Source organism: Linepithema humile, chromosome 6, assembly GCF_040581485.1.
Source record: "Linepithema humile isolate Giens D197 chromosome 6, Lhum_UNIL_v1.0, whole genome shotgun sequence".
Classification (NCBI taxonomy): Eukaryota; Metazoa; Arthropoda; class Insecta; order Hymenoptera; family Formicidae; genus Linepithema; species Linepithema humile.
Genome location: NC_090133.1, coordinates 11,019,216 through 11,163,394, shown reverse-complemented (window position 1 = coordinate 11,163,394; position 144,179 = coordinate 11,019,216). Strand labels below are relative to the sequence as shown.

The following is a 144,179-nucleotide window of genomic DNA, read 5'->3' as shown; positions in this document are numbered from 1 at the left end:
CGCCGCCGATCGCGTTCTCACCGATAAAGCGCGGGAACGGATCACCGCTGCGGACGCGACTCTCGGTGAGAGGGCCGCTGCTACCGCCGTATTTGCTATGAAAGCAAAGACGAAATTGGGGATGGGTATGACAAAGAGAAAGAAGAAGACCAAGAGGAGAACGCTTCCGGCGGCGAAACGCGGTGGTATGTTACCGTTATTACCGCTCTTGGGAGTCATCGGTTCGCTTGCCGGTGGAGCGGCGAGTGTTGCAAAGGTGGTGAATGACTCTAAGGCTGCGCGACGACAACTCGAAGAGATAAAACGTCACAATAAAGCTATGGAAGGACGGGGGATTTATCTCGCTCCGTACAAGCGGGACAAAGGATTGAAGAAAAAAAAAAAAAACGTCGAAAAAACGATAGAGATGCCCGCGGGTGTCACCACCAATCTACAATTGTTTGCATTGGCGAGGCGTATGCGAATATCATATTTTCGAGGTGTTTACATGCGTAACGCTTTACCTGACAAGATACATAAAAATGAGAGCGGTATCGTGAATTTGGATGATGTCGACGGGTCGGGCACGCATTGGATGGCGTACGCCAAGAGAGGCGATCGCGCCGTATACTTTGACAGCTTTGGCAATTTGCAACCGCCGAAGGAGATTACACGCTACCTCGGAGGCACCGATACAACGATAACGTACAATCGCACAGCCTACCAGACGTACGATCAAACGATCTGCGGACAATTGTGCCTCCTGTTCCTCCGACATTTAAGAATCGATCCGCCATCGATCGACATCAGTCATCGATAGAATCTCGGCAATGTCGCTGACGCTCACTCTAAGCGGTAAAAGCAGCGTTCTCACGGTGAATTATTTTCCACACGAGCTCGGCCTAACCACGATGGAGACCTACAACACGATTCCAAACGTGACAGTAGCAAACAATAAATTTTATTTCGATGACAATGACGAAGAAATTACAATTCCCGAAAGATCGTACGTATTGGACGCCATTGCTTCTTATCTGAAACGCGCAATACTGCAAAAACGAGGAAAAAGTGAAGAGCAAGATTATCCATTGTCAATTCGTCCCAACGTTAATACCATGAAGAGTGAAATCATGTGCGTTTTTCGGATAAATATCGCCAAACCGAATACCATCGGATCATTGTTTGGATTTTCGACGGGTCGTATACTGGAACCGAAAAAGTGGCACGAATCAGACTCCTCGGTAAACATTGTCAATGTAAACATAAGAGTAGAATACAGCATTACCACGGGTGCGTACGCCAACGACAAGTCTGTGCACACGATACACGAATTTTCACCGAACGTGCCTCCGGGATATAAAGTCTCGGAAACGCCAGCGCAAATCATTTACCTCCCGGTCATCGCAAGGAGCGTTACTGATATCACCTTGTGTGTGGTGGATCAAGACGGACGATTGATTGATTTTCGCGGTGAGGAAATTACCATCAGACTGCATTTGCGACGACGTGGTGCGAGGAAATGCTCGTGTTGAACGAGAGAGAACAGCGAATGATTGAGAAAACAACGAAAATTGAGAAAAAATCGCCAATCAAGAAGCTGAATACATCGAGTGTAAACTTTTTAAAATCATTGGAATTTGTTGTGAGAAACGTTTAAAGAGATGGATATACTCGACATCGCTGACGAGCCCGTCTTCGACGAGCGTATCGTGAAATATGAGATGCACACGTACAATCCGTACGCTAACACAACGTTGGGACACAGCGACGAGATACGAATACCTATACAGCAACATGATTTATACACGTTGCCGTGTGAGAGTTTTCTTTACATTGAAGGAAAACTCGTTACTCCTGCCGATGAGAATAGAGATAACGTGTGTATAATGGGAAATAATTGTGTCGCGTTCATGTTTGATGAAATGCGATACGAGCTCGACGGAGTTGAAATCGATCATAACAGAAACGTTAGAATAACGAGCACGATCAAAAATTATATATCGCTGACGACGGAGAAGAGCAAGATGTTGAAACATGCATCGTGGAATCCTAATGGATATCCGTTGATCGATGGAAACTTTAATTTTTGCGTTCCGCTCAATACTCTTTTGGGATTCTGCGAGGACTACAAACGGATTGTAATCAACGCTCGTCACGAACTTGTATTGATACGATCGCGCAACGATAACAATTGTCTCGTTGGACGAGTCGGTACGAATCCAAAAATCGAGCTACTCAAGATACAGTGGCGAATGCCGCACGTATCTCTAAGCGAAGTCAACAAGCTGTCTCTTCTTCGAACTTTGGAAAGTGGAAGATATTTAAGCATGTGCTCCGTTTGTGGGATCTGTACGAATTTCCTCTGCTGCAAAATACAACGAAGCATTCTTGGGCGGTCAAAGCCGCGACGCAATTGGAAAAACCGAGATACGTAATCTTTGCTCTCCAAACCGGTCGAAAAAATGTACTGTCTGAAAACGCTGCGCAATTTGACGCTTGTAAACTCACTAATATGAGACTAAATCTGAATTCAGATTTTTATCCGTACGACGACATGAACTTGTATTTCGACAGAAATCGATACGCTATACTGTACAACATGTATGCGCGTTTCCGCAAAGCTTATTACGGATTCGATAATACGTATTTGGATATCGATAATTTCTTGAAAGCCGGTCCGTTTGTAGTCATAGATTGTTCGCGACAAAACGACTCTGTCAAGAGCGCCACCGTTGACGTGCAAATAGAATTTGATTATAAAGAAAATATACCGGCCAACACCACCGCCTATTGTCTCATTATACACGATCGAATGGTTGAATATAATCCACTGAACAACATTGTGCGCAGACTCGTATGATTTTTATAAATTGGAGATGCGTACGCGGACATGTCAGTTTTCCGACGATCGACGACGATGTCGAATGTACCAATTTTCGTCGATCTGCAAGGTTACGCGTTCAACAACATTTTTATTGTGAAAGAGGTAGCGGTACTTCGAGATGGCGAAACGTCATCTCATTACGTATTTCGTGAACACGTACCGTGGTATTTGTTGACAAAATCGGAAAAATCGCTGGTGTGTTGGTTATGGATACACCACCACGGCTTCCGATGGGAAGATGGACACGTCTCGTACAGTCAGATGAAAAGCCTTATCAACAATGCCATTGGTACGGAACCGCCTCTGATATACGTAAAAGGACTCGAGAAGAAAAAGTGGCTGTGTGAAATTTTGGATGACGATGATTTCGAGATTGAAACGATCGATGTGGATTACGAAGATATCGCACGCCTGACAAACTTGGATGTAATCGGAACCTTGCGTTGTGGGTATCACACGAGACATTGCGCTATGCAGAATGTTTGCAAATTGTACAAGTGGTGGTTTGAGCGTAACAAACATGTAAAACAACTATGATTTATGTTAATAAAATGATGTATATTGCACCCGTATGACTTTTATTCCGCCTTTTACCCGTTACATAATCCACCATGTAATATGACCTATCGATTATCTCGCGACGTATAATAGATTATACGTAAGAACATTTATGCGACATGTAATATGATCTGTCGCTTATCTCATGAGATATAATAAATTATTATTTGTAAGAACGTCTCTCATACATCTATCGAACGTCTATCGAACACCTATCGAACATCTTTGAACGTCTCTCGTACGTCTATCGAACGTCTATTGAACATCTCTTGTACGTCTCTCGTACATCTATCGAACGTCTCTCGCACGTCTATCGAACGTCTTTCAACATCTCTCGAACGTCTTACGTACGATTTTTAACATCTTTTGTACATCTTTTCAACATTACTTAAACCACTTTTAACATCTATCAAACGTATTTTAACGTTTATTACTACAGCGAAATTGACGTTTTTGCGTCGAGCTGTATATAAGGTGTGCGGAAGAGAGAAATTTATCAGTTCAAAGTGTGCACGCGGTGGAGAAAAAAAGTATAGAAAATGGAGCGTGATCAGAATAGAAAACTTCCGAATACGAGAAGTGTAAAGATTGCGGAGTGTACCACAAGCCGATAGCTGTAGTCGAGTCTCGTCCGAGGGCGACTCAAGCGCCTCCCGTCCCCCCTCGTAATCGTGAAAGGTGTTAAAGGCTCTAAATTCAGTTAAAACAATTTTTTTTAACATATATCATACATTAATTAAACATCTATGCAACGTCTTTTAACATCTATCATACATTAATTGAACAATTATTAACATCTTTTAACGTCTTTATCATACATCTTTTAACTTTTACTTTTCATGAGTCTAAGGCATCCTTGTGAGAGAAGTATTCACGTGTGTCATACGTATCTTATGATATCTGTTACGAGAATTGTTTACGCCGCAGTAGTTTATGAATAAGAGTAAAACAGCCTCGTGAGAGAAATATTCACGGGTGCCAAACTCATTATATGGAGTCGCTATGATATCTCTTATGAGATTTGTTTATTCCACAGTAGTTTGTAAATGAGTGTAAGTTACCCTCGAGTATTTACGAAGATTTTATCTTATGGAATCGCTATATCTGTTACGAGAATTGTTTATGCCGCAGTAGTTTATACTAGATTTATCAAACACCTATAGACCGATATTCGGTTACTCGGGAGAAGAATTATGTTTCACAATTATAAATTTGGAGTATGTTTGAAAAGATAACCCCCGTAGAGCGGTTACATAGATTTGCAACACATCTAAGGGATGTACTATAAAAATGCATCGGAGGCTGGGACGGTCACAAGTCTCCTGTAGTTCGTGAGAATCTGTGTGTGACAGTTTTGCGAGTGAGTCTCAGGAGAGTTTGAAAAAAAATGGCGCAGTTATATGTGAACAAGATTCACGTGATCGAGCATTTGTTGAGGACCCTTACGGACCGGATCGCCGTCCTACACGGCGCGATCCACCAATTTCGGGAGGCCACCCTGATGGTGCAGCGACACGTCCCCGGATCGTACCACGTAGAGTACGATGTACACGAGGACGGAAACGAGGTGATACTGGCGTCGCTGTAAGTAAAATTCTTTTCTACTTTATGTAAAACTAGCTAGGTTTTATTCTTAAATTTATACTATTTTTTATTTTGCAGGCGGGACATACGAGAGAGTCTCGCATTGACAACTACTCAGGTGGAAATACTGAGCACGATGTATAATCAGATGAAGCAGGAGGCTGCGCGCACCGCGGAACTGCTGAGGGTGGTGCAGAACACGCTTTCTGCGGACGCTGTGCAACCGTAAGTATCACATTTAAAATTTATTTAATTTATATAATTTATTTAATTTATTTAATTTATTAATTGATAAATTTTTTATCTGTTACAGATGATGGACCCGCGGATTTTTATACGTATATTATCATAGTTTTTTATCACATTTTAACACACACACACACACACACACACACACGCACACACACACACAAAATTGTAAAAAACTATGAATAAAATTTGTTTAAAACATTTATGTTGTAATCTTTCTTTTTCCTTTCTCCTTCTATCCTTATATTACATATTAAGTTTAGATTTAAATTAGAGTTTGTATTGAATTTATATATTTATATGAATGAAATTTGTTTAAAATATTTGTGTTGTGATCTTTTTTTCCTTTCTCCTTCTATCCTTAAATTACATATTAAGTTTAGATTTAAATTAGAGTTTGTATTGAATTTATATATTTATATTTTACCGCGTATAATTTGTATTAAGAAGAAAACATAAAGTATGTAAGCTCGTAGGTTATCAAGCTTGGCCTTGTCGCGGCTTGTCGACTCGCGCGTGAGAGGCAGTATGTAACAAGACTCCGAGCTGAGAGTATCGATGATATCGTACGGAGACAGATAAAGGTTTGCCATCGGCAATTGTATTGATTCAGGTTAGTTTTGGTTCACTCGCTCACTGTAATGTTTCTGGTCTTTGTTAATGTGTACATATTATTACTATTACAGTAGTTTACTGCATCATGCGTGTCGATTCTTAAACCGAACCCTCGCTCCATTGGAATTCCATAAATTGAGTGCCCTACAAATCAATACAATGGAGAATAAAGCAAAGTTTTATTTTGTCTCGGAGGCTGGTGCAGATACGAAAAGTTCTGTAGTAAAAGTTAAAAGAATTCAGCTGCTTGGTCAAGAGGAAAGTTTTTTGTTTCCAGCAGATAAGCAGACTAGTGCTCAACATAAACAGCTTTTTGAAAATCCAATTGTGAAAAATGTCGTTAAAAGTTTAAAGGTACGCAATAAATTTCGCAATGTTGTGCTGACACTATCTAAGGAACTTGAGAATATTTATCGGGACACAGAAAGCAATGTTGTGTTGCACGACGAATATTTGGAAGAGATTACCACAGAGCAAGAGTCGAATGTAAACAGTGAGTCAGCAGGAACATTTGAAAGAAAAACAAGCTCCTTGATAAAGGACATAGTAATTGAAAAATTCAACGGTGAAAGTATAAATGCGACGGTCTGGTTTAATTTATTTGTGCAGGACTGTGACAGAGTGGGGATTGCCCAAAACAAATACGCTGAAGTATTAAGATTGTTTTTAGAGAAATCTGCACTAGATTGGTATAATGTATTTGTCATGCAGAACTCTGTGCTAAATTGGGAGGCATGGAATAACGCCTTTATTGATACCTTCTCTGCACAGTCTTGGACAGATATAACGTATGCGTATAACTTTAAGTTCTATAATGGCTCGCTATTAGAATATGCGTTAAAGAAAAGAAGATTATTGTTAGAAGCGGATGATAGCTTGTCTATAAACACACAAATCAACATGATTGTTATTAGCTTACCAAATTTTATCCAAAATAAGATAGATAGAAAATCTATTATAAATATAGAAAACTTAATGGCAAAATTGAAACAATTTGGAAAGATTAATGAATCGAAAAATGATAATGTAAACAAGAGAATTTTAAACGAAAAAAGACCATGTAGCATTTGTAATAGGTTAGGTTTCAAAAATAGATTTTATTTAGAAAGCGCATGCCGTAATAAAGAGAGACAAACTAAAAACTTAAAAAACGAAAATATCAAGGTTACAAATAATAATGAAATACAAGAAGTAGTAGCAAGCCATGAGGAGACAAAAAACGAATAGTCCCCCCACTTATTAAAATTAAGATTTTTGCAAATGGTTGCCCAGCAATTGGTCTTTATGACTCCGGATCCAATGTCTCTCTAGTTAGTAGTACATTTTTGAACGATAAAAGAAATACCAAACAAATAATAGGTGGGAGAGATACCATTAAAGGTGTAGCGGGAACGGCGAAAACGGAAGGGATTATAACAATACGTATTAAAATTTGTAATGTAGAAGAGGATTTTCAGTTTTTCATAGTTAAGGAAGGCATTGATTGTGAATTTCTATTAGGATTAAACTCAATAAAAAAATTCAAACTCTGCCAGGATGAAAATTTAACCATATCACAGAAACAAATAAAAGGAAAAAAAAAATTTTAGATAAGCAAAATAACACTAATGAAATAAGTACTAATAAAATAGAGAATATTATAAAAAATAACGAGATAATCTTCGCCAAATCAAAGTTCGATATAGGATCAGAAAAGGATTATGAAGCCACAGTGAAACTGACAGAAAATAAATATGTTTCAAAGAAACCCTATAGATGCTCGTTTCAAGATAAATTAGAAATCGAGAAACAAGTAGAAGATTTATTAAATACAGGTCTAATAGAGGAGTCAAGCAGTCCTTATGCAGCTCCCGTAACCATGGTTCTCAAAAAAGAAGAAGGAAAAAGATCACGCTTGTGTATTGATTTTAAAGAGCTCAACAAAATAGTAGTGCCAGAAAGTCAGCCCTTTCCAAGGATAGATGATCTTACCATACGCGCCAGAAATTGTAAGTTTTTCTCAAAATTGGATGTGAATTCGGCGTTCTGGTCGATTCCGGTGCGTGCAAAGGATAGATATAAGTTGGCTTTCGTGACACATCACGGACACTGGCAGTGGAGATGTTTACCCTTTGGGTTGAGATCTGCTCCTGCTATTTTTCAAAGAGTTTTAGCAGGAGTGATAAGAAAAAACAAGTTAGATGTTTTCACAGTAAATTATATAGACGATATATTGGTGTTCTCTAAGACTTACGAAGAGCATGTATATCATGTAGAGCAAGTGCTGCAAGCACTACATAAACAAGGTTTTAAATTGAATAAAAATAAATGTAAGTTCGCCCAAGAAAAGATAACATATTTGGGACACGAAATTGGAAGCAATATGATTAAACCAATAAATGATAATTTAGTGGCCATTAAGAAGTTTCCCACACCCAAAACAAAAACACAAGTCAGGCAATTTTTAGAAAAGATTAATTTTTATCTGGAGTTTATACCAAATCATGTCACCTTACTGGATCCTCTAAGAAATCTGTTAAGAAAGAAAGTACCCTTCAATTGGACCGAAGAGTGTAGGAATAGTTTTAATTCGACAAAAGAATATTTGTGTACAGCTCCCGCTTTGGCAATTTTTGATCCAGAGGCCCCAATATTTATTTTCACTGATGCAAGCATTGAAGGAGTTGGAGCAATATTAAAGCAGCCACAGGAAGATAATTCCCTGAAGCCGGTGTTTTTCTTTTCCAGAAAGTTGACAGACGCTCAGAAAAAGAAGAAAGCCATTTTTATAGAATGCCTAGCAATAAAAGAAGCCATTTTATATTGGCAATTTTAATTGTTGGGAAAAAAGTTCTTTGTATTTACGGACAGACCACTGGAAAATCTCAATATAAAAAAAAGTAATGATATGGAACTAGTGCAGATTTTGAATTATATTTCGCAGTTTGATTATGAAATTGTATATAATCCAGGGAAAGACAATATAGAAGCTGATTGTTTGTCGAGAAATCCGGTTTTGGTATCACACGAAGACACAGATAACGATTCTGTGATCAAAATCTCAAATTTATTGAGATTGAATGATATCAAAGAAAACCAGAAATTGTTAAAAATTGATGATAAATGCATTATTAAAAATAATATAATTTACAAAACTTTAAATAACAAAGAGAAAATATGGACCACTGAAGAATTTGGAAAGTCTCTTATCACCGACGTACATGTACACCAGGGACATATAGGCACAAAACAGTTAATTCTAACTTTCGGCCAAAAATTTTATTTTAAAAATATGTATAAACACATAAGATTGACCTGCAGATCGTGCGAAACTTGCATTAAAAATAAATCAAGAATAGGTTGCTTTAAAGCACCTCTGTCTCAACTCGGTCCAGCAAAGGAACCCCTCGAAATAGTGTCTATTGATACAATAGGAGGTTTCAAAGGCAATAAAAGTACAAAAAAATACTTACATTTGGCGGTGGATCATTTTACAAGATTTGCGTACTTAATAACTTCAAAGACTCAAGTGGCAAGAGACTTCATAAATCTAATTAAGAAAGTAGAAAAAGATGGAGGTATTAAATTGGTTTTATCAGATCAATATCCTGGTATAAATTCGGCGCAGTTTAAGCAATACTTAAATAAACAGAAAGTAGCACTGGTTTTTACAGCAGTGGATTGTTCGTTTTTCAATGGACTAAACGAAAGGACAAATCAGACCTTGGTAAACAGAATACGATGTAAAATCCATGAGAATAAAGATAAATCATGGCCCCAGATAGCAGAGGAATGTGTAAAAGATTACAACAACACAATCCACAGTTCGACTGGATTCACTCCTAATTATTTGCTGACAGGACTAAACCATTCATTTTTACCCTATAGGCGTATTGCCTAAAGGATTGTGTTCGACTTGGTTGAAATATTGAGACCAATTTCTCAGAAAAATATAATTTATTTTTCCTCGTCAGAAAAGTAGAGTAAAAGTACAAGTTTTTGTTTGATTTGATTAAGTGCGCCAGAGGCGCTTTCTCGGCAAGAGTGTAAGGCCGAGAATCAAAAGAAAAATTGACGGGCGCGGTAAGGAATTACCGGCCGCGTCTTAGTGTGTTGAACGGGTCCTAAAAAGGACGGTTCAATTGAGTTAGCTCGTTGCAGCCCCTTTCCCGGCGTCGGTGGAACGCCGTTCGGGAAGTGGTCTTCCGTCTGACAACTGCTCTCTGAGCAGGCTCTGAGCGGTGAAGTCTGTACTGCGATGGAACGAGTCTCTGATGTGCTGGTGGTAGCAACCGTCTCGGCTCTCGGAATTGCGGATTGCTCCGTGTACCGAGGAGAGAGAGGTCTCCGAATTCGGATGTCGCCTTGTGTGAGCGTGTCCCTTGGTGGTCGAGTCAACCGGACGCAGAACTCTAGTGGAATTAATTTCCACACTAGAGACTGAGGAGGTGACGGCGAAAGTGGAGTATCCGCGGGCCGCTTGGTTGAAATGTGCGGCCGATGCTGGGACTCTGTTTTCTTTTTACGCGCCTTGCGAGGCAGCGTGAGGAAAACTGCGAGACTATGTGTCTCTGGTTAGCTTCTGCCGAGGCAGAGTACGACTCAGTTCAAGGGCCCTGGAGAGAGCTCGCCTTGAAGCGAGTGAGTGAGGAAAGATCTGCGGAGCAGCTCTTTTATATCTCGTCGATCGAAGCTTGATCGCGAGAAGGCTCTTCACCGCCTGCGCAACCTGGCGGTGGGTCCGCAAGCTTGTAACTGGTAGAAGGCCTGCGGCGCGTAGCGGCGCCGCGGTGTATTATACCGCGTCAGTGCAGCGGTGTGGCGGTGAGCCGCCACATACCCGATGAGATAAACGATAATAATTTGACAAATTTGGCAAACAATAGGAAAATAGCTTTTAAAAATTCAAAAAAAATTCACAATCGGAATAAGGAATATTACGATAAGAACGTAAAACAGATAGATTATAAAGTAGGAGATTTAGTTTATGTACAAAGCGTTAATAAATTGAACAAAAATAAAATAGATCCAATTAGAGCAGGTCCGTTTAAAAGTAAAGAGAAAATTTCTAATGTAATGTTTTTGTTAGATAGTAGATTTAGAAAAAAGGAGTCAAATATTTTCCATGCTAGTAAGTTTGTTCCTCAATCCGAAGGAGTGTACCCCCGGTCTTAAAAAGGGGGGGATGTAAGCTTGTAGGTTATCAAGCTTGGCCTTGTCGCGGCTTGTCGACTCGCGCGTGAGAGGCAGTATGTAACAAGACTCCGAGCTGAGAGTATCGATGATATCGTACGGAGACAGATAAAGGTTTGCCATCGGCAATTGTATTGATTCAGGTTAGTTTTGGTTCACTCGCTCACTGTAATGTTTCTGGTCTTTGTTAATGTGTACATATTATTACTATTACAGTTGTTTACTGCATCATGCGTGTCGATTCTTAAACCGAACCCTCGCTCCATTGGAGTTCCATAAATTGAGTGCCCTACAAGTATATTATTGGTGTTTAGAATAAATGCATAACTTAAATAATTTACTCTATATTATTCGCCGCAATTAAAAGAGAAAAATGATAGTCACTGGTTTGCTCGTTTCCTTCTATCATGTAGTGTAACATGACGCGCGCGCTTATCTCGTAGTAGGATAAGTCAGTGAATAAGATGAGGCACAGGAAAGAGATGGAATAAGAAAAATTAATTTAATAATAAATAATATTTATTAAAAATGATTAGGTCCGCATACATGGTTCATTCTTGTTCATCGGGTATGATCTTTCTTTGTACATTAAGAGTGAAACCGTGTGAGCTTCGGCGGACGCGGAGTAGCTCGCCGGAATCCAGGTTCGGTCGGTTGGAGGTATATCAAATAAAACAAATGCTTGATTATAATAAAGTAAAGAAAACAACGTTTATTTGAGAAAGATGTTGAAATGACTGTTTCAAATGATCTGCTTCAATGCTCGTGCGTACATGCGAAGCGTGTGCGAAGCGAATTCGGAAAAGTATACAAGAATCGTGAGTTAATTAGCCAAGTATCGGTGCGATCGGTATATTAACAACGGTGAAATAATTTAGCAACGGTGAAATAATCCTTTAAAGCGGCGTGAAAATAAATATACAAGTATCGGTGAGGTTGGTATAAGCGACGGTGAAATAATTAATAAGTGACAGCGAAATAGTTATGGAAGCGGCGTGAAATAAAAATGAAGTATCGGAAATAGTGAAATAATTATTGAAGCGAACGGTGAAATAATTATTGAAGGCGGCGTGAAATAAATTCGAAGGCGACGGTGAAATAATTATTTACGTGAACGGCGAGATAGTTATGTAGAACAAATGGTCGAACAGATTATTAAATTTCGACGTGAGGCGTTTCGGTGCGATCAGAGAGAGCGCAAGCGCGAGCGATCGTGTCGCAACGGTTGGTACAACGCAACGCTCGTCGGCGAGTGCGTTCGTGGTGGTATCGCGAGTCCGTTCGATCGTAGATCGTAACGGGTCGTTCGGCGGCGCGGATTGGTCGACGTAGTTTGCCCGCTGAATGGATTCTGCGGATGAATCCCGGTGCGTGGCAACGCGAAACAAGGACCAGGACGTCGAGTATGCTCGACGGGAGTACGAGGACGCTCGCACTAGAGGCTTTGAGGCCGAAACTGGTCGGCGGACGTACGAGAACACTCGTACGAAGGCGGATTCAGAGCGGCGACTCGACTAAGTATGAGGGAGTGCCCTGCATACGGAGATCGATGCCTGGAGGAGCCGAGTACGCTCGACGGGGTATACGAGGACGCTCGTATCAGAGATAGCAACGGTATCGAAAACGCTCGTGTACCTGGAATAAGGCATAGAATCCGAGTACTCTCGGCGAACTACGAGAACGCTCGCAGCAGGATTGTTTGCTGGCTAGCAGCGAACAGGATCTGGTGAGAAGACGTTCAGCCGGGCCTTTTTTATACCCGGCTGGCAGCCGAATGGTTTCGAATCGGCAAGCATCGGCGGTTTCGGCGGCGAGTCCCCCACAAAACGGAATTTCGGAACGGTCGGGTGTGGGGAATTTTCGGCGGTTGATCGCCGTTGTTACGATAAGAAATTTATCGGCGCTCGATGCGCCCTTGGTGGGCTACGGACGATGGACGGTCCGTAGCCGTAACGATGCAGCTTGCGGGCTGCACCGTTACAAGAAAAATTCGCAAAAGTCACATTCCGTATACCTCCTTAGAGCTGCCATTTGTTCATAATCATGACGATCCTCTGCAAACATTGCCTCCAGGTCACGAATGAGCCTCGGTGGAAGCGCGAAGTCCCTGAGATGTGGTACAGATTTGATGTTTTTGTTTATAGCTTTGCGTGCAAGCTCGGTGAGACTTTTCGGTTGATGCTTGTTCATTGTGAACCTAAAACAATTTATAAAGTTGTAATGATGTATATATTATAATAGTTTCTTTAGATTTAAATACCCGTTTATAAACGTTTATAAACACTATAAAATTATTATTATAAAATATATTAAAATAAAAAATTATAAAAAATTAAAAAAATTATAATTTAGAAAAAATATTTTTTTTACCTATTCCAATTTGCACAGAGTGCAATCTTTGCGGTACGGCGGGGGCCCGTCGATGTGATCGCGCTGCCACGGCTGGTTGTAGTGCTCGTTGCACCGACGGTATCCTCGCACTTCCGGATCCGCTCTTAAATGTTCCGGTAGCCTATCCCACACATGATCCACAAACCGAGCAAACTTGCTCAGAAGAAACACTTTCGGCACGAATTCTAATTCCTCCGCTGACAGGCTCAGAATGTCGCGTTCGTCGGAGAGCACGATGAACATTTCGACTGTTACCACGACTTGTTTTTAATGGACCATATATACCCGCTTGTTGCACACGACACTAATTAAAAATAGCGATAATGTCACACAAAATTGAAATCTGGCAACATGGCGCTGCCTAAAATTTGTATAAACAATCCTTATCACCCCCTCCATTGTCTGTCCTAAAACTAGCGATGATGTAATTTAAACAAGCGCTCTACTTTGGTGTGTAGAAAAAACCTGCACGTGCCTGTAAAGGGTATAAACAATCCTTATCTTTTCCAGGAATCCTTATCCCTCAATGACTCATGTTTGTATAAACAATCCTTATCTTATCTTTTCCAGGAATCCTTATCTCTTCCGGGAATTGATGTAATCTGATACCTTTTCCTCTCCCCCGCACCTCCCTCGTTACCCCCTCTACTCCAAAATTACCCCCTCTCCTCCAAAATTACCCCCTCCCCCTCAAACTCTTCCTTTCTTCACCCGCACTCCCCTCATTGCCCCATGGGTTAGAATCCCCCTAGTATAACTATTTATAATATTTTCCAAAATAACATTTGTCGCGAAAATTCGATACTGCGGGATGAAATGTGCGCGAACGCTAATGTAAATTTGGGATATAAGTTAAAACCCGATGTTTATGACGGTTCGGGATTTTTACGCGAATTTTTTGTACAGTTTAATTTAATAGCTAGTGCAAATAATTGGTCAAATAGAGTAAAGACTTTCGCGTTAGCTTCTTGTTTAAGGAGAAAGGCACGTTCAGTGTTAGATTGTGTGTCTGAAATAGAAGATTTAAATTTCTATGAGTTAAAAATCGAAATTAGAATTACGTTTTGGAAAGGGATGTCTCTCGGGCACATATTATACACAATTTACTAATCGCCGGCAAAAATTTAGAGATGTGTTAAATTTGGGTGCTAACATAGAAAGACTTGCTAAATTATAATATTCGGAATGTACGGTTGAAGTCCGCAAAAAAATTCGTGTGCACAATTTGTTAACGCTTTAAATGATGGCTTTATTAAGAGAATCCTTCAATTAAAAGGATTAACATTACTTAAATTGGCAATTGAAAGGGCGAAAGCAATCATGGAAATAAAAGAAATAAATTTTAAAGATTAAAAAAAAAAAAATAGATAGAATAAAGAATGTTGGCAGTGTGGTGCACTACCGGTCGGAGTGTCCTAGTGTGATCAATGAAGTAGATAAAGATTAATCGAATTTAGAATTTGAATCATAGATTATTGAAGCTTCATAAAATTTTGTTAATTTTGTTAATTTTAAAATTAATTAAAATAATTTGTCAAATTTTGGAAAAGATTACTCTTTGTGAAAAGATTACGTTTTGTGTTTCCTTCAAGTTAGAAAAAATATTTCGTGCAAGCTTGAAACAAGACGAAGATTATTGGAATGGGATGTTTGATTTGTAAGGTAGCCTGGGGTAAAATGAACCGTAAGGTGTATAGTTAATTTAGATTGATGTCAGAATGAAAAGAACAGACTTTATTGCTCGGTAAAATACACCGTAAAATACAATAAAAGGCGCAACGCATGTTAACGCTTGGACGGTTCAACTCAGACTCTCTTGTCCAAAGTCACGCTCATGCAGCCCCACTCACATCACCTTAGCTCGATCACGTGAGCCAATGAGAACACAGGAATATTGCCGTTGGCGGGAACCCACCGGATTGGTCTGGGGAAACCCAAGTAGCCAATGACGGCTCAAGGCTGACATTCACTCTTTTGATTGGCCGGGAACACAACACTTTAGTGACTAGCCTCTTACAGCTCGGCCAGCCTGTAATTGCATTCGACCCGAATGTGTAATACTAATGGAATACAATATTTAAAATACAACAAAAGCTTTTCTAACAACAAAATATGGATATACATATGCTGTAACTTATTAATTATCACAAAATAAACTTTCAATTTTTCCGCTGAGCATTGGTAATTAACTCGATGTGTTTATATTACATTTTCCTTAAATAAAACAAAATACTTTGGTTAATATCGCAGATAGACAATGTCGCAAAAACTTCACATTAGATAATACAAATTGCAAAACGTAGAACTTATAGACTAATTGCGTAAATATAAACCAAACTTACTATAAATAATAAGTAAATATTAGTTATTATCTGGCTTGACCCACGGCTTGATCCGATCAGGTGACAAAATAGAGTTATAGGGTCGCGAAGTTATATTAAACCCTGGTACGTCCTGTACCACGTAACGATTGTTATCATAAACCTTAGCGATATGATAAGACCCCTTATAACTTGTTTTCAGCTTTTTATCCTCTCCAGATTTGAGGATAGTGTCCCTGATTAAGACGAAATCTCCCACTTTATATTGGGTCGGTTTTCTATGTCTTTTGTCATAATAGATTTTATTATAGTCTCGTATTTTATTAGAGACTTCTATAGCTAGTTTGCGACTAATATCGCGTTCTTTATCGCAATTAAGTTCAATTTTAGCAATATCGTTCAGTTTACTGACGAGAGAAACATCGGAATGACCACGCAAATCGTATCCAAGCAGCAATTTTGAAGGTGTCGTTTTAAGCGATGAATGATACGTATTATTTATCACGTACTGAATCAGTTCTACCTTGGAACTCCATGTTTGAGGTTCATCTACGACTTTCTTTAAAGAAGTTTTAAGAAAACGATTTAGGCGTTCCACGAGACCATTAGCCCATGGAGCTGCAACAGCAACTTGACGGTGGTAAATGTTTCTTACCTCCAAGAACTCAGAGAACTCATGCGAGGTAAAGGCAGTGCCTCTGTCTGAAACCAGCGATTCAGGGTTACCGAAGATATTAAAGACGGAAAGGAAATGTTGCATTACTTCCTTCGATCCGGTAGACCTAACTGAAAACAACCAGGTAAAACGAGAGAAAGCATCTACCAAAAGTAAGATATGCTTGAACCCATTAAAGGATTCAGTGAGCGGACCGAAATGGTCACAATGCAAAATTTGCATAGGTCTATTGGGATTGTCGACTAACTGTAACTCCCTTTCTCGAGAATTAACTGAAGAATTTGCAATCAAACAATCTAAACAGTTGTCTATGTAATTACGTACTCTTTTACGTAGCGAAGGAAATTAGTAATTGGCGCTAATACCTTTAAAGGTTTTTTCTGTCCCACAGTGAGCTTGCTCATCATGGTAGACCCGAATAATATTCCGAATCATTGATTCTGGAACGACAAAACGCGGTTTGTCTGGCCCCTTTTTAAAGATTAAGCCATCGATTAATTCGAATTTATCGCTTTCTTCTAATTCTAATTTTTCCGCTATTTCTTTAAGTCTGCAATCTTGCAGTTGCTTAAACTCTAATTGTCTTTCAAGAGGTAAGTTTTCAACATAGCACGCGACGCGGCTTAATGCATCTACATGGCACATTTTGTGTCCTGATCTATGTGAAACTCGAAATTTATAATTTTGAAGTCTTAATGTCTAGCGCACAATACGGGGGTTTAAATGGGATTTGTTTACTGCGCAAACTAGAGCGTGACAGTCGGTCACGACTGTGAATTTCAATCCATACAAATAAATGTGGAAACGTTCGATTGATTTTACAACCGCAAGCATTTCAAGTTCAAAACTATGATACTTGGCTTCTGCCTGATTAGTAGATTGACTATAATACGCTACAGGTCCCCATATTCCCGTTTTCTGTTTTTGAAAAAGTATAGCTGCTAACGCTATTGCACTGGTATCGGTATGTAGCTCAGTCTCGGCATTGGGATTATAAAGGCTAAGGACTGGCGGAGATGTCAACTTCTTCTTTAAAGTTTCGAATGCGATAAGACATGTATCATCAAAAACAAAATCGACTGACTTCCGAAGAAGGTTATGTAACGGTTTAACGATGGACGCGTAACCCTTTATGAATTTCCGAAAATAATTAGTAAGGCCTAAGAACCTTTGCACTTCAATGACCTTTTTAGGCCGTGGAAAGTTTTTGACAGCATTCGTATGACGTGTACTTAAAGTGATGCCATCCGGTGAAATAATATAACCGAGATATTCGATTGAAGTTTTCAAAAAAAGACATTTATCATAATTTAGATAGAAAGAATAACTTTTTAAAAGCAACAGAACTTGTTTAAGAATCTCGAGGTTTTCCTCAACTGAACTTGATGAAATAAGAATATCATCGATGTAAACAATTACTGCATCTTTCCGGATTAACGGCTGACGAATGTGTACTATTCGTTTTTGGAATTTGGCTGGAGCTTCGCAATAACCGAAAGGAAGTTTTTTAAACTCAAATTACCAGTCTGGGGTCGCAAAAGAAAAATACTTAGTGTGATCAGGATGGACTTCAATCTGATGGAAACCATCCTTAAGATCAAGTAAAGAAAAAACTGATTTATCCGCTAGATGAGATAAACAATCCAAACTCAATCAAAGGAAAAGGATATTTTTGTTTTATCACCCGATTGTTCAGCGGCCGTAGATCTACGCATAGACGAAGGGATCCGTTCCTTTTACGTACCGGAATAACCCGTGCACAATACGATGACGAACTGTATTGAATAATATCTCGCGCTAATAAATCGTCGGTAATTTTGCGCATTTCTTGACGTTCGGAAAAGGCGAATCGCCTTGGCGCAAACGCATATGTTGTATTATCTTTTAAGGCTACCTTGACCGAATATCCGTCCTTGACAACCGGAATTTCTTTATTTTCAATTTCCGTTACGATGTCAATCAAATGCTTTTTAACCTGAGTGTCAAAATCAATAGCAATTTTCTCAAATAACGATGAAATAGATGAAGATGATTCTTCCAAGACATCTGCAGATGCGACTTGCTGTATAAGACGGAGAATATCGTCCGCAGCTTTAGCTGATGGACTGAATATTACGATAATCTCGTGCTTGCGTAAGAAATCACGTCCAATTACAATATCTGCAACAAAAACATCGTTTTGTAACACTTGAAATTCTATATCTGCATTAAAATCAGGTAATGATTCAAAGCGAATGACAGATGAAACCGTTCCTAAAACTGGAATAGGTAAGCTATTGAGACCCATATAAGAACGAATTGCCACGTTAATTGACGTAGTTCGGTCAAAATACCTGTGAAACAACGAAGGACGAATAAACGAGGTAGGACTGCCAGAGTCCACCAACGCAAACAAATTACAGGTTATATTATTAATAGTAAGAACCTTAATTTGCGGATCAGAAATTTCCAACCTTTTCGCCGACTGCGGCGCAATGGACGCTACCAGTGAAGACGACGAGTCCGCTGGGACGGCAGCTGCTGCATCGGCTGAGGCATCGATGGCTGCAACGACAGGTTGCTTCGTAGGCAGGGAAGTCGACTGCTGGAACTGCTCCTTTTTCTTTAATTTCAAACAATCCAAACGGATGTGTCCTTTGTTTTTGCAATAAACACAGAAAATGTCTTTATTAACTTTCGTAGAGTCAATGTTTTTAACTGTAGAATTACTAGGCTTCATTTTCTCAGCCTTGTAAAATGAAGATTGTTTTTTACCAAGATCACCACTTACAATAGTGATATTGTGGATTTTTTCAAGAAATTGATCCACTGTGATTGCACCAAGAGAAGCGGCGGTTGCTCTAAGAGACGCACTTCCAATACCACTGATAAGAAAGTTAATTGCATCACTGTCAGACAAATTCATATTTTGTATAAGTCTGAGTTTATTAAGAGCATACTCCTGGAAGGTTTCTTTTGTAAAATTCTACCTTCTCGCTTCCACTTTCTGCACTATAACACAGAACGGAATATGACGACGGAAACGCCTGATGACTGCTTGTTTGAAGGATGTCCAGGTGTCATTAATTGTTCCTGTGTCGAGATCAAACCACTCGCGAGCCAGCTTTGTTAATTTACTCGTGGCTGCCAAGAGCGTAATGTCCTCGGAAACACAGTGTATACGCGATACGCGTTTAACTTTTCGTAACCACAATTCAATATTCTCGTCTTGCGTACCACCAAAACTTGGTATTTGTGATGCAAGCAAACTGATTGCCTGTGCTGCTGGTACTGAATATAGCACGGAATCCGAGACATACCTGACGTGGCGGTAATAACGCCCGGCGAGGCACTGGTGAGTCTATCTGACCCGGTAGGATTAACACCTTGATCAAAACCACTGAACGGCAACTGTAGTTGTCCGATAGGAGCGGGCGAAGCCGATGGCCCTGCTCGCAAAGCCGATAAGACTTGCTGAAAGGTATCCCATTGTTGCCTCATTTCCGCTGCAAGAGAAGCACAAATTTGTGAAATATCACTGACAGATGGTGCAGGCGGTGCAGTATTGCCAGACACTGCACTTGTAGACGCCGCACTTAAAGAGTTTTGAACTTGTGGCACAGTATTACTGGCTGTCACTGTGTTGCCACATGTCAATGGTCCTTACCGCATGTCATTCAGCGGACCAAATTGTTCCAAATGCACCATAATTTGGTCGATCCAACCAGCACGGTATGGCAGCGGCTCGAGGCCGTATTGGCAAACCTTGGCTTGCAAATCCTCGTTGGAAAGCTCTTCTAGACGATGTCGATCTATGTTCAAGATGGCGTGACGTCAGAGAGATGCAAAATGGATGCCCAAGATGGCGACGAACACGAAGGACCACGCAACTCGGAAAAGATGGCGACGCTAACCCGAGAACCGGCAAAAATGGCGACGCACACCACGAACCACGTGTCGTGTACTAATATATGACTAAAGGCACTATCCCGTATAGATTAGCCCAGTCTAAAACGCGGGAACCGGAACCACCAAAGCCAACCGCGACGAGAAACACAAATACTCGTAAAAACGGGAGCGCACGTCAAGATCACTTGTGACCACTAAAGACGACGCCAACAGCAATGTCCCGATTTTTAATATACATCCCACTTCTGAACTGTAAGTGAGCCTGGGGTAAAATAAACCGTAAGGTGTATAGTTAATTTAGATTAATGTCAGGATGAAAAGAACAGAATTTATTACTCGATATTATACACCGTGAATACAATAAAAGGCGCAACGCATGTTAACGCTTGGACGGTTCGACTCAGACTCAATGCTGCCAGCAGTGATGCGATATTTCCCACAGCGGTCCCGGCTCCGCTGCCTCACACAACCTTACAGAAGCGCTACGTCACGTATCCGTGTGAGCTCGGCCGTTCAACCAATGGAAGAGAGCGAACGCTCCCTTCCACCGAGCCGACACAACAGACGATAAATGCATGCTACTTGCACGTTAAAAGCAAGCGTTTCTGATTCAGAAAAGAAATTCTGAGGCGAGTGGCTGGAATATTAGAGATCACCTGTTCGAAACCTGCTTTGTGCAACTTTTTTTTCTTTTTTCCACATTTGTTTCTAACATAGTAAATTATTAGATAATATTTTTTTGCCCAAAAAAATAATATTTTCTATTTATTATTAATATTCGCATATATTAAACTAACAATTTTAGAAATAATACAGATCTGCTATTGTTAATAGAAAAATGAAGTTATTTTACAATGTTGCAACAAAGTGCTAATTTAACATATGCGAATATTTTTAATAAAAATAAAATAATTTTTTTTAGCCAAAAACATTATCTAATAATTTACTTAAAATAAATATCGAAAAAGGAAAAAAAGTTACAAAATCACAGTTTTCAAACACGAGATTTTTAATATTCTTGCCATTCGCCTTACTCGTTTAGCCATGCTTGTTATTTTACATTTATCAACATAAAAGATTACACGCCTGCAAAGCTTTTAATTATTTATTTTAAACTACTGCATATTAGCAAGAGTTACTGCAGTAACTACATATACATGTACTGTGGAGATTAGTGGAGGAACACAGTAGCATATTAAAACTGCAGTCAAATAGATGTAGATTGGTAATTTTATTAATACTATTAATAAGTAGTGGTCTTCCGTACCACCTTTGAGGTTCCACTTATGGCGCGTTCGATTTTTTTAAGTGGATTGTCGCCTGGAGCCCTATTGTACCACTTTTTTTACACCTGTTATTTACAGGTTAAAATAATTTACAGTAGTTGACACTGTATTTTTGTATCTATATACTTACTGTACTTTGTATACTCACTGTACTTGTACTTTTGCGCGTTGCGCGTATATTGGCGAGTTGGGAAAATTACTTACTTTATAATTTTTTATAAATACAAAATATATTTTGTATTTATTATGCCTGCAATGCTATCAAGAGTAATGAGAAATACAAGGTGTCTCATTTTAAACAATCCACTCAAATATCTCAGAAACACCAAGTTAAATAATAAAATTTTTTTAATAAAAGTTGTAGGATTTGGAGAGGGAAAAAATATAGGGATATTTGTTTGACCTTGGATGGAAGCGCTTCTGAGATTTGAAGGTCATTTTTATTTTTTTAAATGGAACCACTTTAATTTTTTTATATAAATCGATTTCTCATAATATTTGTCGTAAAAAGTTATAAAACTAGGATGGCCAAAAATTGAATGGTTTACAAGATATTTTATACTTTAATTTGACATAATTTTACATAAACTATAAAATATCTCGTTAAATATTCATTTTTCAATTATCTTACATCAACACTTTTATGCACAAAATAATGAGAGAAATCAATTGGTATAAAAAAAACACATAGTTGTCTTTAAGAAAAAATCTAGCAGAGCTATATTTAAGCTATATTTAGCAGATATGATATAATATACTTTCTTCTTAAATATATATACTTTTTTCTTAAAGTCAACTATGTATTTTTTTACACCAATTGATTCCTCTCATTATTTTGTGCATAAAAGTGTTGATGTAAGATAATTGAAAAATGAATATTTAACGAGATATTTTATAGTTTATGTAAAATTATGTCAAATTAAAGTATAAAATATCTTGTAAACCATTCAATTTTTGGCCATCCTAGTTTTATAACTTTTTACGACAAATATTATGAGAAATCGATTTATATAAAAAAATTAAAGTGGTTCCATTTAAAAAAATAAAAATGACCTTCAAATCTCAGAAGCGCTTCCATCCAAGGTCAAACAAATATCCCTATATTTTTTCCCTCTCCAAATCCTACAACTTTTATTAAAAAAATTTTATTATTTAACTTGGTGTTTCTGAGATATTTGAGTGGATTGTTTAAAATGAGACACCTTGTATTTCTCATTACTCTTGATAGCATTGCAGGCATAATAAATACAAAATATATTTTGTATTTATAAAAAATTATAAAGTAAGTAATTTTCCCAACTCGCCAATATACGCGCAACGCGCAAAAGTACAAGTACAGTGAGTATACAAAGTACAGTAAGTATATAGATACAAAAATACAGTGTCAACTACTGTAAATTATTTTAACCTGTAAATAACAGGTGTAAAAAAAAGTGGTACAATAGGGCTCCAGGCGACAATCCACTTAAAAAAAAATCGAACGCGCCATAAGTGGAACCTCAAAGGTGGTACGGAAGACCACTACTTATTAATAGTATTAATAAAATTACCAATCTACATCTATTTGACTGCAGTTTTAATATGCTACTGTGTTCCTCCACTAATCTCCACAGTACATGTATATGTAGTTACTGCAGTAACTCTTGCTAATATGCAGTAGTTTAAAATAAATAATTAAAAGCTTTGCAGGCGTGTAATCTTTTATGTTGATAAATGTAAAATAACAAGCATGGCTAAACGAGTAAGGCGAATGGCAAGAATATTAAAAATCTCGTGTTTGAAAACTGTGATTTTGTAACTTTTTTTCCTTTTTCGATATTTATTTTAAGTAAATTATTAGATAATGTTTTTGGCTAAAAAAAATTATTTTATTTTTATTAAAAATATTCGCATATGTTAAATTAGCACTTTGTTGCAACATTGTAAAATAACTTCATTTTTCTATTAACAATAGCAGATCTGTATTATTTCTAAAATTGTTAGTTTAATATATGCGAATATTAATAATAAATAGAAAATATTTTTTTGGGCAAAAAAATATTATCTAATAATTTACTATGTTAGAAACAAATGTGGAAAAAAGAAAAAAAAGTTGCACAAAGCAGGTTTCGAACAGGTGATCTCTAATATTCCAGCCACTCGCCTCAGAATTTCTTTTCTGAATCAGAAACGCTTGCTTTTAACATGCAAGTAGCATGCAATGCTGCCAGAAACGAGCGGCGGCATCACACTAATACAACCGAGAACCGATGACGTCACCCTATCCGTGTGAGCTCGACCCGGTCGACCAATGGAAGAGAACGCCGTCTCCCTTCCACCGAGCCGACGCAACAGACGATAAATGTTAAGAAGTAAGGCCGGTATTCATAGTCCGTTCTTATATTCAAGATCGTCTTAAGCACGAACTTATATTCGCTCTCTTCGTCAGACACAATCTATGTGTGACGAAGAGAGCGAATATAAGTCCGTGCTTAAAACGATTTTGAATATAAGAACGGACTATGAATACCGCCCTAAGTGTTTCTAAGGCATGTGGCTGGAATATGAAAAATCCCGTGTTCGAGATTTGCTTCTCGCAACTTTCTTTTCTTTTTTCCGCATTTGTTTCTAACAGTGTAAATTATCAAATAATCTTTTTTTTTGCTTAAAAAATAATAGTTTATATTTATTAATAATATTCGCATATGTTAAAACTAACAATTTTTGAAATAATTCAGATTTGCTATTGTCAATAGAAAAATGAAGTTATTTTGCAATATTGCAACAAAGTGTAAATTTAACATATACTATGTTTTTGCCATTCGCCTTATTCGTTTAGCCATGCTTGCTTTGGCATTTATGTCTATCGACTCGAAAGATTTTACATACCTGTAAAACTTTTAATTATTTCCCAACTTACAATTAGTCACTCGCGTCCTGATATTTTTTCTCCCGTTCAATAATTTTCTATTCGTACATTCGGAGAATCCGAATAGTGAGATCAATAATGTACTTAATTTTCGTACACTCTAGTATCTCAATCTGAGATCGGTGTACATTTTAACGTGTCAAATGTAGACGAATTATTTCTATACAAAAGATAATTAAAATTTTCACACCAACAATCTATGATATATGCTCCATATGCCATATTATATTTTATTCCATTTTTAATCATTTATTTTAAACTACTGCATATTAGCAAAAGTTACTGTACTATGGAGATGAGTGGAGGAGACGGTAACATATATTATAAATGCAGTCAGATTTATTGTACTCTTGTTAAAATATTGTAAAAATAATGTATTATTAGTAATTATAATAGTATTTATTAGTAATTATAATAGTATTATTAATAGTGGTCTTCCGCACCACCTTCGAGGTTCCACTAACGGCGCGTTAGGTTTTTTTAGTGGACCTTCGCCAGGAGCCCTATATTATACCACATTTCATTAATCTTTCTATATATTTCTTTTATACATATGTGATGTCATTTGCAGACATGTTAGTAATATTTTATTTATCTATAAATACGTGACGGGATAGAGAGTTAGCACGAGATAATTGATTTTATTTGAAATTTTATTTTATATATATGTAAAATAAATCTTAATATAAAATTATCACAATATGACTAGTCAATATATATTTATTATAATGTTATCACATAAATTAGATTAAAAAACATATTATTAATAATAATAATAAATCAATAAAAAAAATATAAAATAAAAATATAAATAAAAAATTAAAAAATAATAAAAATATCGTCAAAAATAATAAAAATATAAATAAAAAAAATATAAGTATATTGTATAAGTAATATAAGTTAAAAAATAAAAATATAAATAAAAAATAGAAAAGATATTAAAAAATAAAAATATAAGTATATTGTATAAGTAAATAAGTTAAAAAATAATAAAAATATAAATAAAAAATACAAAAAAAATATTAAAAAATAAAAGTTTGTTAAAAAAATAAAATTAATATTAATATGAAATTAATATATAAAATTATTTTTATATTTATCTAATATTTTTTAAATTTATATAATATTTTTTTATTATGATATGGCCTCTTCCGCCCTGGCCACCTCTCGGTCCCCACCCACCTCTGCCACCCCATCCACCTCTGCCGCTCCATCCACCTCTGCCTCCCCATCCACCTCTGCCTCCCCATCCACCTCTGCCTCCCCATTCACTTCTTCCACCTCGCTGGTGATACCAGCGAGCGCGAGACTTTCCGCCTCCTCTCCTTTTTTCTAAAAAATAAGCACATTTACAGATAAGTACTATATTAAATAAAACAATCATGCATATAAATTAATCATTTAGTTACAAAAAATAAAAAAAAAAATAATGTACCTCTTGTTTGTTCCTCCGGCTGCTGCTGCTCTTGGATATTTTCTGTGTTTGTATTTTGCTGCTGCTGCTGCTGCGTTGTTGCACCACTACTTATTAACAAATGCAGCTGCTGCTGCATTTGTACCAATTTTTCTTGTTGATGCAACATTTGTTGCATCAACTGTTGTACAGCAGCATCTTTCTCCTCCAGCGTCATACTTTCCACTCTTTGTGTCATGTCCTCTGCAAAAATTAATATATATTTATTAAATTAGTAATACATTTATGAGTTTAAAAAAAATAAAAACTGTTATATATGTATAAGAGAGGAGAAAGAAACTAAAGATTAAACATTTTGCTAACAAAATAAATAACATGAAAAACGGTAGAAGAATTATGAGCTACAGCTAAATAATATGTGTTAACCTTTCTTATATTTACAAAATTGTCTTTAAGAATATAAACAGTTGACTATTCGACCATTCTCAATATACATAAAATTAAAAGAATCAGCAATTTTAATATTCAAAATACATAAAATTAAAAATTTTAATCTTTAAGCAAGATTTAATGTAAATTTTTTTAAAAAGCTATGCTACTTGAGAAACTTGCAACATAGAAACAATAGATTGAGATTAGCGATTATTGGAGTAACGTTATATTATAATAAAGATTCTCTACGTAGAATAGAGAAAATATTAGGAATAGGAATAAATATTAAATATTAGGAAAATCAAATTGGAATTATTTTATTTGAAATAAGATAACGAAATGTATTAATTATTCCTAATTCTTAACACATAATTCTAGTCATAATCAATTTAGTCATCACTCTTATGCCGTTTTTCATATTATTTAATTAAAAATTTTATTTTTAATTAATAAATAATAATAATTTATATCTCTTATGATGATTTTAATAATAATTTAATTTTCTACTTACGATCCATATTTCGCAATATTCTTCAAATCGACTTTTCCGTCAAGTGTATTAACTGATAAGGAACCGAAGGAACTAGTCTGATCTCTGTTTGTACGCGACTTATAAACACAATTGAGGACGCGGATCAACGAAATCGCTCTGCGCTCGAAATCGTGTAAAAATATCGTCTAAACGTCTCGAAGCATGAAAATTTTGAAAGTCGCAAAATTAATTTTTTTTAAACATAGGCTTGTAGAGAATGATGAGACGAAACTTTTTTCTATCTGCAGTTTTTTTGTTCGATGCTTATTTTTAATAATAAAAATAAAAAATTGAAAAATTTTTATTCCCAAATTCAATAAGATTTTAAGATATAAATCGTCGTAATTTTGCCAAATTTTGTTGAAATTGTTTAAAATTTGGTATATCTGCAAATGACACTACACTTGTAAATGACAAGAGTAAAAAGAGTATCTTGTCTGCAAATGACACCACACTTGTAAATGACAAGAGTAAAAAGAGTATCTTGTCTGCAAATGACACCGCACTTGTAAATGACAAGAGTAAAAAGAGTATCTTGTCTGCAAATGACACCGCACTTGTAAATGACAAGTGTAAAAAAAGTATTTTGTCTACAAATGACATCACATATGTATAAAAGAAATATATAGAAAGATTAATGAAATGTGGTATAATAGGGCTCCTGGCGAAGGTCCACTAAAAAAACCTAACGCGCCGTTAGTGGAACCTCGAAGGTGGTGCGGAAGACCACTATTAATAATACTATTATAATTACTAATAAATACTATTATAATTACTAATAATACATTATTTTTACAATATTTTAACAAGAGTACAATAAATCTGACTGCATTTATAATATATATTACCGTCTCCTCCACTCATCTCCATAGTACAGTAACTTTTGCTAATATGCAGTAGTTTAAAATAAATGATTAAAAATGGAATAAAATATAATATGGCATATGGAGCATATATCATAGATTGTTGGTGTGAAAATTTTAATTATCTTTTATATAGAAATAATTCGTCTACATTTGACACGTTAAAATGTACACCGATCTCAGATTGAGATACTAGAGTGTACGAAAATTAAGTACATTATTGATCTCACTATTCGGATTCTCCGAATGTACGAATAGAAAATTATTGAACGGGAGAAAAAATATCAGGACGCGAGTGACTAATTGTAAGTTGGGAAATAATTAAAAGTTTTACAGGTATGTAAAATCTTTCGAGTCGATAGACATAAATGCCAAAGCAAGCATGGCTAAACGAATAAGGCGAATGGCAAGAACATAGTATATGTTAAATTTACACTTTGTTGCAATATTGCAAAATAACTTCATTTTTCTATTGACAATAGCAAATCTGAATTATTTCAAAAATTGTTAGTTTTAACATATGCGAATATTATTAATAAATATAAACTATTATTTTTTAAGCAAAAAAAAGATTATTTGATAATTTACACTGTTAGAAACAAATGCGGAAAAAAGAAAAGAAAGTTGCGAGAAGCAAATCTCGAACACGGGATTTTTCATATTCCAGCCACATGCCTTAGAAACACTTACTTCTTAGCATTTATCGTCTGTTGCGTCGGCTCGGTGGAAGGGAGACGGCGTTCTCTTCCATTGGTCGACCGGGTCGAGCTCACACGGATAGGGTGACGTCATCGGTTCTCGGTTGTATTAGTGTGATGCCGCCGCTCGTTTCTGGCAGCATTGGTAGCATGCATTTATCGTCTGTTGTGTCGGCTCGGTGGAAGGGAGACGGCGTTCTCTTCCATTGGTCGACCGGGTCGAGCTCACACGGATAGGGTGACGTCATCGGTTCTCGGTTGTATTAATGTGATGCCGCCGCTCGTTTCTGGCAACATTGCTCAGACTCCCTTGTCCGAAGTCACGCTCATGCAACCCAACTCACATCACCTTAGCTCGATCACGTGAGCCAATGAGAATACAGAAATATTGCCGTTGGCGGGAACCCACCGGATTGGTCTGGGGAAACCCAAGTAACCAACGGCTCAAGGCTGACATTCACGCTTTTGATTGGCCGGGAACACAACACTCTAGTGACTAGCCTCTTACAAGATGAACATTTTCTTACACTTAATTCTCTGCCCACATTGTGATGTGGATAATTTTGTTGTCAACCATAGCGTTAATTACAGAAGGCTACTTATGCTATATTTTTTTAAATATAAAATTGACTGAGAATTATAAATATCGTTGAAACTAATCTAGGATACTCAGAACAAAAATATTAAACTTTGAGCTATTCAATTTTATTTATTTTAGACAAATCATCCACTAAAGTCTCGAATCATGTATGAATAATAACTTGCAAAATAAAAAATTTTCAAAGGTGTAGTAGATATTTACTAAGACATTCACATTCACCAACATATCACTTATTTCATTTAATACGAATTTCTAACAAATTTGGTCACTTGCACTACACTGCTCCGGATTAATAAGCAGTCTTGAGTGTGCAGCAAAGTAACAAAGCAATGTAGTGCGAGTGACCAAATTTGTTAGACCGAATTCATTATTATTACTTTTTTATAACACTTTCTGATCTGAAAGGTTATGTAAAAATGTCAAATCGTAAGCGCGCGCCGTGCGGCTTCTCAGCGCCATCAGCGCATCTAACGTCAGAAATCGGAAACTGGACATTTTATTAGCTGGACATCCTAGGAAAACGACAATTATTTCAACATTTCGACTTTGGATTATTATAACTTTTTTTCTACAGCACCTACAGTAAAAACAAGCATACTTTTCTTATGTAATTTGGGTATGCGCTATCGATTGAGCCTATTATCAACTCAATCGGCCCAGCCGTTATTGAGATCCGATAATCTCGGCTCGTCTCAACTTTCGGGCTCGCGTAAAGAAACACGGTCGGTCTTGCGCTTGCGTTGTGCGCTGCGCGTGAACTTGGCGCGAGACACTACCACAGTATAAGAAAGCACAGTAGGTTCACTCTGCTAGAAAGTGTCCTAATAATCGTCTCTCGCGCATGACCGAATCGCACAACCAGCAACATGGCGGTTGTAAACATATGGCCGTAGAACCTGAAAGATGGCAATAATACAAGACATCTCTAGTGTAACTTTTAATGAAAGTAACCCTGCTGAAATCCCTGGTGAATATTTTCTCACAATTTAAAAAACAATTTATAGAATTTCTAAATTTTTTATGATGACTTTATAGATAATTATTTATTGTTAGATTTTTTCACCAGGAGCACGATTTATTAAAACCTATGTCTCTTTATTTCGCATTTAATTTAGTTTTGTATAATTAATTATTTATTATGCTAATTAATTAATATTTCTAATTATTTTTTACTTATAATTAATTATTTTTTAGGTATACGAAACGTGCATCAATAAACTCAAATTAAGAAAAAAAAAGAAGAATTGGACAATGTTGAAATTATAACTGATGGATCAAGGATGGATACACATTTGTAAATGTTATCAAATTATATTTTTCTAACGTCTCTTATAATTATAGACGCGCGCACGCGCACGCACACACACACACACACACACACACACACACACACACACACACACACACACACGCACGCACGCACACGCACACACAATAATATTCATGTTATTATTATTATTATCAAAATATTATCATGTTTCTTAAATTTTCTTATCTCTGATAATTTATAGGCTCTGTACATTTATTTATATACATAGAATTTATTAGGATTTTAATAATTAGATAATTATTGCATATAATAATTGTATACTTCTACAGTAATTTTGATAAAATTGTATTTTAATTAAAAATAAATTAATACGTATATGTACAAAATAAACGCAGATATTAATTATTGTAAATATACACAATAATTTACGCACCGTGTAACGATGGCACAGACTTTCTTCCTATCAGGTAAATTATTATTCTAGAGTCTTATTTTCTTTTAGAATATTAAATAAAATTTTTTTTAAATATTCTTATTAGACATATATCTTTCTTATTGTATCTATGCCTTTCAAATTAGAGCCCGCGCACAACCAGCAATATGGCGATCTTTTAGTCATGAGATCAAAAAGTACCGACGCGAGTGAACCTATTGTGCTTTCTTATACTGTGACACTACCGTATCTCTTGATTACTGCAACGACTAAAATTTGCCATCAAAGGCAAATTTGAGATTTTATTGTGTTCATTACTTCAGTTCACGCAAAAGCATATTTACGTACAGGATGATTCAGATAGATTACCTCTTTAATCTTACTTGTATTATTGTATATAACCTTCGCATCGAAATACTAATCGAACTGTCAATCTTCACATTGAGATAACCAATCAGCGACGCGGAAAAGTGTCAACAATAAACTTCGAGACTTTCGATACATTCGAATATCGATCTTTTATGCCTTTTTTAAGAGTGGACTAGAACAATACAGGCGCGCGCTACGCGCGTGCTATTTAGCTTTATATATAATACAGATACAATTTTTACTAAAAAAAAGTTTCAGGCCTCAGTAAATAAAACACATTGTTTATATTTTTAATATTTGTTCCGTATGATCTTCAAAATAGTCCCCTTCCTGTGCAATGCACTTATATGCCAACGCTTTTTTTAGTTTTAAAAACATTTTTTATAGACTGATTTCGGAACGGCCTCCAATTTTCGCAGCTTTCTTTAATACTATTGTTGTCAAATCGGCGGATTTTTTCAACGACTTTTTTAACTGGAGGGACAGGAAAAAGTCCCTTTAGCTAGTAATAAATTGGATAAATATGGAAACTGTACGATTACAGGATACAGATATGCATAACCAAAAACTATGATACAAATAATGATCTGTGCGCCGATGCATTATCGTGATGCAGTATCTACCATTTCAGGCCGTTTCTTGCGAATTGCTTAATGCAAACGACACAATTTTGAACTAAAAATGCTGATTGTCACTATTTGGGACAAACTTATGATGTACCACATCTTTTTAATTGAAGAAAACATTGGTATCCCGTGAGAATTCTTATTATTTTCTTATTCTTATTATTGATGTATCACATTTTTTCAATTGAAGAAATCAATCGGTGTCCCGTGAGAATTATTATTATTTTCTTATTCCTATTATTTATATGCGCGCGCGCATTTATTATATTACTTTAATAATTTTATTATAAAATCAAGATAATCATCAAATTATCAAAATAACTCATATCGAACTTTTTGAATACACAAAGTTTCAAGTCTTCTTTTGAATAATCAAAGATTACGTAAAGTATATTATAGAGAAGTCATTGAATTATTCAAGAAATATTAAATTATCGTTAATTTTGAAATCAATTAATATATCGATTTAATGTGTACTTTTATTTCACATATATATTTCTTTACATACATAATTTTTAACGTGTCTATTATCTCGTTGATTACCAAGGAAAACTTTTAATGCTTGCCAAGAACGAACTCGTGAAAAAGCAACATATAGTTGTCCATGATTAAAAACATCTTTGCGAAAATCTATTCCTATTCTGTCAAACGTTTGCCCTTGTGATTTATTAATTGTCATAGCAAACGCTAATTTTACTGGAAACTGTCTTCTTGAAAAAGTAAAAGGATATACATTTTCACAATATAATGTTATACGATTTAGAAAAACGATATCTCCTGTTTTATCACCGGTTAAGATTTTACACTTCAATAAATGATCTGTAAGCTCTATAATCATTAATCTAGTACCATTACAAAGACCTTCATTGATGCTAAGATTTCTGATCAACATGATAATGCAATTTGGCCTTAAACGTAATTCATAAGAAGGAAGACATGATGGAGATAAGCTGTTTAAATATTCTGGTAACAAAGCTTCACCGATATTACCATTATCACCACAATTTACAGTGCTATCTACACTTATATAAATTCGTTCATCAGTTATATCTAATAATTCAACAACTTTTTTATTAATTTCATCTACATCGGCATTTCTTGCAGAAAGTATAGCACATTTAGCTATTTTGGTAAATTCTTTTTTTTATTAAATCGCCATATATATCTTCTACAATATCAGTATCAATAGATGCTACACAACATTCAGGAATTTGTATATTATCATTAGAATCATTTAATATGCTATTTCCCATATCCAAAAGAAATTTTGCAAATTTAATTTCTTCTAGAAAAACTCGCATATTTTGTGTTAAAGAATAATTTACGAAATATTTCCAAACAGAACTAAACTTAATAGAAAGATTTATAATTTCACTTCGAGTACCATGCACTTTGATAGGCAATAGTTGTCTAAAATCACCACCTAATAAAACAATTTTTCCATCAAAAGGTACATCGTTATTCATAATATCACGCAATGTTCGATCCATCATTTCTAAAGCATATTGTGGCGCCATTGGTGTTTCATCCCAGATAAAAATATCTGTATTTTTCAAATATTGAGCTTTTTTCGACTGGATTTTAATAGTAGATGATGAATCAGCAAATAATGGAACTGGCAATCCAAATGTCTTATGAACTGTCTTTCCAGCAGGCAATAATGTCGCTGCAATACCCGTAAAAGCCATTGTACACACATGTTTATTTCTAATTTTAGCTAAATAATAAATAGTTGTGTATATAAATGTTTTACCTGATCCACCTGGACCATCAATATAAAAACAATAGTTATTATTATAAATATTGTTATCTAATTTATTTAACACAAGATCAACTATTTCTTTTTGTTTATCATTTAATTGTTTATATTGTTTGGTACCTATTTCCATAGCTTGTTCAAATATCACATAATCATTCTCTTCGTTTAACAACTCAGTTTCTAATAATTGCTCCATTTGTGGAAAATCAGCAAGACTTTTGCCTTCAGTACAAAGCATATTATTGATTTGTATATATGCTTTCTTCTGTTCTTGTAACACACCAAAATGTCGAACGTGATCTTCCGATAACGCTATTTTAAAGTTTTCCCATAGTTCTTCAGGATGTAGCGGCTGACAATGTAATAATATTCGTACAAATAATCTACGAAGTTGTCGTGGCATCATCCATCCAACAGCTTCATTCATAGCTCGTTTCCATTCATCATCATCTTCGATCAGACCTAAAGCCAAACATGCTGCTGAAAATGATTGACAAAATTCTCCATTTACAGTTCTTAAGTCATTAAAACTTGTAGCTTCCTTTACTATGAGTAATAATAATCGTAAATGAAATAATTCTGTTTGAGCTGGACTAGCAGAATACATTTGTCCTATGCAATTATAATGACTTTTGCGTCTGACCCAACGCGACACATTTCTACCATTAATTTTTTCTTTTTTAAATGTATAATAGCGTGGAATTTCAATATATAAATATTGTCTTGCTTCTTCATCACGTAAATTTAATGAAAAATAATCGATTAACATAGTAACTTGATTTAAAGCAATAATTATTGCATCTTCAGTGGATTCATTTTCAATTATAATATTTTGTTCGTTGGGAAGGTGAACTGGTAAACGTATTATAGCATGGCTTTTATCTTGTAATTTTTTACCGAGGATACGCTAAGTGGCTTCTACAGGTCCAACGTAACGAGCTTCGATATAATTGTGTATCTCATCATGATCAATAATTATATTTTCTGTTGTTGGTTCAATGGTTATAGCAGCAACATCGTGTCCTTTATAAATATACTTATACAGATATTTAACTGATTTGATACTTGAAACTACTTCTACATTAATATGGCAATTAAATATAATCGATAAAATAGGACAATATGGAACAACATAACGATTGTCAACTATATATCCATCAGGACGTTCAAAATTTTTACCATTATTTCGTCGACGATAATAAGGATAAGCATCTTCATCCATTTTAGTCTCTTCAAGATAAGATTTTGGATAATGTTTCGAGCATTGTTCATTTACTAAACACCAATCGCCACAAGGTCCATGAATCATGTGCTTCATAACTATATTATGTAAGATATAATTCTCAGATGGATCAGGGATTTCAGCAGAAATATATTTGTCAACAATTTGTGGAGTTGTTATTTTAAAATTGTATTTTAAAGTGATCAACATATGGACATGTGGCAAACCACGTTTTTGAAATTCTATAACGTATACAAATGCTGCTACTTCACCAAAAAATTTTTGCTTAACAATCAAATCAATTAAATAATCTTTTTTAATATTAAAAACACGAGCACAAATATCAGGTCTATCAGAAGCTTGCTGACCAGGCAAAAGGTTTTCTTCAATTTCACGCCATTTTGGATTACAAGTCATTGTAATGAAAAGATCTGGTTTACCAAATTTACTAACAATTGCCATTGCATCTTGATAATTTTGCATCATATTACGTGGTGATCCAATAAATGTGGAAGGAAGTATAACCATTTTACCAATACGTCCATTTAAATTATTTTCCATAGTTTGTATGTAATCTCTTAAACCTTGATATGTTTCAGTACGTAATTCTTTTTGATGGAGTTTGCAATAATCAATTTTGTCTTCTTCCATTTTTACATAACTATCTACAAGCCATTGTTGAAATAAGCGACGGCCTAATATAAAAACATTAAATTCATCGCGAATAGCCATACGATATTTAATATATTGTCCTCTCGTTATTCGTTTATTGCTATTTAATTTTGCTAAATCACGATGCCAACCTTGAGTGCCATATGGATAAAATAATGGATATATCCATGGTTCAACATTTGGATCCATAGTACTAACTTTTTGCAAAGTTTTAGTATTTTTATTACGTATTGTAACGTATGATTCTGGAATTTCTCCATCAGCATTTGTGCAAAAAACAGCTGCAACTTTATTAGTTCTTTGAGCATTATATCGACGTCGATCCATACCTGGTCTTAAAGCAAATAATAATTGTAATTCTGGTAAAAATTTACCAGATTCCATTTTCAAACGTCGTTAATTTTCTAATTCTTCACCCATCATTTGATAAGATTGAGCAAATACATTAGATTCCCTCATTATATGTTCAAGGTTTTGTACAATTTCAAGATCTAAGCACAAATTTTGATTAATACGATGATCAATTGCTTCATTTGAATCCACGATAAAAAGTTGGCCATAAGAAGGACTTTCATTTTGCGCAGCATATAATGCTGTATTAATTTGATAATAAATGTGTCCTTGTATTTTAAAACAGTACGGACCTGGTCGTCTATTTTGAAAATTAATTAAATTGGCATTAAATGATGCAAATGAAAACGAACTGTTATAACTACGAATATGTTGAAAAAAATCATTAGATTTTACATGACTACCATCGAATAAAGTACGAATGAATTGAGGAAATTCAGGCAATGGTTGCAAATATATTGCGCCGTGATTACAACAATCGTGAAATGAATTTCCTTTATTAGATATTCTTTCGGCTGCAAAATGTTTTGCATTGCAATGAACACAGGATACATCCATGGAACCAATATAATATTCCTCTATGTCATCACTTAATATTGAATTATTAATATTTAAACAAGGTTGTTGTTTCTTTCGTAATCGATAATGGGATAAATATTTTGCATAATTTTGTTGACCTAATTATGTAGTATTTGAAAAACCTTCAATTATTTCTTCATTTACTTCTATTACACGATTATCATTATTAATTTGTTGTATTTCATTTAATTTTATTATACGATTACTATATATTGTACCAGCGGCATTAACACCATATTTTTTATAATTAATTGTTTTTAAGTTATCTTTTACTGTTTTAGTAATCGAACGACAACGACGGTGACTTTCCACTATTTTTTCACGACGTCGTTGTTGAAATTCTACTTTTTCTTCTAAAGTACGTTCTGTTTTACGCCTCGGCATTTTTTTATAAAAAAATTAATATATATGTTAATTAAGATATTAATATATTTTTATCAAATTTAAATAAATAATAAATATTAATTCAAACAAATTATTAAAATTTACACCGTCTTATTATTATAATCACAAATAAAGATTACAATAAAAATTACATAATATTTTTATATACAAATTTTTTAATGCATATAAGTATGTAAAAAGATTATCAGTGTCGTCGTCGTCGTCGTCGTCGTCGTCGTCGTCGTCGTCGTCGTCGTCGTCGTCGTCGTCGTCGTCGTCGTCGTCGTCGTCGTCGTCGTCGTCGTCGTCGTCGTCGTCGTCGTCGTCGTCGTCGTCGTCGTCGTCGTCGTCGTCGTCGTCGTCGTCGTCGTCGTCGTCGTCGTCGTCGTCGTCGTCGTCGTCGTCGTCGTCGTCGTCGTCGTCGTCGTCGTCGTCGTCGTCGTCGTCGTCGTCGTCGTCGTCGTCGTCGTCGTCGTCGTCGTCGTCGTCGTCGTCGTCGTCGTCGTCGTCGTCGTCGTCGTCGTCGTCGTCGTCGTCGTCGTCGTCGTCGTCGTCGTCGTCGTCGTCGTCGTCGTCGTCGTCGTCGTCGTCGTCGTCGTCGTCGTCGTCGTCGTCGTCGTCGTCGTCGTCGTCGTCGTCGTCGTCGTCGTCGTCGTCGTCGTCGTCGTCGTCGTCGTCGTCGTCGTCGTCGTCGTCGTCGTCGTCGTCGTCGTCGTCGTCGTCGTCGTCGTCGTCGTCGTCGTCGTCGTCGTCGTCGTCGTCGTCGTCGTCGTCGTCGTCGTCGTCGTCGTCGTCGTCGTCGTCGTCGTCAGTCGTCGTCGTCGTCGTCGTCGTCGTCGTCGTCGTCGTCGTCGTCGTCGTCGTCGTCGTCGTCGTCGTCGTCGTCGTCGTCGTCGTCGTCGTCGTCGTCGTCGTCGTCGTCGTCGTCGTCGTCGTCGTCGTCGTCGTCGTCGTCGTCGTCGTCGTCGTCGTCGTCGTCGTCGTCGTCGTCGTCGTCGTCGTCGTCGTCGTCGTCGTCGTCGTCGTCGTCGTCGTCGTCGTCGTCGTCGTCGTCGTCGTCGTCGTCGTCGTCGTCGTCGTCGTCGTCGTCGTCGTCGTCGTCGTCGTCGTCGTCGTCGTCGTCGTCGTCGTCGTCGTCGTCGTCGTCGTCGTCGTCGTCGTCGTCGTCGTCGTCGTCGTCGTCGTCGTCGTCGTCGTCGTCGTCGTCGTCGTCGTCGTCGTCGTCGTCGTCGTCGTCGTCGTCGTCGTCGTCGTCGTCGTCGTCGTCGTCGTCGTCGTCGTCGTCGTCGTCGTCGTCGTCGTCGTCGTCGTCGTCGTCGTCGTCGTCGTCGTCGTCGTCGTCGTCGTCGTCGTCGTCGTCGTCGTCGTCGTCGTCGTCGTCGTCGTCGTCGTCGTCGTCGTCGTCGTCGTCGTCGTCGTCGTCGTCGTCGTCGTCGTCGTCGTCGTCGTCGTCGTCGTCGTCGTCGTCGTCGTCGTCGTCGTCGTCGTCGTCGTCGTCGTCGTCGTCGTCGTCGTCGTCGTCGTCGTCGTCGTCGTCGTCGTCGTCGTCGTCGTCGTCGTCGTCGTCGTCGTCGTCGTCGTCGTCGTCGTCGTCGTCGTCGTCGTCGTCGTCGTCGTCGTCGTCGTCGTCGTCGTCCTCGTCAGTATCAATATTATATTTATTATTAATTGACACAAATAAAAATAAATTACAATACTAATACAATTAAATGTTACAATACTAATACAATTAAATGTTACAATGCAATAATTATATATTACGATGTATTAATTATAATTATAATACAAAAATAATATAATATAATATTACACGCTTGTATAATTATTATTATTTTATATATTTACAAAATTAGTGTAATTATATTTACAATATAAAATTATAATATAGATTGATATATTTTAATACAGATATATTTTTCTTTGATTTTCTTTTTCCACTTTTTTTTCTTTTCTTTCTTTTCCTGAAACAAAAGAAATAATAAATATTAATATACATATATTTACTTTTAAAAATAAGTAAGAAATTATTTTATATACAGGGTGTCCCAAAAATTTTGACACAGCGGCCGTATGCCGGTAGAGCAGACCAAACTGAACCGAAAAGTCCTCTACCATTTTACAATTTTCACAAGGGTTAAAGAGATATTAATTATTAAAGATTACCGAATGCGAACGCACGGCTGAGATACGACCGCTTACAGACTACGGTCGCTAGGCGCGCGGCGTGCGGTAAGCGGCGAGCGACAAGCGGCGAGCGGGGAGCGGGAAGCGGCGAGCGGCGCGTCTCGCTAGACGTTGTTCTAAATAATTATTTTCTATTTTATAATTGAAATAAAATCTAATGACACAAAAAATGTGCAAAATCTTTGTGCATGCGTACACGTATGAAAAACGAACGGTTTATGATAAACTATCACGCGTCGAAAAATAATTTCTCTTTCTTTTAACAATGCGCTATCGTTTCCACACTACCTTGCGGTAGATAGCATAGTGCGCTTTTTTTATAGTGGTTTCCCCGATAGGCCTAATCCACTCTCATTTTTTAATGCAAGAATTGTTCGAAGTGCCATCCTCTTTCTCGTATGCAGAATTCGGCCCTTCGAACAATACCGCGCGTTGCACGGTGCGCCATGTCCGGCGTAATGGTATTGAAGGCCGCAATAATAGCTTCACGTACTTCATTTTCTGTACCATTACGACAGTTTTTGATTAGACTTTTTACGTAGCCCCTAACGAAAAAATCTAATACATTTAAATCTGGTGACCGTGGCGGCCAGGTGATAGGGCCACCTCGACCAATCCATCTTTCTGGATAATGCGCATTTAATAAATCGCGAACTCGGCGGCGGAAGTGCGCTGGTGCTCCATCGTGCTGATAAATCAATTGCACTCAAATATTTAGGGGCACATCGGCGAGAAGCATTGGCAATTTATTTTGTAAAAATTCTGCATAAAGATCGCCATTTAAACGCGGTGGGAAAAAATATGGACCGATCTGAAAATTATTTTTTAAAATAATTACTATATTTTGTAACGGAAAGTTATTTTATTTCTACAATTAACTACTTACTACTTGGTTCGCGATTATTTCAGCCCATACGTTAATGGACCATCTACGTTAAAACGCGCCTTCGCGAATCGCATGAGGATTTTCCTCATCCCAATATAAAAAATTTCGCGAATTAAATACACCGTTCGGTGTAAACGTAGCTTCATCGCTCCATAAAATATAATCCGGGAAAAATTCGTTTTGCCGACATTGCGCGAGAAAGCCTGTACACATTTTACTAACAATTATTTTATGTTAAAAGTGTTATGAGTATACAAAGATGAAGAGTATACAATACTGTAAGATCGTTCTTATATTGTTTGTCAGGAAATTCAATTAAATGATTAGTTAACAATTAATAATTAATATATTTAAGAATGAACAATATGTGAATGTCCGTTATGAACCCAATTTCTTACAGATATGATAAATGTCTTATCCACTAAACTTATCTTTGTTAGAAATATATGTATTTCTTTTAACTTGTAGCTGGCTAGCTCTTTTCCAAAGTCCTTCTTGGAAAATTGACCAGTTATTTAACAATTGATTGGCAAAAGTCCTTTATTGCCTCTGAGATCAACGGAGCTTTCCTTAAGCGAAGTCCTTTACGCTGTGAAACACTCGCACTTATATCTCTATACTTTTCTCTCTACTAACAAGAGCCGAAAAAGCCTTGTGACCTCTTTGCACTCGTTTATATACTTTCTGTCTTCGACTGTTCTCGAGCTTTCTCGAATATTCTAATTTCCGGAGCCGCAGATGCGATTTGCGCATCTTTGGAAATGTATATTAGTGCCCCCAATGATATATATGAGGACTAATCGATTCGATATCGTTTACCGACATCGGTGTTATCCTAAGAGATTCTTACAATACCTTCACAAAAATTTACACGTAGTTGTGCGTCTCCCGGTAATTGTTGTTGCACCCGTTGATAATGGAACGGATGTAATCCATTTGTACATAAGATACGATGTACTGTGGTCTTAGGTACACCTGTATCATGCGCCAGAAGACGTATACTTATTCCAGGATCTTCATGGATAGCTTGAAGAAATGCTTCTTCATCACGAACACGACCACACACTGGTCCAACAACACGATTATGTATGAGACATCCTGTTTCCCGAAACTGTCGGACGACACGATAAATTTGACGTCTCGTAGGATATCGCGCGCGACCAGGAAATCTCTCCGTGTAAATTCGTGCCGCGGCACGTGCATTTTCTTCCGCCAATCCGTAAGCAATTATCATATCACAATATTCTTCTGAAGTAATACTCATTATTGAGAATCACTATGTACGGATTACACACAATGCGATGTATGTACATACACGATGTGTAGATCCAACAAAAAACAATTGAATATCAGCGTTGACAAAAAACTATCATAATAATTTTGGCATCGTGTTTTATTTGTATGTACACTCAGAGACAAAATAACTTAATATTAAAAATTATTTATTCGGTGGGTGCTAATAGCATATTTATTTAAATTGCTTAAATAATTACATTACTTAAGCAAAAATATCTAATTTTAAGTAAAAATTAATATTTACAAAACTTTAAGTTTTTAATTTAAATAAATATGCTAATAGCACCCACCGAGTAAATAATTTTTAATATTAAAGTAGTTATACTATGATGATTCTAACCCAGGGGCAATGAGGGGGGTGCGGGTGAAGAGGGGAAGAGGGGTATCAGATAACAGTGGAGGGGGTAATAACGTCATCGTTTTTGGAGGAGAGGGGGTGAATGTGGAGTGGTAGGGGTATCAGATTACAATAATTCCCGGAAGAGATAAGGATTGTTAATACAAATCGCGAGATAAGGATTCCCGGAAAAGATAAAGATTGTTTATTGGAAAGAGAACTGTTTATTGGTGCAGGTTTTTTTTCTACACATCAAAGTAGAGCGCCATGTTGTCGGAATCATTATGTTTATAGTATGCAGGTTCGTGCAGATTTACGGATTGCGTCATCGCTGTATTTTAGAACAAAGAGGCAGCATTTGAGCGCCGTTTCTTAGAGGGTGTGATAATGATTGTTAATACAAATTGTAGGCATCGCCATCCATAATTTTGGAATGGTGGGGGGTATCAGATCACAATAATTCCCGGAAGAGATAAGATAAGGATTGTTAATGCAAATATGAGCCATCGATAGTTTTAATCAATGTCGTGTGCAACAAGCGGGTATATAAGGTCCATCATGACCAAGTCGAGGTAACAGTCGAAATGTTCATCGCGCTATTGGACGAACGTGACATTCTGAGCTTGTCCGCGGAGCAATTAGAAATCGTGCCGAAAGTGATTCTTATAAAAAACTTTGCTCGGTTTGTGGATCACGTGTGGGATAGGCTACCGGATCATTTAAGAGCGGATCCGGAAGTGCAAGGTTATCGTCGGTGCTCGTTGCACTACAACCAGTCGTGGCAGCGTGACCACATCGACGGGCCCCCACCGTACAGGAAAGATTGCACTTTGTGCAAACTGAAATAGGTAAAGTACACATTTTTAAAATATCTTTAATACACATTTTTCGAATGTGTAATAACTAATTGGATATTTTTATTTTAATAATTTTTATTTATTACAGAGATGGAAGACAGTCTCGCCTTACGAGAGGAAAATCTGAGTACTCTCACAGATTGGTTAACAACATGTCGGGGATGTAGAAGGAAGTATAAAAGCAGTGAGGAAATAATTGAAAAGTATACAACATTTCCTGCATTCATTAAACCATATATTCCGGATACTATATTTCGCCATCAATTTATCGAATGGACAAGTGAAATTGACGACAGTGTACTAGAAGACTCCGAGGAGGAATTTTCGGTGTTTTTGAGAGAATCTATCCTACCGATATTGATGCAAAAGTTGTGCTCGTTATGTGCTCAGGATAGTCTAAAATCAACGATGTCTTCAAGCTACTATAACTATATACATTATACGATACCGAAGCGGTATAGATCCGCGATACTTGAAAAAATTAGAAAAATGCATCCGGAGAAGGTGCCGACAGCGATACATTCGCACAAAGTACACACAACTCCTCAACATCAAACATCGATCGTACACATTTTGCAGAACCGGGAGAACGGAGTATGCAACACCTCGGTGCAAGAAAAGAATGAACAATGTTTTTGTAGAACCGGGATAACGGGGTATACAACACTGAACCATGTATATGCGGAACTAATTATTTTTAATAAATATTATTTATCAATAAAATAATTTGAATTATTATTCCTGTGCCTCATCTTATTCACCGACCTAGCCTACTGCGAGATAAGCGCGCGCGTCATGTTACACTACATGATAGAAGGAAACGAGCGAACCAGTGACTATCATTTTTTTTTTCTTTTAATTGTGGCGAATAATATAGAGTGAATTATTTAAGTTATGCATTTATTCTAAACACCAATAATATACTTATGTTTTCTTCTTAATACAAATTATCCGCGGTAAAAATATAAATTTAATAGGAACTCTAATCTAAACTTAATATGTAATTTAAGGATGGTAGGTGAAAGGAGAAAAAATCGCAATAAGATTAGTATTAACAAATTTTATTCATATTTTTTTTTTCATCTATACATCTTTTAAAAAAAAAAAAAAAATTGTTTCAACCGAGCCTTTAACGCCTTTCACGATTACGAGGAGGGACGGGAGGCGCTTGAGTCGTTCTCGGACGAGGCTCGACCACAGCTATCGGCTTGTGGTACACTCCGCAATCCTTACACTTCTCGTATTCGGAATTTTTTCTATTCTGATCACGCTCCATTTTTCTATACTTTTTTCTCCACCGCGTGCACACTTTGGACTGATAAATTTCTCTCTTCCGCGCACCTTATATACAGCTCGACGCAAAAACGTCAATTTTGCTGTAGTAATAAACGTTAAAAGACGTTTGATAGATGTTAAAAGTGGTTTAAGTAATGTTGAAAAGATGTACAAAAGATGTTAAAAGTTGTACGTAAGACGTTCAACAATACGTTAAAAGATGTACGATAGACGTTCGATAGAGGTTCAAAGACGTACGATAGACGTTGAATAAATGGAAATATGATACGCTGGCCTATCGCCTATCGTCCTAGCGAAACCTTAGATCCACGATTACTGTTCCTCGAAAAGGAAATGCTACTGTCGAGCGAGTTATCTCGTCTTCGACATATTATTGTAAACTATAGTGGATATCGATACGAATGTTAGTTAGCGACGAATAGCTTAGCACCTATCGTCCTAGCGAAACCTTAGATCCACGATTACTGTTCCTCGAAAAGGAAATGCTGCTGTCGAGCGAGTTATCTCGTCTTCGACATATTATTGTAAACTATAGTGAATATCAATACGAATGTTAGCTATCTGTGAACATAATTAGATTATAATAAGATTTAGCGGCATCTTTGATGTAAGGGTATATAAGCCGGGATTAACTATTGCATCGACGTATTAACTTCTCAAGGCTCGAGTGGAACGTAGGAAATCATCCGGGAGCTGGTTATTCGTTTTAAAAATGTCTAGTTTGCGGAAAATTATTGATTCGTGTTTGCGATTGGCGTGTAACTTAAACGGGCTATACATCGATAATTATTTATCATCGTTATCCGACAACGACGATAATAATTATGCGGTATTCGCAAAGTTTGCGGGTGCGTGCCCTAGTGCGGTGCTCGCGGTTTTATTCCGTTTGGGACATTTTTCGATTTTATCTGCAGCTCTTGATTATTGCTGGCGAAATAATCGAGACAAGGCGAGCGTTCAACGACAACGAGGAAGAGGATGTGGGAGGCTATATCATCAGGCTCGAATTGCTATCATGGTGCGGTAAAAAATGGTAAGTTTCTATTTTTTTTGTATTATGAATATTAAAACAAAGTTTTAAAAAAATTAAAATTATTTTTTTTTTTTTTTAGGAACGCTACAACATTCAACACCTAAAAAAACCATGGTGGTGGAGGGTGTGGTGCGTGGTACGCGTCAAAACCGTGACGAGCGAGCTACTCGACGTCTCGGGGTAAGACGTCGAGCAGATACCTCGCCTGAGGCCGGACCCTCGTGTAAGTCGCTGTATACATTATTTATATGAAATAACAGCATCGATTTTATATTAGGAAATTTTACAAAAAAAAAAATTTAATGTTTCAGCTCGCGCTCGAATTGTTCTAACGCCTGAGCTCGTCGATCTCGCGAGCGACGAATCGACGAGCTCACTTCGCGAGGAGGAGGAAGAACAGGAAGAAGAATTACAGACTGAGGAAGAGGAATTACAGACTGAGGAAGAGGAGAGGTATTATGAAGGAGGGGATGAGGAAGGCTACGCGCAAGACGGATGGGGAATGGGTGACAGAGGTAAGAAAGATTGAAAATTTTTACAGTTACTTTTATGCTCGAATTTTATTTTTTTTTAAACAATAAAATTTTCACAGGATACAGCCCCCCTGTGATTTCTTACTCTCCCGATTACAATTATCAAACGGGGGAGTAAAGTAAAAAGAAGAAAATCGAGAGGTGAGTTGATTTAACACTACAAATTTTTTCGATTTTATATTTTCATACTCAAATTTTTTTTAATTAATTCATTAATTTTTAATTTTGACTTTTTGCAGTTCAAACAGGTGGTGGTGGAGAAGAAGAGTCGGAGGAAAACTTGGTCGGGCGAGGTTCCTGCGGCGCGCTTTCGAAGTCGTCGGTTTCGCCAGTCGATTCCTCGCGAGGAAAGAACGGAGGAAACGAGGCAAGCGGAGGGATATCGATGCGGCGGCGGTGGAAAGGCGTCGGAAAAACATTTTTTATACAATTGAAAAAATTCTGTTCGCTCAAATGTACATATATTTTTTTTAGTTTTTTAATAAATATTATTTATATTAAATAAATTAATTTTTCATTTTTTTTTTTACCAGACTCTTTCCCCATCCTATTCAACGTCCTATTTTACTGCGAGATAAGCGATAGACCATATTATATGGTGGATTATGTGATGGGTAAAAGGTGGAATAAAAGTCATACGAGTGTGATACACATCATTTTATTAGCATAAATCATTGTTGTTTTACACGTTTGTTACGCTCAAACCACCACTTGTACAATTTGCAAACATTCCGCATAGCGCAATGTCTCGTGTGATACGCGCAGCGCAAGGTTCCGATTACATCCAAGTTCGTCAGGCGTGCGATATCTTCGTAATCCGCATCTATTGTTTCAATCTTTACATCATCTTCCAAAATCTCGCACAACCACTTTTTCTTCTCGAGTCCTTTCACGTATATCAGAGACGGTTCCGTACCAATGGCATTGTTGATAAGACTTTTCATCTGACTGTACGAGACGTGTCCATCTTCCCATCGGAAGCCGTGGTGGTGTATCCGTAACCAACACGCCAGCGATTTTTCCGATTTCGTCAACAGATACCACGGTACGTGTTCACGAAATACGTAATGAGATAGCGTTTCGCCATCTCGAAGTACCGCTACCTCTTTCACGATAAAAATGTTGTTGAACGCGTAACCTTGCAAGTCGACGAAAATTGGTACGTTCGACATCGTCGTCGACCGTCGGAAAACTGACGTTCCCATTCGCACACGTCTAATTTATAACTTTTCACACGAGTCTGCGCACAATGTTGTTCAGTGGATTATATTCGACCATTCGATCGTGTATAATGAGACAATAGGCGGTGGTGTTGGCCGGTATATTTTCCTTACAATCAAATTCTATTCGCACGTCAACGGTGGCGCTCTTGACAGAGTCGTTTTGTCGCGAACAATCTATGACTACGAACGGACCGGCTTTCGAGAATTCATCGATGTCCAAATACGTATCGTCCTGTCCATAATAGGCTTTGCGGAAACGTGCATACATATTGTACAGTATAGCGTATCGACTCTTGTCGAAATCCAAATTCATGTCGTCGTACGGATAAAAATCTGAATTCAGATGCAGTCTCACATTGGTGAGTTTACAAGCGTCAAATTGCGTAGCGTTTTCAGACAGTACGTTTTTTCGACCGGTTTGGAGAGCAAAGATTACGTATCGCGGTTTTTCCAATTGCGTCGCAGCTTTGACCGCCCAGGAATGCTTCGTTGTATTCTGCAGCAGAGGAAACTCGTACAGATCCCACGAACGGAAGCACACGCTCAGATATCTTCCGCTTTCCAAAGTTCGAAGAAGAGACAGCTTGTTGACTTCGCTCAGAGATACATGCGGCATTCGCCACTGTATCTTGAGTAGTTCGATCGTTGGATTCGTACCGACTCGTCCAACGAGAGAATTATTATCGTTGCGCGATCGTATCAATACAAGTTCGTGACGAGCGTTGATTACAATCCGTTTGTAGTCCTCGCAGAATCCTAAAAGAGTATTGAGCGGAACGCAAAAATTAAAGTTTCCATCGAGCAACGGATTTCCATCCGAATTCCACGATGCGTATTTCAGCGTCTTGCTCTTCTCCGTCGTCAGCGATACATAGTTTTTGATCGTGCTCGTTATTCCAACGTTTCTGTTACGATCGATTTCAACTCCGTCGAGCTCGTATCGCATTTCATCAAACATGAACGCGACACAATTATTTCCCATTATACACACGTTATCTCTATTCTCATCGGCAGAAGTAACGAGTTTTCCTTCAACGTAGAGAAAACTCTCACACGGTAACGTGTACAAATCCTGTTGCTGTATCGGTATTCGTATCTCGTCGCTGTGTCCCAACGTCGTGTTAGCGTACGGATTGTACGTGTGCATCTCATATTTCACGATACGCTCGTCGAAGACGGGCTCGTCAGCGATGTCGAGTATATCCATCTCTTTAAACGTTTCTCACAACGAATCCCAACGATTTTAAAAAGTTTACGTTCGTCGTATTGAGCCTCTTGAATGGCGATGTTTTCCCAATTTTCGTTGTTCTCTCAATCACTCGCTGTTCGTTCAACACGAGCATTTCCTCGCACCACATCGCCGCAAGTGCAGTCTGATGGTAATCTCCTCTCCGCGAAAATCGATCAATCGTCCGTCTTGATCCACCACACGCAAGGTGATATCGGTAACGCTCCTCGCGATGACCGGAAGGTAAATGATTTGCGCCGGTGTTTCCGAGACTTTATATCCCGGAGGCACGTTCGGTGAAAATTCGTGTATCGTGTGCACTGACCTGTCGTTGGCGTACGCACCCGTGGTTATGCTGCATTCCACTCGAATAATGTTTACGTTGACGATGTTTACCGAGGAATCTGATTCGTGCAACTTTCTCGGTTCCAGTATACGACCCGTCGAAAATCCAAACAGCGGTCCGATGGTATTCGGTTTGGCGAAATTTATTCGAAAAGCGCACATGATTTCACTCTTCATGGTATTAACGTTGGGACGAAGTGACAATGGATAATCTTGCTCTTCACTTTTTCCTCGTTTTTGCAGTATCGCGCGTTTCAGATAAGAAGCAATGGCGTCCAATTCGTACGATCCTTCGGGAATTGTAATTTCTTCGTCATTGTCGTCGAAATAAAATTTATTGTTCGCTACCGTCACGTTCGGAATCGTGTTGTAGGTCTCCATCGTGGTTAGGCCGAGCTCGTAGTCTCCATCGCTCAAGTTTATCGGTGGAAAATAATCCACCGTGAGAACGCTGCTTTTACCGCTTAGAGTGAGCGTCAGCGACATTGCCGAGATTCCATCGACGACTGATGTCGATCAATGGCGGATCGATTTTTATATCTATTTTCTGGAGGAACAGGAGGCACAATTGTCCGCAGATCGTTTGATTGTACGTCTGGTAGACCGTGCGATTGTACGTTATCGTTGTATCGGTGTCTCCGAGGTAGCGTGTAAGCTCCTTCGGCGGTTGCAAATTGCCAAAGCTGTCAAAGTATACGGCGCGATCGCCTCTCTTGGCGCCACCCAATGCGTGCCCGGCCCGTCGACATCGTCCAAATTCACGATACCGCTCTCATTTTTATGTATCTTGTCGGGTAAAGCGTTTCGCATGTAGACACCTCGGAAATACGGTATTCGCATACGCTTCGCTATTCGTGACAACTGTAGATTGGTGGTGGCACCCGTGGGCATCTCTATCGTTTTTTCGACATTTTTTTTTTTCTCTTCAATCCTTTGCCCCGCTTGTACGGAGCGAGATAAATCCCCCGTCCTTCCATTGCTTTATTGTGACGTTTCGTCTCTTCGAGTTGTCGTCGCGCGGCCTTAGAATCGTTCACCGCCTTTGCAACACCCGCCGCTCCACCGGCAAGCGAACCGATGACTCCCAAGAGCGGTAACAACGGTAACATACCACCGCGTTTCGCCGCCGGAAGCGTTCTCCTCTTGGTCTTCTTCTTTCTCTTTGTCATACCCATCCCCAATTTCGTCTTTGCTTTCATAGCAAATACGGCGGTAGCAGCGGCCCTCTCACCGAGAGTCGCGTCCGCAGCGGTGATCCGTTCCCGCGCTTTATCGGTGAGAACGCGATCGGCGGCGTGGCGGTCCGCTAATTCGCGGTTTTGCGAGTACGCGATGTCGTGATCGCGGCACGCCGTGTCTAACGGATTGATACCTCGATCCCCTCGCGCGAGTCGTTTCCGCAGACGAGTCCCCGGCCCGCAAAATTGGTAGCCGGGTATATGCAGCTCCAACGGTAGTCGATTTATCACACTGTTCAGTAAACCGGCACCCTTGTATCGTTTCATAGAACGCGAATTCTAATGTATCGCGTGTAAATCACATTTCCAACTGAGGTGTGTTTCGACAGCGATCACCTATAAATAGGAGGCGCGTATCGATCGCTAACTAGTGGAATATCAAAGTTTGTCGGACGACGACGTACAATGAATAACCGGGATAATAAGAAGGAACGGAAGGAGGTGAATATCGCAAACGTGTATCGCTAATCGTGTGTTTGAAACAATATATTTTTTTTTAGGATAATGTCCGAATCATGTATGGAAATAGAGATATTTTAGATCTAGCGACGAATATCCGAGCACCGCTCTTTCCGACATCCGATACCGCGCACTCGTCGCGTAATAACAAGGATGAGAAAGAGTCTGGTAAAAAATGAAATTTGTACAACAACCGTACACGATCCGCGTAAAAAACATGGATGATAAAACGCAAGGGGTTTGTGAGAAGGCGTGCAGACATGGTAAAATGCTGCCAAACACGATACGCGGTATCATTTGCGGTCCCTCGAATTGCGGTAAAACCAATGTAATGATTAGTCTGCTAGAAAGTCTGAACGGTGTACATTTCGAAAACGTGTACGTGTACTCGAAATCGTTGAATCAACCAAAGTATTGATATCTCGAAAGATTGCTCGGATCGATCGATGAAATCGGCTACTTTACATTCTCAGACAACAACACAATTGTACCGCACAGCGAGGCATTACCGAATTCCGTATTCGTCTTTGACGATATAGCGTGCGACAAACAGAATGCGATACGCGAGTACTTTGCTATGGGTCAACATTCAAAAGTCGATTGTTTCTATCTGTGCCAAACATATGCAAAAATACCGAAACATCTCGTGCGCGACAACGCGAATTTACTCGTAATATTCAAGCAGGATGGAACAAACCTTAAGCACGTCTACAACGATCATGTGAATACGGACATGACGTACGAAGATTTCGGTACATTGTGTCACGCATGTTGGCAGCACAAGTACGGATTTTTAGTGATAGACAAGGATAGTGCGATTAACGATGGACGTTACAGACGTGGTTTTAACGAGTTTGCGGTACCGCGGAATGGTTAGTTGTTCTCGAGACGTTGACGATGACGCTTGACACGAAAGATATCGACGAGAGGGAGAAGATCGCGAAGGAAATCGCTCGTACGAGCGAGTCGATTCGCAAGAAGCATCGGACGTTGAAGACGGGTAGAGTGGAGCAAGAGGTGCAATTGGAGAAACGGTTGAAACCGATCGTAGAGCCGTTGAAACGAATCGTCGAGAACATCAAGGGTGACGATGATTCGGTTGACGATCTCGAGATTAAAAACGAACCGGACATCAAACGAAAGCGGACAAGCTCTGAGAAGAAGAAGAAAATCAAGCGTACCTCGTTGACGACACCGATACAGACCCCATTGACGCCACCGATACAAGCCTCGACTCCGTTCCAGCCGCAAAAATTGGTGTTTGAAGCGCCGACATATTTACCGACCGAAAACGTGTTCGAAACCACGGACCCGTCTTTCGTAACATCCGTGAGACAGACGATGCAAACGTCCGATGGTCGGGAAGCTCTGTACGGCCAAATGGGTCCGCTGGGTCAAGAGTACATCGGGGAGCTCTTGAGCGGTGACAAGAAGAGAGGGATCGACAACGTGTACGGTGTATACTTTAACGATGCGGGAACGTTTCTCGGAGACAAGGTCTTCGACATTGATAAAGACGACAATGTGATCGTGGACGGTGTGAAATACGCTGGCACACCCGGCCTGTTTGAATTAATATTTAAAAGACTTCCCGACGATACGCTGTGTACGGAGGATGACAAACAAAAGTACAAGAGCATACTACTCGCTACTAACGCTCACAGACGCGGTCATAACGCGCATTTACCTGTTTTGGGAAACAAAGGATACAAATACAAACATATCATCACACCTCTGATATCTAAGAAAGGTGGAGGTGTTGCACATCTCGACAAGAGAGGTGTGGGTCGCACGTTACCCAAGTGTAACGTACCACAGACCATGACTGTGACCGACAACGCGGTCGATTACGTGCACTGGGATGATCCGAACGAATTGGTGGATCGCCTTCGATTGCTGGACGCCTCCCGTCAGGCGGGAAACAACGCGCACGATAACGAGTTTCTCTCGATTATCGAGGAACTGCGCGAAGCCGGTCTGATTATAAATTAATCACAGCTTTTCAACTATCGCCAGTATTGCTCGTGTGATGCTACAGGAATGTCTATCAACAAATTCGGACTACAGTTAGGAGGAGGAAGCGTCAGGGTGACGAGACAGAGCGGCGGAGTCTCGAAGAATTACGTGCGCGAGAATTGTCTCTGCAAGGATGGTGAGGTTTTCAACGCCAAGTCACGCGTAATCAGACATCTCGCCGACCCTGAAGCGGACACCGACGCTGTCAACAAGCTGCATCTGGATCATCACCTCAAGCTTATGAGCGATCGTGCGAATCGAGATCGTATGCTCCATGAAAATTTTAAGCGAGAAGTACTTTCGCGACTCGAAGATTCGGAGAATACCGAGCGGACCTGGAAGAGGGACCACGACGATTACATCGAGACCAGATACGTGGCGTTGGAACGACAGATTCACGATCTGAGAGGTCTCCTCGACGAGAGTGTGGCGCTACTCGATGGAAGAGCACAACTTTTGCATCAATATCGGTAGGATAGATTCTTTCAAAAACACCGAAAATTCCTCCTCGGAGTCTTCTAGTACACTGTCGTAACAAGCTGCAAAAATTTCATCGAATACTACGATGATGCGATGAAGAAGAAGAAGCAAAACGAATCACAATGAGCAAGAAGGAAGCGGTGAGCCTGGAGAGGAGATCGCTCGTGGACGAGCTCCACGCACCGGCGAGAAGAAACTTTACGCGTCGGCCAGTCGTCGTGAAAGGATACGACGATTTGTGGCAGGCTGACATTGTCGAGATGAGACCGTACTCGCGATCCAACGGCGGCTGCAACTACATTCTAACCGTTATCGATGTGCTGAGCAAGTACGCGTGGGCCGTGCCCTTAAAGACCAAAGGTGGAATCGAAACGTCCAAAGCATTTTCCGCGATATTTAGGGAGAGAATTCCGAAAAACTTGCAGACCGACCATGGAAAAGAATTTTACAACAGAGATTTCCAAAATCTTGTCAAGAAACACGGCATCAATCATTATTCGACATACTCGGTCATGAAGGCTTCGGTGGTGGAACGATTCAATCGCACGTTGAAGAACGAAATGTGGAAGTTTTTTACGCTCGCGGGATCGTACAAGTGGATCGACGATTTACCGCGATTGGTCTCGGAATACAACGATCGTAAACATCGTACGATCGGTATGCGTCCGATCGATGTCACTCCCGCGATCGCAAAGGGACTCTTGAACACCGTGTACAGTAACATAAAAATTGCCGCACCGGCGAAATTCAGGGTGGGTGATTCGGTGCGCGTGAGCAAATTCAAAACTGTATTCGAGAAAGGATACACGCCGAATTGGTCGACGGAGGTGTTTAAGATCGCCACGGTGCAACGTACCAATCCTGTGACGTATCTGATTAAAGATTATCGCGGAGATCAGGTCGCGGGAGGCTTTTACGAGCACGAATTGCTCAAGACCGCTCAACCCGACGTTTATCTCGTGGAGAAGGTGTTGCGCCGAAAGGACGATAAGGTGTTTGTAAAGTGGTTGGGATTCGACAATTCGCACAACTCTTGGATAAATAAAGACGATGTATTGTAATAAACTGTGTATATTTTACATTGTATTATAATAAACTATTATACATATATATATACAATGGTGTTCTTTATTACTACAATATGTTACAATATATACATTTAAAAAACTAATAACAATAATACATAAAATATTAAACTATATAAATTACTACGCATTATTTACAAATGTATCTCGCGATGTCCCCATGGTAGAGTGTCGGTGGAACCGGATACGACGTGCCGCTTATCGTCGTACGGACTGAGCGCGAGCTTCGACTCCGACACGGTGTACACCTCGTGCAACTTTGAGCGGATGCACGATTGACGCCGCGTCAGCTCGATTTCGGCGTTGAGACACCGAGTGTAATCGTCGAACGTTATCGTTCTAGCGACTACACTCTTTTTTACACCTTTAACCTTTTTGGTGTCTTTTTGACCGGTGACTCTCAACGCGTACATCTTCGCTCTCAGTCGGACAAATTCCGTCATGATCGCGCCGTTGTTCTCGTCTTTCATCAGACCGGGTACTTTCTTGTTGGCGCGCGGCATACCGTAAACGTTGTCCTCGGAGTAGTCGCTCGTGTCGAATTTGGATATATCGCGTTTCATATCCCGATACGCGTCCTCGCAGTGCAGAAGGTATATCAGACTGTCGGTATCGGTATACATAATTTTGCAATTGTCGCGGTAGAGAGGCGCCATGTACTCGTAGTGGAACTCGTACAAGCAGGTCTTGGATATGTCGAGGATGCACATACCCACGTAGATCGGCTTGTCGAATTTCACTTCGAGTTTTCGCAACTCTACGGCAATCAGATTCTCCGAGAACACGCTTCGGCTGTGGAAATTCGGTTTCGCGATCATAGCCTCCGCTCCGTACCGTCCCTCCCACTGTGTAACGAGTCGTACATCCGTGTGATTTCGCACATTCTCCATAGTTTTGCCGAAAACCGCGTTGTTCATCAATTTGTATAAATTTTTCTCGAAATCGTTTGTCGCCCGTGTCCGAAACTGTGTATTTAGTTCTATGTATCCGCGAAGCCATGGAGATTGCGCGAATTGCAGTACGCGGTGAATCTTTGCAATTCGCAGACCGTGTCGCACGCATTGCTGCAGATTACGGTAGTGGATGACATAACGCTGCTTATCGCACAGCGTGGCGACACGTCTCGTACAGCCAGATGAAAAGTCTTATCAACAATGCCATTGGTACGGAACCGTCTCTGATATACGTGAAAGGACTCGAGAAGAAAAAGTGGTTGTGCGAGATTTTGGAAGATGATGTAGAGATCGAAACAATAGATGTGGATTACGAAGATATCGCACGCCTGACGAACTTGGATGTAATCGGAACCTTGCGCTGCGCGTATCACACGAGACATTGCGCTATGCGGAATGTTTGCAAATTGTACAAGTGGTGGTTTGAGCGTAACAAACGTGTAAAACAACTATGATTTATGCTAATAAAATGATGTATATCACACTCGTATGACTTTTATTCCACCTTTTACCCGTTACATAATCCGCCATATAATATGATCTAACGCCTATCTCGTACATCTTTCAGACATTTATTGAACGTATATCAAGCGTCTTTGAACGTCAATCGAACTACTTTTAACATCTATTGAACGTCTATTGTACGCCTCTCGTACATCTTTGAATGTCTATCGTACGTCTTTGAACGTCTATCGAACGTCTATCGGTACGTCTTTGAACGTCTATCGAACGTCTATCGTTCATCTATTGTACATCTTTGAACGTCTATCGAACGTCTATCGTACATCTATTGTACGTCTTTGAACGTCTCTCGTACGTCTATTGTACGTCTTTTAACGTTTATTACTACAGCGAAATTGACGTTTTTGCGTCGAGCTGTATATAAGGTGTGCGGAAGAGAGTAATTTATCAGTTCAAAGTGTGCACGCGGTGGAGAAAAAAAGTATAGAAAATGGAGCGTGATCAGAATAGAAAAAATTCCGAATACGAGAAGTGTAAGGATTGCGGAGTGTACCACAAGCCGATAGCTGTGGTCGAGCCTCGTCCGAGAACGACTCAAGCGCCTCCCGTCCCTCCTCGTAATCGTAAAAGGCGTTAAAGGCTCGGTTGAAACAATTTTTTTTTTTTTTTTAAAATATGTATAGATGAAAAAAAAAATATGAATAAAATTTGTTAATACTAATCTTATTGCGATTTTTTCTCCTTTCACCTACCATCCTTAAATTACATATTAAGTTTAGATTAGAGTTCCTATTAAATTTATATTTTTACCGCGGATAAGTTGTATTAAGAAGAAAACATAAGTATATTATTGGTGTTTAGAATAAATGCATAACTTAAATAATTCACTCTATATTATTCGCCACAATTAAAAGAAAAAAAAAATGATAGTCACTGGTTCGCTCGTTTCCTTCTATCATGTAGTGTAACATGACGCGCGCGCTTATCTCGCAGTAGGCTAGGTCGGTGAATAAGATGAGGCACAGGAATAATAATTCAAATTATTTTATTGATAAATAATATTTATTAAAAATAATTAGTTCCGCATACATGGTTCAGTGTTGTATACCCCGTTATCCCGGTTCTACAAAAACATTGTTCATTCTTTTCTTGCACCGAGGTGTTGCATACTCCGTTCTCCCGGTTCTGCAAAATGTGTACGATCGATGTTTGATGTTGAGGAGTTGTGTGTACTTTGTGCGAATGTATCGCTGTCGGCACCTTCTCCGGATGCATTTTTCTAATTTTTTCAAGTATCGCGGATCTATACCGCTTCGGTATCGTATAATGTATATAGTTATAGTAGCTTGAAGACATCGTTGATTTTAGACTATCCTGAGCACATAACGAGCACAACTTTTGCATCAATATCGGTAGGATAGATTCTCTCAAAAACACCGAAAATTCCTCCTCGGAGTCTTCTAGTACACTGTCGTCAATTTCACTTGTCCATTCGATAAATTGATGGCGAAATATAGTATCCGGAATATATGGTTTAATGAATGCAGGAAATGTTGTATACTTTTCAATTATTTCCTCACTGCTTTTATACTTCCTTCTACATCCCCGACATGTTGTTAACCAATCTGTGAGAGTACTCAGATTTTCCTCTCGTAAGGCGAGACTGTCTTCCATCTCTGTAATAAATAAAAATTATTAAAATAAAAATATCCAATTAGTTATTACACATTCGAAAAATGTGTATTAAAGATATTTTAAAAATGTGTACTTTACCTATTTCAGTTTGCACAAAGTGCAATCTTTCCTGTACGGTGGGGGCCCGTCGATGTGGTCACGCTGCCACGACTGGTTGTAGTGCAACGAGCACCGACGATAACCTTGCACTTCCGGATCCGCTCTTAAATGATCCGGTAGCCTATCCCACACGTGATCCACAAACCGAGCAAAGTTTTTTATAAGAATCACTTTCGGCACGATTTCTCATTGCTCCGCGGACAAGCTCAGAATGTCACGTTCGTCCAATAGCGCGATGAACATTTCGACTGTTACCTCGACTTGGTCATGATGGACCTTATATACCCGCTTGTTGCACACGACATTGATTAAAACTATCGATGGCTCATATTTGCATTAACAATCCTTATCTTATCTCTTCCGGGAATTATTGTGATCTGATACCCCCCACCATTCCAAAATTATGGATGGCGATGCCTACAATTTGTATTAACAATCATTATCACACCCTCTAAGAAACGGCGCTCAAATGCTGCCTCTTTGTTCTAAAATACAGCGATGACGCAATCCGTAAATCTGCACGAACCTGCATACTATAAACATAATGATTCCGACAACATGGCGCTCTACTTTGATGTGTAGAAAAAAAAACCTGCACCAATAAACAGTTCTCTTTCCAATAAACAATCCTTATCTTTTCCGGGAATCCTTATCTCGCGATTTGTATTAACAATCCTTATCTTCCGGGAATTATTGTAATCTGATACCCCTACCACTCCACATTTACCCCCTCTCCTCCAAAAACGATGACGTTATTACCCCCTCCACTGTTATCTGATACCCCTCTTCCCCTCTTCACCCGCACCCCCCTCATTGCCCCTGGGTTAGAATCATCATAGTATAACTACTTATTAAGTTTTTTTTTTTCTCAGTGTAGTGATTCTTAACAATGAGATTTACTTTACAAGAATATTGTGATATAATTGTGTACAGATTTGCAGAAAAAAGCGCACGTGCCGCAACATGGATTTACAGAAAAAATTTGTTAGGCGTGCGCAACATCACACGAGACGTCAAATTTATTATGCAGCAGTTTTGAAAAACAAAGTATCTCGTGCATAATCATGGAATTGTCAATTAGGTGCATTGTCGTATTCATGATAAAAAACAATTCTTTTAATTTATGAAGATCCTGGAATGCATCGTTTGATGCATAATTTAGGCGTACTAAAAAATTGTACATCACATTTTACGCATAAACAGATTACAGCTCTATTATCAGCATATGTAATTGCAATTACTAAAAGACAAACAACTCGTAAATTTTTGTAAAGATATTGTTATCAACGTTGTATATTCACAATATTTTTAACGTATATTAATAATCAGTAAAATATACACAAGATTCCTTTTGTAACGTATTATCTACCGCAAGGTAGTGTGGAAACGATAGCGCATTGTTAAAAGAAAGAGAAATTATTTTTCGACGCGTGATAGTTTATCATAAACCGTTTGTTTTTTTCATACGTGTACGCATGCACAAAGATTTTGCATATTTTTTGTGTCATTAGATTTTATTTCAATTATAAAATAGAAAATAATTATTTAGAACAACGTCTAGCGAGACGCGCCGCTCGCCGCTCCCCGCTCGCCGCTCGCCGCTTGTCGCTCACCGCTTACCGCACGCCGCGCGCCTAGCGACCGTAGTCTGTAGGCGGTCGTATCTCAGCCGTGCGTTCGCATTCGGTAATCTTTAATAATTAATATCTCTTTAACCCTTGTGAAAATTGTAAAATGGTAGAGGACTTTTCGGTTCAGTTTGGTCTGCTCTACCGGCATACGGCCGCTGTGTCAAAATTTTTGGGACACCCTGTATATATATATATTGTTGCGTCCGCGAACCGGTATTTCACGCACGACAACGAAACTCACGAAATCAAGCAACACAACACAACACTTCGAATAAACAGAGAACACTTTAATAAGAACAGTAACTCAACAGTAACTCATACAATAAATAACCGAAAATATAAGATTTAAAGACCGGAGCTGTCGTATACGTCCGCCCGAGCAGACAGCTATCTCAGATCTGACATATGACAGTTTGTTTATAACTGTCATAGAGACCCTTTAAACTGTTAATCAATATTCGTTGTCTTGACAACAAATATAAGAAAGATTATTAATAAATGCCATATGGCTTCAACTCTCTAATGACCGATCGATATTATCGATCGGTCCGTCAGCTGTAACACACACACAGCATCAGCGGCGAAATAGTACGGGCACAACACTGCCCCTCTTCTTCAAGATTATCGTCCCGACAATCATTCTTGAATTTTTCCTTTAGGACTGAGATGTTCCTTTGTTCTTCTCTGAGCTGCTGCAACAGATTTTCCGAACGAATATCTCCAATCCTCAAGCTGTCGATTCCAGGGACTGTTTCCTTGCTCTACCTTGCACTTCATGCAAGTTACCGGGCTTGACTTCCCATCGACTTCTTAATTTTCAGACAAAGGGGGGGAATAACTTCCGTGGACCCAACGTCCCTGAGGACTCCCTAAGTCTTTGCCTCGGCATTTGCCCTCCGTCCCACGGGAAAACCACGGTCAAAAACCGTGGGCGAGGCAATCTTCATTGAGAACAAAGTTCACCGCCATGCTTTTCTGTGTTATTAATCCCTTTCTTCAAGGATCTTCTATGTTCACTGTAACTGAAAACAAAATAAAACGAGTATCTCAAAAATAGAAAGAAAATTGTTAACTTTAAACTCAAAATTATAAAAATTTATTTATTCTAAAATTTGTCTTTCATATATAATAGGGAGCTAATCTATCTAAATGTACCACTTTATTTTTATGTTTATTAGACTTTCTTATACAATAAACTACATCGTTTAATCTTCTTACGACTTCAAAAGGTCCTTCCCATTTACTTTGCAATTTAGGAGACCTTTCTAGAAATCTACGAGGATTGTATAACCAAACCTTTTGTCCTGAATTAAACAAAATCTGACGAGCATTGTGATCATAAAGAGCTTTAATCTTAATAGACCTTAAATTCAAATGCTGCCTAACTTCTTCATGAATAACATTTAATTTTTCTTTTACTCGAGAAACGTAATTATCTCTGGAATAAACAGATTCTTGAGGAGGGCTACCGCGAAGAAGATCTAATGGAAGCTTTAAATCCCTGCCGAAACACATCTCTGCTGGAGAAATTCTAACAGACTCATGTCTCGCCGATCTAAGGGCTAACAAACACATTCCTAACCATTGATCCCAATCACGCTGATTTGTGGAAACAAATTTGGCTAAATAATTTGTTATCGTCTGGTGTTGGCGTTCTACCAAACCATTTGACTGTGGATGAAACGGAGTAGTTCTTGTCTTCTTAATTCCTAATAATTGGGATAATTCAAAGAAAAGTCGCGAATCAAAATTCCTTCCCTGATCAGTATGAAGTTCCGAAGGCACACCGAACCTAGAAATAAATTGATTTACAAAAACTTCAGCGATGGTTTTAGTTCTAAAATTCTTTAAAGGAAAAGCTTCTACCCATCTAGTAAAACAGTTAATAATAACCAACAAATATTTATTGCCTAGAGAAGAAGAAGGAAATGGACCCAGAATGTCCATTTGAAGCCTTTCAAATGGAGAACCGGTGTTATAAATCTGTAACTCAGATTTCCTCTTTTTAAAAGGACCTTTCTTAGCTACACAAGTTTCACAAGTTCTGCACCAATTTTCGACATCATTTTTACATGTCGCCCAATAGAATCGTTTTCAAATTCGATCAAGAGTTTTATTTATTCCAAAATGTCCTCCTGAAAAAGAATCATGAGCTTCTTCCAAAATTTGTTTAATTCTTACTCGTGGAACAATCATTTGTAATATAGAATTTCTTAAATTAGGTGTACTCCCATTTTCTATAAAGAATTCCATTTTTAATAACAAGAGAATCCATTTGAGTCCAGTAAATTCTAGCTGACGAATCTTGTGAAATGATTTCTTGTAAAAGAGGTCGATGGTTTTCCTCTTTTCCACGAAGAATCTTTTTTATAGCAAAATCTTTTAATTGCTCTTCTCTCCAGTTTATTGTAGAATCGAAAACAATTCGTCCAACTTCCTTTTCCTCTTTAATTTCTGTTTTAAAACAATAATTACAATTATTTTTTTCACAAGGTCGTCTGGACAAACCATCAGCATTTCCATGTAAATTTCCTTTTCGATGAATAATCTCAAAATTATATTGTTGAATTTGTTCCAACCATCGTGCCAATTGTCCTTCTAAATTCCGAAATGACATAAGCCAACGTAAGGAAATATGATCAGTCCTGACAATAAACTTTCTCCCATATAAATAATGGTGGAAAGATTTAAGCGAATCTACTACAGCAAGTAATTCCCTACGCGTAACACAATAATTCCTTTCAGATTTACTCAAAACTTTACTAAAATAGGCAATAACCTTTTCTTTATCATTTTGAATTTGAGACAATACTGCACCAATTCCGTGATTAGAAGCGTTTGTATCAAGAATAAACTGTCCATCTTCTCTTGGAAAAGAAAGAATAGGAGAAGTAACTAAACGTTCCTTTAATTTTTCAAAAGCTAAATTACATTGTTCCGTCCAAATAAATTTTGAAGAATTTTCCGTTAATGAGAACAATGGTTTAGCAATCGAAGAAAAATCTTTAACAAATTTCCTATAATAGGAACAAAATCCAAGAAAGCTTCTAACTTGCTTCTTGGTTTGGGGAATAGGCCAATTCTTAACAGAAGAAATTTTTTCTTCATCAGTAGAAATTCCTTTTTTAGAAACAACATGTCCTAAATATTTAATTTCTTTTTTTAAGAAAGAACATTTTCTGGGATTCAATTTCAAATTAGAAGAACGTAGCTGAAGAAAAACTTTCCTTAATCGTTCAAGTAATCCATCAAAATCCTTACTAAAAATTATTACATCGTCTAAATAAACTAAACAATCCTTATTTAACAACTGACAAAACACCTTTTCCATTAAACGTTCAAAGGTTGCCGGAGCATTGCAAAGTCCAAAAGGCATCACTGTGAATTGCCATAACCCATTTCCTATCGAGAAAGCTGTCTTCTCTTTATCTTCAGATCGTATTTTTATTTGCCAATATCCACTTTTAAGGTCTAAAGTGGAAAACCAAGAATTTCCAGATAATTGATCTAACATGTCGTCTATGCGAGGCAAAGGAAAAGAGTCTTTTACAGTGACTGCATTTAATTTCCTATAATCAACGCAAAACCTAATAGACCCATCTTTTTTTTTAACTAAAACCGCGGGAGAAACCCACGGACTCTGCGATTCTTCTATAACACCTTGTTGTTTCATTTCTTTTATAATTTTATCAACTTCCTTACGAAAATGAAAAGGAATACGTCGAGGAGCCTGTTTAATAGGATTAGAATCTTTAATTTCAATTTTATGTTCAATATCATTACAATTCCCTGCGACAATGTCTTCAGAGAAAACATCTTGAAACTCCACTAAAAATTGAGCAAACTGATCTTTTTGTTTTTCCTCTAACCCTTTTGTTTCATTTTCGAAGAGTTTCTTTAAGAAAGAAGGAATTCCTTCAACAGAATTAATGATATTGGAACAAATAAGAGCCTCCTTTTTACAAGGAGAATTTTCGAAGAATGAATTAAAAATTGTGTCAAATTTGACTTCCGAAAGAAAATCAATTCCTAACAAACAATCCTCAACCATATCAACAACATAAGCGGACAATCTCACTACAAATTTCCCTATTTCAACTAAAATTTCTACTTTATCCTTAACAGGAACTTTTTCTTCTGTAGGATACTTTAGATTCAACGTAGTTTTAACTGAAACCCGCCGTTTAGAAAATTTAACAAAATCACTTTTAATTAGAGTAACATCCGAACCCGTGTCAATCTTAAAATTACAATTTTTCTTATTAACTAAGCCTTTTACATAAAACATTTTTTTTTTAAATTATTTTTTTTATAATTTAAACAGTTTAATCTTATTGGGGCTCCATGTTCTTCCGCCGAACTTGCCCCAACTAGTTCGACTAATCCTAGTTTTCCTCAGACTTTTGCTTTTAATGCGGGACAGTCCGCACGAAAATGTCCTGAACTTCCACATTGCCAGCATTCTTTCTTAGTTCTATCTTTTTGAAATTTATAACTTTTATTTTTATTTTGTATTTCACTGAAATTATTTTTCTCTTTATTTTTATTATGTTTTTCTTCATCCTTATTATTAGAATTAAATTGTTTGTCTTTGTAAAACTTATTTTCATTTAAATTTCGTTTTTGTTTATCAAAACTATTCTCCTGAATTACCCGAACTGTCATAGCTCTTTGAACAGCGATCTTAAGTGATGTGATTCCTTCTAACTGTAATGTTCTTTTTACAAAGCGATCTGATAGAGCTGAAATAAATTGCGCGCATGCAATTTTATCACGTATTTGATGAGAACACTCCGGGTACGCTAATTGTGATAATCGTTCAATATTGGAACCTAATGTTGCTTCGTCTTCACCGAATTTCTGCTTACAATTTGTAAATTGTGAATAATATGACTGTGAAAGATAGCTTTCACCAAAACGAAGTTCTAATTTTGATTTTAATTCGCAAAATTCTAAATTTTCAAAATCAGTCACACATTCCAATACCGCACGAGCTTTTCCGCGTAAACACGAAACGAGTGCAACCGTTTTTGTCGATTCTGACCACTGATTAGCGCGCGCGATTAAATCAAATTGGGAAAAGAATTCGCGAAGCGGAACTGTCCCATCGAAATTATCCGGTTTCAATTTAAACTCTAATTCTTTTACTATTGAATTTTCTAAATTATTTTCATTACTAATCGTTGTCCTATCTAAATTTCTATCACTAGTATCTCTTATATTTGTACGACTTAGCTGAGTTGTCTGGATATTCCTCAGCTGTTCCTCCATTCTGTGCAACATTTCTTCACGCCGTAGTAGCTGTTCCTGGAATTCTTCCTGCTGTTGCAAGCGTTCAGTGCGGTATCCTTCCTCCTGTCGCAAGCGCTAAGCGTGTAGATGTTTAATCTCTCGTAAAGCGATCTGTAACGCCGTTGCTTCTGAGGAAGTCGTCTCTTCTACAGGACAAAGCGGAGTCATTGGCCGTAATCTTTTCCGCGTCACTCTTCCCGTTTCCACTCCAATATCTGATCTCGAAGTCATTTTAGAGATGAGCAATCCCGGACGAGCCCCCAAAATGTTGCGTCCGCGAACCGGTATTTCACGCACGACAACGAAACTCACGAAATCAAGCAACACAACACAACACTTCGAATAAACAGAGAACACTTTAATAAGAACAGTAACTCAACAGTAACTCATACAATAAATAACCGAAAATATAAGATTTAAAGACCGGAGCTGTCGTATACGTCCGCCCGAGCAGACAGCTATCTCAGATCTGACATATGACAGTTTGTTTATAACTGTCATAGAGACCCTTTAAACTGTTAATCAATATTCGTTGTCTTGACAACGAATATAAGAAAGATTATTAATAAATGCCATATGGCTTCAACTCTCTAATGACCGATCGATATTATCGATCGGTCCGTCAGCTGTAACACACACACAGCATCAGCGGTGAAATAGTACGGGCACAACACTATATATATATATATATATATATATATATACAAGGTGTCAATTAAGTCCCGAGACGGCTGAATATTTTCTCATGTAAGGTATTTTTGAAAAAGGTCAAGGTCATTTCTGAAGTAATTCTCAACGAGGAATTCAACGGTGATCTTCAATTTGACCTTGAGCTTGACCTTTAAGGTCATTTCAAGGTTAGGTTAGGTTTTTTAAATAGAAACCCCTATTTTTGATTCCAAAATCTAATAGCTGGTATCAAGAGCTTTTCAAAACACTATAATGAAGTTATTTTTCATTAAGTACTTTTCGAGTTATGAGGCTTGTAAATTACAGTATTTTGACATAAAATACAAAATATCTTGTAAAACATTCAATTTTTGGGAATCTTACCTTAATACTTTTATGCATATAATAATGAGACAAATCAATTGGTAAAAAGAAAACACATAGTTGCTTTCAAGAAAAAATATGTAGTTTGCAACATGCAACTGCATATTTTTTCTTGAAAGCAACTATGTGTTTTCTTTTTACCAATTGATTTGTCTCATTATTATATGCATAAAAGTATTAAGGTAAGATTCCCAAAAATTGAATGTTTTACAAGATATTTTGTATTTTATGTCAAAATACTGTAATTTACAAGCCTCATAACTCGAAAAGTACTTAATGAAAAATAACTTCATTATAGTGTTTTGAAAAGCTCTTGATACCAGCTATTAGATTTTGGAATCAAAAATAGGGGTTTCTATTTAAAAAACCTAACCTAACCTTGAAATAACCTTGAAGGTCAAGCTCAAGGTCAAATTGAAGGTCACCGTTGAATTCCTCGTTGAGAATTACTTCAGAAATGACCTTGACCTTTTTCAAAAATACCTTATATGAGAAAATATTCAGCCGTCCCGGGACTTAATTGACACCCTGTATATATATATATATATACAGGGTGTTTCATAATGGCCGTGCCAACGCTCAAGGGCGGGTAGAGCACGGAAAACTAAACATAAAAGTCTTTTACCATTTTGCAATATTCACAATAATTATAGAGATATTAATTAAAAAGGATTGACGAATAATCGCGCGTTGTGCGCGGCTAGACCGTAAGCTCAACGCTGTAGGCGTGACAGCAACGACGATCACACGGCAACGAAAAATAACAACGTATGGTGAGAGAGAGGGGCAATACATGTGCGGCAAGCGGGTAGAGGCAGGTGAGACTGGCCCGAACGATAATTTTCTCGCGTCTTTTTATTTTTTTAAAATGTTTTTTTACCATTTTTATAATTATCATTTTTTATCATTATTTATTTTGTTTTATTAATTTAAATAAAATTATTTTATGTAAAGGAAATGTAGCGCTATTCATTTCCACACCAACTTGCGGTAGATAGCCAGGTGCGTTTTTTTTTAAAGCGATTTTCCTATAGACCTAATTCACTCTCATAATTTAATGCAGAAACTGTTCGAAGTGGCTTCCTTGTTACACAATGCACAATAATTCTGCCCTTCGTACAACATTGCGCGTCGCACGGTGCGCCATATCCGACATGATAATATTGAAGGCTGCGAGTATTGCTTCGCGTACTTCATCTTTTGTACTGTCACGCCGATGTTCTACCAAATTCTTAACATGGCTCCGTACAACATAATCAAGAACATTAAGATCTGGTGACCATGCCGGTCAAGTGATTGGGCCACATCGATCTATCCATTTTTCCGGAAAAAGTGCGCTTAATATTCGCCGTGCCTGACACGAATAATGCGTAGGAACTTCATTATGCTGATAAATTAATTTTACTCATAAATGCAGAAGAATGTTTTCGAGGAATATTGGCAACTTATTTTATAGGAACTCTGCGTAAATTTGTCCATTAAGGTGGACGGAAGGAAGTATGAACCGATCTGAAATTCGCCGACGGACACAGCCGCGGGAGAAAAATTTCTTAACATATTACTTATCACTCTATTCCCAATTATTTCTATCTAGACATTAACCGACCAACAATATTAAAATGCGCTTTTGCAAACAGTGTATCAATTTTCTTCTTGTCACAATAACAATTTTTTAGAATTGAACGCGCCGTTTGGTTTAAAAGTGGCCGCGTGTGTCCATAAAATACAGTCTAGGAAATACAAATTCCGCCAACACAATGCGAGGAACTCTGTGATTGTTCTGCCCATAAATAATGTACGCTAAAAGCATCGCAAATAAAGATTATGAAAATACATTTACAAAAGTAGATGCACCTTCTTGATCTTTCGGAAGAAACTGTTGCACTCATTGATAGTGATACAAGTGTAATGATACAACGCGGATTGAAAAAAAGCAAACGCATAAGCGTATGGTGTACGCTATTGCTGAGATTTTTTTCAAATGCATGCAAGATGCGTTTTTTTCCATCGTTTACGCGAAATCGCTCTGATACATCACAATTTCGGAAACTTGGTAGGAAAATTCTGGCTTCTTCACACGTCGCATACATCTATTGATTACTTGTCTCGATTTTTACGCCCCTGGTGCACTAAGGAGTGCAATGTTTTTGTTTTAAAAAAGTAAAGCGTTGTATGCTATTGTTATGAGCTTTCTTATGTTAATTACGATCATCTTCTTTTCTTGCGAGAGATTGAAGGTTGTGTCTGTAAAACGTGTCTTTATCAATTATGGAGTTTACTAGCGAGGACTACTTTCAAATGATTGTGGGTTCGGGATGGCTGGAGAAAATATCCGTGCGGCAGCACGAAATTTCGCGGAGCGATTTCCGGGACGCGAAAGATATCCTTCAAGAAACATTATCAATAGATGTGTGCTAGTACGTGCGAGGGAGACAGGATCTCTCTTGCCAAATTTTCGAAACTGTGGTGCACCAGGGCATTTAAATGTAAATGATGAAAAGAGAATTTTGCGTGCGTTTGAGGAAAATCCTAGCAATAGCGTGCGCCGCGCAGCTCGTGCACTCGATTTATCTCAATCCGCGGTGTATTGTACACTACGTCGAAACGAATTACGACCGTATCACTTTCAACGAGCGCAACAGCTTCTTCCAAGAGATCATGAACATCGTATCTATTTTTGTGAAGGTATTTTAATCATCTTTATTACACATTTGCTATGCTTTTAGCATTATTATTTATGAGCATAACATACAGGATTCCTTGCGCAATGTCGGCGGAATATTATATTAATCGTCTCATGACGATTCTAGTCCGGCCATTTGTTGTGAATTGTTTGGTACAATTGAATATTTTGCCCAAGCTGACCAATTGGAATGAAATTCGCCTTAACTGGCCGGACCCACACGCCACTTTTGCCTTAACTGGCCGGAATCACACGCCACTTAACAAATTGTTAACTTAGTGTTTTGGAAAGCTCTCGAGATAAGGTATAAGAATATGCAATAAAATGTGGGGGTTCCATTTATAAAAATGAGGTTGATCTTGAAATGACCTTGAAGGACATGGTCAAGGTCAAAGTCAAGGTCATCATCTTACTCCCCGCTTGAAACCATACAACTTTGCTATTGGACATTTTCTCTAAAATGCATTCTAACTGAAGATATTAGGGGGGTCCGATACTTTTCGATGACCCTGTATATAATTTAAGTACTTTATATGTAATATTTAATAACATTACATTTTATAATATATTTTATATATTATATAATTATTAATAATTCAGTATATTTGTTAAGTTAAATAATGTGTGTGTAAAATAGTATAATGTAAAATAGCTATTTTTAAAACTTTTTTTCTTTAATTTTTATGTCACATAAAAAATTATTCAACATATTATTCAAAACTATTTTTTTAAAAGTTTCTAAAATCTGATACATTTTCTCATTAAAGATTGTACACAAACAGTTGTATGTCAGGAAAATGTACTAATAAATTGTCACATTACAAACAGTTCTATTGTACATAACAATGAAAGGGCAGAAATCGCTGAAAGAACTGAAGAAATCACAATTACACAGCCAAAAAATTTCAAAGAAATTAAAGAGGGTAAGATTCTATAGCTGCTTACATATCTATTTTTATACAAAAAAAAATATCATCTATTATGGTGCAGAGAGTGTGTAAGAATAGATAAAAAAATACAATGGTTACAACATAAAAGGAATTTAACAATCAAAGCTAATATACAACCTATTAGATATTTTTACAATCCGAATCGTGACGGTGTTCTTAATAACCAATCTGCTTATGAACTTGGCCTCTGCAACACCTCTAATAACAACAACATCCAGGTCGATATTATATGTGAATCCTTTCAAGAGGCTTCTCATATTGAAAATATTAAAGAAAATTGGTTTGTTAATCTAACTATGTTAGAATTCCCCAAGGAAGTAAAACTCCTTCTACAGCTAGAAGACAAATTTGGGATGCCCATTATGAACGCCAGCAAAGATAAATCTTCTATACATCTTATCAAGAGCATTGAAAAAAAGTTATATGAATTTGATGACGAGACTTCTTCTTCCATCAGAAACAAATGCATTCCTGTAATCGAAATTTTACAAGAGTGAGCTTACTCATGATTTTAATGAAAAAAGATTAATCTCATGGTGGTCATCCACCAAGCAATTCTTGAAACAAAATTCGGATGTCATTATTACCCGGGCAGATAAAGAAAACACCACTGTAGCTATGGATAAGAAAAAATACATCTATGATTTAGAACTGATGTTATCTGATTCTGACACTTACCTCTGCACAAAAAAGATCCATGTAAAACGTTAACTCGCAATTTACGCGAATTACTAACTAGGTGGAAAAGAAATGACTTTATTGAAGACAATATTTATAAACATTTAATCTGTTTTACGAGTGATGGTATCCTTCCTAAAGCCTATGGGCTTCTAAAAATTCACAAACCTAGTTGCCCTCTTAGATTAATAGTTTTTTTCTTCCATCAATAGTCCATTATACGCAGTTTCGCTTTTTTTCCATAAAATCATTTATAATAGTTTACCTCCTTCTGCTAGTCATATCGAAAATAGTTTCCATTTCGTAAAGAAACTTAATAGTTTTGAGATTAAAGATGAATTCGTAATAATATCGTTAGATGTAGTATCCATGTTTACTAATATCCCCATAGAATTAGCTATTAAAAGCATTACTAAAAGATGGGATTTAATTTCTTTAAACATCTCCATCCCTCTCGACGAATTTATTAGGGGGATACGTTTTATATATATATATATATATATATATATATATATATATATATATATATATATATATATATTCTGAGTTCTACATTTTTTAGTTTCAACAACAAAATTTATAAACAAACTTTTAGTACTCCTATGGGCTCTCCCTTATCCCCATTAATTGCCGATCTTGTACTTCAGGACCTAGAAGCTAGTGCTATTGACAGGTTGCCTTTCAAACTGCCTTTTTATTATAGATTTGTTGATGACATAATTTTGGCTGCTCCTACCAATTCGATAAATTTAATTACTGACATTTTTAATTCTTACCATAACAGATTAAATTTTACAGTTGATTTTTGTATAAACAATCGCATTAACTTTCTTGATGTGTCTTTAATTTTGGAAGATAATGGAATAGAATTATGTTTGACTGGTATCAAAAACCTACGTCGTCTGGTAGATATTTGAATTATTATACCATCCCATTTCACACAAGAAGGGGACTATCATAAGCTTAACGGATAGGATCTTTTTACTTTCCCACCCAAAATTCCACAATAAGAATTTCACATCTGTAATTAACATCTTATTAAACAACTGTTATCCTTTAAATTTTATTTATTCAACTATTCACCAGAGACTTAAGTTTTTAATTTATAACAAAAAAATTGACAATATTTTAATAGCAACTAATTCTAATAATGACGGTGACAAGAATGACTCTAAAACTTTTTTAACCATTCCCTACATCTCTTCTATATATAAAGATTTTAATTCCATAGCTAGAACTTTCAACTTTCAATTAGCATGTTCAATCACGAACAATTTAAAATGTTTTATCAAAACAGAGAAAGATAAGTTAGATAAACTTTTACATGGCCAAGTTGTATATTTGATTCCGTGTCGTGATTGCAATATGACTTACGTTGGACAGACGAAAAGACAACTTAACACCAGAATGAAAGAACATAAAAACGACATTAATAAGAAGAGCTGTTCTCCTTCTGTCATTTCTAAACACAGAATTGATTCTTCCCATGATTTTGATTGGAATAATGTTAGGATATTAGACGGTGAATCCTCTTATCCGAAAAGACTCATTTCTGAAATGGTCTTTATTAAAAGACAAAATGCAGGGCTTAACAATCAAAACGACACGGATCATTTACCTGATGGCTATCTCCCGATTATTAATTTATTTCCTCCTCTATAAATTTCTTTCCCCTCCTTTTTTCCTCTACCAATTCCCTTTTTACCCCCATCTTTCTCCTTTCCTACTGACTCTTCCTCCTTTCCCCCCCCCCCTCTCCCTTCCTACCATCAATCGGAATTTCTGAATTTCTCTAACAATTTATGATCACTAAGTTATTCAAGTTCAACATGGAAAGACATATGGTCTTAACTTTTCCACCTCGTTCCTTCTACTTAGGCGAGCGCTTCTCCATCATGTATTAATACAAGTACGTTTATCGCTTTTCTTTATTTTACCTTCTTTTTATTTTAATTATTTTAACTATTATTGTATTCTTTGCATCTATTGTCCTATCTAATTTTTTAACAAACAACAATATGGACGATAAAAGATAGCAAATACGTCTTCCACATCTTTTAATTATTTAATCTTTGCGAGCGGATCTTTATATTACTTATTTTGTACATTGAAGAAGACCCGATGGCAGGTCGAAACGTTTGTAAACATTTTTAACGAATATATCATAACCTTCGCACGGAGATCTAGCATTGTGGCTCTTTACACTTCTTATTGATTTTATTTGATTTAACAATCACCAAAGCCTTATATTCTAATTAAAAAGAAATACTTTTTATCTCGTTTTTGTTAATATAAGCATTACAATTTTTATATCTTTTTTCTACAGGAATCCTAAGATCTTTACAATGATCAAAAAAGTGAAATTTGAAATGGCCATAATAAGAAAAAATCAGCAAGAAATTAAAGGAGGAATAGATGTTTTATTGACAACAAATGACAATATAAGCATAAATAAATTCAGTCGGCTTCTTCCAATTACTTCCATAGAATCTTTCAACGAAATTGATAACTCTTTGGCAAACTTTCAAGAGGATTTTGTATCTCTGGTAAAAATATAACGAAGTAAAATAATGAAATAATTTGATTATTGATTAATATTATAAAATTTTTGGATGAGCATATTATACTAGGAAATATTTTGCATAAAAGCATAGAAAGAAACGAGTACAGAAATTCAGATTATTAGTTTTTTATTAAATACACATTATTAGTTTTTTATTAAATAGTACTATAAAATAGAGATATTGTAATACGGTTTATATTGTATTATAAACCGTAATTCCAAGCAATTTATTTATCTTAAATAAATATTTATATCCCTAACAGCACATGTAGATACTGAGAACAATCTGAGAATATCGCAAAAGTATAATTGTAATATTCTCAGAACATTCTCAAATGTACTGCGATGTACCAGGTGTGTAAATATGAAACCGGAATTTTTTTTTAGAAAATGCACGTTTATTGCATGAAAATGATAAAGAATATTTTATTCGAAGTATTGCCCATTGCTAGTTGTATATTTTTCCACCTGTTTGGCAATTTGTGGATACCACGCCAAAAAAATTGTTGCTCTTTTGAGCTAAACCAGCCATCTAGCCATTTTCGCACATCTTCGTAAGAAGTGAAGCGCTGCTGAGCAAGTGCGTGTCCCATCGATGTAAACAGGTGGTAATCGGACGGAGCCAAGTCTGGTGAGTAAGCCGCATGCGAAAGTATTTCCCAACCAAACGTCTCAATCGTTTCCTTGACCGGTTTTGCTGTGTGTGATGGTGCATTATCATGAAGCAAAATCACTTTGCGTTGCCTGTCTTGATATTCCGGTCGTTTTTTACACAAAGCTCGATTCAAATTGATCATTTGTTGACGGTAGCGTTCAGTGTTAACGGTTTCGCCAGGTTTTAGCAGCTCATAATAGATCACATCTTTCTGATCCCACCAAACACAGAGCATTGTCTTCCGTCCATGAGTTACCCATGATCTTTTACGCTTGGGATTCTCAAAATATATCCACTTCTCATCGCCAGTCACAATTCGATGGAGAAATAACTTTCTTCTGTACCTGGCGAGCAGCATTTTGCAAGTGGTTTTCCGGTTTTCCTGCTGTCTTTCATTCAGTTCATGTGGAACCCATTTTCCTATCTTCTGGATCTTTCCCATGGCTTTCAAACGTATGGAGACGGCTTCTCGTGTCACATTTAATTGATCCGCGAGTTGTTGTTGAGTTTAAGCGTCATCCTCGTCCAACAATGCTTGCAATTCGCTGTCTTCAAATTTTTTCGGTGGTCTTCCACGTTCTTCGTTTCTCACGTCAAAATTGCCACTTTTGAATTTTTTAAACTACTCAAAGCACTGTGATTTACCAAGAGCATGCTCGCCGTAAGCTTCGACAAGCATTCGATGCGATTTTGCAGCAGTTTTCTTCAAATGGTAACAGAAAATCAATGCTGTCCGCAAATCGCAGTTTCCAGGCACAAAATTCGACATTTTCAACGCTATTACAAACTGTACTGTTGTATGAAACTTGTATTGTGGAGAGTGTAAAATCTTTGCCAAATGTGAGAACAAGGAAATGGCGTAATGGCGCCGTCTGACGGCAACAACATTGACTGCTATGGCCATCTATTGATAAATTCCGGTTTCATATTTACACACCTGGTACGTAGTACGTTCTAGGAATCATCGTATGTCCGCGGTACCATCAGAGAGAAGACTGAGAGTGGACATGCCCGCATTTTTCGTGTTTCTGTGGACTAGCGCCTCTATGTGCACAAAACGTGCACATTGAACTACGTAGCCAATGTCCACGAATCCCGTAGGTAATGTCCACGATCTTTTGGGTTTCTTCCGTGCTATGTCCACGACTTTTTGGTTCCGATATGTGCTATATCTACAAAGTGTCGGTAATGCATACTTGTAAAACATGATTATGTATATCAATCAGATTTGAATTATAAATACACACGTATTGTAAATACATGTATTGTAGCATTTATTTTTGCATTTACAGTTTATTTAGCAAAAGATGAGTTATTTTCAATAACCTGTGCAATTTGAAAATGTACATTTAAATTATTTTAATAAATTACTTCTATAATTTTGTGTGTGTGTGTGTGTGTGTGTGCTTGAGCGTGTGTAAATAAAGTATTGCATTTTTGTCAATATTTAAAAAGATGATAAACTCTTATAGATATTTCATACAGTAATGACCAATAACTTATTTTGAATATTAAAAGCCAGGGTTGGGCGTTTACACGTAAACTATAATAGATGTAAAAATACATATTAAACACGAATGCAAGCTAGACAGTAAAAATAATCTTTTTATTTATAATTTGAGAGGACTATAGTCATGAACCGCCGCAAGCAAGTGTGCACCGCACAAAGTTTCATTTAACAATTAAGTTTAAATCTAATTCTATATTCTTAACACTACACATACACAAAATTTTGTGTGCTTGTTCTGGAAGACTTTAATTTTTTCTAAAACAAATATTGTATATCAATTGAAAAAAACCGTGTCATAAAACTTGAAACTATATTGGTCGGATCGAATACTTGTTTATTTTTTAAAATATGACTACCCTAAAAATTGCTCTTTTTAAAAATTGTGTATTTACCAATCCTTTATAAATCAGATATTGTCAAAAATTATTTTAAAAATGTTATTTATAAAAGATTAATAAATAAAAATATGCAACAAAAATGAATGAAATAATGAGATAACAAAGGACTTTTTGAAATTTTTTAATTTGGAAATTCATAATTTACAGTTCAATATAACAGAATCGTAAAAAAAAATTTGAAACATTGTGGTTTATAATTACAGAAAAGCAGGTCATAACAATTCTTTACACGATTTCACGTCACAAAATTATTCGCTCACGCTATGAATTGACTAAAACAAATGCAGTCTACTAACTTCGATGGGTATTTATTTCTGATTGTTGCTTAAGATAGTCAGTATAACATAGAAAAGCATTCAGTAAGCATCGATTTCAATTTTTAACTTCTCGTTTCAATAATTCATTATCATGGGCAAAAAAAGCAAAGAAACAAATCTTGAAGTTAGGAAATTAATTATTTTTTATTGAGAAAACAGTAAATCTTTAAGAGAAATTGGAAGTATTGTTTGTAAAAGTCATTTGTCGGCGCGATACGTTATTAAACGATACGAAGAAGAAGGACGAATAGAAAATAAAACAGGCCGTGGTAGAAAAAAATTATTAAATTCCTCAGAAGAGCGTTTGTAGTTAGGAAAGTTAAAGAAAATCCGAAGATAAGTGCTCCCCGAATAAACTCACTTCTTCAAAATTTCTCTGAAAAAGAAGTTTCCCACGAAACAGTTCAAAGAGTACTACGGAAAAAATTCGCAAACATTCTATTACAAGCAAAACTGAGTTGCAAAATAGATTACAAAAGGAATAACAAAAAATAGACAGCGATTATTTGAAAAAAATAATAGGATCGATGCCAAAAAGACTTGCCGAAGCTATAAAACAAAAAGGATATCCCACTAAGTATTAATTTTATTAAAATAATAATTTCTACAATATAAGCGAACAATTTTGTGACGTGGAAACGTGTAAAGAATTGTTATAACCTGTTTTCCTGTAATTATAAATTACAATGTTCCAAATTTTTTTACAATTCTGTTATATTGAACTGTAAATTATGTATTTCCAAATTAAAAAATTTCAAAAAGTCCTTTGTTGTCTCATTATTTCATTCATCTTTGTTGCATTCTCGACTGAGCAAATAATTTTGTGACTCACAGTATATATATATCATCGACAGTCCTGAGAGAGATTATAGTTTTATAAAACAATCTCCTAGCACAGTTCTCGGAATTTGTTGAACATTTCTGCGATTTCCGCGGTATACGCCTTCTTTCTTCTCCACACTGCGCTCGCTGCAGCCGCTAGGATCAACGCCGCCGAGCGTTAGGAGCGGCACTATTTAATTATGAGTGGATTCTTCTCCCTATTTATTAAAATTTTAAAAAATTTATTAAAATTTATTAAAAATAAATTTATTATTAAATTTATTAAGTGAATATATTTTAATAGATTTCCACATCATCCATGAGATACTAATGCTGACACATTTTTATCTTCAGTGGAGCGGAACTACTGGAAAAACCACTTTTAAAAAAACGCATCAGCATTAGTACCTCATGGATGACATGGAAATCTATTGAAATATTTTCACTTAATAAATTTAATAATAAATTTATTTTTAATAAATTTTAATAAATTTTTTAAAATTTTAATAAATAGGGAGAAGAATCCACTCATAATTAAATAGTGCCGCTCCTAACGCTCGGCGGCGTTGACCCTAGCAGCTGCAGCAAGCGCGGTATGGAGACAAAAAAAGGGATATACCGCGGAAATCGGCTGTTCAACAAATTCCGAGCACTGTCCTAGCAAAACAAGTAAACAGCGAGCATCTCGGTAAAAATTGAGATAAATACGCTATGCTCATAGTCATGTGCAACGGAAAGTCTGTGTGTTACCGTGCAGCTTCGTTTCACATTTCTCATTTTGCAATATTATCGTTTTATAAAATATTGTTTTTATATTTTCTTTTATTTCTGTTTTATTGTTATTTAATTTGGGTGGAGTTCCGATTAGCGAAACCCTCCGATTTTTTTGAAACTCCGCTCTTTTATGTAGTTTGGCGCGCTGATTACGAATATGATAATGAAAATTGCTGACTAGGTCATTTTCAAGGTCAAATCAAGGTCAGAAGAAGTGAAAAAATATCACTTTTTTGAGATTATTTCGAGAAATATTGATGTAACAAAAAAATGTTTCAAATAAAAGTTGTAGTTTTTGTAAAAATACATCATTTATGTCCTATGCATTTTTTGTGTAAAACTGATAAATTTCGAGAAAATTGACGTTAAAGATTAAAAACTTTGGTAAACAGGTAGGGGGGGTTTAGGGGGACGAAAAAAGAAGGGTTAGAGGGGGGCGAAGCCCCCCCGAGGGGGTAGAAGGCACAGGCGGGGAGGGGGGTGCAGGGGGAGGGGCTCTGCCCCTCCCCCCGCCTATTACATGGCTAGTCACTATTATAGAAGTTTAAAATAACTTTCAAACACAATATGCTCTTCACCTTGCGTAGGGGTCTTGCTAATCTTTTCAGTATCTAATATTTTTAGTATATTGTAGACTCATACTTTTAGTAAGGCGAAGATTTAATTCATATAAACTTTCTGCGCGCACACACCTTGCGTTAGGGTCTTGCTAATCTTTCCTGTATTTAAAATTTTTAGTATATAGTAGACTCATCATACTTTTAGTAAGGCGAAGATTTAATTCATATAAACTTTCTGCGCGCACACACCTTGCGTTAGGGTCTTGCTAATCTTTCCTGTATTTAAAATTTTTAGTATATAGTAGACTCATCATACTTTTAGTAAGGCGAAGATTTAATTCATATAAACTTTCTGCGCGCACACACCTTGCGTTGGGGTCTTGCTAATCTTTTCAGTATCTAGTATTTTTAGTATATTGTAGACTCATTAGATTTTTAGCAAGGCAAAGATTTAATAAATATACATAAATTGTATACGCACACACGCCGCTACATTCTTGAACGGCATGCGCATGCAAGCTAAGGCCTACCTGTTTACCAAAGTTTTTAATCTTTAACGTCAATTTTCTCTAAAATTATCAGTTTTACACAAAAAATGCATAGAACATAAATAATGTATTTTTACAAGAACTACAACTTTTATTTGAAACATTTGTTTGTTACGTCAATATTTATTGAAATAATGTTAAAAACGTGATATTTTTTCAGTTTTTTAATGTTTTGACCTTGAAAATGATCTTGTCGGCGATTTTCATTATCATATTCGTAATCAACGTGCAAAAATACAAAAAATAGTGTAGTTTCAAAAAAATCGGAGGGTTCCGCTAATCGGAACTTTATCCTTTAATTTATATAGTTTTTTAGTTTTATATTTAAAAAGTTTATGAAACATATTTAACATTTATTAAATAAAGTATAATAAATAATCAGTGGACAATGGAAACAATTTATGATAAACGTGCTTATAAAAACTGTCGTAACGGACGATATACTACAGGTTCACATTTATTTAGATTTCCATCAAAGCAAGATGCAAGACAAAAATTATAGATACGCAATAGTGGTAAGTTTTGTTTATAGTTATTTTTTAAAAGCATACTTTTGCATATTTTTGAAATCGTGTTTATAAAAATAAGAAATCTTTCTTTAAATGATATAAATATATCCAATGATAATGTGTTGATGTATACACATTTAACAGCAAAATTAAAGCATCACCCGTTCTGCCCTCCAAATTTCAAGAGAATTTATAACTTCGTCAAAAGTAGGCATAATAAAATGTTCTGAGAAGCATTTTACAACTTGAAAGCTTTACTTTTGAGATCGGTATTTTAGTAAATGATTTACTGATTTTTTACAAAACTACATCAAATATAAAGAAATGCGTCAAATTTTAAAATTTTTTACTTTGAAAAGTTCCAATGCGTGATTTATAAATCGCATACAAATACGGTTTACATTATTTGAAAGCGTAAATCTTTACCTTTAATTTATTCGTTTGAACGTTGTGCAATTTTTTCAACAAATTATTCAATGTTAAAGTAAAAAAAATTATTTTTGCTTCAATATTAACACTTTCAAAAGCTATAAACCGCATTTGTGTGCAATTTTTAATTCATGTCATGGAACTTTGCAAAGTTCATACAAAAATTTTGAAATTTAACGCATTTTGCATTCTTTATTTGTATCCGTATAGTTTCGTAAAAAATCAGTAACTTGTTTAATAAAGTACCAATCTGAAAAGTAAAGATTTCAAATTTAAAATTTGAATATGGAATATTTCATTATGATCATTTTTGACAAAGTTACACTTTTTCGAAATTTGCTTATTTTTAAAGAGCAAAATGAGTGATACTTTAATTTTGCTGTCGAATGTATAAGTAAAAGAGTAGCAATCTTAAAATTTGTTTACAAAATGATTTAAAAATGATACTCTTAATTCGAGTTTTGATATCTTGTGGAGCAAAGTTATTTGATATTTGATTTTTAATAGGCTAAAGAACGTATTACGAATTTATGGATAAAATAAATTAAGACTTTTGTTATTCTGACATTTTCCTGGTAATTATATATTGCGCAATAGAGAGATGATCTCGGCATCTTTCGCGCATCAATATGTATTTTAGTGCTTGCAGAATATGTAAAGATTTCACAAAAAATTAAACTTTTTGATATAAGAAGTTTATAAAAAAAACATTAAAGAATAGTTAAATAAAGTACAATATAAGCGCGTGCGGATAAGACAGCGGGATTTCAAGCCCAAGCACATCTCACGCACACACGAAACGCTGTACTTGTGTGACGCGCGCTCGGCTAAAAATAAGTTCAGCGGGTCGACCGAGCGCAACAGATAGATAGAATTGACGGCCCGGATCAAAGAATTCGCCCAGCGCTTGAAATCCTATAAAAGTATTGTCCACACGTCTCAGAGCATGAAAATTTTGAAAGTCGCAACATTAATTTGTTTAAATATAGGCTTGTAGAGATCGACGAGACGGAACTTTTTTCTATTTGCAGTTTTTTTGTTCGATGCTTATTTTTAATAATAAAAATAAAAAACTGAAAAATTTTTATCCCTAAATTCAATAAGATTTTAAGATATAAATCGTCGTAATTTGGCCAAATTTTATTGAAATTGTTTGAAATTTGGTATACGCATGCAGTATAGTCTAGCGATGCCTACAAAACAATAAAGAAGCTGAAAATCGCCTATTGTTTAATAATAATTAATTGCAAATTGAGACCAATCGGTAACCACGTTTTTTTAGTTTCGCCGACAAAAAGTATCGAGGGAACTTGAAATTTGGAACAACTTTCAGTGATACATTTGTTCCTCACTACTGAAGGAAGATTTCTGGAAATTTTTAGATTGATTCATTGAAAATTTGCGGAAATATGCATTTTGTAAGAAAACATGCGATACCGGCAATGATAGCTTTGTGAGCGCTGAGCACTATCAGGCAGCGTACTCGCCGTTCGGATTTACAGGACTCGATTTTATAATGATTTTTTAATGGTTATACATTTAAACAATCGCTCACTTTCCACGAAATATCGAAATGATGAACTATTATTTATAGGGTTTCTTAATTAAATACTTTTATTATTATTATTTCGAAATATTTCACATACACTCCAGAGACGCGGTTTTTAGGATGATAGTAATTTAACAAATAACAATAGTTAAAGTTGTAAAAAATTATTATAAAATCGAGTCCTGGAAAACCGAACGACGAGTACGCTGCCTAATGGTGCTCAGCGCTCACGAAGCTATCATTGCTGGCGTCGCATGTTTTCTTATAAAATGCATATTTCCGCAAATTTTCAATGAATCGATTTGAAAATTTCCAGAAATCTTCCTTCAGTGGTGAGGAACAAATGTATCACTGGAAGTTGTTCCAAATTTCAAGTTCTCTCGATACTTTTTGTCGGCGAAACTAAAAGAACATGGTTACCGATTGGCCTCAATTTGCAATTAATTATTATTAAACAATAGGCGATTTTCAGCTTCTTTAGCTTGTTTTGTAGGTATCGCTAAACTATACTGCATGCGTATACCAAATTTCAAACAATTTCAATAAAATTTGGCCAAATTACGACGATTTATATCTTAAAATCTTATTGAATTTGGGGATAAAAATTTTTCAGTTTTTTATTTTTATTATTAAAAATAAGCATCGAACAAAAAAACTACAAAAAGAAAAAAGTTCCGTCTCGTCGTTCTCTACAAGTGTATATTAAAAAAAATTAATTTTGCGACTTTCAAAATTTTCATGCTCTGAGACGTTTAGACAATACTTTTACACGATTTGAGCGCAGAGCGAGTTCTTTGATCCGCGTCCTCAATTATTATCTTATTTATTATTTGAAAATAAAATAATTATGTTTTGAAAGTACTTTCAAAATATTTACTATTTGTCAATCGTTTTTCATTACTTTATTTTAGGGAATATTAAATTAGAAAAATGGACTGTCAATTCATTTCGTCGTGCTGGTCTGTGTGCAGATCATTTAATGCTAACTCATTTAAGGGAGAAGGCAAGAAAACATTAAAACGCGATGCTGTGCCAATTCGATTTAATGATTTGATAAATTTAGAAGAAAAATCTGAGGCAGCTATGGAAATAGGAGAGATGCAAAGAGCAAAAAAAGAACAAAACCAAATAAAAGAAATGGAAGAAGTAGAAAATACATATAATAACGCAATTGCAGAAACATCATTTAATATCGATCATAATGATAAAATAAATAAGCAATTATTAGATCGATTCAAACAAACTTATCTTCCAGCAAAATTAAATTTTGACAAATCATTAGAAGAGAAAGATATTACAGAATGGATGCATTTAGAACCTGTAAGATATGAAAACATTGATAAGTGTGATCTGTTAATGACAAAATTGTGAAAAAGAATATAATCCAGAAAAGATAATTAAAAGTTTAAAACGTGAAAATATTCGTTTGCGACTATAAAGCGTTCAAAATTGCGTTTACAACGTCGCCAAGTAGCTAAAAAAAAATAAATAAAAAAAATAACAAAAAGAAAATATAATTTAAAAATTTAATTAATGAACAAAATCTGCATCCCGTTGCAAAAGCAATGATTAATTAACAACTTCATACTCCACATGCGGCATATACAGAGGAAGAAAAAACTCTTTTGAAACAGCTTTTTTATTATTCGGCATCTGCATTGCGTCGTTTACGAAAGGCAGGTTGCAATTTTCTTGCAGAACGAACTGTTAGAAGATGGCACGAAGAATTTAATATAATACCAGGATTTTGTGATGTTATATTCCGCAAATTGCAGGAAAAAATTTCAAAGTTGCCTGTAGAACAAAGAGTTTGTGCTTTAAAATGGGATGAAATGTATATAAAATCATATGAAGAATACTCATTTAGTCTGGATCAAATAGAAGGACTCGTTGATCTTGGGCCTTTAGGAAGGAAAAGTGAAAGGACAAAATGCGTATTTATATTTTGTGTGGATAGTATAAATGCGCTTCATCCATGGCGTCAACCGCTAGCATATTTTCTCCCAGGAAAATGTATGAAAGCGGAAGAAATAGTGATTTTAATGAAAGAATGCTTAGATAGATTGAGCAAAACGGGTGCTGATGTACGACTTATAACGTGCGATCAAGGTCCATCTAATCAAAGCGCTTATGCTTAACTTGGTGTGCACTCAGATAAGACATATTTTATACATAATGAAAAAAAATATTACGCATTATTTGATTTTCCACATTTGGTAAAAAGATTGGCAAGCTTGTTAAAAAAACATAAATATTTGTCAAATATAATAGAAGGGGCATCCAGAGCCATCGCAGGATGTTAGTGCAACATTTTTAATTTAATTTCTTAAAGAATTATTTTAATAAATTAATCTACAAGAGACAGTTAAATTGTACACCGATCTCACATCGAGATACGTATGTGTACGAAATTATAAGTATATTGTTCTCATATCGAGAAACATTTACTTACATATAGGAATTATTGGAGAGAAAGGAAGAGAGAAAAAATATCAGGTCGCGAGTGGCTAAGCCGGGAATTGAACCCGGGTCTTCCGCTTGCCCATCGTAATACAAATAAATATTTGTATTACGATGGAAAAATAATAGCATCATATCCCGATTATGAAATAACATGGTCTATTGATTAAGTATGTACTGATAGGAATTATTAGAAAGAAAAGAAGAGAGAAAAAATATCAGGGCGCGAGTGGCTAAGCCGGGAAGGCTTCCCGGCTGATATTTTTTCTCTCTTCCTTCTTTCTAATAATTCCTATCAGTACATACTGATTCTCCATATGTGAGAACAATGTACTAAAATTTTCATACATTTTAAGTATCTCGAACCAGAAATTGGTGTACAAAGTTAACTGTCTCACGTAGACTAATAAATTAATTTCTTCAAGAAAAATTAAAATTCCGCACTAACATCCCGCGACGGCTCTCAATGCCTTTCTATTATATTATGTGATAGCTATCATTTGAGCCTTTCCTTTATATGTGTTAGATTGTTAATTAAAAATGTATATCTTTGTTCATTTTACATTATGTTGTAATTTTTCGTAAATTGTACTCCAAAATTCAAGATTACAATTTACATACTTTCTTGCGACAGTTCATAACTATAGTCTTCTCAAATTATAGATAAAAAGATTGTTTTTACTGTTTAGCTTGCATTCATGTTTAATATGCGAGTATTTTTGCATCTATTATAATTTACGTGTAAACGCCCAACCCTGGCTTTTAATATTCAAAATAAGTTATTAGTCATTACTGTATGACCCATACAGCACACAAACGTTGAATCAATATCTAAAAAACGTAGAATTGTAACATTATGAATGTTTCAGCAACGTTGCGAAATATAGATTCAATGTTGAAAAAATATTGAAGAAATGTCTAATGTCCTCTGAATTGCAATGTCTGCAAGACAAGAAACATTAATTCAATATTGATTCAACATTTATTCAATGCAGAATTTATATATATTATGCATTATAATAATATTTTGAAAAATTGAACGAAATAAATGTTTAAAATTAATTTTTATTTAAATATATATATATATATATATATATATATATATATATATATATATATAATTATATTATTATTTCTTATTAATAATTATTGTAATAATTATTATATTATTTTAAAAGATAATAATTGTTAAATGTTGTTTCTACGTTATAGCAACATTTAACAATCAATATAGCAAAATCAACATAGATTCAATGTTGAAAAAACCTTTATACTTCAACATTCAACATTGCAACGTCTCAGCGACGTTATTTCAACTTTCTGTGCTGTGTGGGTGAAATATCTATAAGAGTTTATCATCTTTTTAAATATTAACAAAAATGCAATACTTTATTTACACACACGCACGCACGCACACACACACACACACACACACGCGCGCGCGCGCGCGAAATTATAGAAGTAATTTATTAAAATAATTTAAATGTACATTTTCAAATTACACAGGTTATTGAAAATAACTGATCTTTTGCTAAATAAACTGTAAATGCAAAAATAAATGCTACAATACATGTATTTACAATACGTGTGTATTTATATTTCAAATCTGATTGATATACATAATCATGTTTTACAAGTATGCATTACCGACACTTTGTAGATATAGCACATATCGGAACCAAAAAGTCGTGGATATAGCACGGAAGAGACCCAAAAGATCGTGGACATTACCTACGGGATTCGTGGACATTGGCTACGTAGTTCAATGTGCACGTTTTGTGCACATAGAGGCGCTAGCCCACAGAAACACGAAAAATGCGGGCATGTCCACTCTCAGTCTTCTCTCTGGTACCATCTTCCATAGAATTTCGCAGGAAGGTCTATAGTTTAAAGACAGTATCAAGATAGGATAAAAATGGGAATGTTGCAGTAGATCACATATACATGCACACATTTACACAGCCAAGCGTTGAAACGCGCACGCGTTCATATGTTATATAGGATAATTTAGATTAGGTTAATTAATCAGTCAATTTCTTATTAATTGATATTTTTATTTTAAAATTACGACCGTAAGCGTAAAAATATTTACATAAAACTTACAATATAAAATAAAGTTCTAGAAGCCTAAGCTAGAGAACTTCAAAGGAACAATATTGCGAACTGAAAACAGTTTTATGTTAAATCATCTTTTTAAGACATTGTTTAAAAAATAATTAAGAAAATGTATTGTATATTTAACCAAGAACCAAAGAGGTGAGAGGCAATTATAATGCAAGTTTAAGAATATAATCTTAAAATATTTTAAGCAAAATAATTTAACAAGTACATAAAAAATAATAAAAATATTACAAAAATCATATACAAACACTATCTAGCTCTTACACTTCATTCACTATTTTGTAAAATAAAACTTAAACGAAAAAAGGATTACCTTCTATATCAGTAAAACCTCGGATACGTGGTGTTGCGTGTCACTTGATGCCGAGCAAGCGGGAAAAGACCGGAAATAGGAATTACGTATGTAAATGGCGCAGGTTAGTGCTGGTCTCGTCAAACCTGAGATTATACGCGCGCGATAGAAGTGCGTACGTATCACTTCCGTACGTTTGAGTCAAACCTGAGATTATACGTGTGCGAAAGAAAACCGAATAATACTGCAAAAGATATTATAGGATTGATCTCAGTATTTAACGGATAATCACAGTAGAATGAGTATGAAAATGGGATGATACGCAGGATATCGTGTGCTGTTAGGGATTATATTAATCGATATTTTAATTTTTAGATAAAATATCTCAATCTTGCGTCTGGAGAAACTTTGAACCAACTGGTGCCATCGGTAAAGAAACTGATTATAAAAAAGGCTATTTCCATACAGTTTAGTGGTTGCGGGAAGAAAAAGAAATGGGATTTTTCTGCTACAAAAATTGCTGCTGCAGTATTTGGTAAATTTTGTTATGCTTCTTTTCCATTATAATACTACTTAAAGTACATTTTTCAAGCTTAAAATTGTACTTTTCAAAAAATAAAAATTTGATTAAAATGATTCCATAAAAGTATTCGAGTATAAAATATTTAAAAAATTTTAATTCTAACTAGAAGTGCACTAATTTTTTATACAAATATATTCTTTTAGGTTCAAATTAACGATAATTTATTGATATGTACTGTTACATATGATAAATATAATTGACATTAATATTATTTTTCAAGTGAAGAAATTATACTTCTTTCTTTTTTTTTCTCTATAAATAACTTTATTGTATTTAGTGTATTTTGAGGGCGGGAAATTGTTTTATACTTTACCAACAAAAGAGACTATTTGCATAAGTTTTCTTCCTGTTTATAGATATAGTATCAAGAAAGTTACCAAATGCAACAAGAGATGAAATTTTTAAAAAAATATTAAAATTTCTTGCTGAAAGCGGAGACAGAGAAGGAGGAAGAATAGAAAGATCCACCTCAACCAATCAATTAATCTCAAGTTCCTTCAGTTATTTAGGAGAGTACTTTCGAAATATTTCACTCTTTTACGTTCAATTCATTTCTGGTATTTTTTAAATATAAGTAACAGTTTTTGCCTTGTTCTTACGATATGTTAAACATAAATTACTCTAATATATCAATGGGTATCCATACTGTACTTTTTTCATTAACTTTTTTTTTTAAGATATAACATTTATATAGAAAAATGTGCTTTTATTTTTACAAAAATTAAATTGTTTTATTATAGTATCATAAGATACAATTCCTTTTTTATGTTACATCAGAAATGTTTATTTCTAATATAAGTGATACTTTTTTTTAAATGCTTTAATATTTTACGATAACAGTAATATAATTTTTATGATTATTAAAGCATACGTAGCACTTATTGTATCTATGTATTACAAATATTTATTTTTTTAAGTAAGAATATTGCATTTTATTTTTGTTTAAAAAAAAAAAAAAATTTTAAGTTAATATGTGATGTTTATAATATATAATATATAATCAATTAATATAATAGAAAGGCATAGAGAGAGAGAGCCGTCGCGGGATGTTAGTGCGAAATTATAATTTTTCTTAAAGAAATTAATTTGTTAGTCTACGTGAGACAGTTAAATTTGTACACCGATCTCTGGTTCGAGATACTTAAAGTGTACGAAAATTTTAGTACATTGTTCTCACATATGGAGAATCAGTATGTACTGATAGGAATTATTAGAAAGAAGGGAATAGAGAAAAAATATCAGGGCGCGAGTGGCTAAGCCGGGAATTGAACCCGGGTCTTCCGCTTGCCGGGCGAGTAGTTTAGTGATAGAACATTCGCCCGGCAAGCGGAAGACCCGGGTTCAATTCCCGGCTTAGCCACTCGCGCCCTGATATTTTTTCTCTATTCCCTTCTTTCTAATAATTCCTATCAGTACATACTGATTCTCCATATGTGAGAACAATGTACTAAAATTTTCGTACACTTTAAGTATCTCGAACCAGAGATCGGTGTACAAATTTAATTGTCTCACGTAGACTAACAAATTAATTTCTTTAAGAAAAATTATAATTTTGCACTAACATCCCGCGACGGCTCTCTATGCCTTTCTATTATATTAATTGATTGTTATCATTTGAGCCATTCCTTTATATGTGTTAAATAATATATAATGTTTTACATATATAAGACATATATAATACAATATATGTAAATATATGTATATGTCTTATACATGTATGTAGACATTTATATATATACATTTATATATACATATGTACACAATATGAATAAATGTTATTAAATAAATTTTGTAAAAAATTTTTTAATAGAAGAATTTTCATAACAATAAGAAAACTTCAAATACAAAAAATTTTAAATATCGATTTTATTTAATCATGTTAATTTATTTTAATTAAGTAATAATATTGTTCTATAATTTTTTCAGATTATGGATTTACATATATGTAGCAAAACTTCAAATTAAACGTCGTAAATTTATGTTTTTTTACAAATAAATTTACAATGCTCTTCAATTCTTGATTATATTCGAATAAAATCCATGATTTGAAAAAATAGCGAATGTTGGTTCAAGAAAAGAATAATACATTGGCCCAATATTAGAATTTAAAATTAATTATTAAAAAAAAGTATTCAATTTACAATATTAAAATATCCAATATCAGAAAACAATCTATATCCAATATAAAAATTGGATGAATATTTTTATGCAATATTGGTCCAATATGCAATGCCATTGTGTTTCTCAGATAATATATTATTGCTTAACATTGGCCCACTGCTATTGGTCCAATATTGCTGCTTAGATGTTGGCTATATGAGAAGAGGCGTCCACCTTACAATGTTGGACCAATGTTGGAGATCAATTCGCACCCAATATATAATATTACATTCACATTATTTTCCAATATTGCGCCAATATATTGTGCTATTAGGGAACGGTAATTGTCAAAAATCACAAGGTTTATTCAAAAAAAGAAACATGTGTCGTCACATGGCTGATTCCAACAGGTCGAATTAGCGTTTTTAGTTAACGCACGTTCATGTAGCTCAGGGCATCGATCATGTAATTTTTCCCTATGAGCGGAAACGTGAAAAGTGAAAATTTCACGTGAATTCGACGAATAAAATTGTCAAATTCACATAAAAGTTTTTACTTTTCACTCCTAGGAGAAAATTACATGATCGATGCCCAGGACCGTATAACACGGCATAGAATCCCCACAGTGGCTAATTACATACGACACTTAGGAGTCACCTTCAGCCCTTTGAATTTAGAGCACATCATAGGTGAACAATGCAGAATTAATGGAGGATTCACACTGCGTCCGATGTCCGATGTACGACGTCCGATATCCAATAATACAACTTGTTTTCTAGAAATTCTAGCTAGAAATATTTTATTGTTTAGAAAACAAGCTCTATTATTGGATATCGGACGTCGTACGTTAGACATCGGACGCAGTGTGAATTCTCCATAACTCTTTTGAAAGATATTATAAAATAGTGATCCGCGCGGTTGCGCGCTCTCTGCGGTGAAAACCAGCGATTAAGCAACGATAATTAAAACAAGAAATTTCACGATTCCCTTCTTTTCGGTATGAATAATTTTCTTGAATACGGAATTACGGCTACGGAACACTATTAATAATTAGAACAGTGTGCGATTATTCGACATTCTCTTCGGTTTATTGTTAAGTGTCTTTAACGAATTCAGTAATTGAAAGTATACTTTTCAATTATTTATTGATTATTTCAATAATGTTTTTTTTGTTACAAACATGCACTTTTTCTTTCGAGATCATCCGCGTGAACAGTACCCATAATTTATTAAAATATTAATCAAATAAAACAATAAAATATTTTTGAAATCTAACAATTTTTTTGTATTGAAATCTTAAAAATTGTTAATTTAACCGGACAATTAAAATTTGAATTTCTCGGAAACTAAACGTTTCTTTCAATTCACATTTATAGCATTCGACTATATTTAGTAAGTACTATATAAAGTATTACTACCTGTATGTACGTATTTTACTATCTATCAAATTTCATCGAGCATGGATCGGATACTAAAGTCTTACCTAGGTTTCTCTTTTTCTCTTTTCCTTTATCAGCTTTTATCGGTTCTTAATTTTTTAAAAAGGACGTTGCTTCTTGTATTTCTCCTCTCTCTAAATATAAAATGCTTATTCAGACGTTTATTCAATGATGTGAAGGTAATACTGTTAGTCGCAGTACATAATGAACATAGCTTCGCGATAAGAAGCAGCCTTTTTCCTGTGTGTAATACTTCAATGTAACCTAGGCCTTGCTTTCACCTACTCTCGCAACTTCTAAATAGCGAACCGTTCCGCCATCCGTAAAGCGCTCATTTCCTGAATCGCGGTAATCGTTGACTTAGATCCGCACAGGATCATTCAAACTTATGTACGTGAATGTGCTTGATATCAACTCAAGTTCTGGGGTATCATGTCGTGCCTTTGTTATTCGATAGTTTTGATATTCATTTTTTCTTTGATTTTGGTTTTGTGTTTTGGAATATCTGGTGAGTGAAGTTTTCTACTGCGACAAATACGTGATATAATCCAAAATTAACATAAAAACTACAAAGAAAAATCACAGAATTCGTTACTTTTGAATTGCACTTCATATTTATGCCCAAGTTTTGCTGTGTAGAAGCAAACTGTATTTTCGAAAGAAATACAAGAGATATACATATAACATATACATATACATATAACATATTGTTTTCATATGCCACATTGTATATTTAATATAGTAAAATTAACTTAACGATCGTCAATAATATATCGATCAGTTGCAATCAATAACATTTTGATAAAATTCTAGTGAAAACATATTAAATCGCTTATGAATTAAATTTTTTTTTATTTAAAAAAAGTAGATGACGATTATCACGAATGTGCGCGTTCTTGTTCTGATCAAGTATCTTCGAGAAAAACGTGCGTCTATCATTTCTTCGTCATGGAGTCACATAGTACAACAAGGTAGGGCAACATTATAATTAAAAACATAAAATAATTATATTTCACTTTATATTAACAAATTTGATAAATGTAAAATATATGCATTAGCAATAAGAGTAGGATATAAACTAAAACAAGCTTAACATTCATTGACTTATATATAATAGTATAAGCAAAACAACGAAGAATGAAAACAACGCAACAAAAAAATTCAATATAATTGAAAAAATAACTTAATATTAGCAAATATAAACATGAAAACAATTTAGTGAAACAGCAACCTGAAAATTTTGAATAAGATCTGACAATTTTAATTATTATTTTTAATAGTTATTTTAAGAAATATATTGTGATATGCAAGTATAACAAAAACTTCTATCGCGAACATTTACTTGCGAATTGGAATGCAGCCTTCTAACGGTTAATATTCCGCCGAGTGTATTCTACACTCACTATGCCACAAGTTCCGTGGTTCACTCAAAAGTGTATTATCACTTGAATTAATTATCGACACATATTAAACTATAAACTTAACGCAAAAAAGCGGATAATTATCACCACATATTGTATACATATATATTATATATCTTACATAAATTCGCAATGCGCGAATTTATAAGCGAATAATATTATGCTATTTTCCACGATTTATTTGACTTGATTACAACAAATCGCTTTTGAATGACATGTTTGTTACTGCTTTAATCGAGAATAATGAGTTTTGTTCGAATGTATACGTGAAATCTTGATGCATTTAAAATAATATATCAAGCAATAAATTAAAGCTAAATGAAAGTAAATGTCAAACTTATTTATAATTGAATTCAAATCTTATTAATACTGACAATATTACCAGGTATTTCATCCGATTACAAATATGTAAATTTATTATTAAATATTGAATTTTTGATAATTAACAATTTTTTACATTAATGATTATCGCCGTTTTATATATAATACAATATAAAATAAATATATATGTACGTTTTATATATAATATAATATAAAATAAATACATATTAAATAAATTGTTTAATTTCAAATTTAATAGCATATTTGCTTAATGAATGTTTCGTAAAAAACTTAAACATAATTATTTTATAAGGTCTAATATTTAAAATCCAAGCGATAAAATAAGAAACATTTTTTACAGTGTTTTAACTTGTTAATGTTTTTTTTTAAATATAATTAGCAGTTTTTGCGACAAATTCGAGAATATGAACGGAAGCTTTATGTGCGCAAATATTACCATGGAAAGAAATATTTTGACTATTAACGGAAGAAGTCCGGGACCAGCTATACAAGTAAATATTGGTACAATTTTCTTGCACTACAAAACGTTTTCACAAATATTATTTTTACATTTATTGTGTTGTAAAATAAAACAAATTCTGACAAGCCTAATTTGATTTATGTAGTAAATATTTATGTAAATATGTTAATAAATTGTAATTTTTAATTATTATCACTTTCTATTGCAACAATCGACACACTAAACAAAACTGTTTAAAAAAATGTAACTAGTGCGAGAAGAAATCTCTTCAAAGCGAATTATATTTTAGGCCTGTCTCGGTGACACGATAGAGGTTTTTATTTATAACAAGCTAGGAAGCGACGAATTGGCTATCCATTGGCATGGTATTCGACAAAAGGGTTATAATTATATGGATGGTGTGCCTATGATAACACAGTGTCCTATTTTACCCTTTAATGGTTTTCTTTATAAGTTCAATCCTGATAAAGCAGGAACATACTTTTACCATGCTCATTCAGGTAAACAAATTTTGATACTTGTTAGACCTTGCGCACAATAGAGAAAATATTAGGAATAGGAATAAATTAAATATTAGGAAGAAGAATTTGGAAATATTTTACTTCAAATAAAGGAACAAAATGTATTAATTATTTCTGATTCTTAATTTTTAATTCATGACACGTTAATATATCCCATTTTCTTGTTCTAAAATAAAATAATTCTAAATTTCTATTCCTAATATTTGTTCTTATTTTTAATATTTTCTCAATTGTGCGCAGGGCCTTATAATCTCGTAATATTTTTTTGAATATTTATATATACATACATATATCATATATCATATATCATATCATATTCATATTCGTATATCTCTCATTTGCTGCAACAGTAACATAACTCAAAAATCACGATTTTCCCAAAAACGAGTTTTAATGTTTTAAATCATTATAATTTTGGTAACATCATGTTGAAATGTATGCTATATTGGTATAATAACATATTGCAGTGGGACAAAAAGTATTATAGCCTTCCACTAGTAAACAGAGAGAGTACAAATAAGAAGCATTCTTTTTATACCAATAACTCAAAATGTTTTTGAGTTATTGGTAGAAAGTATAGTATAAATAGAAAGTATGTCATTGTTGCAACAAAAACCATGTAGTTGGTTATATGATTTTAGGCAATATCCAAAATAAAATCTTAGTATTTGTTATTTATTATTTATTATTATTTATTATTTATTTTTTACTTTTTATTTTTTATTTGCCGAAATAAAGTCTCATTTCGGACATTGCCTAAAACGTTCTTGACAATCTTATTTTTACCTAGGCAATAGAATCCTTTAGGCTCTGACGGTAACATATATACATTTTTTCTAAAACATATATGTATATATATATCGAAATATACTACTTTCGTCAATTTTCATGTAGATATTGAGATATACTTATTGTATTATTTGTACCCAAATAATGTATTTTTGTTATATTAATTAATAAAATTAATAAAATTTGAAAGGTCATTCTGCACGCGAACTCGAGCTGTGTATTTAGTTTCGCGTTTACAATTGATTCGCTCGATTTTGACTCCGGTCTACGCCGTAGAACATTATCCTGTTCGGCGCTCGCATCAAGAAAAGCAAGATCAATAACGTTCCCGGACTCAAAAGAGCAGGAACTAGCAACGCGTAACCTCGTCGCTTCTTGATTAGAAATAAAGGTCGCGTACGGTTCTTTTATAACTGTGTTCTCTTTGCTAAATACTTTAATTATACAACATTAAACATGACTCGTTCGAGACAATCTCTATATACGTGTCGTGGAACATTGTTTAATTCGGGAAACAAAAACGGTGAATCAGACTACTCGATCCAGTCGATGAGATGTGCCGAGTGTCTAGTTCTCGTGATATTCCCACTGAGCTGTTTTTCCAAAAAACAACGCCTTGAATTTTATAAAACCGTAGCGGTTTATAAGTCACCAACAAGAAAAATTAAATCGAGGATTATTAGTTTCGCAGCAGAACGATGGCTTATACGGGTCAGTGATAATTCGAGAATCACAAGATGAGCCTAGAATGGAAAGGATACTTGTAATATCATCAAGGCCGCTACCAGCTTTGTTGACACAACGACCACGTCTACATTCATCTACACCAGGCGAGCTCCTCGTAAACGGTCAGGTATATACATTACCGCTAATCGTCTGAAAAGAACTCGCTCGCTCTTGCTACAATTCTGTTTTGCAACGTATCAAATTGAAAAAAATGGCCATATATGACATTATCCGTATTCAATTATCCCCAGATATAAATAAAACAATAAAAATAAATTAATCTCAAGACATATCGAAATTTTTACAGGCGAAAGAAGTAATTATACGAGTAAAACATGGATTTAATTATTTTCTACGCCTTATTAATGCCAATGCTCATAATTGTCCCATTTTATTATCCATCCATGGACACTCACTACGAATATTGTCTGCTGATGGCAATCCTGTACAATCGATAACAGGCACGCATATTGTTTTATTCCCAGGTATGTTTCACAAACTATTTCTCTTCCAGTATCACACTTAAGTGTGCGGATCCAAGTGTTCTCTTACACTTTTATATCGCCACTTTTTTTATTCTTTTATGCATGCTTTAATAAACATTAAAAATTAATTTAATACTTCCAATTTCAAATGTATACACTTTGATAAAATTCGATAAACTATTTTTTTTGAATGTATGGAATTAATCAATAATCAGGAAAGCAAAAATCTAATGCACGTATATTGTATACATTGTACGTGCATAATATTTGTATTTATTTTCAAAATTTAAATTATCAGATCAGATATTTATAACTAGAATTTCTATTTTGTTGAATTTTTATGTTGTTTAAATCATGCTTAAATCCGTAGTTTAAATATTTAACAAATATAAGGACATAAAATAATAAAATATAATTTAAAGTATTTCTTATATCTTATATGTAACGGATATTGGAAAGTATAATTATTAGGTAGAAATGAATTAAATGCAATTCTAGATTAAAATATAGATGACAAAGTGCGACATATCGCAAAAATCGATACATACACATTTGTTTACATCGAATCGCATTAATTGCAACAAAAATCACGTAATAATCTTAAGATAAATATGATATAATGCGAGACAAAGGCATTCCATTGTCGAAAAAAGAAAAGTGATGTAGAGAAAAACGCATTAGACCGAAGCGCATACACCGTGCTCCAACAACACTGCACTCACGCATTTCATGTATTCACTGCGTCAAGAGAGAAAAATATAACCAGATAATGTAATAACGAAACGAGAGAGAAAAAAATCATTTGATCATAGCTTAGACATTGTTAATGTGTAGATTCATAGCAGACCAATCACACATAGAGATGGTTAAAAAATAGTCTCTTGTTTATACATTTTAAGAAACAGAGGCTGCAAAGTAAAAAATAGTCAAACATATTCAATTCTTTCATACATTTTGCTTGAAATTATATGATTCAATGAACACAATGAATTACATTTATAATAATTCAAATGTGTTATGCTTGATTTAACTATTTAATGCCACTTTGTGCTCATGCTTAAAATTTAATAGAGCAGCAAAACAGTCCTGAGAGTAGGAGAGAGAAAAGTGCAATTCGATGGCAACAAATATTATTAGCATGATCATCGACAGTGACGACAGCAGTAACAACAATGGCAAGGATAGCGAGATAGGATGAGAGATAGATTCTTTCATCCTTTTCTTCTTTTTTTCTCTCTTTCTCTCATTTTCATACAGCGTTAGCATGTTCGGTAAGCGACGTGGATGGTTAGATGCGGAGTATCGAGGCGGCAGGCGTACGAGTGTTCGCGCAGACTCGGCTGTCTTCGTGTTCTCGACGGGTTTCCGCAAAGAGAAATAAAGAAAGGAAGGTAGCCAAGCGCGCGAGCCCCGCGCAAAAATCATTAAAACGCGTGCTCGTTTCGTGGCTGCGGCTTTCGTTATATTGCTTCTTCCCCGTGAATTATTAAAAGACAGTAGACAACCGGTTCATCGCTTCTCAGCCGCATCACTCGCATACTCGCGTACGTGCGGACATCCTCCAGATCAAAAACACTGTGGAACATCTAAACATTCTGTATTGGCGTACTTTACATGTATAGCCACGGACTCTGGAACAGTCTGGACAGTAGTGGAACGCGCGTCAGCATGGAGTGGACCCGCGACAAGACCTTGGAATTGCTACGCGAATACCAGCAACGACGTGTCCTTTGGGACTGGAATGCCCGGGGCTATCGGGATCGTACGAAACGCAAACGAGCTATCCAGGAACTTGCTGAAATTCTTTGCTGCAATACTCTCGAAGTTGAAAAGAAGATCACTAATCTCAAGTGCCAGTATTCTCGAGAAGTGCACAAAATTCAGAACAGCCGCGATGCTGCTACTGGCCCAGACGATGTTTATGTCTCTAAGTGGTTCGCCTTCAAAGCCATGCAGTTCCTACAATTTGGCACGCGTAGATATAGCAAAAGAAAGAAGGTAGGCGGAAAAAAACACCCTCTTTCTCCTTAAATAACTTTTTTAAATTTTTTAGCGATAACGACAGATAAATCGGTCGGTATCGTTATTAGAATTATATTCTTTGGTTTTTAGAGTAATATATTATACAAATTTCTGGATGGCAAAATCCAAAAACTCCGTTCAAGCGCATAACAATTACATTCCAAATACTATATGCTCATTTAAAAAGTTTTCAAAAATAAGCAAAAACTAATTTAGTCGAGATTCATAATCGTGTCCTGGCTAATCGATAGTTAATTGAAATCTAAATACTTGTTATCTAAATATAAATATAAACGTAACAAGAAAAACATAATGGTGCATTGCATTGACCGGCTAATCAATTTTTTTGTATTGATTTTTCCGCTGCACCGAGCTCAGATTTTGTACAAACTGACACTATGACTCTGTCCTTGTCCTTCTATTCTTGACCTTCATATTATTATGATAATTTTAGTATAACAATAATATTAATCCTGATATGACACGTCGCTGATCGAGATAAATATTTTATTGACTCGTAGCGATATGTGTCACCATCTATTTCCTGATAAAAAGTCGAGTCGATCTTTGTCTATGGCCGACTCGATCACCTTATTAATTCCTACGTTATTATTTAGCATTAGTTTCGTCCTTTACGTCAGTATTGATAAACTGAAGGAACAGATCTTGAATAACTTTTCTGCTCTAAATGTATATTAAAGTTATTGTATTTTTTTTTTTTCGAAAAACCAGATACTTATAATTCTTATAAATACTTTATGCACTACAGCGACTTTAATAACCACACAATTCTCAAGTTCCCAAGTTCTATAAAAGGGTGAAAATAAAAATGCGTAAAAGTTTCAGCAACAGTTTTCTTCATGAAGATGGACGCGTGAGATTAGATGAATGAATCGTGCGAATGCGGCATAATTGAAAACAAATTATACGATCATAATCCGATTGTGTACAGCTCAAATAATTATGACACTGAAAAACGCACATCTTTTCTGTCGCTATCGCTAGAACACGCGATAAAATTCCTCAACTAGCCTGATCCCCTTTTCACAGAAAGTCGAGGAGGAATCGAAGCTGCAAGAAGAATACATTGTGAGCAACATCGATCCGGAAAGCATAACATTCATCGATAACGAAGAGACAAATGGTTCCAATAGCGGTTCCTTCAATGCTTCGTTGAGCGAGGACGCTGAGGAGTCTTCGTCGTCTAGCCTAAAAGCAATAGAGTTGTACAGTGGCTCTCTACCAAGCCAGGACAGTCCCCCAGATGGTGATCTCAATGAATCTGGACAAATAAAACTTGGTGTTCCGAATGCGGAAAAGGAAAAGAAAAGAACGAAGGAAGAATTTGCCAAATTCGGCGAAAGTATCGCCGTGCAACTTGCTGAAATCCCCGACTCGTATTCGAGGTCGGTTGCCAAACTCAGAATCAACCAGATTCTCTTCGAAGCGGAGATCGGAGTCTACGCACAAACAAGTCGCTAATGTGCCGATCGGCGAAAATCATAGTGGAGAAACCGTCGCATTCATTACGCATCGTCGCTATCAATGTCAATTTATGTTTGCTCCAGTTATAATTAAAAAGAACTCATTCTGAATCTAGTAGAATTTGGGATAATTGTAAAAAGCCTTGCCGAGAAAGACGAAATGAAATTCGACATGAGACCGATCGATTTCATGTTACCAGTACAATACATGCTACTGCAAGATGAGCATCCATGTACTTCCCACATTTGATTCATTTCTATCAATTTTAACTTTTTGAAAGAAGCAATTATAATTTAAATTATTACGCATTGTAGATTTAAAAAAATTATATACGTATACGTTTACGTATGCGACATAAAATCAATGTGAAACGCCAACGAATTTATTTGCATGCGCGTGACTTTCACAAACGCACCGCCGTTTATAAACTAGATAGATAGTTCTAAAGACTGAATCGATGATCAAGACTGTATAATAGGCAATCGTAAGTGTCTGAGCGAAAATATATCAATATTAAACAAATTAGTATCCTTTCAACAAGTGAAAATAACATCAGTTTCCATTTTTCTCCAATATTTGTATATAAAGTATGCGCATAACAAAAAGGGGAATTATTTATATTAATTGATGCATTAATATTTGTTGTTGTTTTCAATTAAACGTTCATAATTATGGCATTGTCCGTTGATTAACTTTAATTAGCTTGACTTTATTTTTTATGCAGCAGTAATACAGAATAATGCGGGAAACTACTAACCCGTATTCTTCTAACTTTTTGAAAAAGCACTAGTAATAATGAAATACGAATGTGAAACGATATGCGGTATTTTTTATTTGTCATTGCTACAATATCGCTCCAATTTCTTACAAATGCAATATTAATAACCCGATATAGATAAATAAATGTAGTTATTCTTTTCTCTAGTGCTAAGGTTTTAAATCCACGATAACTGCATGGAAGATAGACATAATAAATTATTTACAGGTTTAGATTAATCTATAATATGATATAATTTTACAGATTTGTCTATCTTATATGCAAATACCGAGGTAAATTATTACACCAGAGAATTAAGCATACATCCTAATAATATTTGTATCGATGTTTTATCATTTGAAATATTTAGTCCCAATAAGTAGCGTAATATGATGTCTCTGTAACTTTAAAATACTCGCACGAAATAAATGAAAATAAATGCTTATGTAGCGTTTATTGATTAAAATTTGTCAAAAATCAATAATATAAGCAAGAAAGTTGTAAACAATTGAATATAAATATTCGAAAAAAGCTAAAACTAAAAACTAATAATCCAAGTAGTTTATGATCTGATATAAATATTAAAAAAGAACTCATCAAAATGTAAATTTAATAATACTATTAGCTTGTGAGCAGCTTTGCACGATCGTAGCTAAACTCAAACTAGTTACATGTATGCGAACACGATTGAATGCATTTCTTTTCTTCTTGGAAAATATTTGATAGTTTCTCGTGATTATTAGATATATATTTTGTATGTAAATTTTATGTATACATTGTAAGCGCGCGCGCGCGTGTGTGTGTGTGTGTGTGTGTGTGTGTGTGTGTGTGTGTGTGTGAGAGAGAGAGAGAGAGAGAGAGAGAGAGAGAGAGAGAGAGAGAGAGAATACATATTTTTGTTCAATAAAAATTATAGCGTTAATGTTATTGTCACTATTATTCCTTCGATGTTCAAACTCTCACTTTTTTTCATTATATTTCAATAGACTCAGTAGTGGTTGATTACTTTCAATGAAATGTTCGTCGATACTAGAAAAAAAAATTCTTGAACTGATCATAAGAGTCCATACATATCTAATATAAAACGTGAGAAGAACTTTGAATATATATACAGCATATAAATTACAATATCAAATTTCTTTTCAGGTGAAAGACTTGATGGCATTCTAATAACGGAAAAGGCAATCGGCAAGTATGCACTTGATATACAAGGTCTTCTGGATTGTCGAAAATTACATCATGAAGCATATATTCTTTACGAAAATGCCACGTCGAATTCATATACAATAAGGACTGACGCTGATAGTTTCAATGAACGGACGTTTAAAATCGCTGAAAGTGGTCATCATTGTCATAGAATATCGAGAAATGTCATTTGTTCATTAGATTTGAAGAATACAAAATCATTGCAATTGAAAGAAGAAGCTGATGAAACGATTTATGCACCCTTCGACATGAACGCTTTCTCCTTCTTTACAGACGACATGACGGATAATTCTTACAACTTTTACACATCAAGATACTATCCAGCTTACTTGAGTAAGAAAGTTTTTTTTATCATTGGAAAGTATTTTATAGTTCTCAAAGATAAAATGGTCGCTTGTTTAACAGTGTGACACTTTAAAACTCATTATTGTTATTGAATAACAAAAGATAAAATTATTAGAAAATATTAGAAAATATTAATAAATGTAAAGGAAAGTCACCAAAAACGACATATCATTTTATTTTTGGAAGTTATCTTTTAGCTAAAAACTTAAAATAAAAATTTATATGCACAGATATGAGAGACTGCTTCATCTATCATTGTGACTATATCATTTTTATATTATAATATTGGTCCTAACTTTTAAGAAAATAACGTTTTTCTAAAACACAAAAAATTGAGTTTTGAGAAATTGAGTTTCAAAACTGGCATATCTATTAAAAATTACAAAACATTAAAAATATGAAAAGATACTGCAGTAAATTATTCATTATAGGACCGGTTCTATCATTAGGCCAATTAGGCAGCTGCCTAGAGCGCAAAGCTCACAATCAGAGAAACACAGTAACCACTATCAAGACCAAAGTTAACAATTTTTTTTTTAGAAGAAGGGGATAAAATTAATTAGCTTTGCCTAGAATGTAAAATAGTCTGGCACCTGGTTGAACGGTGTATTAAGTTATTAATATAATACTACAATAATACAAATCTATTTCAAATTCTGTATTACAATACATAAATAATATCATTAATGTATTAATAATATAGTGGTGCCATATTTTCTTTTTGTGTGCAAGGTATCTATAAAAAACTAGATAGATACAATCCAATTATTTGTTTTTAAAACAAAATTTATATTAATTTACATACTTAATACATACATAATAGATCGCCAATCACAAGATATGTCGGTTTGTGAGTACACCCTAATTAAATCTTCCAAATCGTACCGTAAAGAAAACATTAAAAATAAAATTAGAAGTAAAATACTTTTATAGAAAGCTACAAGCATGTAGAATAATTGATATATCAAAAAAGATAATTACTCTTATTTAGACTACATAATTCTCTAAAAAAGTCATAAAAACGAAACTTTTGAACTTTAAGAACACGATATAAGCTGATTTAGCATATAAATAAACAAGGAATATAAGAACTATAGGTTTTTAATGAGCTAACTAACTAAACATATTTATTTTATTTATATTTATATTATCATATTTATCATATTTATATTATTTATATTTAATAAAATGCAACACTAAATTTCTGAGAAATAGAGATATATTACTTTAGAAAGCTTATATTAGTTTCAGTGTCTGTCCTCTGCATATACAGGGTGTCTGGCAATAATCGCCCCACCGGTCATATACAGGTAGAGGAGGTCAAATCGAGTAGAAAAGTCCTTTACCATTTTTTAATTTTCATAATAAGTACTGAGTAATTAACGAAAAAAGATCGGCGAATCCGCGCGAGTAAAGCGCGCGCGGTGAGAAGGACGTCCCACTGCTATGCGATCACTAGGCGCGCGATGAAGCGTTAGGAGGAGCGCTCTACAAATGACAATGGCAACATACGAGCGGCGCGTAACGCTAGATCCTTGTGTCCTAGTGATCGCGTAGCAGTGGGACGTCCTTCTCACCGCGCGCGCTTTACTCGCGCGGATTCGCCGATCTTTTTTCGTTAATTACTCAGTACTTATTATGAAAATTAAAAAATGGTAAAGGACTTTTCTACTCGATTTGACCTCCTCTACCTGTATATGACCGGTGGGGCGAATATTGCCAGACACCCTGTATAATCATATCATACATAAGTATAAATTATACAGTGGCAAAAGTTCCAGAACGGCCAATTATCTGAGAAAATATTGATTTATTGGAAAAATGTTTCAAACAAAAAGAGTAAAATTTAAAAAAATCTATTAGCTGATATTTATTTAATCTTGGGATGACCTTGAAAAGCCTAGTCAAGGTCATAAAAATTTTAAATGGAAATCCTCATTTTTTATTACATATTCTTGTAGCTGAAGTCGAGACGTTTTCAAAACACTATAATAAAATATTTTTTCATTCAGCACTTTTCGATTTATAAAACTTGAAAGTTACAGTATTTTGACATAAAATATCTTGTAAAACATTCAGTTTTCGATAATCTTATTTTAATACTTTTATGCACAGAATAATGAAACGAATCAATTGGTGTAAAGAAAACACATAGTTGCTTTTAAAAAAAATATCCAGCTGTATGTTGCAAATTACATATTTTTTCTTAAAAGCAATTATGTGTTTTCTTTACACCAATTGATTTGTCTCATTATTCTGTGCATAAAAGTATTAAGGTAAGATTACCGAAAACTGAATGTTTTACAAGATATTTTGTATTTTATGTCTAAATACTGTAATTTTCAAGTGTTAAAGAAAAGTGCTTAATGAAAAAATACTTTATTATAGTGTTTTAAAAAGATCTTGAAATCAGCTACAAGAATATAAAATAAAAAATGGGGATTTCTATTTAAGATTTTTATGTTAACCTTGACCGGGCTTTTCAAGGTCATCCTATGGTCAAATAAATATTATCAACTAATAGATTTTTTTAAACCCTATTTTTTTTTGTTTGAAACTTTTTTTCCAATAAATCAATATTTTCTGAGATAACTGGCCGTTCCGGAACTTTTGCCACTCACTGTATGTTGTATTGTATAATGAAATGATATTGACATATTTATTTACTAACAGAATAACATTTTTATCATTATTGTATACTGAAGAAAATTTTAGGCTTAGAAAAAGGTGTAACAAGGATACCGCAGATTAATGGCATGTCTTTCAAATATCCTGCATCCCCAATACTATCGCAACCAGAAAACATCTTGGAGAAATCAATGTGTTCTCTTGATAAACGTTCTAACGAATGCGCCAACACACCATTGTTTTGCGAGTGTCTACAATTACTTCAAGTTTCATCACAAAAAACTATTGAAATTGTATTAATAGATGAAGGTAATCATCGCGCATGTTTCGAAATGATCAACATTAAGTTATTAAATTAATTACATGTAGTAGTTAAATGTAATAAATAATTGATAATGTTTTAATAAAGTTGAATTATCATATCATAAATTTAAATACTCCTTCTTTTTAAGTTAAAAATTAATAAAATTGATTACTTTGTATATAGAAACTGTATTTTTTCCCAGGTTTTGGAGGCAACGTGTCTCATACGTTCCACTTACATGGTTACAATGCCAGTATTATGGGCCAAGAGAGTTTCAATCAACCCATTACAAAAGATGAAATTATATCCTTGGACCGTGATAGAAAAATACATCGAAATCTTCTAAACCCAGTACGAAAAGATACTTTTGTTGTACCAAACAAGGGCTACATCATTCTTCGTTTCTACACCGATAACTTAGGTAAGAATTTATGTGTTAAACAGAAGTGTCATGAATGAATTTATTTACATAGCTGGTATAATTCAACAACAACAATTTGTTTGTTAGGATATTGGTTATGGGAAGCTAGAAATACTGCTATATATCCTTCACTACTCGGGTCCGGAATGCAATTCGTAATGAGAGTGGGATTCCCTCAAAACCTGCCACTTGTACCAATCAACTTTCCTCGTTGCGGTAGCAACATAGGCACCGATTGGTTATTTCAATGAGCTAACCCAGTCAGCAAAATGACAACAGTATAATCATAAATTTACAGCAGATTTCGCTCCACTGCGTCCTCATTAAGCTTTATTTCTAACAGTACAATGTGCCAAGACAATATAACGGCAGAATTGCAGCAAAAATCTGCTGTCGCGATATAAAAGCAAAAACACGGCAGAAACAAAGCAGGGTCTGCTATTAACAACAAAAATAAAAAAATGTCTTAATGTAAGCCGGGAATCGAACCTGGGTCTTCCGCTTGATAGGCAAATGTTCTTACCATTAGACTATTTATACTTAGAATTAATATATTAAAATATATATTTTTTTCACACTAATAATTGCAGCTCATTGTAATAGCAGAACATACTGCATTTTTGCTGCATTTCTGCCATCATAATGTGCTCACAGACAAGTTTGATTTCTGACAGCATTCTGCTGTTATATGACAGGAGGTTAATCTCGGTGTGCATTCTACCGACATATCGTGCCAACATATAATGTTTGAAATTTATATATTTATGCTGGTGAACGCTACTCAATTTTTGACGCATTTTTGCCGTTAAATCGTGACGCACGTTGTGCTTGATTTTTGGTGCGTTTCTGTCGACATTAGCTAAAACGGCATATCCTGCTAGAATATTGATAACATTTTGCTGACATAGTATGAGGCACATAAATTACAAAACGTGCTTTGTCCAAATTTTATTAATCTTGTGAATTTGAAAATGATTTCCCTATTGAAAAAATTCATTTGCGATAACAACTGAGAATTTAACTGAGAACTCTGGTAAGAACTCAAACGGGATTTCAGCAAAATTACTCATATGAGATATTCCAGACAGCACACAATATTTATAAAATATGTACGAAATATTTTTAAAAATTATTTGAATATTCTATAAATATTTATGAAAATGTTTCATAAATATTTTTGTGGTCTTAGATTGAATGGATCATAAAGATTTATCATAAATATCGTAAAAATATTTATTGTAAATATTGTAAAATACTTATTAAATCATTATGGTAAAGATTTTTTCTTCAATAAATTTATGAAAGGTTTTTAATATCAAAAATAAGGCAATTAAATTAAAAATAAACAAACTTTTTAAAATACTTTTTTATTTTTATTTTTTTTTATATAGCATAATATATATTTTTTATTGTATAGTATTTTTTAAATAGTATTTTTTATATAATATTTTTTATATATTATTTTACAAAGTTATTCCTATTAAAATATTGTAAATACTTCAAATTTTTTTTAATTTATGAAATATATTTTAGTCAATAGTTACCCAGATAACCAAGCGTGCGATTTCCGCACAAAATACCGCTATCGTACTATTACTGTACTGCCGCGAGATGGCGGCGTACGGCGTAACTGTACGGTAGCGGTACAAAAAGTATACATGATATTATAGTACAGCGTATCATCATTGTGGGCTTGTTCGTTTTAGCTACACTGGGGCTGCTCTGGGTCTGCTCTACACAGGATAATACAGGACAGATAAATAGTTTGTCCTATATTATCTTGTTTAGAGCAGACCCAGAGCTGCCCCAGTGCAGCTAAAACGAACAAGCCCTGTACCTATACCTATACTGCATATTGTTCGATACATATCACACAATAGGAACTGTACCGTACCATTACGGCGTACATCGACATAAAACTACCCAGATAACAAAATACTTCTACGGTACTGGTATGGTAAACGTACGTCGTAATCTGCGTATCAGTACCATACCTACCACGTACGTGCGTACCATAGGCGTACATTACCAGTACACCGTATTGGTATGCGGTAACGCTACCGTAGCGCCACTGTGCATTTGATATAAGATTATGATTGTACGTTGTACTCTCACAATAAAGTACCAATAAAGTACCAGCATAAGAATGCATTTTCGTACCGGCTACTCTCAACACCACCTATAGACAAGGCCTCTCCACTGAAATTATGACGTCATCACTAGTAGGCCATTTATCCTTCAGTTTTCTAACGTAACCTTGTGTTTCATGCGACATTAACGTGAATTTTTTAATAGTGTAGTGTGTTTTGATAAGAATTTTTTGTTGTGGATAGTTGATGAATGCCTGTATTATTGAGGTAAGTCATAATTTTATTAATTTATCGAATTATGAACATATTTAAAAAACTGATCATAATAGGTTAGATTTGGATCATACTTCTTTATTATTGAAATTATGTATTTTTTTTATAGCAATGCCTTTCAAATGTTGTGTGCCAAATTGTAACGGCAATTACAAAAATGTTAATTATAAAAATTACGCATACACTCTCTAACATCCTTTTAAACAATTATACAAAAAGACAAAATGATATCATAAGAAGAAAAACAATGCCAGACTGCAAAAGAATGAAACCATAAACTAAAGCTGTTTTATTATTTTATTCAAAGAATTTACTATTATTATATTTAATAAAGTAATTTAAATTACTTTATTGAATAAAATAATAAAACAGCTTTAGTTTATGGTTTCATTCTTTTGCAGTCTGGCATTGTTTTTCTTCTTATGATATCATTTTGACTTTATTGAATAAAATAATAAAACAGCTTTAGTTTATATATATGGTTTCATTCTTTTGCAGTCTGGCATTGTTTTTCTTCTTATGATATCATTTTGTCTTTTTGTGTAATTGTTTAAAAGGATGTTAGATAGTGTATGTGTAATTTTTATAATTAACATTTTTGTAGTTGCCGTTACAATTTGGCACACAACATTTGAAAGGCATTGCTATAAAAGAAATACATAATTTCAATAATAAGGAAGTATGATCCAAATCTAACCTATTATGATCAGTTTTCTAAATATGTTCATAATTCGGTAAATTAATAAAATTATGACTTACCTCAATAATACAAGCATTCATCAACTATCCACAACAAAAAATTCTTATCAAAACACACTACACTATTAAAAAATTCACGTTAATGTCGCATGAAACACAAGGTTACGTTAGAAAACTGAAGGATAAATGGCCTACTAGTGATGACGTCATGATTTCAGTGGAGAGGCCTTGTCTATAGGTGGTGTTGCTACCCTCCCTCTTCGTCCCCTTCTCGCTCCTTTTTTTTATTATTATAAAGATATATAAAGGTTATTCATTAAAAAACAGTATTAGTTATTTCAATTGTAATTAAAAAGCATTTATTCATTTACACATCATATGTATACATAATTTTAAAAGTTTTATATATGTATAAATGTATATATAATGATATATGTGTACCAGAGAGAAGACTGAGAGTGGACATACCCGCATTTTTCGTGTTTCTGTGGACTAGCGCCTCTATGTGCACAAAACGTGCACATTGAACTACGTAGCCAATGTCCACGAATCCCGTAGGTAATGTCCACGATCTTTTGGGTTTCTTCCGTGCTATGTCCACGACTTTTTGGTTCCGATATGTGCTATATCTACAAAGTGTCGGTAATGCATACTTGTAAAACATGATTATGTATATCAATCAGATTTGAATTATAAATACACACGTATTGTAAATACATGTATTGTAGCATTTATTTTTGCATTTACAGTTTATTTAGCAAAAGATGAGTTATTTTCAATAACCTGTGCAATTTGAAAATGTACATTTAAATTATTTTAATAAATTACTTCTATAATTTTGTGTGTGTGTGTGTGTGCTTGAGCGTGTGTAAATAAAGTATTGCATTTTTGTCAATATTTAAAAAGATGATAAACTCTTATAGATATTTCATACAGTAATGACCAATAACTTATTTTGAATATTAAAAGCCAGGGTTGGGCGTTTACACGTAAACTATAATAGATGTAAAAATACATATTAAACACGAATGCAAGCTAGACAGTAAAAATAATCTTTTTATTTATAATTTGAGAGGACTATAGTCATGAACCGCCGCAAGCAAGTGTGCACCGCACAAAGTTTCATTTAACAATTAAGTTTAAATCTAATTCTATATTCTTAACACTACACATACACAAAATTTTGTGTGCTTGTTCTGGAAGACTTTAATTTTTTCTAAAACAAATATTGTATATCAATTGAAAAAAACCGTGTCATAAAACTTGAAACTATATTGGTCGGATCGAATACTTGTTTATTTTTTAAAATATGACTACCCTAAAAATTGCTCTTTTTAAAAATTGTGTATTTACCAATCCTTTATAAATCAGATATTGTCAAAAATTATTTTAAAAATGTTATTTATAAAAGATTAATAAATAAAAATATGCAACAAAAATGAATGAAATAATGAGACAACAAAGGACTTTTTGAAATTTTTTAATTTGGAAATTCATAATTTACAGTTCAATATAACAGAATCGTAAAAAAAAATTTGAAACATTGTGGTTTATAATTACAGAAAAGCAGGTCATAACAATTCTTTACACGATTTCACGTCACAAAATTATTCGCTCACGCTATGAATTGACTAAAACAAATGCAGTCTACTAACTTCGATGGGTATTTATTTCTGATTGTTGCTTAAGATAGTCAGTATAACATAGAAAAGCATTCAGTAAGCATCGATTTCAATTTTTAACTTCTCGTTTCAATAATTCATTATCATGGGCAGAAAAAGCAAAGAAACAAATCTTGAAGTTAGGAAATTAATTATTTTTTATTGAGAAAACAGTAAATCTTTAAGAGAAATTGGAAGTATTGTTTGTAAAAGTTATTTGACGGCGCGATACGTTATTAAACGATACGAAGAAGAAGGACGAATAGAAAATAAAACAGGCCGTGGTAGAAAAAAATTATTAAATTCCTCAGAAGAGCGTTTGTAGTTAGGAAAGTTAAAGAAAATCCGAAGATAAGTACTCCCCGAATAAACTCACTTCTTCAAAATTTCTCTGAAAAAGAAGTTTCCCACGAAACAGTTCGAAGAGTACTACGGAAAAAATTCGCAAACATTCTATTACAAGCAAAACTGAGTTGCAAAATAGATTACAAAAGGAATGGCAAAAAATAGACAGCGATTATTTGAAAAAAATAGTAGGATTGATGCCAAAAAGACTTGCCGAAGTTATAAAACAAAAAGGGTATCCCACTAAGTATAAATTTTATTAAAATAATAATTTCTACAAAATGAGCAAATAATTTTGTGACGTGGAAACGTGTAAAGAATTGTTATAACCTGTTTTTCTATAATTATAAACCACAATGTTCCAAATTTTTTTACAATTCTGTTATATTGAACTGTAAATTATGTATTTCCAAATTAAAAAATTTCAAAAAGTCCTTTGTTGTCTCATTATTTTATTCATCTTTGTTGCATTCTTGACTGAGCAAATAATTTTGTGACTCACAGTATATATATATCATCGACAGTCCTGAGAGAGATTATAGTTTTATAAAACAATCTCCTAGCACAGTTCTCGGAATTTGTTGAACATTTCTGCCGATTTCCGCGGTATACGCCTTCTTTCTTCTCCACACCGCGCTCGCTGCAGCCGCTAGGGTCAACGCCGCCGAGCGTTAGGAGCGGCACTATTTAATTATGAGTGGATTCTTCTCTTTATTTATTAAAATTTTAAAAAATTTATTAAAATTTATTAAAAATAAATTTATTATTAAATTTATTAAGTGAATATATTTCAATAGATTTCTACGTCACCCATGAGGTACTAATGCTGACGCATTTTTATCTTCAGTGGAGCAGACCTACTGGAAAAACCACTTTAAAAAAAACGCGTCAGCATTAGTACCTCATGGGTGACGTAGAAATCTATTGAAATATTTTCACTTAATAAATTTAATAATAAATTTATTTTTAAAAAATTTTAATAAATTTTTTAAAATTTTAATAAATAAAGAAAAGAATCCACTCATAATTAAATAGTGCCGCTCCTAACGCTCGGCGGCGTTGACCCTAGCGGCTGCAGCAAGCGCGGTATGGAGACAAAAAAAGGGGTATACCGCGGAAATCGGCTGAAATGTTCAACAAATTCCGAGCACTGGCAAAACAAGTAAACAGCAAGCATCTCGGTAAAAATTGAGATAAATACACTATAGTCAGTGTGCAACGGAAAGTCTGTGTGTTACCGTGCAGCTTCGTTTCACATTTCTCATTTTGCAATATTATCGTTTTATAAAATATCGTTTTTATATTTTCTTTTATTTCTGTTTAATTGTTATTTAATTTGGGTGGAGTTCCGATTAGCGGAACCCTACGATTTTTTTTAAACTCCACTATTTTATGTAGTTTGGCGCGCTGATTACGAATATGATAATGAAAATTGCCGACTAGGTCATTTTCAAGGTCAAAACAAGGTCAGAAAAAGTAAAAAAATATCACTTTTTTTAGATTATTTCGAGAAATATTGATGTAACAAAAAAATGTTTCAAATAAAAGTTGTAGTTTTTGTAAAAATACATCATTTATGTCCTATGCATTTTTTGTGTAAAACTGATAAATTTCGAGAAAATTGACGTTAAAGATTAAAAACTTTGGTAAACAGGTAAGGGGGATTCGGGGGGACGAAAAAAAGAGGGTTAGGGGGAGAGAAGTCCCCCCGAGGGGGCAGAAGGCAGAAGGCGCTAAAGGGGCAGAGCCCCTCCCCCCGCCTATTACATGTGGCTAGTCACTATTATAAAAGTTTAAAATAACTTACAAACACAATATGCTCTTCACCTTGCGTAGGGGTTTTGCTAATCTTTTCAGTATCTAATAATATTTAGTATATTGTAGACTCATACTTTTAGTAAGACGAAGATTTAATTCATATAAACTTTCTGCGCGCACACACCTTGCGTTGGGGTCTTGCTAATCTTTTCAGTATCTAGTATTTTTAGTAGGTATATTGTAGACTCATTAGATTTTTAGCAAGGCAAAGATTTAATAAATATACATAAATTGTATACGCACACACGCCGCTACATTCTTGAACGGCATGCGCATGCAAGCTAAGGCCTACCTGTTTACCAAAGTTTTTAATCTTTAACGTCAATTTTCTTTAAAATTATCAGTTTTACACAAAAAATGCATAGAACATAAATAATGTATTTTTACAAGAACTACAACTTTTATTTGAAACATTTGTTTGTTACGTCAATATTTATTGAAATAATGTTAAAAACGTGATATTTTTTCAGTTTTTTAATGTTTTGACCTTGAAAATGACCTTGTCGGCGATTTTCATTATCATATTCGTAATCAACGTGCAAAAATACAAAAAATAGTGTAGTTTCAAAAAAATCGGAGGGTTCCGCTAATCGGAACTTTATCCTTTAATTTATATAGTTTTTTAGTTTTATATTTAAAAAGTTTATGAAACATATTTAACATTTATTAAATAAAGTATAATAAATAATCAGTGGACAATGGAAACAATTTATGATAAATGTGCTTATAAAAACTGTCGTAACGGACGATATACTACAGGTTCACATTTATTTAGATTTCCATCAAAGCAAGATGCAAGACAAAAATTATGGATACGCAATAGTGGTAAGTTTTGTTTATAGTTATTTTTTAAAAGCATACTTTTGCATATTTTTGAAATCGTGTTTATAAAAATAAGAAATGTTTCTTTAAATGATATAAATATATCCAATGATAATGTGTTGATGTATACACATTTAACAGCAAAATTAAAGCATCACCCGTTCTGCCCTCCAAATTTCAAGAGAATTTATAACTTCGTCAAAAGTAGGCATAATAAAATGTTCTGAGAAGCATTTTACAACTTGAAAGCTTTACTTTTGAGATCGGTATTTTAGTAAATGACTTACTGATTTTTTACAAAACTACATCAAATATAAAGAAATGCGTCAAATTTTAAAATTTTTTACTTTGAGAAGTTCCAATGCGTGATTTATAAATCGCATACAAATACGGTTTACATTATTTGAAAGCGTAAATCTTTACCTTTAATTTATTCGTTTGAACGTTGTGCAATTTTTTCAACAAATTATTCAATGTTAAAGTAAAAAAAATTATTTTTGCTTCAATATTAACACTTTCAAAAGCTATAAACCGCATTTGTGTGCAATTTTTAATTCATGTCATGGAACTTTGCAAAGTTCATACAAAAATTTTGAAATTTAACGCATTTTGCATTCTTTATTTGTATCCGTATAGTTTCGTAAAAAATCAGTAACTTGTTTAATAAAGTACCAATCTGAAAAGTAAAGATTTCAAATTTAAAATTTGAATATAGAATATTTCATTATGATCATTTTTGACAAAGTTACACTCATTCGAAATTTGCTTATTTTTAGAGAGCAGAATGAGTGATACTTTAAGTTTGCTGTCGAATGTATAAGTAAAAGTAGCAATCTTAAATTTGTTTACAAAATGATTTAAAAATGATACTCTTAATTCGAGTTTTGATATCTTGTGGAGCAAAGTTATTTGATATTTGATTTTTAATAGGCTAAAGAACGTATTACGAATTTATGGATAAAATAAATTAAGACTTTTGTTATTCTGATATTTTCCTGGTAATTATATATTGCGCAATAGAGAGATGATCTCAGCATCTTTCGCGCATCAATATGTATTTTAGTGCTTGCTGAATATGTAAAGATTTCACAAAAAATTAAACTTTTTGATATAAGAAGTTTATAAAAAAAAATTAAAGAATAGTTAAATAAAGTACAATATAAGCGCGTGCGGATAAGATCAGCGGGATTTCGAGCCCAAGCACATCTCACGCACACACGAAACGCTGTACTTGTGTGACGCGCGCTCGGCTAAAAATAAGTTCAGCGGGTCGACCGAGCGCAACAGATAGATAGAATTGACGGCCCGGATCAAAGAATTCGCCCAGCGCTTGAAATCCTGTAAAAGTATTGTCCAAATGTCTCAGAGCATGAAAATTTTGAAAGTCGCAACATTAATTTTTTTAAATATAGGCTTGTAGAGATCGACGAGACGGAACTTTTTTCTATTTGCAGTTTTTTTGTTCGCTTATTTTGCTTATTTTTAATATGCTTATTTTTAATAATAAAAATAAAAAACTGAAAAATTTTTATCCCCAAATTCAATAAGATTTTAAGATATAAATCGTCGTAATTTGGCCAAATTTTATTGAAATTGTTTGGTATACGCATGCAGTATAGTCTAGCGATGCCTACAAAACAATAAAGAAACTGAAAATCGCCTATTGTTTAATAATAATTAATTGCAAATTGAGGCCAATCGGTAACCATGTTTTTTTAGTTTCGCCGACAAAAAGTATCGAGGGAACTTGAAATTTGGAACAACTTCCAGTGATACATTTGTTCCTCACTACTGAAGGAAGATTTCTGGAAATTTTCAGATTAATTTATTGAAAATTTGCGGAAATATGCATTTTATAAGAAAACATGCGACACCGGCAATGATAGCTTTGTGAGCGCTGAGCACCATCAAACAGCGTACTCGCCGTTCGGATTCCAGGACTCGATTTGATAATGATTTTTTAATGATTATACATTTGAACAATCGCTCACTTCCCACGAAATATCGAAATGATGAACTATTATTTATACGGTTTCTTAATTAAATACTTTTATTATTATTATTTCGAAATATTTCACATACACTCCAGAGACGCGGTTTTTAGGACGATAATAATTTAACAAATAACAATAGTTAAAGTTGTAAAAAATTATTATAAAATCGAGTCTTGGAAAACCGAACGACGAGTACGCTGCCTGATGGTGCTCAGCGCTCACGAAGCTATCATTGCTGGCGTCGCATGTTTTCTTATAAAATACATATTTCCGCAAATTTTCAATGAATCGATCTGAAAATTTCCAGAAATCTTCCTTCAGTGGTGAGGAACAAATGTATCACTGGAAGTTGTTCCAAATTTTAAGTTCCCTCGATACTTTTTGTCGGCAAAACTAAAAAAAACATGGTTACCGATTGGCCTCAATTTGCAATTAATTATTATTAAACAATAGGCGATTTCAGCTTCTTTATTGTTTTGTAGGCATCGCTAGACTATACTGCATGCGTATATCAAATTTCAAACAATTTCAATAAAATTTGGTCAAATTACGACGATTTATATCTTAAAATCTTATTGAATTTGGGGATAAAAATTTTTCAGTTTTTTTATTTATATTATTAAAAATAAGCATCAAACAAAAAAACTGCAAAAAGAAAAAAGTTCCGTCTCGTCGTTCTCTACAAGTCTATATTAAAAAAAAATTAATTTTTCAAAATTTTCATGCTCTGAGACGTTTAGACAATACTTTTACACGATTTGAGCGCAGAGTGAGTTCTTTGATCCGCGCCCTCAATTATTATCTCATTTATTATTTGAAAATAAAATAATTATGTTTTGAAAGTACTTTCAAAATATTTACTATTTGTCAATCGTTTTTCATTACTTTATTTTAGGAAATATTAAATTAGAAAAATGGACTGTCAATTCATTTTGTCGTGCTGGTCTGTGTGCAGATCATTTAATGCTAACTCATTTAAGGGAGAAGGCAAGAAAACATTAAAACGCGATGCTGTGCCAATTCGATTTAATGATTTGATAAATTTAGAAGAAAAATCTGAGGCAGCTATGGAAATAGGAGAGATGCAAAAAGCAAAAAAAGAACAAAACCAAATAAAAGAAATGGAAGAAGTAGGAAATACATATAATAACGCAATTGCAGGAACATCATTTAATATCGATCATAATGATAAAATAAATAAGCAATTACTAGATCGATTCAAACAAACTTATCTTCCAGCAAAATTAAATTTTGACAAATCATTAGAAGAGAAAGATATTACAGAATGGATGCATTTAGAACCTGTAAGATATGAAAACATTGATAAGTGTGATCTGTTAATGACAAAATTGTGAAAAAGAATATAATCCAGAAAAGATAATTAAAAGTTTAAAACGTGAAAATATTCGTTTGCGGCAGACTATAAAGCGTTTAAAATTGCGTTTACAACGTCGCCAAGTACCTAAGAAAAAAATAAATAAAAAAAATAACAAAAAAAAATACAAAATTTAATTAATGAACAAAATCTGCATCCCGTTGCAAAAGCAATGATTAATTAACAACTCTATACTCCATATGCGGCATATACAGAGAAAGAAAAAACTCTTTTGAAATAGCTTTTTTATTATTCGGCATCTGCATTGCGTCGTTTACGAAAGGCAGGTTGCAATTTTTCTGCAGAACGAACTATTAGAAGATGGCACGAAGAATTTAATATAATGCCAGGATTTTGTGATGTTATATTCCGCAAATTGCAGGAAAAAATTTCAAAGTTGCCTGTAGAACAAAGAGTTTGTGCTTTAAAATGGGATGAAATGTATATAAAATCATATGAAGAATACTCATTTAGTCTGGATCAAATAGAAGGACTCGTTGATCTTGGACCTTTAGGAAGGAAAAGTGAAAGGACAAAATGCGTATTTGTATTTTGTGTGGATAGTATAAATGCGCTTCATCCATTGCGTCAACCGCTAGCATATTTTCTCCCAGGAAAGTGTATGAAAGCGGAAGAAATAGTGATTTTAATGAAAGAATGCTTAGATATATTGAGCAAAACGGGTGCTGATGTACGACTTATAACGTGCGATCAAGGTCCATCTTATCAAAGCGCTTATGCTCAACTTGGTGTGCACTCAGATAAGACATATTTTATACATAATGAAAAAAAATATTACGCATTATTTGATTTTCCACATTTGGTAAAAAGATTGGCAAGCTTGTTAAGAAAACAAATATTTGTATTGCGATGGAAAAATAATAGCATCATATCCCGATTATGAAATAACATGGTCTATTGATTATGTACTGATTCTCCATATGTGAGAACAATGTACTAAAATTTTCATACACTTTAAGTATTTCGAACCAGAAATCGGTGTACAAAGTTAACTGTCTCACGTAGACTAATAAATTAATTTCTTTAAGAAAAATTAAAATTCCGCACTAACATCCCGCGACGGCTCTCAATGCTCTTCTATTATATTATGTGATAGCTATCATTTGAGCCTTTCCTTTATATGTGTTAGATTGTTAATTAAAAATGTATATCTTTGTTCATTTTACATTATGTCGTAATTTTTCGTAAATTGTACTCTAAAATTCAAGATTACAATTTGCACACTTTCTTGCGACGCTTCATAACTATAGTCTTCTCAAATTATAGATGAAAAGATTGTTTTTACTGTTTAGCTTGTATTCGTGTTTAATATGCGAGTATTTTTGCATCTATTATAGTTTACGTGTAAACGCCCAATTCTGGCTTTTAATATTCAAAATAAGTTATTGGTCATTACTGTATGAAATATCTATAAGAGTTTATCATCTTTTTAAATATTGACAAAAATGCAACATTTTATTTACACACGCGCACGCACACACACACACACACACAAAATTATAGAAGTAATTTATTAAAATAATTTAAATGTACATTTTCAAATTACACAGGTTATTGAAAATAACTGATCTTTTGCTAAATAAACTGTAAATGCAAAAATAAATGCTACAATACATGTATTTACAATACGTGTGTATTTATATTTCAAATCTGATTGATATACATAATCATGTTTTACAAGTATGCATTACCGACACTTTGTAGATATAGCACATATCGGAACCAAAAAGTCGTGGACATAGCACGGAAGAGACCCAAAAGATCGTGGACATTACCTACGGGATTCGTGGACATTGGCTACGTAGTTCAATGTGCACGTTTTGTGCACATAGAGGCGCTAGCCCACAGAAACACGAAAAATGCGGGCATGTCCACTCTCAGTCTTCTCTCTGTGTGTACATCTGTATATGTATAATATATAATATGTATAATATATAATATAATGTATATAATCAATATAATATAATTAATATAATATATTATAATATAATTAATTTATATAATAACAAAAAATAAAAATAGAGGGTGTTTGTGCTTAAACTGCTAGTTATTATTCGCTAATTTTTACAATCTTCTCGTTTGATACATAAATTAACAATCTTTGTATAGAAAACAAAAATTAAAACAATATTTAGACGTTTTGATGAGTAATTTGATCATCTTCAGTAACGCAAAAAATTCGCAAAAGAAAACCGTTTAATTGTCATACCATGAGACTGCTATTGAAAAGTATGTAATAGGTCCACATTGTCGAATAAATGTTGGTTTTTTTTTGTCTCGACAACTCAAATTTATTCCACAATATATACCTTTAACATACTTTTTAATAGCAATCTTATAGTATGACAATTAAACGGTTTTATTTTGCGAATTTCCTGCGTTACTGAAGATGATCAAATTACTGATCGAAACGTCTAAATATTGTTTTAATTTTTATTTTCTATACAAAGATTGTTAACACACTCATGTATCAAACGAGAAGATTGTAAAAATTAGCAAATAATAACCAGCGATTTAGGCACGAATATCCTCTATTTTTATTTTTTGTTATTATTTCGTACTTATCTCTTCTTTATTTTCTTAATTTATTTAATTATGTATTTATGTATATACATATTTATATATTAATGTATATAATTAATTTATATACATTTAATTAATTTATTAATTATAATTTAAATTTAAAATTACAATTAACAAATTAATTAAATTATAAATTCTAAAAAAATTATAATTTTTTAAATAATTTTTAATATGAAAGGAAAAAGGCCCCATCCCCGCCCTTTTCTGTGAGGCACAACCAACCTTTTGCCCCTCCATACTTTATACCTGAAAAAGAAAAATTAATTAGGGGTGAGAACGGCCCCACCCCGCCGTTCTCTGTGAAGCACATCCAAATTTGATACTGCTTCTCCAAGGTCCAAAAAAAATACAAAATTTACCACAAATATTCTGTATCTTCTATGAAATTTCCCTGCTGTTCCAATGGCAGCTGCAGATCTTCGTCCTGTGCCATTTCCTCTAGGATCTTGTCGTCGTCTACGTTGTCCTTGGTTTCGTCGGCGTCATCTTCATCCATGTACTGGGTGTCCTCGATATTGTTGTCCTCCCTGATAAAAAATAAAATTTTTTATATTTTCTATAAAAATTCTAAAACTTTCTCAAAAAATTAATATATATTACAGAGCTTCTCGAGCTATCGCTGGTTGATAGTGCGAAAATTATTAATGTTTTCCATGTAAAAATTTCAATTCATCTACAGAAACATATTAAGTGCACACTGATCTCGGATTCGAGATACTAAAGTGTACGAAAATTGCGTACATCTATCTCATTATCGAGAATCTGAATGTACGAATTAAAGAGAGAAAGGAAGTTATTTGAAGGAAGGAAGAACGAGAAAAAAAAATATCAGGGCGCGAGTGGCTAGAGAACAGTTGCCCGAAAAGCGGAAGACCCGGGTTCGATTCCCGGCTTAGTCATTCGCTTAGTCATATCGTGCCCTAATATTTTTTCTCTCATTCTTCCTTCCTTTAAAAAACTTCCTTCCTCTTTTTAATTCGTACATTCAGATTTTCGATAATAAGATCAATGTATTTCGTATTTTATAGTAAATTTCGTATTCTATAGTAGATTTCTTATTCTATAATTTTCTAAATATTAAAAAATCTAAATTTTTATATTTTTTTCAGAATTCTTCATAAATTTAAAAAATTTCTAAAATTATAAATATAAAAAATTAAAATATAAAAAAACTAAAATATAAAAAATTTCTAAAATTTAAAAGATTTATAAGAAAATATGACATTTTTTTACCAGAGCTGATTGTGAGTGTTCTCCATTTCGTCGGTGTCCTCAGTTTCTTCCGTGTGCTGGGTCTCTTTCATTTCGTTGCCGTCTTCGGTTTCCTCCGGGATGTCCTCGAATCCTGTAGTTTCCTGTAGATCATAGATCTGTTCTTTTTAACTAAACTGGCTGCACTAATTCAGAGTTTATCTTTTTCCCTCCACATTGGAAGATAAAAGATAAATTCTGAACTAGTACAACTAGTAAAAAAAAAAGAGTACAGACCTCATCTTCATTGTCCATTCGCCGGCGTTGATTTAGTAAGAATTCCTCTTCATTTTCTTGTCGTCGTTTTTTATTATAATTTTCTGGTTTTAAGGCTTTTTAGAGCCTTTTCCAGAGCTTCATGAAATTCGACGTTGTTGGGGTTGGAAAAATGTTTATTTGAGTTTATGGCATCTGGAAAAATCGACGAGAAACACCTTAGTTATCGTCATGTATTCAATGACTACGTTTACATGTCACTCTTAATCAAATTTAATGACATCCTAATAAACGAGAAAATATTAAAAGTTCAGAAATAGGATTGAAAATTATTGAAAAGAATTAAATAGAATTTGGCATCATCGTAAATGAATTCTTCTCAATAATTTTCAATCCTATTTCTGAACTTTCAATACTTTCTCGTTTACTGGGATCCGTTGTTCCAAGGCTAGTCAATGACAACCGTTCCATTTTTTAGAAGAATGGCTGTGATTAACCAACCTCAGAACTACGAATGTTACTAAACCCGATTAAGTTTGACGTGTAAACGTAATCAATGTAGAATATAAACACTAACAGTATTTTTTACAAACCTTGACATGCTTGTACAAAGCGACTGTCTCGCAGTTTACATCCCCCTGGTCCAGTTCTTCCATTTAAGGTGAGGTGTGATGAAAACTCCTCATCTTCTAGAAATACACTGCAAAAATATTCTGCAGCGCAATCAACTGGATTGGCCCGTCCAATGTAAATAAAGTACACCACCTAATACAAAATTTTTGTAGCAAATTTAATTACTGTAAATATACAGGGTGTCCCGCCAAAAGTGGCCATCTCCTTTTATTTTTTAAATTAAAAGAGATAGACCATAACAAATATATATCAAATTAAATGGTTTAAACTGAACTCTATTTTGAGCATAATAAATTGCTTACAAAAGTTATTCGTGTTAACGAACGGAGAGGTATGCATAATTTTTTTATAATAATGTAGATATTTTGATGTAAGAAAAGTTGTAGCGCTGTTTGAAAAGAATACAACGATGTATAATTTAATATAAATATTTTACATATTATACGAGTTTTATCGGCTTGAAATGTCACAGGCGACGTCTACCTTTTCACTTTTGGCCCTGCGATATGACCAACTTCAATAATTAATTAATAATTAACAGCGCTACACTTTCAATTGACATATGTCAATCTCTAACGCACGAGTCAGAAGTTGGCCATATCGTAAGGCCGAAAGTGAAAAGGTAGACGTCGCGTCGCCCGCAATACTTTAAGCCGATAAAACTCGTATAATATGTAAAATATTTATATTAAATTATACATCGTTGTATTCTTTTCAAACAGCGCTACAACTTTTCTTACATCAAAATATCTACATTATTTTAAAAAAATTATGCATACCTCTCCGTTTGTTAACACTGTGGCGGCTCACCGCCACACCGCTACACTTACGCGGCATAATACGCCGCGGCGCCGCTACGCGCCGCAAGCCTACTACTGAGTTACGAGCTTACGGATACACCGCCAGGTTGCGCAGGCAGTGAAGAGCTTTCTCGCGATCAAGCTTCGATCGAAGCGATATAAAAGAGTTTCTCCGCAATCTTTACTCACTCACTCGCTTCAAGGCGAGCTCTCTCCAAGGGCCCTTGAGCTAAGTCTTACTCTGCTTTAGCAGAACTTAACCAGAGGCAAATTGTCTCGACGTTTTTCTCACGTTGCCTCGCAAGGCACGTAAAAGAAAAACAGAGTCCCAGCATCGGCCGCACACTTCAATCAAGCGGCCCACTGATACTTCAGTACCGCCGTCACCTCCTCAGACTCTAGCGTGGAAGCTAATTTCCCTAGAGTTCTGCGTCCGGTTGACTCGGCCACCAAGGGACACTCTAGTACCAGGCGACATCCGAATTCGGAGACCTCTCTCTCCCCGGTACACGGAGCATTCCGTAATACCGAGAGCCGAGACGGTTGCAGCCACCGGCACACCGGAAACTCGTTCCGTGGCTATCCAGACTTCGCCGCCTAGAGCCTGCTCGGAGAGCAGTTGTCAGACGGAAGACCACTTTCCGAACGGAGTTCCACCGACACCGGGAAAGGAGCTACAACGAGCTGATTCGATTGAACCGTCCTTTTTAGGACCCGTTCAGTATACCAAGACGCGGCCGGTAATTTCTTACCGCGCCCGTATATTTTTTTTTTAATTCTCGGTCTTACACCTTCACCGAGAAAGCGCCTCTGACGCAATCAATTAATTTAAACAGAAAACGAAACTTGTACATATACTCATTCTCTGACGAGAAAAATAAAATTATATTTTTCTAACAAAATTGGTTCTCATAAAACTTTCAACCGAGTCGAACACATCCTTTGAGCAATAAGCCCATAAACACAAATAGCTTTTGTAAGCAACTATTATACTCACAATAAAGTTCAGTTTGAATTATTTAATTTGATATATATTTGTTATGATCTATCTCTTTTAATTTACAATAAAAGATAAAAGGAGGTGGCTACTTTTGGTGGGACATCCTGTATATTTAGAAAAAATTCTTACCAAATCATTGTAAATTTCTTCGTCAACTTCTTCGAAGGCCAAGAAATCGTCCACGGTTCTAAACAAAACCCCCTGTGGCTTTGCTGGTCTCCTCACTGCAGACTCTCGTAATAACCGTTTAATGGTTCTTCCATTTTCACTGTAGGAAAAAAATTAAATTATGGGATTAAAAATTCATTTATAGTACAATAAGTTGCTTGCTATTCCTTAGTAATTAAATAGTCATAAAATTAATACTTACTCGGTTTTATTTTCAATAAAGATTTGTCGCTTTTCCATACGACGTAGTTGCGCCATGATCATTCTGAAATAAAATTTGATGTCTTTATTCGTGCACATAAACGACTATCTTGTAATTATTTATGAAACTTACTTTAGAGACCGCATTATATCACGGGATGTTCCCATCTCTTTTGTCCCTTTTTCATATCCTTGTCTGGCTGGTGATAGGCAATTGCATTGTACAGGAGGTGCTCCTAATGTTGTTTGTTTATGTGGTGGTTTTGATGGTGGATGAATGTTTTGTGTGAATCAGTGATGCAAACTCGAGCCGGCCAGCAATGCTGCCAGAAACAAGCGGCGGCATCACACTAATACAACCGAGAACCGATGACGTCACCCTATCCGTGTGAGCTCGACCCGGTCGACCAATGGAAGAGAACGCCGTTTCCCTTCCACCGAGCCGACGCAACAGACGATAAATGCTAAGAAGTAAGTGTTTCTAAGGCATGTGGCTGGAATATGAAAAATCCCGTGTTCGAGATTTGCTTCTCGCAACTTTCTTTTCTTTTTTCCGCATTTGTTTCTAACAGTGTAAATTATCAAATAATCTTTTTTTTGCTTAAAAAATAATAGTTTATATTTATTAATAATATTCGCATATGTTAAAACTAACAATTTTTGAAATAATTCAGATTTGCTATTGTCAATAGAAAAATGAAGTTATTTTGCAATATTGCAACAAAGTGTAAATTTAACATATACTATGTTCTTGCCATTCGCCTTATTCGTTTAGCCATGCTTGCTTTGGCATTTATGTCTATCGACTCGAAAGATTTTACATACCTGTAAAACTTTTAATTATTTCCCAACTTACAATTAGTCACTCGCGTCCTGATATTTTTTCTCCCGTTCAATAATTTTCTATTCGTACATTCGGAGAATCCGAATAGTGAGATCAATAATGTACTTAATTTTCGTACACTCTAGTATCTCAATCTGAGATCGGTGTACATTTTAACGTGTCAAATGTAGACGAATTATTTCTATATAAAAGATAATTAAAATTTTCACACCAACAATCTATGATATATGCTCCATATGCCATATTATATTTTATTCCATTTTTAATCATTTATTTTAAACTACTGCATATTAGCAAAAGTTACTGTACTATGGAGATGAGTGGAGGAGACGGTAACATATATTATAAATGCAGTCAGATTTATTGTACTCTTGTTAAAATATTGTAAAAATAATGTATTATTAGTAATTATAATAGTATTTATTAGTAATTATAATAGTATTATTAATAGTGGTCTTCCGCACCACCTTCGAGGTTCCACTAACGGCGCGTTAGGTTTTTTTAGTGGACCTTCGCCAGGAGCCCTATTATACCACATTTCATTAATCTTTCTATATATTTCTTTTATACATATGTGATGTCATTTGTAGACATGTTAGTAATATTTTATTTATCTATAAATATGTGACGGGATAGAGAGTTAGCACGAGATAATTTATTTTATTTGAAATTTTATTTTATATATATGTAAAATAAATCTTAATATAAAATTATCACAATATGACTAGTCAATATATATTTATTATAATGTTATCACATAAATTAGATTAAAAAACATATTATTAATAATAATAATAAATCAATAAAAAAAATATAAAATAAAAATATAAATAAAAAATTAAAAAATAATAAAAATATCGTCAAAAATAATAAAAATATAAATAAAAAATACAAAAAAAATATTAAAAAATAAAAGTTTGTTAAAAAAATAAAATTAATATTAATATGAAATTAATATATAAAATTATTTTTATATTTATCTAATATTTTTTTAATTTATATAATATTTTTTTATTATGATATGGCCTCTTCCGCCCTGGCCACCTCTCGGTCCCCACCCACCTCTGCCACCCCATCCACCTCTGCCTCTCCATCCACCTCTGCCTCCCCATCCACCTCTGCCTCCCCATTCACTTCTTCCACCTCGCTGGTGATACCAGCGAGCGCGAGACTTTCCGCCTCCTCTCCTTTTTTCTAAAAAATAAGCACATTTACAGATAAGTACTATATTAAATAAAACAATCATGCATATAAATTAATCATTTAGTTACAAAAAATAAAAAAATAAAATAATGTACCTCTTGTTTGTTCCTCCGGCTGCTGCTGCTCTTGGATATTTTCTGTGTTTGTATTTTGCTGCTGCTGCTGCTGCGTTGTTGCACCACTACTTATTAACAAATGCAGCTGCTGCTGCATTTGTACCAATTTTTCTTGTTGATGCAACATTTGTTGCATCAACTGTTGTACAGCAGCATCTTTCTCCTCCAGCGTCATACTTTCCACTCTTTGTGTCATGTCCTCTGCAAAAATTAATATATATTTATTAAATTAGTAATACATTTATGAGTTTAAAAAAAATAAAAACTGTTATATATGTATAAGAGAGGAGAAAGAAACTAAAGATTAAACATTTTGCTAACAAAATAAATAACATGAAAAACGGTAGAAGAATTATGAGCTACAGCTAAATAATATGTGTTAACCTTTCTTATATTTACAAAATTGTCTTTAAGAATATAAACAGTTGACTATTCGACCATTCTCAATATACATAAAATTAAAAGAATCAGCAATTTTAATATTCAAAATACATAAAATTAAAAATTTTAATCTTTAAGCAAGATTTAATGTAAATTTTTTTAAAAAGCTATGCTACTTGAGAAACTTGCAACATAGAAACAATAGATTGAGATTAGCGATTATTGGAGTAACGTTATATTATAATAAAGATTCTCTACGTAGAATAGAGAAAATATTAGGAATAGGAATAAATATTAAATATTAGGAAAATCAAATTGGAATTATTTTATTTGAAATAAGATAACGAAATGTATTAATTATTCCTAATTCTTAACACATAATTCTAGTCATAATCAATCTAGTCATCACTCTTATGCCGTTTTTCATATTATTTAATTAAAAATTTTATTTTTAATTAATAAATAATAATAATTTATATCTCTTATGATGATTTTAATAATAATTTAATTTTCTACTTACGATCCATATTTCGCAATATTCTTCAAATCAACTTTTCCGTCAAGTGTATTAACTGATAAGGAACCGAAGGAACTAGTCTGATCTCTGTTTGTACGCGACTTATAAACACAATTGAGGACGCGCATCAACGAAATCGCTCTGCGCTCGAAATCGTGTAAAAATATCGTCTAAACGTCTCGAAGCATGAAAATTTTGAAAGTCGCAAAATTAATTTTTTTTAAACATAGGCTTGTAGAGAATGATGAGACGAAACTTTTTTCTATTTGCAGTTTTTTTGTTCGATGCTTATTTTTAATAATAAAAATAAAAAATTGAAAAATTTTTATTCCCAAATTCAATAAGATTTTAAGATATAAATCGTCGTAATTTTGCCAAATTTTGTTGAAATTGTTTAAAATTTGGTATATCTGCAAATGACACCGCACTTGTAAATGACAAGAGTAAAAAGAGTATCTTGTCTGCAAATGACACCGCACTTGTAAATGACAAGTGTAAAAAAAGTATTTTGTCTACAAATGACATCACATATGTATAAAAGAAATATATAGAAAGATTAATGAAATGTGGTATAATAGGGCTCCTGGCGAAGGTCCACTAAAAAAACCTAACGCGCCGTTAGTGGAACCTCGAAGGTGGTGCGGAAGACCACTATTAATAATACTATTATAATTACTAATAAATACTATTATAATTACTAATAATACATTATTTTTACAATATTTTAACAAGAGTACAATAAATCTGACTGCATTTATAATATATGTTACCGTCTCCTCCACTCATCTCCATAGTACAGTAACTTTTGCTAATATGCAGTAGTTTAAAATAAATGATTAAAAATGGAATAAAATATAATATGGCATATGGAGCATATATCATAGATTGTTGGTGTGAAAATTTTAATTATCTTTTATATAGAAATAATTCGTCTACATTTGACACGTTAAAATGTACACCGATCTCAGATTGAGATACTAGAGTGTACGAAAATTAAGTACATTATTGATCTCACTATTCGGATTCTCCGAATGTACGAATAGAAAATTATTGAACGGGAGAAAAAATATCAGGACGCGAGTGACTAATTGTAAGTTGGGAAATAATTAAAAGTTTTACAGGTATGTAAAATCTTTCGAGTCGATAGACATAAATGCCAAAGCAAGCATGGCTAAACGAATAAGGCGAATGGCAAGAACATAGTATATGTTAAATTTACACTTTGTTGCAATATTGCAAAATAACTTCATTTTTCTATTGACAATAGCAAATCTGAATTATTTCAAAAATTGTTAGTTTTAACATATGCGAATATTATTAATAAATATAAACTATTATTTTTTAAGCAAAAAAAAGATTATTTGATAATTTACACTGTTAGAAACAAATGCGGAAAAAAGAAAAGAAAGTTGCGAGAAGCAAATCTCGAACACGGGATTTTTCATATTCCAGCCACATGCCTTAGAAACACTTACTTCTTAGCATTTATCGTCTGTTGCGTCGGCTCGGTGGAAGGGAAACGGCGTTCTCTTCCATTGGTCGACCGGGTCGAGCTCACACGGATAGGGTGACGTCATCGGTTCTCGGTTGTATTAGTGTGATGCCGCCGCTCGTTTCTGGCAGCATTGCCGGCCAGCACCCAGTGTTGCGATATGGGACCGGTTGTACGCGCATGTGCGACAATACGGCGTCAGTATAGTATCTCATACGAGTTAAACAAGGCGTCGTTATCCCCCTACATTTAAAATATTTCAAAATTAAAAAAAAATGTATTTAAAAATAAAATATATATATAATAAGATATATGTATATATATTAAATATTTTCTAAATATTAATTATAATAAAAAGGAAGAAATAAAGGGGAAAAAATTATATATTCTTCAAATAAAACACTTTTTACATAAATAAAATTAAAATCTTTTATTTAGCAGAGATCTCAAAAAATACCAACATTCGTTGCAAGGGTAAGGAAAACTGCTTAAAACCTTACCAGTATTTATACAACAAAAATAATATTCATTAATTAATAATAAATATATATTTAAAATAAAAATATAAACATAATATAAAAATACAAATACAATTGTAGAAATAAAAAATTTTGACAGCCATGTGATCTTTAATTAACTTGCTTATTAAAATCTTTAATTAATAAAAATAAAATGCACAGTTAATAAAAATAAAAATAATATTGCATGGCTTTCGTCAGGTACTTATATATGTATCACATTTTATGTAATATCACATTATGTTAAATAAAAAATATATTAAAATCTGAAAAACATAACAATATTAATAATTTTATCTATATAACTAACATGCAACTAAAAATTATTGGCTAGATGTGTCTGTTATGCAAAAAAAAAATAAATAATATTTACAAAATAAATATGAAAAATTGCACTGAAATTGCACAAAAAAATATATTAAACATAAAAGCATTAAGAACCATCAGATGAACTACCTGGTTTTCCATATAAATTTTGCGAATTGTGTAATTTTAAATGCCCGGAATCAATTTCAAAATTTGTACAATTAATGCCTTCAGCTTGAAAACTAGAACGTATAATACAAATCGCGGAAACAGTTTCGTTTGATAATTGATTTCTTTTTTTAGTTTTGATATCTGTAACTATTGAAAAAATTCTTTCCGCTTCAGCATTAGAATGAGGAAAAGAAAGAACCACTTCGACTAATGACTCTAAATTTTGAAACATTTTTTCCCCATTAAAATTTTTAAATTCTAATATTCTTTTCCACATCGCATCGATTTCTAGAGAAGCTAGCTCTTCTTTTTCTTCGTTAGTGAAAACGGATGGTAAAATTCTCCACTCAAAAGCTAATTTAGTAATATCAATATTTCCTATACGCGTTGCAATAAATGTTAAATCTTTAAATTTGACTCTAGATTCATCGTAAAGAGCAATTTTCGGCTGTAAAAACATTAATTGTTCAAAAACAGTATCTCTATATGGCAAACGTTTCAACATTTCGCGAACTGCAGTTATGTAAAACTGTAAACAATTTTATTTTATTTCTTGCGCGCATTCCGAAGATAATGTTTCTAAAAAACTTTCACATTCCGGACCAACATATATATTATTTATATCTTGAATATTTTTATTATCGTCTATATTTAAATCAACAATACACTTTACAGCTTGTGGAATAAGAAAATTTTGTCCTATTTCGCGAATTAATCGTTGGCTATTTTCAAACAACGTATGTATTAAAACTTTACGAGATTGAAAAAGAGCATTAAAATTGTTAAAAAAATTCAACGAATATTTTAAAAATAATAAATATGCTTTTATAAAATTATCATTCAATTGATTTAAAATTATTTCCGCAGATTGTAATTTATCCTCTACTACAGCCAAAACAAAAAAATTTTTTAAAACTTTCCAATTATCTAATAATCTAACAATGCATTTATGCAATATCAACCACCGAGTATTTGATAATTTCAAAATCTTATTTCTTTCCACATTGAAAAATTCCTGAAATTCAACTAAAATTGCACATCTCTTTGCACTGCCTGAAATGTAAGTACTAACTGCACGAATCAAATTTTCACATGACTCTGGAAGTTTTTCGCATGCTTTACTTGCTACAAGCGCGGATGAATGGCAAATACAATTTAACGTAACAAGACCCGGTATTTCTAATTTTAATCGTGACATAAAAGAATTATTGCATCCAATCATTACAGATGCATTATCACTTGCCATTCCGACTATATTTTTTAAAGGAATTTTTTTATTATGTAACATATTTTTAAAAATTTCAAAAAGTTTATTCGCGGAACAATCTGTTGCGTCTACAGACAATAAATCTAATAATTGTGTTGTTACTTTTTTAGTCAATGGTGAAACATATTGCACAAGAACACACATAAGCTTTTTATCTGAAATATCTGTACTTTCATCTATTAGAATTGAAAATTTACATTTTTGTAGATTTATTATAATTTTTTCAATCTCGCGTTTTGCAATTACTTGTGTAATAACTTTAGTACATTTATCTCGTGCCAGTGAAAGATCTGATACAACTTCAGGGATCATGCAGATATCTTTCAATAATGGAATTAAATGATTTGCGGAATAAAGTGCAATATTATGTTCAGCAAAAAATGCTGCTAATTTGATCTCGGCGCGTTTTACTTTATCTTTATGTGAAAGAGTAATACTATTATTATTGCCCAAAACATTAATGTTTAAATTTTTAAAATTTATTTGTTCAATATGTTGATCCGATTGAGAATGTTCAATTAAATTTGATTTACAACATCTGATGGTTTTATTGCATACAGTACACAATGCTTTATCTAGTGTAGGATGTGGAGCTAACCATCCTTTAAAAACATTCTCATGTAGCCATGATAATTGAAATTTTCTATTTCTTGGTTTTTTAGCTACTGGCTCCGTAAATTCCATGCTAGTAAATATATAAATTTTACCTTATTTGTAATCACCTAACCTCCTCAAAACGTCCCGCCATACGGTTAACACACAACATATAACGGCACTGGATCTCCATCACCGCGCATGCGCAGAGCCGCACATGCGCGTACAACCGGTCCCATATCGCAACACTGCCAGCACCCGAGTACCGCGGTAGGGGAAGCACGCACACAAACGAGAATCGTGACGTCACACGTACGTGTGCGCTTTGCCGTTCAGTTTGTAGAAGCGAGTGGACATACGTGTTCCGTCTCCTTTTTATCAAAGCGACGTTGCGCGCTTGTTGCGTATGACAACGTGAAATGCTTTTTTGAGATTTATGTGATCTTGTAAAAAGTAAATAATATTGATAGTAATAAAATATCAGAACATTAAATATTTATGAATTATTAATATGCGTTAATTACGATAGTTAATACTTTTGAGTTTAATATTATGTTATACAGGGTGTCTCATAACTACCGCTTAATATTTTAATAGTATCTTTTAGAGATAAAATAGAGTAAAGAATCTTAATACAAAAATATCAAGGCTACAATAGTTTTTAAGTTATAAACGATCAAAGATGCTAATGATGTCGCGTAGGACTGGCACGCTCAGGTCCGCAATTACACGTACACGCGTACCGATCTGTCAACTGCTATCGATTTTTACAAGTCAGGTGATATTGATTTTTACTGCACAGCTGATTTTTCACGGACGTGAAATGCATGTGGATTTTCGTTACTCCAAATGTAAGAGTTGTGGCTGTTAACTACTCCTTCACAAGTAAAACGTGACTCGTCTGTAAATAAAATTTTATGGACAAAACCAGAATCTTTATTTTCATTTTCCAATAATCATGTTGAAAATGATGGGAGATTATACATGAACATTACGATATACTTATTGTATTTTCTGTATCAGATTAAAACGCTTACAATAAATACAATGTAACGCATCTTTATCGAAAACATTTTCATCTAGAAGAATCTAATTTTATACATTGTTATTAGAGAATTAAAATAGAGATTCTGGTTTGGTCATGTTGATTTTTCCGGTTAAACATAATAATTAGTCTTTATTTTAAAGAAACTTTATTCAGCAGCGCACACATTACATAAAATCAGAAGAAGAACATAGAACACTAAAAATAATGTAGATAAAAAAAATCATGTAGAAAAACAAATAAACTTAGTTGAATCTAGTGCACTTTATATACGCGGATAATGTAGAGCACCTTTTTATTAACAGGTCATTAAAATTTTATTTACGGACGAGTCATGTTTTACTGGTGAAGGAGTATTTAACAGTCACAACTCCCATATTTCGAGTGACGAAAATCCACATGCATTTTGCGTCCGTGGAAAATCAGCTGTGCAGTAAAAATCAATATCACCTGACTTGTAAAAATCAATAACAGTTGACAGATCGGTACGCGTGTAGTTACGGGCCTAAACGCGCCGGTTCTACACGATATCATTGGCAATCTTTGATCGATTACAAGTCTAATTTAAATCTCAAATAGTTTTATTATTAATTATTGAGTGGTCTTCCGCGCCACCCATGAGGTGCCACTTATAGCGCGTTAGGTTTCTCAACGTGGACCTTCGCCTGTAGCCCTATTATACCACATTTCAATATTTTTTTATGTTTGCAAAAGGAAGATATATATTATAGAGCGTGTTGCCCAATGGATTGTGTTCGACTGGTGAGAAGTGAGATAGAGTCAATTGTGTAGAAATGTGTTTATTTCTTTGTCAGAGAGAAGTATGTATGTACAGGTGTGTGTGTAACTTGAGTGCGCCAGCGGCGCATTCGCGGCAAAGTGTAAGGCCGCGAGTTTTGAATGAAAGGTGACGGGCGCGGTAATATATTACCGGCCGCGTCTGCGTGGTTGGAATCGGGTCCTTAACAGGACGATTCATGCGAGGGTGCATGTTGCATCCCGGCGGCGAGGTTTGCGTTGCGGTGGAGTATGTCTCCGTGCCATGCGCTGCGACCGTCCGGCTCTCGAAGGCGCAAGTGAGTTTGCGAACCGAGACGGGAGAGGCCTTCGCATTCGGATGTCCCCTGGAACGTGAGTGTCACGTGGGGACCGAGTCAACCGGGCACAGAACTCTAAGGGAATTATTTTCCGCTGTAGAGTCTGTGGTGGCGACGGCGATGCTGGTGCGTCAGCTGACCGTAGCTGTACATCCTACGTGAGGTGTGCGGTCGGAGCTGAGACTGAGTCTCTCGTTTCCGTGCCTTCCCAGGCACTGTGAAAAGTCGAGAAGACTTGCTGGTTGCGCTCTTCGAAGCAGAGCTGTGACTCCGTTCAAGGGCCCTTAGTGAGAGCTCGCCTTGAAGCGAGTGAGTGAGGAAAGATCTGCGGAGCAGCTCTTTTATATCTCGTCGATCGAAGCTTGATCGCGAGAAAGCTCTTCACTGCCTGCGCAACCTGGCGGTGGGTCCGCAAGCTTATAATGGTAGAAGGCCTGCGGCGCGTAGCGGCGCCGCGGCGTATTATGCCGCTTCAGTACAGCTGTGTGGCGGTGAGCCGCCACATATATGAATATGTGTCTGTATATATATAAATATATAGAGACTTATATTTAATAGAGACACACATACACACACACACATACATACACACATATATATATATATATATATATATATGTGTCTCGTGTCTGCAAAAGAGAGGCATATGTATATGTCTCGTGTCTGCAAAAAAGTGACATATGTATATGTCTCATGTCTGCAAAAAAGAGACATATACACACATATATATATATATATATATATATATGTCTCATATTTTTTGCAGACAAGATTTATCTGTTTTACGTGTTGTTCACAGTTCCCAAGTAGCACATGTTTGTATGAAAACATTGGATACGATTAGGAAATGTAAATGAAGCATGTGCAATCTAGGATGTGATGACCGGGTTTTTTACTGACAACGTTATTTTTATCCACCAGTAAGTCACAGATGTGATCTTTTGCAGACAACCTAGATAGACAAATATGTAGAAATTGAAATTGAATAGAAATACAAAATATGCAGAAATTAAATTGAATAATTAGCATATTATTATATAATTATAATAACATACAATTATAATCAATTGCAAATCACTATTTAATGTTGCTAATAAGTACTGTAATTATGTATTCAAGATGCGATCGTATGTCTATCTAGGAAGATATTTTTGACACACATCTATTATTTATAAGTGTGATGTCTTACATACATTAATGTAAGACATAATTTTCAAATGTACATGATATCATGTCTGTAACAGAAATGATATTCTAAACATCTGAAGCATTAGCATAAGCATTAGAAACAAGCAATGCAATAATAAGTTTTATTTTAAACATTATTATTGCATATCATTAGACGAGGAGGGACCAGCAATTTCATGAACATTTGCAGCATATAATGTTAGATGACTTTTCTGTTTCTTAGGACATGCAGAATACAATTTGTCCGTGTACATTAGAGACAAATGCTTTTCATTAATTTCTATATCTACAGCAGTTTCCCTTCTCGCTTTCAATGCAGATTTAAGCACGCAAGTAGCATTGACACTGACAGACGAAAGTTTATTTCGTTTTTTCGTTTTTAAGTCCGGCAACAAGGAAAAGATTCTTTCTGAATCGGCATTCGAATTTGGCAGCGATCTTACAGCATTCAAAAGAGACTTCAAATTGGGATATTGATGAAAATGTTTTAAAATTTGTTTCCACATGTCATCAAAATTCGACATTGACAAATTATCTTTTTCTGCTTCTGTAAAACTTTGATGTAAAGCAAACCATTCTTTTCTTAAACCGTTTTCGTCAAACCCGCCAATGGTTTGAGCGACAAAATAAACATCATTGAATGAAGTTTCTCTGTTGATATCACGTAAAGCAGTGTCCGATTCAAAAACTTTTAATTTTGATAAAAATTTGTCATTTATTGGTAATCTCTTACAAATTTCTTGGGCAGCAGTTACGTAGAATTGCAAACAGTTCTCTTGAACTGTTGCAACTACGTCTGCGTGTCCTTCTATTATCAATTCGTTAATATATTTTTCGCATTCATCTCCTAAATATACTTCGTTTAAAGATTTTTGATTTTCTTTTTTTGAAAACTCAAAATTATTATTTATATTTTGTAAAAGCTCTGGTTTTAAAAAATGTTTACAAATTATGGTAAAGAACTGAAATGATTTCGGTTGCAATAATTGAATTCTTGTTTCCAGAGCTTGGAAAAATGCATTAAAAGAGTTAAAAAAATTTAAAATATGTTTTAAAAATAATAAATATACTTTTTCATCAGGTTTTTGCATTACAGATAATAAATTTTCTCCAAATTTTGTCTTTTTGCTCATTACCATTTCTCTTAAAAAATGCTCGACAGTATCCCAAAACTCTATAAGTCTTTCAATACATGAATGCCGAGAAAGCCATCGTGTGTCGGACAACTTTAGAATTTTGCGATTTGTCTCCTGAAAACATTCACAAAATTCTTCAAAAATAGCAGATTGTTTTGGACTACCGTTAATAAAATTAGCTAATTTTTTTACGAATTCTTCGCAATACTCTGGAATTTTACCACATGCTGTATGTGCAACAAGTGCAGCGGAATGTCATGGGCATGGAAATGTTATTAAGTTTTTATATTTTTCCTCAAACTTTCTTTTAAATCAGTGCTCGGAATTAGTCTGAACATTTCAGCCGATTTCCGTGGTATACGCCTCCTTTTCTCTCCTTACCGCGCGCGCCGCAACAGCTAGGGCCAGCGCCGCCGAGCGTTAGGAGCGGCACTATCCAATTATAAGTGGGTTCTTCTCCCTATTTGAAACGGTACGTTGTTTTACGCGGAATAACTTGTCGGAGTCAGGAGTTCGGTCGGTTGGGGGCACGTAAAAGAATGCTCGGATGAAATGAGTAAAACGAAAAAATAAAATAAAATAAGATTTATTTCTCAACTGATGAAGTCTGCTATATACAAAGCCGTGTGGATACGGAGCGTTTAATATGTTTGTTTGAACGCGGGTTATAATTTATCTCGGCGGTGATGAACAATGTGTAACGGCGGTCGTACGGTGACGAGCAAGTGTCGGTGCAAGCGCGGGTGCCGCAGTTGTCTTTAGACGACTGCGAGCGCGTGGATCGATACGTTCGAGCGGCGTCGATGGTCGATCGACTGATCGATATGCTCGGGCGCGTGCGCGGTGATTTCGATGTTTGCTGTTGCTTCGATTAGTTCGCGATTGCCTGCCGGATTTGAGGACCCGATTTTAAAAGGATGAAGACGGGAGCGAGGACGCGCGTATTGCCCGCGTCCTGCAATGGCCGGTGATCTGACGTGGAGCCGAGTATTCCCGGCGGTATACGGGTATGCCCGTATGTAAGAACAAAGCCGAGTGCGCTTGGTAATATACGAGTATGCTCGTATTTAGATGACGAAACCGAATATGCTCGGTTATTATACGAGTGCGCTTGTATGCGCGGATCGAGGCCGAGTATTCTCGGTAACGTGCGAGTATGCTCGCACGGAGGAACGGAGGACGGTTCCTGGTGGCCGAGTATGCTCGGCAGGAATACGAGTATTCTCGTATCGCGATCTAGAGCCGAGTATGCTCGGCGAGGATACGGGTGTGCCCGTAACGTATGGAAGCGGTTCCTGGGGCCGAGTATGCTCGGTCGGTGCACGAGTATGCTCGTGCTCGTGGGGCTGCTGGTCATAGATTTCGAGTATTCTCGAGGATCACGAGTGCTCTCGCGATAGAATGTTCACTGGCGAGCAGTGAACAGGATCTGGTAAGAAAGCGTACAGCCGGGCCTCTTTTATACCCGGCTGCCGCCCGACTGGCGAAGGATCGGCAAGCATCGGCGGTTTAGCCGGCGGACCCCCACCTGGTAAATTTCGAAAACGGTCGGGTGTGGGGGGCCGTCCGGCGATTGACCGTCGGTGTTTATGATACTTTTATCGGCGCTCGATGCGCCCTTTTTGGCTACGGACGATGTTCGGTCCGTAGCCGTAACGATGCATGCTGCATTGTTACATATTTATTAAAATTTAAAAAAATTTATTAAAATTTATTTATTAAAAATAAATTTAAAAATAAAAAATTTATTTTTAATAAATTTCAATAAATTTTTTTAAATTTTAATAAATAGGGAGAAGAACCCACTCATAATCGGATAGTGCCGCTCCTAACGCTCGGCGGCGCTGGCCCTAGCGGCTGCGGCGCGGGCGGTAAGGAGAGGAAAGGAGGCGTATATCACGGAAATCGACTGAAATGTTCAGACTAATTCCGAGCACTGTTTTAAATGATGAATATTTGCCCGTCATGACGGACGCATTATCGCTTGACAAAGCAATAATATTTAAAAATGGAATTTGCTGTCTATACATTTCATTTTTAAAAGCATCAAACAATTTATCCGCACTGCTATTTTTTGCATCAATATCTATTAATTTTACTAATTGTGAGCAAATGTCTAATGTTGCAGGATCAACATACCGAACAAGAAACGTCATCCATTTTTGATTAGAAATGTCAGACGTTTCATCAATAAAAATAGTAAATTTAGTATTTTGAATAATATCGACTACACAATCCATTTCAACCGGACACAATACGTTCGAAATAATTTTTTGACATTTAGTCCGACTCATTTTCATGTTTTGCAATACGTGAGAATCTTTTCTTATTTGTTGGAAAAATGTTAGAATGTCTGTCGCAGTTTGATGCGAAATGATTTTTTCGGCGATGAAAGCAGCATATCGAGTTTCTGCTGCTTTCTTTCGCTCATCGAATGATAAAAATGATTCTGTCATATTAACATCTTCGTCTGTTTTCTTTTTTTCTAAATTCTTTTTCTTAGCTATTGTAGTGTTTGCTACGGATTCTGCATGATCATAAATATGCGACAATTTAGCAGACATGTATTTTTCACAAAAGGAGCAAAAAAATAATTTTTCGTCATGTGATGCTTCACGTAACCATGGTTGAAAATGCTATATTTCTAACCATTCTTTTTGAAATTTAAGTATATTAGACGTACTTTTTTCAAAACTTACATCATTATTATTTAACAAAACAGATGTGTTTTTTTAATATTATTTTTGTGACACATAGAATCCGCATGTCTAGAAATGCGCGTGTTACAAGAAAAATCTTTATTACAAATAATGCAATGAAAAAAACTGTCATTTAACGGTACTTTTTGTATCCAAGATTTATACCGATCATTGCTAAGCCAAGCTTCAAAAAAGCTTCGCTTAGATTTTTTTCGTACAGAATCGCACATTTTAATATGGAAGAAAAAAGAAACAAAGACGAAGAATTAAATTAGACGAAAATTAAAAAAAGAAAAAACAAGGAAATATATGGAAATATATTGAAAAACTTACAGTCGAGACTGTCTCAGTTTTCTCATCAACGTTGCGATTTAATAAAACGTGTAAGAAATACGTTTACTCGCAATTATAAGCCAACAAGAGTACTACACAGACTAATGAACGTCAAAAAAATTAACGACATATAGAGTATAGAAGTAAAAATAAACCGTGCTTTTTAACAAACAATAGAACAACAGACGCGGCCCCGCGCAGCGGTTCACTATTGTTGCATGTCAGCCGCACCCGTGTCCTGCTGACAAAAGTGCAAAACGTTTGCAATGGAAGGCAATTTGTCTCGTAAGTAATAAATAAAATTATTATTATTCATTTTTGTTATAAAACGGACGTAAAGATGTTTTAAAAAAACTACGTCATAATTTGTTTTGTATGTTTATGTTACTAATTGATAAAATATATATTTCTTTTTTATTTTAACAGAACATACTACGCAAGAAGAAGGTGCATCCTTACATCAGCTGCTGCAGCAAATACTGCAGCAGCAATAAGCACAACAACAACGGTAGCTGGAAACACAGCAACAACTTTATCAGCTGCAACAGGAACAACCGCAACAGCAGCAACCAAAAAATAAAACTAGTAAGTTATTTACTTCATACAATAAAATTATTAATCAATATACGAGTATACAATCGTAAATCTAATTGTAAATACTTTTATTAATTTTTTAGAAAGAAAAAGAAGAGGAGCCGGCCGCTCTAGGGCCCGCTGGTACCGCCAGCGAGGAGGCTTTGCCAGCAGCAGAGGAGGCCGTGGCGGCAGAGGAGGCCGTGGCGGTAGAGGGGGCCGTGGCGGCCTCACAATAATAAAAAATATTTTTATTAAATAATTATGTTCAATAAATAAAATAAAAAATAAAAAAATTGGTTTTTTTTTATATTATATAATGCCTGAAAGTACAGCGTAGTAATATAGTCAGGGTTGGGAAAGTTATTTTGTAAAAGTATCTAGTTAAAGTTACAGTTCTTATCATTGAAAAAACAACTAGTTACAGTTACAAGTTACCGATTCTAAAAAGTAACACGTTACAGTTATAGTTATTCAAAAAGTAACGAGTCGTTACTTTTCAGTTATTTTTTTGCAATAAATGTGCACTACTATTCTAAATATACGAATCTTACATTTCAAGATTTATTAACTTATTATATACTACATAGGTATTTAATTTTATGTTATATTATTTTATATGTAATAAATCACAATTGTTTTAAACTTAAAATAAAAATACATTTAAAATATTAAATTAATTAATAAATAAATAAAAATAAAATTAATAAATAAAAATAATTTAAAATATATTATTATACACTTAGAATAAAAATTATAGGATTAAGATTTTTTAGTTTAAAAATTCACGAATTTCACACAAACAGTCGTAACTTTCCGAAAAATCGTAGACTAATTCTTTCAGTTCTTTTTAAAGTCTCAACTTTATGCTTATATAATAATCATCTTCAAAGATAATTTATTACTGACAATGAGTAGCAATGCATTCTTTAAATGAGAATTTGTTTATTTCTGTTGAATTTCATAATTAATATCTATACGGTTATCCGTCTATTTATTTAAATATCGAATCTACACTTAATATGACAAATCCTATGACAATTTTGTTCCTTTCCTTATGCATATGTTTATGCGACTATGCAAGTTTGTCTGGATAGGCCCTAATTCTTACAATTAATACAACCGTATATAGAATATTAAATTAACTGTTAAATTAGTTACTAGTTACCATAAATATGTAACTAAGTTAAGTTAGAGTTACCGAAAAAAAATAACTGTAACTGTAACTTCGTTACAAGTAACGAGTTACTTCCCAACCCTGAATATAGTATAGCATAGTTAAATAGTATAGTACAAAAAAAGTATTAGTGTTAGTATATAATAGTATATAATATAATATATATTACTATTTAAAATACAATGTGGTATAATAGGGCTACAGGCGAAGGTCCACGTTGAAAAACCTAACGCGCTATAAGTGGCACCTCATGGGTGGCGCGGAAGACCACTCAATAATTAATAATTATACTACTTGAGAAGTAGTATAGCTATGCCGGTTCGAACTCAGGCATCTGAGGGGGTGCGCGGGTGAAGGGGGGAAGAGGTTGAGGGGGAGGGAATAATGACGTCATCGTTTTGGAGGGGAGGGGGTAATGACGTCATCGTTTTGGAGGGGAGGGGGTAATGACGTCATCGTTTTGGAGGGGAGGGGGTAAATTTGGAGTGGAGGGGGTGACGAGGGAGGTGCGGGGGAGAGGGGAAGGTATCGGATTACAGGGGGAAGAGGTTGAGGGGAGGGGGTAATGACGTCATTGTTTTGGAGAGGAGGGGGTAATTTCGGCGTGGAGGGGGGACGAGGGAGGTGCGGGGGAGAGGGGAAGGTATCGGATTACATAAATTCCTGGAAGAGATAAGGATTCCTGGAAGAGATAAGATAAGGATTGTTTATATAAACATGAGTCATATAGAGATAAGGATTGTTTATACAAAGGGTATCGGATTACACTGCGTCAGCACTTTTGGAGTGGAGGGGGTGACGAGGGAGGTGAGGGGGAGGTGCGGGGAAGGTATCGGATTACATAAATTCCTGGAAAAGATAAAATAAGAATTGTTTATATAAGCATGAGTCATAGAGAGATAAGGATTGTTTATACAAAAATGATTCATAGTTCCGAGAATTGTTTATATCCTTTGCAGATTCGTGCAGGTTTTAGCGTGACATCATCGCTATTTTTAGATCATAGACCCTTAGGCAGCCACTTTTAGGCGCCATGTTGCCAGATTTCAATTTGCGTGACATCATCGATATTTTTAATTAGTGTCGTGTGCGACGAGCGGGTATAAAAAGCTCGCGAAAAAAAATAGGAACCATCAGTTATCCGAAACCATTTGGACAATCACTACATCGCTGCAACGCTTCATCTGAATTATAGCAACGATGTTTTCTACCGTACAACAGAAAACTATGAGTAATCCGGCTGACAAACAGCAAGGTGTGGATGCGAAGAAGCGGAAATTCTCACCCAACGTGTAAGTTGACTCTATTACTATTTACACTTTTAAACTTACTGCTATTGTTACATTTCGAACTTATACAAGCTTTTATTCACAGAAATAAAAGTAATTCGACAAGTATCGATGGAAGCATGATCACGCCTCCCAGAATTTTAGCTAGAAGATACCCGTTGACAAAAACCGGTTATAAATATCTGGATATTGGAATCAATGTTTCTACGCCGAGCCACATAGAAATCGCTCTCGGTGACAAACATGGCAAAGAGATACATTTTACATACAACATGTGGAAGATCCTCCTGGACCAACGACACGCCATCCACCATTTCTTTAACAATGATGCAAACGAAGCACCGTCTCAAACCATCGAACATGTCACGCTACGGTTTGGAAAGATAAACAATCTAAAAGTACTGCGTCTGGAAACATCAACAGTGTGTTTAGTAATGTCACACAACACCGTATGTAACATAATCGCTCTCGAGTATTGTGTGGGTCATATCGCTCAATCGTTGAACAACGTCACTGGTATGGTCGACACCAAGTTCGCACACTTTCGAAAAATCGCGAGCGGTGCGAAGGACCCCATCGCGGTGATACGTGAGAGCGAATCGTTCGATAAGAATGATATAATCGATTGTGAGCTGTTAGCTCAGATCTTTGGATCGCAGTAATTCTAGCATATCACATGCTTTATTGTTAAAATATTTTCACTATCATATAATGTATTTATTAGATGTATCTGTTTAATAAATATTATTTAACATTAAATTAATTTTTATTATACCATCTTTCCTGTACCACATCATATTCACTGACCTATCCTATTGCGAGATAAGCGCGCGCATCATGTTACACTACATGATAGAAGGAAACGAGCGAACCGGTGACTATCATTTTTCCCTTTTAATTGTAACAAATAATTATAAAGTTAATAATTAAATATAATATAATTAAATATAATATTATTAAATATAACATTTATTAAAAAATTAATTTCAAGTAGTATATAATATTATAATATAGTATAACACAAGGATAGGAGGAGGCTAAAAAAAAATACAATAATATATTTGTAAAAAAAAAATATAATATTTATTTAAAAAGTGTGTACTATACATATGTGTGTGTGTGTGTGTGTGTGTGTGTATGTGTGTGTGTGTGTGTGTGAAATAAAATAAAAACTATAATAATAAAAAAAAACTATAATAATATAATAAAAACTATAATAATATAATAAAAAAATCGTGGGACCATCATCTGAAACAGAAAAATTCTATTAATAATCTGAAAATATTAAGTGTGATACTTATCGAATGTAATACTTACGGTTGAACATCGTCCGCAGAAAGCGCCTCTCTCACCGCTCTCAATACTTCAGCGGTGCGCGCTGCATCGCTTTCCATTTGTTGAAACTGTGTATTTAAAATTTCAACCTGCCTTAAGGCTATTACAAGATCCTCCCGTATATGCTGCCTGTAAGCAAAATATATATATATAAGAATAGAAAGTAATTATTTCATACATAATATTAGCTAGCAATACTTACATTGACACCAACATCACACCATTTCCATTTTCATGGATATCATAATCAACTCTGAATGGATAGGGTACCTGTTGTTGCACCTCTTGTGCAACGTCTTCGAAGCGATATATTGATGTGCGCAGCACATTCACCCGGTCCATAAAACTTATTAACAATTCACTGATTTCATGAATTTCAATAGTGTAAAGTGCAGCCATTTTAACTCGCGACGGTATTACGTATTTCAAATGGTTTGAGTGGACTTGTGACGATCCCAGCCTTCGACACATTTTTATAGTACGTCCCTTAGATGTGGTGCAAATCTATGTGACCGCTCTACGGGGGTTATCTTTTCAAACATACTCCAAATTTATAATTTTGAAACATAATTCTTCTTCCGAGTAACCGAATATCAGTCGATAGGTGTTTGATAGATGTAGTATAAACTACCGCGGCATAAACAAATCTCATAAGAGATATCATAGCGACTCCATATAATGAGTTTGACACCCATGAAATTCTTCTCTCACGAGGATGTATTACTATTATTTACAAACTACCGCGGTATAAACAAATCGTACAAGAGATATCATAGCGACTCCATATAATGAGTTTAACGCCCGTGAATATTTCTCTCACGAGGCTGTATTACTATTATTTACAAACTACTGCTGCAAAAACATAAGATACGTACGACACACGTGAATACTTATCTTACAAGGATGTCTTACAATCATGATAAGTTAAATTAATGTATGATAAATGTTAAAAATTGTTTCAACTGAGCCTCTAACGCCTTTCACGATTACGAGGGGGAACGGGGGGAGGCGCTTGAGTCGTCCTCGGACGAGGCTCGACCACAGCTATCGGCTTGTGGTACACTCCGCAATCCTTACACTTCTCGTATTCGGAATTTTTTCTATTCTGATCACGCTCCATTTTCTATACTTTTTTTTTCTCCACCGCGTGCACACTTTGAACTGATAAATTACTCTCTTCCGCACACCTTATATACAGCTCGACGTCAATTTCGCTGTAGTAATAAACGTTAAAAGATGTACAATAGACGTTCGATAGACGTACGAGAGACGTTCAAAGACGTACAATAGACGTTCGATAGACGTACGAGAGACGTTCAAAGACGTTCAAAGACGTACAATAGACGTTCGATAGACGTACGAGAGACGTTCAAAGACGTACAATAGATGTACAATAGACGTTCAAAGACGTACGATAGACGTTCAAAGATGTACGAGAGGCGTTCGATATACGTTCAATAGATGTTAAAAGTAGTTCGATAGGTGTTCGATAAACGTTCAATATACGTTCAATAAATGTCTGAAAGATGTACGATATAAGCGATAGGTCATTACATGGTGGATTATGTAACGGGTAAAAGGTGGAATAAAAGTCATGCGAGTGTGATATACATCATTTTATTAGAATAAATCATAGTTGTTTTACACGTTTGTTACGCTCAAACCACCACTTGTACAATTTGCAAACATTCCGCATAGCGCAATGTCTCGTGTGATACGCGCAGCGCAAGGTTCCGATTACATCCAAGTTCGTCAGGCGTGCGATATCTTCGTAATCCACATCTATTGTTTCAATCTCTACATCATCTTCCAAAATCTCGCACAACCACTTTTTCTTCTCGAGTCCTTTCACGTATATCAGAGGCGGTTCCGTACCAATAGCATTGTTGATAAGACTTTTCATCTGGCTGTACGAGACGTGTCCATCTTCCCATTGGAAGCCGTGGTGGTGTATCCGTAACCAACACGCCAGCGATTTTTCCGATTTCGTCAACAGATACCACGGTACGTGTTCACGAAATACGTAATGAGATAGCGTTTCGCCATCTCGAAGTACCGCTGCCTCTTTCACGATAAAAATGTTGTTGAACGCGTAACCTTGCAGATCGACGAAAATTGGTACGTCAGACATCATCGTCGACCGTCGGAAAACTGACATGTCCGCGTACGCATCTCCAATTTATAAAAAAAAAAAATCATACGAGTCTGCGCACAATGTTGTTCAGCGGATTATATTCGACCATTCGATCGTGTATAATGAGACAATAGGCGGTGGTGTTAGCCGGTATATTTTCCTTACAATCAAATTCTATTCGCACGTCAACGGTGGCGCTCTTGACAGAGTTGTTTTGTCGCGAACAATCTATGACTACGAACGGACCGGCTTTCGAGAATTCATCGATGTCCAAATACGTATCGTCCTGTCCATAATAGGCTTTGCGAAAACGCGCATACATATTGTACAGTATAGCGTATCGACTCTTGTCGAAATCCAAATTCATGTCGTCGTACGGATAAAAATCTGAATTCAGATGCAGTCTCACATTGGTGAGTTTACAAGCGTCAAATTGCGTAGCGTTTTCAGACAGTACGTTTTTTCGACCGGTTTGGAGAGCAAAGATTACGTATCGCGGTTTTTCCAATTGCGTCGCAGCTTTGACCGCCCAGGAATGCTTCGTTGTATTCTGCAGCAGAGGAAACTCGTACAGATCCCACGAACGGAAGCACACGCTCAGATATCTTCCGCTTTCCAAAGTTCAAAGAAGAGACAGCTTGTTGACTACGCTCAGAGATACATGCGGCATTCGCCACTGTATCTTGAGTAGTTCGATCGTTGGATTCGTACCGACTCGTCCAACGAGAGAATTATTATCGTTGCGCGATCGTATCAATACAAGTTCGTGACGAGCGTTGATTACAATCCGTTTGTAGTCCTCGCAGAATCCTAAAAGAGTATTGAGCGGAACGCAAAAATTAAAGTTTCCATCGAGCAACGGATTTCCATCCGGATTCCACGATGCGTATTTCAGCGTCTTGCTCTTCTCCGTCGTCAGCGATACATAGTTTTTGATCGTGCTCGTTATTCCAACGTTTCTGTTACGATCGATTTCAACTCCGTCGAGCTCGTATCGCATTTCATCAAACATGAACGCGACACAATTATTTCCCATTATACACACGTTATCTCTATTCTCATCGGCAGAAGTAACGAGTTTTCCTTCAACGTAGAGAAAACTCTCACACGGTAACGTGTACAAATCCTGTTGCTGTATCGGTATTCGTATCTCGTCGCTGTGTCCCAACGTCGTGTTAGCGTACGGATTGTACGTGTGCATCTCATATTTCACGATACGCTCGTCGAAGACGGGCTCGTCAGCGATGTCGAGTATATCCATCTCTTTAAACGTTTCTCACAACGAATCCCAACGATTTTAAAAAGTTTACGTTCGTCGTATTGAGCCTCTTGAATGGCGATGTTTTCCCAATTTTCGTTGTTCTCTCAATCACTCGCTGTTCGTTCAACACGAGCATTTCCTCGCACCACATCGCCGCAAGTGCAGTCTGATGGTAATCTCCTCTCCGCGAAAATCGATCAATCGTCCGTCTTGATCCACCACACGCAAGGTGATATCGGTAACGCTCCTTGCGATGACCGGAAGGTAAATGATTTGCGCCGGTGTTTCCGAGACTTTATATCCCGGAGGCACGTTCGGTGAAAATTCGTGTATCGTGTGCACTGACCTGTCGTTGGCGTACGCACCCGTGGTTATGCTGCATTCCACTCGAATAATGTTTACGTTGACGATGTTTACCGAGGAATCTGATTCGTGCAACTTTCTCGGTTCCAGTATACGACCCGTCGAAAATCCAAACAGCGGTCCGATGGTATTCGGTTTGGCGAAATTTATTCGAAAAGCGCACATGATTTCACTCTTCATGGTATTAACGTTGGGACGAAGTGACAATGGATAATCTTGCTCTTCACTTTTTCCTCGTTTTTGCAGTATTGCGCGTTTCAGATAAGAAGCAATGGCGTCCAATTCGTACGATCCTTCGGGAATTGTAATTTCTTCGTCATTGTCGTCGAAATAAAATTTATTGTTCGCTACCGTCACGTTCGGAATCGTGTTGTAGGTCTCCATCGTGGTTAGGCCGAGCTCGTAGTCCCCATCGCTCAAGTCTATCGGTGGAAAATAATCCACCGTGAGAACGCTGCTTTTACCGCTTAGAGTGAGCGTCAGCGACATTGCCGAGATTCCATCGACGACTGATGTCGATCGATGGCGGATCGATTTTTATATCTATTTTCTGGAGGAACAGGAGGCACAATTGTCCGCAGATCGTTTGATCGTACGTCTGGTAGACCGTGCGATTGTACGTTATCGTTGTATCGGTGTCTCCGAGGTAGCGTGTAAGCTCCTTCGGCGGTTGCAAATTGCCAAAGCTGTCAAAGTATACGGCGCGATCGCCTCTCTTGGCGTACGCCACCCAATGCGTGCCCGGCCCGTCGACATCGTCCAAATTCACGATACCGCTCTCATTTTCATGTATCTTGTCGGGTAAAGCGTTACGCATGTAGACACCTCGGAAATACGGTATTCGCATACGCTTCGCTATTTGTAACAACTGTAGATTGGTGGTGGCACCCGCGGGCATCTCTATCGTTTTTTCGATGTTTTTTTTTTTCTCTTCAATCCTT

The 144,179-nt window shown here is 35.1% G+C and overlaps 6 protein-coding genes, 3 long non-coding RNA genes and 1 pseudogene across 10 annotated transcripts; 6 read left to right on the top strand and 4 right to left on the bottom strand.

The window, feature by feature from the left end:
- Window positions 1–23,319: 23,319 nt before the first annotated feature.
- LOC137000451 (uncharacterized) lies at window positions 23,320–25,894 on the top strand. Its single transcript, XR_010890686.1, has 2 exons — window positions 23,320–25,351; window positions 25,491–25,894. It is a non-coding gene; the product is annotated as an uncharacterized lncRNA (long non-coding RNA).
- Window positions 25,895–38,622: 12,728 nt separating this feature from the next.
- Window positions 38,623–40,914, bottom strand: LOC137000518 (uncharacterized; annotated as a pseudogene).
- Window positions 40,915–43,228: 2,314 nt separating this feature from the next.
- LOC137000332 (uncharacterized) lies at window positions 43,229–56,319 on the top strand. The gene is made up of 2 exons (XR_010890591.1): window positions 43,229–43,294; window positions 55,311–56,319. It is a non-coding gene; the product is annotated as an uncharacterized lncRNA (long non-coding RNA).
- LOC137000330 (uncharacterized) lies at window positions 50,251–51,624 on the top strand. The gene has a single exon (XM_067356489.1). The coding sequence runs from the start codon at window positions 50,529–50,531 to the stop codon at window positions 51,621–51,623; it is 1,095 nt and encodes a 364-aa protein (XP_067212590.1). The 5' UTR covers window positions 50,251–50,528; the 3' UTR covers window position 51,624.
- Window positions 53,347–54,274, bottom strand: LOC137000331 (uncharacterized). The gene has a single exon (XM_067356490.1). The coding sequence runs from the start codon at window positions 54,127–54,129 to the stop codon at window positions 53,347–53,349; it is 783 nt and encodes a 260-aa protein (XP_067212591.1). The 5' UTR covers window positions 54,130–54,274.
- A 26,827-nt stretch (window positions 56,320–83,146) lies between the features above and the next one.
- LOC137000648 (uncharacterized) lies at window positions 83,147–86,434 on the top strand. The gene is made up of 3 exons (XR_010890915.1): window positions 83,147–84,517; window positions 84,591–84,750; window positions 85,155–86,434. It is a non-coding gene; the product is annotated as an uncharacterized lncRNA (long non-coding RNA).
- A 6,687-nt stretch (window positions 86,435–93,121) lies between these two features.
- On the top strand, window positions 93,122–104,400 carry LOC105669473 (uncharacterized). Its single transcript, XM_067358465.1, has 6 exons — window positions 93,122–95,079; window positions 96,154–96,460; window positions 98,492–98,884; window positions 101,612–101,833; window positions 102,031–102,249; window positions 102,337–104,400. The coding sequence occupies exons 1-6, from the start codon at window positions 94,696–94,698 to the stop codon at window positions 102,498–102,500; spliced, it is 1,689 nt and encodes a 562-aa protein (XP_067214566.1). The 5' UTR covers window positions 93,122–94,695; the 3' UTR covers window positions 102,501–104,400.
- A 10,562-nt stretch (window positions 104,401–114,962) lies between these two features.
- Window positions 114,963–121,634, bottom strand: comr (cookie monster). Of its 2 annotated transcripts, XR_010890619.1 has the most exons (6): window positions 120,201–121,634; window positions 119,960–120,098; window positions 117,991–118,162; window positions 117,419–117,592; window positions 117,164–117,285; window positions 114,963–116,457 (listed from the first exon to the last, which is right to left on the bottom strand). XR_010890619.1 is itself a non-coding variant. In XM_067356657.1 (4 exons), the coding sequence occupies exons 2-4, from the start codon at window positions 117,434–117,436 to the stop codon at window positions 116,286–116,288; spliced, it is 312 nt and encodes a 103-aa protein (XP_067212758.1). In that variant the 5' UTR covers window positions 117,437–117,592; window positions 117,991–120,194; the 3' UTR covers window positions 114,963–116,285. The 2 variants fall into 2 exon arrangements, 1 of the variants encoding a protein (XP_067212758.1); XM_067356657.1 differs by lacking the exon at window positions 120,201–121,634 and having other exon boundaries at window positions 117,991–120,194.
- Window positions 121,635–122,057: 423 nt separating this feature from the next.
- On the bottom strand, window positions 122,058–127,721 carry LOC137000679 (zinc finger BED domain-containing protein 5-like). The gene is made up of 4 exons (XM_067358019.1): window positions 126,664–127,721; window positions 126,132–126,195; window positions 122,342–122,563; window positions 122,058–122,230 (listed from the first exon to the last, which is right to left on the bottom strand). Exons 1-4 carry the CDS (start codon window positions 127,696–127,698, stop codon window positions 122,058–122,060), a joined length of 1,494 nt encoding a protein of 497 aa, XP_067214120.1. The 5' UTR covers window positions 127,699–127,721.
- Window positions 127,722–137,466: 9,745 nt separating this feature from the next.
- Window positions 137,467–139,378, top strand: LOC137000576 (uncharacterized). The gene is made up of 2 exons (XM_067357606.1): window positions 137,467–138,148; window positions 138,231–139,378. Exons 1-2 carry the CDS (start codon window positions 138,057–138,059, stop codon window positions 138,805–138,807), a joined length of 669 nt encoding a protein of 222 aa, XP_067213707.1. The 5' UTR covers window positions 137,467–138,056; the 3' UTR covers window positions 138,808–139,378.
- The last annotated feature ends 4,801 nt before the right edge of the window (window positions 139,379–144,179 follow it).

Excerpts from the sequence above, each read along its gene's own strand:
- LOC137000576 (XM_067357606.1), top strand. The coding sequence starts at position 138,057 with ATGTTTTCTACCGTACAACAGAAAACTATGAGTAATCCGGCTGACAAA. Across the intron at positions 138,149-138,230 it reads CGGAAATTCTCACCCAACGT|AAATAAAAGTAATTCGACAA; the intron begins GTAAGTTGACTC and ends TTTTATTCACAG.
- comr (XM_067356657.1), bottom strand. Across the intron at positions 116,458-117,163 it reads AACACTCACAATCAGCTCTG|GGAGGACAACAATATCGAGG; the intron begins GTAAAAAAATGT and ends ATTTTTTATCAG.
- LOC137000330 (XM_067356489.1), top strand. The coding sequence starts at position 50,529 with ATGACGCTTGACACGAAAGATATCGACGAGAGGGAGAAGATCGCGAAG.
- LOC105669473 (XM_067358465.1), top strand. The coding sequence starts at position 94,696 with ATGTATAGCCACGGACTCTGGAACAGTCTGGACAGTAGTGGAACGCGC. Across the intron at positions 96,461-98,491 it reads GGAAGAATTTGCCAAATTCG|GTGAAAGACTTGATGGCATT; the intron begins GCGAAAGTATCG and ends ATTTCTTTTCAG. Across the intron at positions 101,834-102,030 it reads AATTGTATTAATAGATGAAG|GTTTTGGAGGCAACGTGTCT; the intron begins GTAATCATCGCG and ends ATTTTTTCCCAG.
- LOC137000331 (XM_067356490.1), bottom strand. The coding sequence starts at position 54,129 with ATGAACAACGCGGTTTTCGGCAAAACTATGGAGAATGTGCGAAATCAC.
- LOC137000679 (XM_067358019.1), bottom strand. The coding sequence starts at position 127,698 with ATGGAATTTACGGAGCCAGTAGCTAAAAAACCAAGAAATAGAAAATTT. Across the intron at positions 126,196-126,663 it reads GATTATTAGATAATTGGAAA|CCGAAAATTGCTCTTTACGA; the intron begins GTTTTAAAAAAT and ends ATGTTTTTACAG. Across the intron at positions 122,231-122,341 it reads GCCGGAGGAACAAACAAGAG|GAGAGGAGGCGGAAAGTCTC; the intron begins GTACATTATTTT and ends TTTAGAAAAAAG.